Raw genomic sequence first — 138616 nt, 5'->3', positions numbered from 1 at the left:
AAGAGGAGGAGAAAGAGTTCCAGCATTAGTCCTCATAATAACGCGTCTTGCTATAATCATTGGGCAATATTTAGAATAGGCTGTAAATAATGTAGGCATGTCATGTACCTCATCTGCATTAAGCTGTCCTTTCTTAGAAAACCGAGGTGGCATATCCTTCGACTGTCCTTGTTGCTGGGATAAGAGTCCCTGATTCTGGGTATGGTAGAGTTGGCTTTGCCCCTATTTCAGAAAGGGAGATATAGAGAAAGAAGTGCAGATGATGGAGTGGCGTACATCATTTGGTAAGTAGTACCAGAGGGACCAGAGGAACAAAGATTCTATTTGCCAGGAAGGGAGAAAGAAGGAGCAGGGGTGGTGGGAGAAGAGCATCTATCCCTAAAAACAGGGCCATCTTTTAAATAAAGCACACCGTTCTGACCCACCAAAGCCACATGCACCTTTTCTTGCAGTTAAAAAAAAAAAAGTGTACTTCTTGCATCTTTTTTGTACTATATAAAAAGTGGTTTAGAATTTTTGTATCAGCTGAGCATCAGTTATCAGAATCAAATCTGAATAGGTCTTTTAACATAAGCAGATTTTAATCCATAACATACGCATCTCAGGAAGTGCTTCTAAACAAGCTGAAGTCACCATGCAAACAGCTTCCTTACCTGACTTTTCAGAAAAGATTTGCCTAGGTCTCCAAACTGGGATTGAGCAGAAGGCATGAGGTGACCCCCATGGCCATTGAAGAGTTGGTTTGAACGATGGCGTCCCATGGTGGGTGAGAATCTATCCTGAATAACCCCTGGACCAGTACCAATTCCGCTACCTGGATCAGCAAGGAGACAAATGACAGTTTTAATTCTTGTTCAGCACAGCAGAGCCACAGCCACCCCATCACTCTGTGGTGTCAGGGTACCTGGCATTTGTCCAAACATATCAGCAAGCCCTCCGAGTGGGTCCCTGTCAAGTTTCATCCTGGGTGGCATGAAGGGTCCCTCCAGAAAGAAGTCGCTTCGCATCCCTTGAGACATAGGAGCAGGAATAAAAACTCCCAGATCCTTTAAAACAGGAATTACAATTTTGGTCAGTTTCAAGTAGCAGCCCCAAGAAAGCAAAGCTTTTAGCCCCCAACTACAGAAGTCCATCTGGTTTTAACCCTTAAGCCAACTGTGACACTGTGTGAACTACTCCCAAGTGCAGAGCACCAAGGCAGGCTCTGGACCTTACACACAACACTCACTTTTACTGCATCTTGACGGATTTGATTGATAGTCTTTGGTCCATTGTCAAGAAAAGCTTTGCGAGGAACCCAGTTGTGTTCTCTCAACTCCACAGTATCCTTGGAACAGAACAGGCTATTAGGAAAGGATTCAAGACCATTTTGCAAGAAAAAAAAAAAAGCAGCAGGGAGCCATTTAATCATCATACCTGCAGCAGGAAACGAATCCTTGCTGGCAATTCCTTACTTGACATCAAGGAGCGCATACGGGCAAAGTACTGATCCATTAAGGACTGGGGGAACAAAAGTTACAAGTTAGAATTATTCTATCAGTGCCTTGAGTGTTTTCACTCACGACGTTCAAGGCAGAATAATGCAACAAGCTGCCCTTTCCTGCAATCTCTAGTTCCTTGATGACATAGTCTAAAGAACTAATGCATCAAGACATTTGAATCAGAGATAAGCAACACAGCCAGAATTCTGTTCAGTTTCAAGCTTACATTCCAAACCCTCATGTCTCCAATCATCTAGCTGTGCTAAGAATAGTTCCTCAGCACATCTTCTCAAACAGTGTTTAGAAAAACAACACTCTCACTTAGATTGATTTCATGATGACCCTAACTACATCCCAGGTGAAATGTTTAAAACTGTTTTTCTATCAAGAGAATTAGTCTGGAAGCCATAGTGGGCACTCTTTTCTCTATAAAAAAAAAAAAAATCAAACCTCTGTTTTGTACCTATGAATACTGAATACAGAAGGTTCAGGCAATCAAGTTTTAGCCACATAATTTAATTAGGTTAATGACTGCACTACATAGGCACATACCTTGGCTTTCGCATGATCTAATCTAGGTCCCACTGTCCTCATTATCTGACAGAGGCACTCCAAATCCTCCCCCATATCTTTGAGTTGAACTCTCTTCTTCTTTTCCAAAAGCTGAAAAATTAAAGGGGAAATTTAGGATTTAAAATTTTATAAATGACAATTTATAATAAGCAACAAACTTTGTACACTGACATTTAAAAAAACAATGTTTTGTTCTGAAGGCAAATGGACTTAAAAATTAAAATTAAGATCTGCCAATTCTTAAGTGTGTGTAGTTTCAAGCACCTACAGCACACTTCTGTGTTCATTTCCTTTTGAGACAATTCCTTTTGAGACAATTCAATGGCATTGAACAAAGCTGATTTTACTTCTTAATCACACCAAAAGATAACAGTAGGGGATGAGCAATCGTCAGGAAACATTTTTGTGCCATTTTATGCTCCTGCTCCGAGATTCTCAAAGCAGCATCAATATTTGCATATTTTTTTCTTTTTAAGTTCTGTTTTCCTCCTAGCTTCCTCCCAATCTGAATACTCACTGTTTTGATGCACTTATGAAGGATAGATTCATGAATAAGATCAAGCTTGCCAAGTTCTCCAATGAATTTGATGTTCCCCAGCATCTTGATCTTGGCAATGGCTCTCTGTTCCTCCTCCTCAGGGAGGAGGGGACCATCATGCTTATCATAGACTGGAAAACAAAGAAGCCCGTTTTACACGGCTGTGGGAAAGGATGACAAATAGATTCTGTATTAAAGTGGTTTTAAAACTTACTATCAACATTTCTGGTTCGGTTTTCAAATTCATCTTGAAGTTTAGATATTAGGAGGCGTCTGAATGTCTACAAAGAGAGAACAAAGAAAACAATTAAGCTAATCAGGGCAGCTACAAAAGCACCCAAAATTTACCATTGCAGATTAAGAGATGCACTCACTGTGCTTTGCTTCTGTCCTGGATGACTCTCTGCTGATGGGCCATCAAAGTTGGGTGCATCTTCTGCCAGTCGCAGACATAGTTGAGCGTACAGCGAGCTATACTTGGGCTCTTCAAGGGCTTTGTCTACGATCTACAGAGAGCCAGGTTGAGTAAGGCAGCAAGCAGCAGGAGGGTGCAAATGTTATTAGGAGACTGAGTTACAAGACACAGAATGGATTATTACCACCCTCATCTAGAACATCCTGTTTCCTGCTTAATCAAGCACAGAAGCATTGTAGTCCAACACCAGTCTCCATGCTGAAGCAAAGGACAAAAGCCACTGCTTGCTACTGAAGAGGCTCTGTAATCCTTGGCCACAAAACTCAAGTTTATTATGCCAACACCGACATTAATATCACCAATCTGATCTTGTTTAAAGAAAGTGATGTAATAGTTGCATCAGTGTCCCCAGAGATCACCAGTGGTTGCCTTCCCAAAACCAAGTGGCTTGCTCCTCAGGAAAGAGGAAGAAGGGGAGGCCAATCAAGTAAGATGGCTAACTCACACCTCAGTTTATTTTAAAAAATAATCACAGAAGCCCCATGACGTTTAGTCATTGGGGAGACTTCTAAATGAGAAACTCAAACCATTAAACCTACTTCCTCCCCAGTAGATCCTTTTTTATACAGAAAGCAGGGGTGGGACATGGTGTTTGATAATCCAAGTACACAAAAGCATTATTCATGCTACTACTGTATCCCATCAAACCAACCAACCCCCGGCTTTTCAGCATGCAAGAGAACTGTAGTTAGAAGAAATGCAACCAGCTTACCAGCAGTATGACCCCTTTTAGGATGAGCTTAGATTCTACACCCACATTGAGGAGCTCAAGGCATAGCTTGTCGAACTTTTCAGGAGTAAGCTTATTTAGTATGCTAAAGAGGAAAAAAAAAAAAAAAAACAACAAACCCAAATCAGAATATACAGATACTCTAAGCATGCTACGAGTCACTTTAGACTCAGCTTATTTTTTTTGAAAAGTGCAATTTTCCATTCAACTCTATTTTTTGAGATCTTCAGATTCAGTGAAGTACCATTGAAAATACTAATCTGCTTACAATAATTACTTTAAGTGTTTTCTGCTACTAGATTACCAGGCTGGTTCCTTGCTAAAGGACACACCTCCCCCAAACTCAAGGCCTGCATCTTCTTTTCCTCCAGCCTATTTCTTAGGTACACACTGCTAATGAAAACAGTAAGGAAAGAAGTAACTTTGTGAGGAACTTACCCTCTTACTTTCCTGAAGATTGCATCATGTCGTTCTTTGTCGTTTGCGGAGTCGTCATCTCGTCTAGTGCTTCGTGAAGGAATCCATTTCTGAGCGTTTTGCCCTGGGGTTTTCCCCAGGAACTCGCTGCGAAATTTTGAAGAATATGGTTGTTAAAACAGAAACAAGTGATTTAAAGAACTGCCCTTTAAACCCTTCAGTGATGCCTTACTCAAAGCAATTCCATTACTTGCTTTGTTAAGAGCACACAGTTACCCCTATCAACACTGCAACATCTGCTGCATAGGAAAATACTCAACAACAATGCCTGGCACCCAAAAATACTCTCCACACTTTTTAAGTTAAATACATAACAACCCCATGCCCATGCACTGCCTATCAACCATGAGGTACACTTTAAAGGGCACAGACTGGAAAACACTTAAAGCTCTTTAACTCAGTAGGTATTTCTGATACAACTTTAAAGCTAGCCCATTCTCAGTTCTGTATTCATTATCAAGCATGCTCTGACTTTGAAGTCATGCAAGTCAAAGAGCAAGATGACATACCTGTTGCTGGCAGTCTTGGGATAGTGCTGAGGTGCACCCCTACCACCTCCTCCGCCTGAAGAAGCACTGTTAAAAACAACCATAGAAACCTGGGTAAGTCCAAACATCTCCGTTTTGGTATAAACATTACACTAATTTAAGATGCCCTCCAAGGAGATTTTCCAAACAAACAAAGGGTACCTGAAACGAGAAGCACCCCCTTCTGCAATCGCACTCTCCACTTTGGCGGCTTGACAACGAAGAATCTTCAAAAGAATAAAATTAAATTGACGGGGTAGGGAAAAACAAAACCTAGAAAGACAAACCAAGCATTCATATTATACTTGTTTACTATCAGCCATAGCATTTAACTTTAAAAAGTACAAACGTTTGCCCGACAATGAGAACCCTCCAACAGTGAACTTTACCAAAATTAAGAAAACTTCCATTCATGCAATACTTTGGGACAGTCACAGAAAGGCCAATTTCATCATTATAGCCATGTTTCCCAGCGAGGGTGAGGGCAAAGAGACAAGGGAACCATAGACTGAGCAAAAACCCTCAAGTTTATCCAAAAGGCAAGAGTACCCGCAGGAAAGAACGCAAGTATTTTTTTCTTTTAAATAGCACAGTGAGTCCTTTACTGACGTGATTTAGAAACTATGACTTATAATGGTACAAAAAAGCAGCCGAATTCTGAAAAGCATCAGACAACAAAACGCAGGCTTAATGCGGTAAAAGGCGTGTATCCTGCGTCCAAATAGCGTACTAAGCCACCAAATACCGAAAAAAATGCACCGCCCACCCACCACCTCAACTTTCAGCTTGCATAAAGAACCTCACTGCATGGCTCACGTAGCGGAACGGCTGGCACGGGGACAGAAACGCCCAAGGGAGGGAAGCCTGGGAGTGTCCCGGATGCGCCCGCAGCCCTCTCGGAGCCGAGCGCGGCGAGTGCCCCCCGCCCGCCCGGCGCGGGCACGCGGAGCGGCCACAACATGGCGGCAGCAGCGGCGGCGAACAAAAGGCTCGGCCGCGGAGGGCGCCCCCAGCAGGCGCCGCGCGGCGCCACCGCCCCCCCGCCCCGCCCGGCGGGCGCCGCCCGCTGCCCGCGCCCGCCCGGCTCTTTGTTCTCCGCCAGGGCGCCGGGCGGGACCCGCTCCCCCGCACCACGGCGGCCGCCCCGGGAGACACGAGGGGGAAGCAGGCGGTATCGCCCCGCACCGCGGCGCCCGAGCCCCCGAACAGGAAACATGGGCGAGGCGGCTGACGCGGCGCTTCGGCAGCCCGCTCTCCACTCGCGCGAAGAAAAGCCAGTGAACAATAGTAAAAATAAAAAAAAAAAATTAGAAAATCCTCTCGTCACCTCCCCACCAGCAATGTGGATCCTCAGACCGCAGCCCGCTATGTGTGCCGCGGCTTCCCCCTCCCAGGGAAATCTGGGGGGCAGTGCGGGCGCCCGCAGACCGCGGCCAGACCACCATCCCGCAGCCGAGCCGAGGCCACTAAAGGCACGGCCCGTACGGACAGGCACCGCCCGGTCCCGTCTCCCCGCTCTAAGCTGAAACGCTTCCGCTCAGCCTCCCCTCCGCGCCCGGCGGGAGCCGCCGAGCTCCTCCCCCCCTCTGCTCAGCGGCGGCGGAGCTCGCAAAGCCGGCAGCGAGAGCGACCGCCGGCCCGGGCCGCCATTTTGTGCGGGAGAAATAGACAAGCAACTGACAAGAAAATGGCGGCCGCTCTGGGCAGCCGCCATTTTAGGCTACAGCTGCAGCAGTACCCGCTCGCTCCCGGCCCCAGATCCGCGATTCTCCCGCCACTCCCGCATTTCTCACCTTCCCTAAGGCCTTGTCAGCTTCCCCGGGTCCCGGCGGCTACCAAGGGCAGGGGAAAAGGCAAGAGAAGGGGGGGGAGGGGAAGGGAGCCGGGGACCGGGGCTGGGGAGGGGAAGGGGGGAGCGCGCGGGACAGGGCGAGTCTCCGAGTCACCACAACAGCAGCAGCAGCACCGACCCGACGCCTCCCCCTGCCACCTCCATAGAGCGCCGACCGCCGCCGCCGCGTCTCGGGCGCTCCCCGGCAGCCCCACTAACTTTATCACCCTTCACGCAACCTACCCCACCTCCCGCCGGCACCCGCCAATCGCCGCCGACCGCTCCACCCGTCCTGCCAATCACATCCAAGGAAGGGGGCGGTGCCAAGGCTGGGGTGGGCGGCGGAGGGAGGAGGTTTGGTTGCGCCGTGCCGCCGCCGCAGTGCAGCATCGGTATTCACGAATGCTGCTACGTCAGGGGCTGCCGGTGCCGCCGCGCAGAGCACTGGGGCCTGCGTAAGTGGCGCAGCCGCTGCATGGCGGCCGCTTGGCCACCGCGTCCCCGCGCCGTTTGCTGCCGAGCTGCAGCCCTCACAGAGCTCCAGTGCTAGAGGCTTGCCGTGCGAGCTTCAGACGTTTTCACAGAAGGGTACTTTAATCTATGTATGCTAATATATATGTTCGTAAGGTTTCTGTTGGGATTTTAAAAAATTTATTTAATAAATTTACTTAAGCCCCCTCCGTCAGCCCACATTTCGGATTTGGCTGAGGTAAAAAAACGAGCCGATAGCCCACGGTAGCCCTGGGTTTGCAGTCAGACCCGGAGGAGGAGGTTTGCTATCTGAGCTGCAGGAGCTTGTCTGTACGGATCCAGTTTCAGGTTTGCTTTTGGGGTTTGGAAACTATTTCCCTGCATGTACTTTTGGCCGTGAACCGGCCTGTCCGGGGCTGCAGGCCCCCCTCAGACAACCGGGGCTCGGGGGAAACGTTTGTGTTTGTCGTGGTAAGCACTCAGGTCGTGGAGTGTTCCTGCTCAGTTAAACAAAACAAAGATGGCCAGGCTTCCAGCTGGAGGTGGAAGTTTGAGTCATGGAGCCTTCCAGAGACTCAGCCGTGAGGGGTTTCTTCCTTTAACAGCCCGGCCTCCATCCCTGGTGGTGGCTAAGGTGGCTGCCACCCTGGCTTCCCAAAGGTCTAAGTGTAGTTGCCCTGGGTGGGGCAGGGCAGAAAAGAAGGGCTCTGGAGAGGTGAGGAGAAGCCCCACAAACACCCACATCTGCTTTGTTCTCACAGCCGCCTTCCGCTTTCGGTTTGTGTGACTCACGGTTCAGATGACTGGGGGAAAGTGATCCATGTAGTAACTCCTGGAACGTGCAGATGGCAAGTCCAAACACATGATCCTGCAGAACTTCCAGCTTCTTTCCAAAGCCAACCTCATTCCTAATGCTTTCAACATATGTAAGGCTTAAAGGGGGCTGTCATGTGGGAGTTCTTACATTACGTCTTATCTGGGATGAAGCTTCTTCAAGGTAGGTTGCCCCATATCATAGCTGTAAGCATTAAGCACAATTTGCTCACTGGATTGTGTTATGGGAAATCTCAAACTACCTGAAAGTAACTTTTGAGCTCATTTGTGTTGAATAAAGGTGACACAAATGTGACAGATACTTATCATACCAGAATTTATGTATAATGACACTTTCCCACATGAACTATGAGCACACTACTGCAAGAGCTTGGATTTAACAAGTAAATCTGCAAGAACAGAACTGTGCAGAATGCCATTGAAATCCATGGAATCCAGCTTGAAAGGAGGCAACAATGGGCACAGAGGAAACAGCAAAGTCAACAAGATTTAAACCAATGTTAGAACCAGTGAAGGTTATTGAACATTTTCAGAGTGAAAACTAATCAAAAATTACTTGCAAATCTTAGAAGAGAAAGCAGGGATTTTGTTTTTGGTGGGCTGGCAGAATATTCTCAGTTTCCAGCATAAGCATTTCAACACTGTTAAACTGTAAATGAAAACTAAGAATTTATATATATTTGGGGGGAAGGGCAGAGGACAGATTGGGAAACCTGCAAAACATAGTAGGTACATAGTGACAAAGTGTCACATTTCATTGTTTATTTTAAAGCATACTTTAAAATACTTATTACCATAACAACAGAAAATCCCCCAACATTTGGTCAGTAAGAGAATAGCAATGTTTTCTTAAAGCTGTGGTTGTTTTTTTAGGATTGAATGCTGAAGGATTCAGCAGGATATATGGTGTTCCATAGCTCACACTGGCTTCAGCAGGTGGGAACCAAAGAAGTTTCTGTGCTTGGCTACTCATAGCATCCCTTCACATGTGCCACACTTTGTCAGCCTCAGAGACCTGCTGCACAAGTACAATTGATGAGGGCAGTGAACCATAATGAGAGAACAAAAAAATTGTGAAATGCCTTCTATTTTCTATATCTCACCCTCTCCTTAAATTCCTTTGCTTGGTACGGAAGGCACCATTATTCATGTCTGAGAATGTAGCAGCCCAATTGTTTGTTTGGTAAAAAATTTCCCTAAGGAATCTTTTGTTCAGTCTGTCCTCTTGACTTTACCTACAAAAACCCCACAGCCCCTGTCCCCCTAACAAGAAGAAGAAACAAACAAGCAAAAAACCAACAAAAACCAACCAACCAAACAAAACAACCAAAAAACCAAAAAGTAATTTTATGGCTAGCATAAAGTAATTTTATGGCTTTGCAGTACCACCTTGCATCCATCCTTTGTGATTTGTCCAAATTCTACCTCCCCGTTGTATTTTCCTCTTTTCTCTCCTCCACTTGCACTGGACACCAGTGATGCTATAATTCAAATCAGGTGGTTTCCAATTGGCATAGTGGTAGTTCTGGATTTGTTCCTGCAAGTCTGAGCTTGCAGAATCGATGCATAATTCCAGCCTGAGTGCACTGCCACTGGTTATTTTGAGAAGAGATGTCTGTCAAGTGTCCTGAGGAACCCTCTGCGTTGCAGGCTGTGTGGCACAGGAGCAGGAGCTGCTGCACAGATGCAGCATCTGGCTGAGAGGAAGAGAGCTGCCCCTTGCTGCACATATGGGAGAGCTCAGAAGCTGGGCAGCCTCCTATGAGAAGAGCCCACAAAATGTGGGAAAGGGGAAAGGAGCTTTGCCTTGCTGTTGCTGAGCTGGAATCACCAGGACTCACCCAGTGTAATAGGTTGCCTTGTAGTGATTCCAAGGCTGGGCCGGGCTTCCAGACAGTGCTGGTGACAGGGTGGCTGGGGCAGTGTGGCACTGCAGCACTCCAGAGCATCCTGCATCTCATCCCCTGCTGGCCGTGGGGCTGGCTTTGTTCAGAGTGCCCCATTAATGCAGTGTGGACATGCAGATAATGTGAGCCAAAGCAGCCGTGGAGAGAATTACTGCAGAGGAGGTAATGCGCTGACAATTTGCACCCTAGTTTATTTCATGGTAATTTCTCCAACATAATAATCACCTCCTGCACCTTCTAATTTTCCCAACATTTTTTCAGCCTGTGCTTTTTCAGGGGAGCCTTATTTTTCTCCAAAGCCATCGTGACCCACCTGCTGAATGAGGTAGCTGGCACACACATTTAACCTAAATGTGAAATGTACTAATTTCGTTTTTCCTGTGATAGAAGCCTGTCTCAAGGAGAGCTGCACTGTAAAAAAAAAAAGGCCTTGAGGAAAAAAAAAAAAAAAAAAACAAAGCCCAAACCACAAACTGAAAAATACACCTATATTTTTCATTTAAACATTTTTATTGGCACTTCAACTGAAGCAGAATGTTCTTAACAACAAACCCATTCATACTGTGCAGATTCACTTTTATAGGAATTGTTTGCATTGTCTCTTGGAGAAATGCACTAATAATACAATGGATATGTGCCTAAATTGTACAACATAGCATGGATGGTGTCAGAGCATTGCAGAAGGCTTTGTGTTTTTTCTGTACAGGATTTTAATTTGCAGAATATTGGTATTAAACTTCTGTATATCTGTAGAGGTGACTTTGAGTGGCACTGATTTAACTATATTCGCTGAGGCAAGAACATTCCAACCCTTCTAGACAGTGGTGCACTTTAAACCACCTGGGAGGTCCCTTCTTTTTTCCCTTCCTTTGGAAAATCCTTTGCAGTAGATTTCACGGAGTCCTCCATCTAATAAATTATTTTGCTTTCATTCCGTTGTCTTCTGAAATTCTGCATCCAATACCTTAACTCACCAGCTGGATTCCTGCTGCTCAGAACCAGACATACTAAAATATATATATTTAAAGATCCACCTCCTGATTCCCAATTTAAGACTCAGAAGACTTGCTGGATTTCTCAAGTGTAACAATATGTCTGGCAGTTACAATTGCAGAGGACTCTTACCGTGCTTCTCCCTCCAAAATCTGGAAAGATATTTGGGGTGTGACTTGAGAGTTAGCCAGTGAAAACTGCCTGGAAAAGTCAAGGGTCAGAGACAGTGAGATTTCACCAGGGAATGTTTGTGCAGGAAACACACAAATGTGAGGGAAGCGAGGCAGTGCCCATAGCAGCACAGCTTGCTTTGCTTTCACGGGCCTATTTGGAACAGGGAATATTTTTAGCCAATATAATTGTACTAATGCATAATCATCATAACTTGCAAAGAGGGAGATTGGATATGTATTCCCAGAATGATTTAGTGTTGCACTGTGATGCCATTTCCTGTTTCACCTATCCAACCCCCCAGGTGTGCCAACCTCTGCTTTCCCCTTTGCCCTCCTGCTCAGAACTGTCCATCAATCTTAACATTCCAGCAAGGGCGTCGTGTGCTTGGCAGAAGTTCAAAAGATGCCCCTCAGGTCCGGGTTCATTGGCCTGTCCAAGTGTCTTTATCTCTTGAGCCTTCTCCTCCTCGCACCTGGTTGGTGCCTCACCTGTCCCTTCCCCTCACCCTGTCCCCTGGGCCTTAAAAGGAGATGGGACCATGCGGTCTGTCTGCGGCCTTTGGTCCAGCAGCCAGGGTCACATGGGGCCAGGCAGGTGCCATCCGGAAATATTTGGATTAATATTCCTTATATTGGCGCCCAAACGTGTGGCTGCACGAACCTGCAGCCCCAGAAGGAATCTCAGAACCTTGGAAAAGCTTTAAAGCAGCTTAGGTCCACTGTTAGAGCTGTGGATGCATAGCTCTCCAGAGAAACTTTGGGACTGATCCCACAAGAAGTTTCGTGGAATACTCGGCGCCTCTGGAAAGTGCAGCTCCTTTCTGGTGAGCGGATTTTCCAGGGGAGAATAGGGGAGCCTCTCCTGCCCGAGGGATCCTATTCAAGTGAAGAGACCAGCCTTCCTGACTTTGCCAGCTTCGATTTCGGTGAGTAGTTCTGCACCTTGGGGAGTAGAAGCTCAAATTCTGTCTCTGCCACGAGACTTGTTCTTTTTTCCTCTTGCATTTAGGCTGCACAGCCCTGCGGAGCAAAGGCGATAATCCCCTGTAAAGCTTTAACTCTGCGGCGTGGTTTTGCCGTTTGTAGAATTGGCGCCGCCGTCAGTCGGAGGAGCGGGACGGCTCTGCCTGCCCCTGCCCTCGGCTCGGCAGCGCGGCGTGCCCGGCTCTCGGTGCTCGGTGCTCGGGGGCGGGGCGGTGCTCCCTACACGCGGCGCGGGGCGGCCCCGGTTTCGGCTTGCGGCGCGGCGCGGGGGGGCTGCGTTCTCGGGCAGGGGAGGCTTTGTCTCGACGCGGCGGGGCGGGTCCCCATTCCCTGCTGCTGCTGCTGCCGCGGCAGTTTTAAAAGCAGTATATACAGCTGCATTATAAAAGCTTTGGTCTGATCGTTATGGCTTTTTAACCGTGGTCTTTTTAGAAATCGGTAGCTGATTTTGGCTTTGTAATCGGTCGGCGGGATTTTGTTCTGTGCCATTTACATCTGAAATGGGCTCGAAGTTAAGCACAGCACAAAAAGGGGTGTGTTATCATATTGATGGAATTTTAGTTAGTGCAAATGTAAAGTTCTCTAAAGGAAAATTGAAACAGTTTATAAGGTGGCTTTTTCTACACTTCCCACAAACTTCTCCTGAGGAAGTTCACAATATTCAATTTTGGGATAAAGTAGGGCATGAATTCCCAGTCAACAGCCTTGGGCATTGGAGTAACCAGCACCCCCTGAAAAAGCAATTTGATGAATTTAGAAATGGCACGGGAGGAAAATTACAAGCACTCCCAGGGGGTCAACAACAACCAAAAAAACTGAAAGGGGAGCGCCAGCCTGCCAGGCGTGCAGACACAAAAAGAGCAGACCAAGGGAATAAGGGAACCAAAACAAACAAAGCACGCGGTAATGTTACTATTTTTGTAAGTGAAGCAGATGCTTCAAAGACCACGTCTGCTGGTCCACGGTTGAAAGTGAAACAAAATAACCTTTGTTATGATTTAGGTGAACCTCTGTTAACCATGTCTTCTGTCAATGAGCCTTACAGGTTGCAGCTGACAGAATCACTCCACCTGAAAGACACTGACTGGCATTTAGTCTCTGTCAACCCAGAACAGAAGGGCACTTGGCACCGAATTCGTTGTAAGTACATCGTCATTGGGGACACCAAACACACACCACATGAGATTGAAATTGCTCCAGGAATGACAACACCAGATCCTGAGCAATTCATTCTCAGGCTGCACTGTTTCCACCCACCCCTGTTTCTTCCTAAAGGACAAATTGTCGCACAAGCTATCCCTGTGCCGTTTTTGCCTGAAGGCGCTGAAAAACAAGGGCCCACAGTTGCCCAGGTCCAAGTTATTGGGAAAGACAAACCCAACTTATGGTGTAATGTCAATGGGGGTGGGGAGTCAAAATGCATTGAGATGCTTGTAGACACGGGTGCAGACTGCACCGTGATCCCAGTACAAGACTGGCCTGCACATTGGCCTTTGCAAAACATTGCTGGTCACGTTCAAGGTGTAGGAGGTCTGCAATTGGCAAGACAGCCCAAAAGCATCATCCAAATCGAGGGACCAAATGGACAATTGGCAAATATCTGTCCATTTGTGTTAAATTATTCAGAACCTTTCTTAGGGAGAGATTTGATGGCCCAGTGGGGTGTCACAATTGATATTCCAGACTCTCCACAGCATTTTTGTACAGCGGCCATTGAACAACAGCGCCTCACCCAAAAACTGAAGTGGAAAACAGACAAACCAGTTGAGGTGAAACAGTGGCCACTCAGTAAACAAAAAATAAAGGCGCTTGAGGAGATAGTGGAGGAGCAACTGAAAAAGGGTCACATTGTGGAGACCACATGCCAAAATGCAAAGCTGTGTCCAGTGTCTAAAAGTACCTCTAAACTGAATTAGGGAAAGTTTAAGAAGAAGCATATTTATGACTAGATGGAAGACATGCTGCTTCTGAAAGATTGTTTTTTAAAAAAATAAAAACTTTATTTTTGTAAAGCACTTCATTATGGAATGTGATTATACCTTTGGATTTTACTAGGATTCTCTTGGTTCAGAGTAGTTTAACCCATATTCAGAGTGGGAAAAGCTGCTTTTCTTTTCTGTCTGATAAGAATGTTTCCACCAGAAGTGAGCCAGTGTTGCTGCTGGGCTGAGACTGAGTTTTCCTTCATGTTTACTTCTTTGTGTAGGCAAACCCCGGGCGAGTGCGTCACACAGGAAGTCTGGGGAGTTACTCCAGATTTATGCTGATGTAACAGGAGAGAAATTTTTTGACTTTCTGTCCCAAGCAGATGGAATACTGTTAAGTGACAGCTCCAGCAGGAACAGATTTGGGAAGTACTGTTTTAAAGGCTTGTTAAAGGAGAATGTTTTAAAGAAAGGTTGGAAATAGCAGAAATAGGAATCGTGTTCTTTCTCCAGGTTTAAATAATGCCTGACTAGTGCATTACAAGTCCATGCTGTTTCTAATGCTGGAATACTATCCAGTGGCCTCTGTTTCTCCAGTTTTATTGTTGACTTATTGATTTAAATTTAGACTATAAGGAGCAAAGACCAGTGCTAGTACTGATCCAAGATGTGGGTACTCCTGGTCTGTCTGGACTTGTGGTAGGCTGCCTATCCTTGGCTTGTGATCTTCCTGTTCTACTGCTAAAGTACTGAAAGAAAAATATTTGTATTCCTGGAGGAGCTGAGAGAGACCTTATAAATGTGCTAAAAGGCATCAGGGCAGTTTGAAAGCTCTTTCTAAAAAATAAAACAGAAATGTGGACTTCTTTCTCTCCGCCAGTGTAGTAAATGTCATCAAACTTCCCATTAGTACCATGCTGTGTTTCCCAAGAAGAGAAATGCCATCATGTTCATCCTATTCAATTTTTAAAAATATCTCTCTCTCTGTCTCCTGCTTTAAAGCACTATTGAGAAGACTGGACAAAATTAAACACAGCAATTCAAAAGTCAGATCCATTAGCCAAGATGGAATTGGACTTTCTGCTAAAGGAAGAATGATGAAAAGTATTGACAGAATGAACAGGCTTTCTTTAATCTAAATGTTGCAGTTTCTTTGTTTTACATATTTCCTGGATAAATTTCACTGAATAGAATTTATTTTTTTCTGGCCTAATGTTTTCATTTCCTCAATAGCCTTATGCTCCTTTTTGTATAATGCATGTGATAGATTAAATAATTCTATTCTGTTTTCTAATCAGTATTTGTTAGCTTCCAGGAGTCAGATCTTATTGCTAGGCAACTAAATCAGAAATCTCCATCTCTGTATGAAGCAGTTTGCTGTATCCCTGCTGCCCCTGTGCTTATCTATACATACATCTGTAAAATTACCTAAGTGCAGCTGTAAACGTCAAATGTAAACATGCTGTGTATCTTACCCATATGGAATTTATCTTGAAACGGACTTGTTAATAATCAAAACAGCTTGGAAAAAGGCACAGATTTTCCCCTCCCCCTTTTTAGACATATTTTCCTCACATGTACCTGTCTTTAAGAGCAGCCTTAGTGCTGAAAATTATTTCTTTCTTTTGGACTAAAAGAAATAGAGATTTATTTATTAATCACTGCATTTTTTTTACATTAGGATACTTCCTTAATTTAATGAATGCTTCTGTGAGATTTTGATTACTGAGATTATCTGTCACAAGATAGAGGACTTAGTGTGAAAACCAACAGCAGGGCTTTAGCAGGTTGTAGTGCCAGCAGTCCTTCTCCAGTTTTTACAAAAGCTTATACATTTAATAATTTATTGAGCTCTTATTTGCTATCTTGGTGCTTGATTGCATTTTCAGTGTCATCCAGTGTATTTTGGTGATCTTCTAATAATATGTCCTCTGTAATGTCATTGTCTAATTACTAAGGATTTGTTCTTATTTTCTTCAATGTTATTTTTCTGCTACAGTATCACTGTTCTGCCACGGAGAAAAGGACTTCTGCTGTCACACATTGGCGCGACCTTTTTTTTTTTAAGCTATTTTAGAGTGTTTTTAGAGTGTCACAAGGTGCTTTTAACATATGTGTGGTGTGGGAGTCTCAGGAGTGTAGAATTCAGGTCAGCAGGGGCATGTGGAAGTCGCCTGGTTCACAGTCCTGCTCCAGACATAGTTAATGTCCAAGGTTCAGGGGCTTGTTGTGTTCTTTCTCTCCCCTATGCTGAGTGCCAAGACTGGACACAGAATTCCAGTCAAGAGTATTTTGGCTGTGGCCTGCCAAGTGCTGAGCAAAGAGTGACCAAGAGGTGACTCTTAGAGGCATTGCTTAGACATGCTGCTGTCACCATCCCTTAGATGGTGGCTTGGCTGGCTGAATTACAGCTGCCCAAGTAAAAGCCTTGAGGGGAACAAGCCCCTTCCACTACCCAATTCTGCAGTTTTAATTTCTCTTGAAACCAGCTTCTGATCCTTCACTGAAGATCTGCAAAAGGAGTTGATGTATGTATTTTCATCTAGGTACGCCTAAAGTTGGTTAGTATAAATAAAGGAGCTGAACTCCTGATCCATTTTTCTGTTCTAATTTTGGTTCAGCTGTGATTAAGGATGTTCCACTGTCCTTCCTGTTCAGATCAGAAATAGATTGGTAACTGACTCATGTTAGAAAATACTGTGTTTAAAAATAGAAATGATCGCATGCTGTGGGTGAGCCCATGGAGTGGGGCTTCAGGTGAAGGGAGGCTTTAAACTCTCTTTTCTGCTTTGCTGTCATAGCACTGCTATTATTTATGGTTCCCACATGGCACCGCTGCTTTTCTCACCTCCTCAGCCTCACTTGCTGTATTTAGGGACTGAGGCAATCTGGCAAGTACAGTTGAGGGAGCAGAGGGAAGCTGTAACTCTGCCCCATCCTTTGTGTTTCAGTGGTGCTGAGGATGTAGGAGCTGGGAAGGCAGATGCTGAAGCCCTACTGAAGTATGGATGGACACAAGAGTTTGTGCTGTGAGAGACTTGCTTCCTGTTCTTGGGCCCAGCAGGCACTGGGCATACTGGTGGCACTGGTCACTCAGGCTGGCTCATGTAGCAGCCTCAGCTTACATCAGGTGCACAAAAAAGCACACTGTGGAGCAGAGGACACAGAACACATGGAAACTGAAGAAGTTTCTCCCTTCCTTTCTGCCAGTTGAGAGTGAAGAGGGCACTTCTAAAGAGGAAATGGTATCTCACTCTTAGATTCAGCCATTAGCCTTTGTTTTAACTGCAAAAGTAGGTGACAAGCAGTGCTGGTTGCAGTGATGTACATCTCTGATGGAAAGCAACCAAACTGCACAGGAATATTCCCTGTAAGCCACCAAACAGCTTTCAGTTTAAAAAGAAGCTTGCACATCCTCCCATTAGGAATCCACTAAGCTGTCCAATATCCACAAAATGAAGTTATGATGTTTGGTATTGTTTGCTCAGTTATAACTTCTACATTAAGTCTCAAGTTAGAGTCACAGAATCATTATGATTGGAAAAGACTATAAGATCCAAAAGATCCCCAAGTGCTGGGGCACCACCACAAAGTTTGCCACTAAATTACTAAACCATGTCCTCAATGCTACATCTGACCAAGCTGAATCTACTACAAATATTCTTCCTAACATAATATTGAGTTATACACTACTTGTTTTCTTTTACAGATTCTAGCCAGTCTTTTTGTTTTCTGATTAGATTTTTGTTGCAAAGTATCTAATTCTTGAAGATGTTAGAGATGGAAGCATGAAAATGGTAAGTTATTAAGTAACTAGAAATAGTACCTGCAGTGTGAATATTTTTATCTTTTACGTCTTTTAAAAAATCTTACATTTTGTGAAGTTAGCTTTGTTTTGCTCAAGAAATGCTGTAGGTGTTGACTTCTTATAGGACGATTTTCTTAATGTCCATCACTAAATCTCTTGATTATAGAGACTTGTATCTGTGTGGTCAGGAAATTAGAATAGATTATCATTGTAGGTCCTTTCCAACTGAACTATTCTGTTCTACTCAGTACATTTATTTTTCTTCTTTTGGACAGAAAAATCGGGATTATTTTTAAAAACCACTTCAGTCTTCTGATAGAGTTGGTTCATCCACCTTCTTCAGCCTTTCTACAATAGTGCTGCAAAGACAGCAAAACCTATCTCAGTTGTTCATACCCAGACTAAATAAATGCATTTTATTAATCTATTATATTGCTAGTTCTCTCTCCCTAATTTAGCTGTGATTTCCAAATTTGCCTTTTTTTTTTTTAAGTGCTTCAGTGGAGAGATGAAGTTGCTTGCCACAAAACAGGCAGAAATAAATACACAGGCTTTCAGCCTTCAGGGAAAATTTGGATGGATTTGCAGGATAAGCCTGATAGCAGACTCTAGACACCATAAAAGGAACCACGTAGCCCACACATTCAGTGCATTGTCTTTGTGCATGCAGATAACGTGCTGGGGTTGCTACAGCTTCAACTTTCCATCCTGAACTTCCTGGCATAGGTGAATCCAACTTGCTCCATTCCTCCCAGGCAAACAAAACCATCTATTTTTAGAATGATTTAATCAAAGGAAGTTTTATAAAGAGGAAAGCTGAGATTCAAAAAGGAAATACATCCTGCCGTGCAAAATTTGGCTCCAGCCTGCCCACCACCTTGAGCTAATATTGTCCAGGTCTGCATTTGCAAGTGGTGCTGTGCAGTTGGAGCCAGTTTGCCTTTGGTGCCAGGAGCCTGATGTCCACGCTGCATGTGAGTGGGTGGAAAGGAGGGAATGTGCTTTGAACTTACTCCACTTTTCTCCTGTGAACTGAAAGTCCAGCAAGAGCTGGGGCACAGGAGATGCTCTGTGAAGTCTGTAGAGTACATCTTTCAGCTTTGTGTCTTTTGGGGGTATCTGGCTGTACTCTTTGATCTGGGCTGGATGAAACAAGGTAAGGTGAGAGGGAATGAACAGGAGATTCCCTTCCAAAGCATATTCCTGGTGTGAACTTACAAACTCATAAAGATGCCTCCACTGATTGGGTGGTTGGAAAAGTAAACATATTCTGCAGAGTGTAGGGAATTAGTACTTTCTGCCCTTTGAAAATAAATTTTCTCTGTATTCACTGATGCTTTAAAAATATCCTAGTATTTATTCTCTGTGCTAGGGTGAGAGAGGGAAACATGGTAGAGTATAAAGGTGTACAAGGGAATCTACTTGGCTGGTTAATAATGAAGGACTCACCTGGGAAGTGATTACATTCTGTTTCACAACTAACCTAGAAGGTACATGGACTGAAAGTTGTCTTCCATATCTGTGATTTTACTATTTCAAAACCTTCACCATTTACCTTTTTCTAAAGCTGCAACCAAGAGAGCTTTCCCTGATTTCAAATATTTTTATTCTTCATAGAATGGAAACTGATAAATTGAAGGCTTTGCATAAAATCCAGTACACCACTTAATTGCATAGCATTAGCTGCAGACAATACTATTGCTACCTTTATTCTTCTGAGTCAGTACTGTAAAATAATGCAGCAGTGAATACAGAGAAATATGATAGTCCTGTAAGAATGGTGGAACTGAAGAATGTTCTATCATACAAACACTTGTGAAAGTAGTAGAATGATGGATTTCTTGCCAAGGCTTGTCTTCTGAGACTGATTGTTTACAGGAGTTGTACCATGGAAGCCCATGAGGAAAGATGAGATGAGGAGGCTGATTCTGCTGCTTCATTCAGATGAAGCAGGACTTGCTCTGAGCAATGAATGCATTCATTTTCACGAGGTAGTCTAAAAATGGACTACAAAGCAGGATGGGATCCAAGCCTACATCTTAGCATTCAAACTCTGTTGAAACAACTGTCTGCACAAGGCTGTGTTGCACTTGTGTTTGGGATGGCTCTTAGTGGAAGCCAGTAACACCAGTATGGACCACTAAGGTGAGAACACAAAGCCAGAGGCCATGGCACTTTTTACACAGACTTTACTTAAAATAGGGAAGTGGGCAGGTGAGCAGAGGTACTGAGCCATGCAGAAATTTGTACCAAAGCTTTTGCAAGCCTTAGCATGAGACCTGCAGCATTTATGTAGCTTTACACGTGAATGTGGTTGGCCTTTTGTAAAGGAAGTCAATCCATCAATGAAAAGCTGTGTTTTAAAACAATACATGTAAAATAAGCCTTCTTTTATCCCAAACTCTCTCTCCCCCTTTCTGAACCACTTTCTATTGTCATTCCACATGTGATACTTCCTTCAGCACTACATCAGCATGTGTGGTGGTCCCTGGGACTTTTGCCAGAGTCCAGTGTAAAGCAGGTTTTGGCAAACTGTGATTGCAGATTATAAAAGGCTGGCAGCAGAGTTAGCATGGGGTTAGGAGCCATAACACTGAGAAAGTTGGCTAAGAGAACCAATATGTTTCTCAGCAGAATCCCTGGAGCTGGGAAGTCCTTTCCTCATGATGATTTTAAGGTCATGTGGTGAGCAGCATTTAATTTCTTTGAGTTGGAGATATTTTTGAATTCTGCTGGGTGTATGTGAGCATCCTCAGCATCCTGTTTGGGGAAAAAAACAACATATAGTGTAGTGTACCACATTCAAAAACTCTCTGATCCCTGAACATTTGAGGTTTGATATTATTGTGAACATCTACTTTTTAATCATATTTGGGGCCTGAGTAATTCTAACCATTGCTTGAATAGTAAGTGCTACTTGGTCCCTCAGGATTTGGCCTTTATTTTTGAAAAAAGGCAATGGAAAATGTAAGAATTAATTAATTCCCTGCAGGTTTTTGTATTCTCTTCAACTCTCAATCTGATTTTCTGGATCTTTCTGCATGTTCACATGTACTCAGCAGCTGAGCAACTATGGTTTAAAAAAAGTCACTGAAAAATACCAAAACTCTGTTTCTCTCCTCCAGCCTTTTACAAGATACCTGCAACAGAGAGGGTCAGGAATTTTAATGCCAGCTGATTTGAGTCCTAGGAGAACAAATAACTGCATAGTATTTTTGCCAGTGTAATCTTTGGTCATTATTATTGATTGAAATGAAGCTTAAAAGTGGGTTTCTTCTGAAGTCTTTTGAAAAATGGTGGCTGTCAATATGCTTTTAAGGCTGAAACATCTATCAGCAGCCCTGTAAAGATGGTGAATTAGTTCTGCTGAAGTATGTGACACCTGTGAGAACTCCTCAGTGTGTCTGATGGGGAATCAGGGGTAGCTTTCAAATTTTGGATACAAATGGAGGGGAAGAATAATAATTCTCTGTGATGTGCCAGTTTATGAGCAATGAGTAAGTGCACCATGCAGGTTAAAAGCACCTCTTTTTTGAGGAAGCAGCAAGGAAGAAAGAGTAAAATTATGTACTGAGATCTGACCCCAAAAATACTCAACTTTACAAAAACTATTCACCAAGAAGACCTGTAGAACTCAGAGAGAGTTTCCTGGGGGAAAATTCTAAGTATTTGAGTGTAACTTCTTGAGTTTCATGGGGTTGTGATCTGACTGTTTAGTTAGGTTTTTTCCTTTGAGTTGATATTTGCTGTCTGTCAAGTGGAAGGTCTTGCACAAGAATGAAAGTTATTTTACAAAAAATTAGGTGCTGCAGAAATCATTGATTTCCAAAAGCATGGTCATGCTTATGAAGTCTTGACAAGAACATTTTAATGAATTTCTGTTCTAGAAGATAGCAGTATTTAAATAAATTTCAAACTCCCCCAAAACAACAACAACAACCAAAAAAAAAATCCAAGTGCAAAGAGTAAAGACAAGTAATTTCCAGTGATTCATGCAGATTATTCTTTCTGATTTGCTAATATTTTATGTGGAGATAATCTGTGAAGTCCCTTGAAGCAAAAAGCTTTAAAGATATTCTTAAGATCTCATTGATAATACTAATAAATCATATCAGTGAGGACGTAGAAAGCAATTTTTCCTGAACTTTGCCTCAACAAATAATTGTTGACAAAGGGCTCTTGAGGATGAAATGTCACATCTTCTTTTTCCTGTGGCTTGTGCTAAGTTGTGCAATCAAAACTCTAAGGTCACTAGTTTTTTACTAGGAAAGAGTTTATTATGTCTACATGCCCAAATGTTTTCAGTTCTCCCTAACTCTGATGGCACAATATGTGATGGAAGTAAAGGAAATCAAGGTAATATTTGTGTCTGCTAATACAAACACAGCTCTACCATCTCTTACTAGTTAGGTAAATACTCTGTCTTCAAAGTTCAGGGCTGGAAGTAAATATCAAAGATGACCAGTGTCAAATGTGTTGTTTAGATTGCGCCCAGTGTTCAGTTTGTTTCCTACTGAAGTTTTCTGTGCTGCCATTGACAATTCCCACCTACATAAAAGCAACATCAACAGATAATTCTTTTGTCTCTACTGCTCAATAAAATCAACTCAAAAGCAATTTCCTTTCCTCCAATACATTGAAGTCTTTAAGAAATGAATTGCTGCATAAAACTGCTAAGCAGGGCTGTGATTTTTTTGTCATCCTTTTAGCCAACCTTTCTAGGCTGGAAAAAGATTGTAATTGTAGATCAGGCCCTATTGAAGATTTTTCAAACCTTGGATGAATTTATTAAAGTACATAAAACAAATGTAATTTTGACTCACCCTGTGTATAAATAGCTCCTCTAATGTACTAGATTTTTTTCTCAATTACTCAGATTACTCATATCTTTCCTAGGTTATCAACTGATTTTTTATATAAAGAAGAGGGAAGATTGATTCTGACATTTACTCAGTTGTGTGCAATGACACTTTTAAAATCGTAACAGTCTCCTGCCAGCTACGGATATTGACTCAGGCTTGAGATTTTCAGAAGACATGCTTACTTTAGAGACTAGTTTGTCATGTTTCCATCTGTTGGATAAATATCTTTTTGACTAAGTGTAAAACCTCAAATACATGTCATCCCAGATGCTCAAGAAATTTTTCACTTGACTGCTGAAAGGATGAGATGCAAAATCCTCTCAGAGCACCTGCCAAGCGAGACTGCCCCATCCTGTCCCAGGCAACTGGAACAGCCACCTGAGGTTTGCAACTTCAACAAGTCCAATGTAGAACACAGTGAGACAAATCTTACTGCTGGGGAGTGTATGATTTCCCCAGCAGGTGGGAGATGTAAATCAGGAGCCTGGAGGGAGCCAGGAGATCTGAGAACGGCAGAGGGTTGGACGCTCAAGTGCGTGCCCTCTGCAGCCGGGTTCCTGGAAACCTGACCTTGGGTTATTTTGGATACTGGCTGATAAGAACCTTTTCCTCGTTGTCTGAGCACTGAGACTGAAGAAATTGCATTCCTCCTTTTTGCATTTGATGCTACTGGCTGTACCAGACAGGGCTGATGGGGGCAGGTGAGACTGAAATCCCATTGTGCAGGCTCCCTCGCTGGCGCGCAGAGATTTCTGTCCCTCACGGGGAGTATTTGTTAACACCTTGGGAGGTGTTCCTTCAGGGTTCTAAGAACAGTGTGTTCACTTGTAAATACTCTTCTTTTGCCTCTCCCCCTTCCCTGAGATAAAATAATGCTCTGGTGGCACAGTCTCTGTAACCCCTCTGTTGCTTCCCTTCAATAGATGTGCAGGGATCTGTTTTTTAAATAGAAGTCTCCTCTGCAAGACCAACGTGCTTTCATTGATACTGGGGTTTTCCTTTCTTAAAAGTATTCTACCTATTGATGGATTTGCCTAGGAAAAGCAAAAGCAGTTAAAGCAGGAAGGAAGCAAGAATGACAGAAGAATCACTTTATTATACTGTTGACTTCTTCACAGCAGGTTTGATGAGACCAGATAAAGACAGTTTCATTTTTTTATTCAGTAATGAGTTTTACTTCATGTAGTCACCAGCAGACTTCGTGATCCTATTTCCCCTTTTATATGGTGTGATTTTAACCATGCAGTTTTCCCTTTTTCTCTGTCAGAATAACCTGAAAAGCAGGTTTCTTTTAGTTTGTACTTAAGTTTGATTCTGACAAAGGCAGTGAACAGCTGTGGTCTTGCTGTAAGTTGCTACTTTGATTTTCCCTATACTTTCCCAATCTCTGCCTGCAGAACAGGAATGTGGGACTGGAAGTGACTCATTGGATCACAGAATCCACCTCTCTGCTGCAGCATTCATCCCATCTTATAAACTCCCTTTAAAAACATCCAAACTTAGTCTTGAAACTGCTTTGTCATGCACCTCACCTGCTCTGAGATGTCCTACATTGTTTAAAAAATACTGCTAATGAACTTGAAAGGCCTCAGCTCTCCTCACTGATGCTAATTAAGCTCTTTTTCCCCAAGATATACACATGGAAATATGGTATGTAGGTGTTTCTTTCCAGCTGCTCCTGCCAGCATGCTGCTCTGGGGCCCCACTGATTAGAAACACAATTATTTTGCTCAGCCTTCATGGCCAATTGATCTGTGCTTGGAAGTTTCACCCAGCTTGCCCATTTGGTCATGCAGTTTCTTGTGTTGTCAGAACTCTTCTGGGGAGGTTTGTTTCAAAGAAGTCTGGGATTGCTCACTGAGTTATGGGAATGCACAAACTTATTTTGTCAGTTTATATTACATGAAAAATGTGGGAATAGGGTGGAAGATCCAGGGTTTCTGAATGATACTGTAGTAAGGGAAAAAATGTCTGGATTATCTGAGAATGAACAGAATGAGACTGATTACAAAAGCTTTGTAAATAGAAATATTTCAGGACATCTCAATTGTGTGTTTAAAGTCAGCATTCCAGAATTCTTCTCATCCATAGGGAGGATTTAAGTTTAGAATGCATTGAAAAACAGTGTTACTGTTTCTATGATAGTTCTTCTAAATCAGTGAAAAAATAGAGTTTAAGAATGCTTCTATGATCACAGAATATTCTGAGTTAGAAGGGACCCAGAAGGATCATGGAGTCAAATTCTTCGGTGGATGGCCCATACCAGGATCAAACCCACAATCTTGGTGTGATAAACATTGTGCTCTGACCAACTGAGCTCATCTCAGGCCTTTTATCAAAGGAAGTAGCATGACCCAAGCCTATGTCTTCTGGCAGGAGCAAGAATTACAAAAATCTCCTTGAAATTTTCTTTTCCAAATTTTTTTCTCCTCGTTCACAATTTCTGTTGTCTTCAGTGGTGAATTTCTAACTATGTCCACCATTAACCATGCCATTCAATTGTTATTTTTCCTTTCAGTTCTTATTTCCTGGACTGATAACATAACATTCTGAATTGATTCCATAATTTATATAATGGTATTATAACTAAAGCTGATTACTTTATTTTTAAATTTTAAAATTAATGTGTAAGTAGATTCCATCTTTGTCTGATATTTTAAGAATATCAGAGTTTACTATCAGCCTCTGGCAAGGGAAATCAAATGGATTTTAAGATAAATGCAACCAAAAATCCAGAAATAGCTCTCTAGAACTCTGTTTTTTGATTCAAGTGCTAGTAATCATGGAGTTGTTCATGAGAGATTTTATTGATGAAGTAGGATGGAGCTCTTTCATCTATTCCTTGGAGTTCTTTATTGATGCCATCAGGTCACATTTGCACAAATTCCTGCTTTTGGTAGGGCTCTGGCAAAGGCAGTTTGATCCAAGAGCAGAGAAGGGGGAAATTGAATACTGTACATGGGGCTGTGTGCTTCCAAAATTTGAAAATGGCTGCTTAGGGCTTGGTAACTGAGGAAACCTCCTGAATCCAGTCATTCACCCCCTCCTTTGTCTCAGAATTGCAGATTATCTTAATAATAATCTCTTTTATCTTGATACCCGATTTTGGACGCTGCTTCTACATTCACTGAGTCTCCCCACAGTATGGAATATTTTTGGCTGCAAGGGGCAGCAGCTGCAGAAGGAGGGGTTTTTGTGCGGGAAGGTTGCAGTGTCTGTTCATGTATTATTCTGCCACATGATGTCCTCCTAAGCCAGGTTAGAATTATGGACTGCAGGTACTCAAACTGTGCAATTCTTCAGCATTCAGACATGTATTTTTGTAAAAGGTACCATTCTTGTAGTAAACTATTGCTCTAATCAGAAATACCTAATCTGTAATTTGTTTCAGTTGCTATGTATGGATAGTGAACATTTCTGCTGATCAGCCTCATGACCATCTGCATTAAAATCCAAAGCTTAAGAAACTTCAGCATTTTCCATTTGTTCATCTTAGTCTTACTGGTACTGCTCACTAGTTTGTAGAAGCATTTTGTCCTAGTTGTGTATTTTTGCACCGAGGCACATTTTGAATGATGCGCGCATTATGTGAGCATTGTGATTAATCTTATGAATAAAGACTTTAAATAAAGTGTCTACTACTTGTATTTAGGCTATGACAGAAAGATTTTATGTACAGCATCCTGCTTTTTCTTTGTGTCATATTACTTTAAAAAACTTTTCTTTTTCTGTCAGAACTTAGTGTTCTTTATAATGCTGATGCAGTATATTTTTGTGTACTCAGGGCTGCACGAGTGTTAGTCTCCTGCCAGTTCATGAAGTTGGAGGGGATCATCTCCCAGCCAGACAAAGGAAGATATTGAAACTGAAGAAGCAGCCTTGAGATTGTGGTCATGGTGCTGAGTACCTGGTTCACTGGAGGTCAGCAGTGCCCTGTCTTGTCTTAGCTCTCAGTGTAGTGCTTCACAATATTAACCAAAACAAGGACAGAAAAATAACCCTGCTTTGTTTTCAGCAGAGTCACCAGGTCTGTCTTCTCTCCATACTTGATCTGAGTCTGTGCATATTCATCTCTCTGTACAGGAATGTGTATCTCACCCTGTGGAAAGCAGCAGATACAAGTGAAGCTTCAGCCCTTGCTCATCTGAGCTTTTACTGGGTCAGGGGCTTCCACTGGACATGGATTATTTATAACAACACAGGTTTACAAGGTGGCTGGATAGTAGCAGAAAGAAAATATTCCAATACACACATCTCATTTGTTGAAAGTTTACTTGCAGATCTTGCTCCTTAGCATGTCCACTGAATTAGAAACTTGGACTTGTGACACAATGCAGGGCTTTCTTCTGGTATGGAATTGAAGTTTGACCTGAACTTCAGTTTAGGATTTTGAAATGGATTCATTCTTCAATTTAAAATTAAGGAAAAGGGTCACACAGCAAATGATTAGGGAAATTAAAAGAACTGTTTTCTGTGGAATACTCAGTAATTAGTCCATCCCTCTGCCCTGAATGCATCCAGTACTATTAAAAGTAATGACACTAATCATCCCAGCATTTAGGCATAGATGACATTCATAAACAAAAAAGAAAATGCTGTTCTAGCATGCCAGTGAAGTCTGCTTTGACAAGTTAATCCAGTATTTATTTAATTAAACAATGGTAATAAAATATTTAATTGCACTTTAAGATTTTGATTTCTGTCATCCAACCAGGCAAAAAATTCTGAACTCAACATATGTCCAGCAATGAAAATGCCTCAAGCACATCAAATACCAGCCCATTATCCAGATTAATGAAAGAAACTGAGCTGCAATGTTCACAGGTATGAAATGTTGAATTCCTTTTCTGTTCTTTGAGTCTGAAGCCAAAGGGAAGGAGCCCTCTCCTCCCCAGCCCAGCCCTGTTTGCTTCTGAGGAATGTTCATCAGCTTCCTAGTGCCAGCAGGCTACAATCACCAACTACTAATTAGTTTTAGATCATGATATTGGTAATGAGGCTTTAGTTTCTCAGAGGCACCAGACTGAGCTTGACTCAAGTGTATTTAGTTCTTTATTAAGAATGTTATTGTGCAGTATGAACAGTTTGAGCATGTTTAATGCCAAATATTTGTAGTTCATTTACTAGTATCACACACCATTTTCAAACAGGTTTTGCTGATAGAGCAGCTGATTTTAAATTAACTTTCCATTTAACAGGGCCAGTATTTGTCTCCTTGTTACTCCAATTGTTTGATTACTCTCTAGGACATGTTTACTACTCAGGCAATTATCTAATTACCTGAGGTAAGAAGATGTAATTGGGGGAGTTTTTAAATGAACTTCCTGTCCCATGGCCTCTCTAGGAGGTCTGTTCATGGTCTCATGTCCAGTGCTGCTGTTTTTGCAAGGCGTAAAATTCTCTGCTAAGTGTTTCACAAACCAGATTTTCATTTGTTGGAGCTGCCAGCTGTGAGGGGTAGAGAGAACAGATCAGTTTCCACTTCATGTAGTGCTGTAGTCAGGTGTGAGGTGAATTTGTATGTTCCCAAAAGTGAGCCTCAAAATCCTTTCCACCATTAAGGCAGAGAAATACCATTATCCAGGAGATGATACAATTCTGTGGAATGATTTCATACCTGAAGCTGTATTAGGGAGGAAGAAATTGGACCTTTCAGCATCTACATGAGGATCTCAGTTTGGTTCCACCTTTCTATCTGGTAAGTTGACACTGGAGGATTGTGTTGAATGGGTAAAACCATGAAAAAATGCCAGGTCTGTTTCCTTGTACCATTGTGTATTGGAAGTAAGACTAGAGAAGGCAGAAATAATGTAACATGTTTCCTGGCATGCTGTCTTTGCTTCTGATAAACATTGCAGGCCTTATTTGACCTTTAATCCCTTAAAAGCCCCAACCCACTGTCAGAAGGTGATGGTGGAAGAATGCAGCATATTGAAACATTTTGGATTTTATTAAACATTATGGATTTTATAGCCATGAAAAGACAGTCTTTTCATGGCTGTCTTCTGCTTTTATATTTTCAGTATTTTAGAGTAAAAGCCTGAATTTTATTGAAACTCCCAAAAGATCAGATGTTTAAAGGCATCATTTTGGTCAAAGTCACATGTCTAAGTTGCAGTTCTGAAACTGCTTGCAAGTGCTTTCTGTTGGCATGTGGAGTCCATTTTTGCTTGTTTTTGTAGTTGAAAGTTCCCCAGTATGATTAAAACATTCTCAATGTTGACCAACTGAGCACTAGAAACGAATGGATTCGTTATTCTTTTGAGTAAATATGTGGACAGCAGGTTTCAAGGCATTTGTAATTGTATTTATGCCATCAAGAAAATGAGTGCTATTTCTCTATTCCATTCAAAATAGAGCATGCTTCTGAGATGAAGAATACTTCAAATTTTTGTTTTGGCTTCCAGTAAAATTTCTATCACCAATAACAAATGTAAGAATCATGAATGAGATGCTGTGTTGCTCTGTCAAATGTGATCCTTCCACTGGGCCCAAGAAACCTTGAATTATTTTCCTTGTAACAATGCAGCTTCTGCTGAATGTGGTAGAATAGTTTCCAGCTTGCTTCCTAATGCATTCTTTGAGGAAATGGAAGACATGATTTGAGCTCCCTCATTCTGAGGAGAAATCAAGGTTGAACTTTATATTTCATAGGTGACTGCTAGGCTCTTCTATGAACAATAGGAATTTTTTCTTCAATTGTGTTTTGCCTTTCTACTTCCAAATAAAAAAAAAATACACACTGACTGTTTCAACATTATAATCAGCCCAGCTGAAGCCTAGGGATATCAGGATATATCAGTTATAATGAAAATATAGGTTCTATGTGATTGAGGACCTAGGCTATCCTGGGTTTTAAGCCAGCTGTGTCCTCTGCTCACCAGCTGTATTTCATGGGAAGTTTGGTTTAAAATATGCTTTCCTTGTATCATGATTGTAGAAAATTTATCTTTTTTCCTTTAATGTAATGGGGGGGACAAATCTATTCAAAGGTTGTATTTTATAAACTGAAATTGTCTGCAGTAAGTAGAATTTGAGGGTAATGGCATTAGAGTATGATAATTTCTGAGTGACTCTGCACAGCTGTGAACTTTGATAATTAGGAAGAAACCTTGAATCAGGAGCAGATTGCTTCATATCTTTTTATTGAGCATATTCTCCAAACTTGCTGATCAAACATGGGATACATCCCAACTGTGAAATACTGGAATCTGCTGAGAAAGATCCCAAGATGGACAGAATAACCTTCTCTCTAATTTTACCAGGCACTGAAGTGAGACTGACAAGCCTGTAATTTCCAGGGTCTTCCTTCTCACCCTTCTTGAACTTTTGCCACTTTTCAGTCAGGTGGAAGCTCTGTGCACAATGAAAGCATCTCAAAAGCAAGGAGAGAGGTGCTGCAATCACATCAGCCAGCTCTTGCAGTACCCTGGGCTGAATCCCATTGGGCCCCATAGGAAATGAGGGTGAAAGAGCAGAGTTTGGTTGCACTCCCAATGGTCAGCTGACATTTCCTTTTCTTCCTGGAAGCACATCATGCACATGGCCATTTTCTCTATTTCTGCCACACCAATTTTCTGCTTCCTTTTCTCCTGGAAATATGAAATGATTGCAGCTTACCAAGGTGCCAATAACTGTGAGCCAGTTCAGTGAGGAGCTGGTGCTTTATAATTTAGACTTGCCACGTGCCTGTGTGTCACACAACATCTCTCACAAGAGGATTATGGTGTGCTTAAATGACAAATGCATCACTCTGTGCCAAACTCCTCAAAGCTTGAATTTCTGTACTTATTTGGAAACAAACCCCTTACTGATGGTGATGGGTATCTCAAGTCCTCTGCTAGTTTCAATTTTCTTGAGCTTGTCTTGATGTGTGAGAAGAGCAGATCATGAACTTGTCAGTCAGGCAAAGGCAGTATTGCTTTATATCCTTCTAATTCTTTTAAGAAAAAAAAAAGATTGAAAAAAAAAGACATTTGTCCAGTGAACTTTTGAGGGTAAAGTTATCTTTGACATCTGGGAAGTAAGACACAGCAGTGTAATAGCATATACTGCTACTTGGAGGAGTTCTGCTGACTTTTATCATAAAGAACCTATTTAAATTGACTCTTAAAATTGCTTTGTTTTCCTATTAGCTACCTAAAGGTATGAGAAATGTCTTTTTGTAGCTTTCTTGCCCTTGGTATGACTATGTTGAGTGTCACCAGTCACCTCCCTATTTGCCATGTGCCTCAGCACAGTTTCCAGGAGTATCTGCTCCATGCCCTTACAATATTTGGGTTCTGCTGTGCCAGTGTACTAACTCATGGAAACTCTCTTTTGGTGTCCTCAGTTTCCCAGTCTTGGGGCAATGATTTCCTTTTGGTTTAATGTGGCAAGAGGCTTTACAATGAAGAACAGACTGGCACATCAAAGCTATTTTACCTCAGTCAGACCCAATACACTGATTTATTAGGGAATTTTGCCAATGGGTTTAGCAGAGTGTGAGACATCAGTGAGACATAATGGTAGGTATGTCTCAAGATATCTCACTTTTTATCTCAATATGATTAAATCCCCCCTCCCACCCCCCAAATATTTTTGTAAATAATTACAATAGAGAGCTTTGAAGAGGTGAGGATGTGAAGGACAGTGGCTGAATGCCATTTCTGGCTTCTTTGTTGTTTGAAAATACAAGGAAGTTAATGTCTGGCAGAAAGGTAAAGCTGAATGCTCTCTTAGTTGGAGATGCTCTGTGTTTTGCTGGCCCTGCATTCCTGAAGTTGCTATCTTCTTCCTGAAAACCTGTAAGATAATCCACTTCTAAAAAGTAGATTTTTAGCTTGTTTTGTCCATCTTTTGAATAAAGAAGTAACTTTGCTTTTTACTACTTTTTGTTAATGTGGCTTTTTTTGGCAGGTAAGTACCTTCATTTTATCGTGTGGGAAACAAATGGGGAAAAGACACTTTCTTATAGATATTCTAAGTAAATTTCAGATCTTTTTGTGTTTGTACATGAACATCCCAGGTGGCAGAGATCATATAACATGAGATAGACTTTTTAATGAGAAAAGCAAAATAAGAGTGAATTAATCCAAATGAAGACCAAGTGAGAAGAACTCAATTATTATCTGTCCTTTGGTTTTGTATCATATCCTGAAGTTCCACTATAGCTGAGTGACATGCTCACAGTTAAAGGCAGTTTTGTGCAACCTATTTAAAACATTTTGAAAAGTAGTTTCCTAGTTGTTGAAATGGAGATGGATGCAGTTCATTTGACAGTGCAGTCTGGAAGATGTATAAATGCTCAAGCAGAAACTCAAGTGTACAAGTAGTTATGTCCAAGTTTATGCCATGTCATAGCACATATCAGCACTGGTTTTATAGGCCTGTGAAAGAAGCCAATCTTTCAAGATATTAATTGTTGATCCACTCAATCCCAGGCTTGTAGGCCAACTCAGAATGCTCCCTTCTCCTCTCTGTCCTTTGTCAATTTTACAGGTAGTATTCTCTTCCCTCAATCTTTGTACCCTAGGAGTTGTGTCTATTGAAATTAAGAGTTGTAAAATAAACATTGCTTGTCTTTTAAAAAACAAAAGCTACATCAAAAGCAAAACAAACCTGTCTTCACCTTGTCAATTGACTGAAAGGCTCAATAAATTAGGAGTTTGGCTTCCTTGCCTCCTTCCTGCAGAAAACAATTTTTGGTTTCCATAATAAAGCACTATGCAAGTGTAATGCAAATCTAATTCAAGCTGTAGTGCAAATCTATGCTTTCTACACCTATTTTTAAGGAATTCCTGATGTTTCAAGTTGTTTCCCTCTTTTATGCCAGAATAGTATGAAATGTTTTGGCTGTTCTCCTGAAATTGGGTTGTCCAAGTCAGAATTTCAGCTGCTGATTTTGGGAATTATGTGTGTGACTGTCACCAATGTGTGTATCATGCACAGGGCAGTAGCACAAAATATGGGAGTTCTAGATTTAAATCCCTGCTCTTCTTGATTCAGAGCACTTTATCCTGCATTACCTGGAGGCATGCAGGGCATGAACTTGAATGTGGATCCCCTGTTTCAAACCATGCCCCTGGACAGGCTTGTCAAGCCAGAGCACAAGTTTATGTGAGTATATTCATAGATAGGCTTCTCCTATGGTATAGCTCCGTGCAAAGAATGCAGCTTGGAATAACAGTTATGATGAAGTTTCATTTAATCAAAAATACTCTGTTCATGTATATGTGTATAAACAGCAAATAATTAGTTATACTCAGAATAACTCATTAAAATTCCACTTAAAGCCATTAATCTGGGCACTTAAAAGGTCATTATCAAGCAATTAGTTTGCTGTCTGTTGAATATTGGACTTCTTTTAATTGCATCTGAAAGGGGAAATTGGAAATGGAAGAAACTTGCAGACAAAGCAACAAAAATAAATAAAATTCCTTGCTGTCTGGTGCAAGAACTGTCCAATAAAGATATGAATTTCCAAAAGTAGGCTTCCCTTCTGATAGCCTGTTCTTTCCCCTCCCTCCTAAATCCTACAGAAAAGTTATGTTTCTGTCCCTATTTCATTTCCATTGTGGCTACATCAGGGAAGACCAAATTATTTCCTCCGTGATGAAATGAGAGGGAAATAATTCATAGAAAGATCAAGTCCTTATTCAAACACGAGTGACCAAGTTCCAGCATTCTGTGCTGGAATGAAAGTTCATGTCTTAAGCTCTCTGTTCTCATTGTCACCAGGCAGGTGTCCCTGCCCATGGCAGAGGGGTTGGATCTAAATGATCCAGAGGGTCCCTTCCAAGCCTCAGCATTGCATCACCACTGTCCTGGAGAGCAGCACATGTTCTGCAATGGCTGCATGGGAAAAGCAGCCCAAACTGGATCTGCTTTCTGCTTTTATTCGCTTGATTTGGGGGGTTTTAAAGTAAAATAACTAGCAGAAAACCAATTCATATTTTAATTGTATAAGCCTTCTGAATTTAAGAATTTAATTGTATAAACCTTCTGAAACCTTCGTGGTAGTGGAATGACTGGGAGAGTACAATGCCAGGAAACAGACATTTTGGGGTCACTGGAGACTCATTCCATGTATCACTTTTCAGCATTCTGAATATGCTTGTGGATAATTTAAAAAACCCAAACCAAATGCTTTAATTCAGGAACACAATTTGGTGGTAATTTCCATAACAATAAGATGCTGTTAAGCAAATGTTACAAAATGGTTTAGGTATTGAATGAGGTAAGAAAGGAGATAGAAATAAGACAGCAATATACTGGTAGTGTTTTAATCTCACCTTCCTTTTTTAAGGATGAGTTTAATCCTTTACTGATTTTTTTTGCTCATTTGTCTCCTAATTTTGTTTATTAAAACACTTCATTCTTCCTACTTAGCTTTGTCTCTAGAGTTGCATGTGAATGGGTCTGTAAAATGAAACATTTTCACTGGCATCTTCACAGACTAGCACAGTGATAGATAAACATTTCTAAGAGTTTCAGTCTGAAGAAAATGCTGGAAGTGCTTGTTGTGAAATAAAGAACATACTACCTGACACTTGGGCCAAATTCAACCAAGAATTTGGGGGCTTCTTCTTATAATTTGTCATGAATCATTGAAGCATCAGCTTCTTTCCCAGATGTTCTGCTCTTATTTAATGGCTGCTGTGGTGCTCTTTAGCTGATGTCTCCTCCCTGCTGCAGTGGGCAGCAGTTCTGTCCTTGGGCAGTGCCTGGCTGGCCTCTGGCAGGCCTTGGCACTGCCTGCACTCTCTGCTTTTATTGCAGTTATTTCCAACTTGCTGTCTTTAGTGTTTTAAAGTGGGGGTGAGATGAACTGGGGATTGAATTAGAGTGAGCAGGCAGGCCAATTGTTGATTGTAAAGAAAGGAAATTGCTGTAGCTGTGCAAGATGGAATCCTGTTGCTGGCTTTTCAGGGACCCCTTGGGCACTGAGATCCAGCAGATGGGTGGGTGGTACTTGCCTGCCTTTGCCCTTGCTGAGGAGATCAGTTCTGTTCTGCAGAAATGTGGCAGCAGGGAGGTGTGGGCTGTGCCATGAGGGAGGATGCTGCAGGAGCCAAGAGGGCCCAGGCAGGACAGTCCCTTGTTGTCCCCAGGGCAGGCCCTGGGCCCTGGGGCAGCGCTTCTGGGGCTGCAGCTCCCAGGGCATTGGAGGGCTGGTGGTGCACTCAAGGCCCTGATGGAAGGTTTGTAAGGAATTGATAGCATTGCTGGGCTGGCACTTGCATTTGTGCAGCAGTTTGTGTGCAGCTGGCCTCTGGCACAATTTGGAGTGAATTAAAATGGTTTCAATTCTCCCTGAGATAAGAGAACTATTCCCACTTGCAGAGTAATGGAATACATTTTTGCCATTTTCTTATCCAACATAGTGTATATTCTCCCTGGGGATAATGGCTGAGTTAATAGACTGAACAGAAGGAATTAAATCTCTCCATCAATATTCTTCACTATTATGTGGTTTTGTTCTTTTATGTGTGCAGAGCACTATGTTAATACAGTCAGAAGATAAAATTGTGCAGACTGTTAAGTCTTTGGAGCTTTTGGCCTTGGATGTTTTGAATCACAAAACTGTTGCTTGCAGCACGAACCTTTTTCTAAAAAAAATAGGACATTTCAGTGGTAAAATACCATTCAGAGTATTTAAATTCCTTACCATGTAGATTTCTCAAAAGCTTGTAAGAGTAGAGTCCTTAGCATTTAGACTTTTGGTTGCTTTCTCTATAATCTTCATGTTGGGATAAAGCAGCTTTGGATGATGATTTGATGTTCAGCCTCTGCTCTGCTCATGTGTTTTATTCTGTTGTACAAATGATTTTTCTCTGTGGTTAGTTAGCTTGCTCTAAGAGGAACTGGGGTTTAGGTTAGAAATAGCTGGTCTTTGAAAGCCCAGCAGTTTGAGAGAAACCCAGGCTGCAACAAGGCAAATATTAAAATACAGATGCCTCAAAAGATTAAGTACCTTCAGTAGTTATGTTAGCAATTTTTGTCTGCCTCATGGTGTTTGTTCCATTCTCTAATTTTATCTTATGTTCAATGAGATTACATATTTTTGAGTAGGGAATAAGTATAGAACTTCTTTTTTAAAAACAAATATTTTCTGCATACTTAGAATGTTTTGCTGAAGAAGCCTTGGCCAAAAGTGAAATCTGCAACTTTTAAATGATGATCTGAAATATTTTGAAGATTAATTATGACTATTTTTTTGGAAGTGCTTTTATGACATTTTTCACAGGAGCTGCTTCCCAGCTCCCTTTTAAATCAACTCTGCAGGGAGCTATTTCTATTGGAATGTTTTGCTTTGCTAGTCTAATGGTGCTCTAAGTTCTAATGAATACATATATTAAAAACTCCAGAAAAAAAAAATTAAAAAAGCAAACAAAGAAAATTCAACAACAACAAAAAAAAAGCAGCTGAACAAAGAAAAGCCAATCACACCACCACGAGAAAAAAAAAATTAAAAACCTGAAAAAACCCCACAAACCAAAAAAAAACCTCATCCCAATGTCCCAAAACTTTGTGACACCCTTCTGGTCTTCATGGAATTCCTTAAGCTGCACTGCTCATGGTAAGGCTCATGCAGCAAACCCAGGCTGTTCTTGCTGTTTGAGTGCCTTTGCTTTTGTTGCAGCCCAAGCAATCTGCAGTGCCTGTTCCTCCCATGGTATTTTCCAGAGAGCCTCAGAGACACTCACGGTGATGGGCAGTGCTGTAGGACAGGGCCCTTGGGGACAATTGATGCCTCTTGCAGCAGCCACTCAATGTTGTTCCTGAATGTGCAGTGTTCTATCAGGGCTGTCATTGACAGCAAATTGAACATATTCCACAGTCCATTGAAAGACTCTCCCATTGTTAGAAGACTCATGTCCACTTTTTCTAGTCTGTTGTTATTTTTGTATGGGTTTTGAGTTTTGCCTGGTGCCAGTGGCAGATGGATCTTGCTTCTTCTATATTTAATTATAGTTCCAGTGGAATTCTTGCTGGGAAAAAACAAGTCTGACTTGCATTCCCTCTGAAGATGTTTTGACAAGTAAAACACAACTAATTTCTGCAGAGTGCTATTTACAGTGTTTCAGGCCACATTCCTTGACACAGAGATAAGAATTGGGAGAAAGGATGGATACTTTAAAAGTTCTCCTTCTTAATTTTGTGGTGAATAGTTGTAGGATTCCTGTTCAGATTTATGTCTACGTGAGGTTCTGTGGAAACCTGGAGCTCTGACCTCAGTGATTGCTTGACCCTCAAAGCTTCAGAAGTATGAGTAAGGATACACAGATTGTACTTCCCAGAAATTCTTGTAGCAATAATATCAAGCTGTCTTGACAGTTACCAAACAGTATTTTGGGACTGTTTTTCTCTGTGGGCAAAGAACCTTTGTACCCATTTTTCCTTCTTATATTGTCAGTGTGTGCTGGTAACTTCATGGAAATGGCTTCAGGGAGCCTCATTTGTTCTTTTCACCAACTTTACAGTACAGTTGTCTCATTTAATATCCAGTTCCTTCTTTTGGTTTGTCCCTAGGTGAAGCACTTTGCTAAATGAAATTAAATTCCCATCATCTTTTAAAATTAAATTCTTTCAATCTGGTTACAAACCCCTTTCTTTACTTCTAACTTGCTGCCCTCTGTCCCACAGTTACTCTTTCAACTCTTTGTCAGCTTTCACTGCCAAACTGGGTCCATCAAAGCTCAGGCCAGGCTGATGAGGTTTGGGGCAGCCAACAGGAACCTTTCCTCCTTTGCCCACTGCAGACTTTGGAGCTGAGGGAGCTTTTGAATTCTTCTCAGAAATCTTTGAGGAGCAGAAACATCCCTAAGCCTTTTTGATTGCTGCTTGTTCTGTTTAGTCAGGAGACTCCAGTCCTTGCTCTATTCTGCCTGGGGTGTAAGCAATCCTAATTTCTTGTTGTGCTGTTCCTCAGTTTGATTCACAGCTGATTTCTTAGGATGGCTGCTGATTCAGTCAGTCCTGGGCTCATTGTTTGGGTCATTGTTTAATCTGCTGGGATGTAGCTGTTCAGGTGACATCAGCACCCTGTTGGTGGGATTTTCCCCAGTGGAGTTATGGTGACATGTAAAATATGTTTTATATAAATATGTCAAATTTGCATTTCAACTGATGCAGCCTTCCCAGCTCTTTATTGATTTCAAAGGATTTCTGTTCCTTTAAAGCAATGAAGAACTGCCCTTTGTTTTCAATATCCTATTCTGATACTGAAGCTGTACTTGCCATGGTGTAGCTGCTTAGGTGGCCACACAAAGATGACCAGGGCTGCACCTTCACATGTGCTCAATGTTCAGTACTGGCTCCATGATCCCTTTTTGCTTTTCTGTGCCTGGTTTTAGAAGTAGGCCTGTTTGTTCACGTTGCAGACTGCTTTCAGTTCTAGTGAAACAACAGCAGGCTTTTGACAAATTCTATCAAAAAGCAGATTATACCTCTATCCTTAGAATATTCCTTGAAGTGTACTAGATGTTAAGGTTGGTATATTTTCCACTGAAGTCTCCCACCAAAATGAAAGTGTAGTACAAAGAGAGTAAATGCCTCTTCATACAGCTCTAGCTGCAGGACTGAGGGATAAATGGGTGGGGAAAAGGTGACAATTTGCCTTCAAAGGATTCATTAATCAAGAATTGCTTTTCTCCACTCTACTGAGAAAAAATCAACTTCTAGTGTACCCAGTGCATCAGGGCATGCCTTTGTATTTTTATCCAAGTTGTCTTCCATCTTTCCCATCAAAATGTTCTGAGACTTATTATCATTCTGAATTATTAGAGCCACTGTTTATATCTCTGAAAGATCTTTCTATATTTCACACTTTCAATCCTATTTGTGGTTTCACCAGCTCCATCTAGGATGCATTAATGAGAAGATCTACATGCTTTCTATTTGTTACAGGCAAATAAAGATTTCAGAGCTCTGTTTGTAGTGTGTTTCCTCTGTCTTGCAGTATTGTTTGGTTATGACATGGACTCCCACAGTTGGTTGCCCATTTGGTAATTCCTAATATTACACAAAGGGCAGATCCTGATCAGACAGGAGATTTCTGTGTCTGCAGATGAGCACCTCATCTGCTGTGTCTTTGAGAGGCTGGTCTTTTTTGGCTTTAAAACCTAATTTTATGGAGAGAAATTCTGCTCTTGGATAGTGCCAATGATCATCTGGTTAGGTTTGCTTTACTCCTACTACTCTTAAGGACACTTGGAATGAGAATAATTTTACTATTTACTGATGCAAAGACTATTGTGTAGGGTGATTTAGTCTGAATAATGAACATTACTCACACACACACTTATGCTACAGTACCTAGTACTAGACATAATTATTGTTATAAAAACTATACATCATTTGATACAGCAAATTTATACATCATTTATAACATATTCATATTGTGGTTTTTTGATTGTTATTATTTTTATAAAAACGTATTTTAATAAATTTTTACATAATTTGTAACTGCAAATTCTCTTTTTATAAAAAGAGAATTTACTGTTATAAAAAGAGAATTTAATTGAATAAAGAGATTGCCAGTACACTAAGCCCTAACTAAACTCTCTGAATAGAAAGCTAAGCACTGGAAAGGTGCCTTCCTTAAACTAAGGTGCTCTTGCTTTAATTGTCTGAGAATTTAGAAAAATACTCAACACTAATTACTTCAGTATCTTTTTATAGATGCAATCTACTGCAGAGTGCTAGAGATATGAATGTTATCTTTTCTTTATTAATGCTTATTTGATTTGGAAGCCAGGGAATGTATTGGAAAAAGTACTTGAAGATGTGCTTTGGAGTATTGTAAAGATGAATACCCCAATGGAAGAATATTTCTGCCATACCCTGCAAGTGGTTATTATGAAACCTTGGAGTAGAATACTACCATTTTTTCTTGCAGAGGCAATATTTTCTGCAGTTCAGAGGTGGTAAGCAGCTGAATAAAAGCTCCTGATTGTGGATTTCAAGTTGCCTGGGTACAGAACCATGGCTGGTTCCAGTTAGTGTGGAATTGCTTTGCAGCTGGGATCAGAAGTGAACATTCTTTCAGGATGACAGGAATTCACCCAATCACCATGTGGGGATTTGCCTGTTTTGTCTGCTCTCAGTGCCTGTTCCAACGCAGTCCTTTCTTGACAGGGCCAGGGAGACTCTCCAGCACCAAGCAGGTTTCTGTGAGACTTTGATTGCAGGGAGTTTGCAGAGCTGAGCCCTGCTATGGTAAGAGCCATTGGCTGCAGGCATGTGATGGGAAGCAAAAGCCCTGTTTTCCCCAATCCTTGCTCTCAAGATGGGTTGGATCTAACATGAAGCAACATGAGAAACAGTGCAGATGGAGCCAGAGGACTGGGAAGCTTTCCCCCAGTCTGCTCAGGGAAATGGAGTGAGGGCCACTGCGTTGGAGCTGCTGGGAGCACCTGAGAAGGTGGGGGAGAACAGCACCATGGATGGCTGATCTCCCTTCCTGGGGCTGAAAGAAAGTGGGAAAAATGTTGCTGGGGACATGGAGCACATGTGCCTTTGCTTCAATACTCCCATGTCCCACAGAGGAAAGGATCTGTGACTCTGAGATGGGACTCCTTGGCTTTTTCCTTCAATCCACAAGGGTGGATATCCAAAGAGATGAATTGGGGCAACAGGTTTCTCCACATACAAGGGATTTTTTTTCCATCTTGCTTTAAAAAAAAAAACAACAAAAACAGTTTTTCAGCCTTTACTGAGTTCAGCTTCATTTGCTCAAAACAGCAGCTTCCATCATTATCTCTCTTAGGTCATAATATTTATTGCCATTAGGAAATTTGATACAGGATTACCAAAGATAGCTTCATTATCAATGGCAATAAATACCTATGCAAATGTAGCACCAGAGGCATAGAGGGGGGTTGTTATTATTATTTAATTTTTTTTTTTCTCTGCAAAATCTCCCTGGTTTAACAGTGAACTCTGAGGCAGATAACTTGTTTGGTAAAGCATTGATGAAGAATTTTCTCTCTTTGACCAAATAATCAAGATGTGGCACAACTGTCATCTCTGTGGCAATCCAATAGTACTTTTCATTCTTGCACACCTTTGCCTTCCCAGTGATGTGTATAATACAAGACAGACATTTCTTTCTGAATATTTATAACACAGATGTGACATGGTTTAATGTGAGCTGCAGCCATCAAGAGGATGTAAATTCTATTTCCACTGGATGTCACTCTTAGCTTAGGTCTGTGGGAGCTTAACACTAAGGGGTTGTCTGCATCAATCTGATACCTGTTGGTTTGTTTGGCTTTTTTAAAGGTGTTTCTTTCACCTCATGGTTCTAAGTGTATTGTTTTAAGGAGAAAAAGTGCTAAAGGTGGTAATGATGATGGGTTGAGTTAGTTTTTACTTGTGTGATTCTAGCATATTTCTGAAGGGGTAATGAATTTGTGAAACTTCACAGCGTAGAGATGCACTTGGATAAAATTCTCAGGTATTAAGAGAATGTATCCATGAGTCTATTTCAAACAATTCCGCTGGGCTTGGGAGACCTGATACTACTCTGCAATAAATTTCCTTTTTTATATATATTTGATATCTAACCTTTCCTTATTTAGTTTCTTTGCTTACAACTATGGGGTTTTTTTTGGGGGGGGGGGCAGGGTTTGTGATTTTGGGATTTTTAGGGTTTTTGGTTTTCATTCTTTGGGGATTTTTTTTGTGAAGGTTTTTTGTTTGTTTGTTTGTGGTTTATGTTGGTTTGGTTTGGGGTTTTTTGGGGGGGATTTTTTTGTTTGCAATTGTAGCTTTTCCACAGCCAAACACAGAAGTGGCTGGCATGGAATGGACAACATTGCATTCCTTTGCACCACTTGCTTATGTAAATTCAGTATACAAGAGAGACTTGACCCTGGTAAATCCACTCTCAAAAGTCATTTTGGGTCATGCCAATGAGCTCAACTGCTTATGAATTGATGTTCTGTAATGCTCTACTAGAAGCAGCAGTTTAAAATATATCACACATAGGTTTTATATGTCCCACATAGGTTTTGGTTGCCTATGTTTCATTAAGTTGTCAGAGGATGCTCCCGATTCTGGAGTGTTTTATTTTGCACTTCTCTTCAGGGTTGCACAGAACAACACAAAACTGCCCCTCTGTAATTACATTTCAATGACACAGCTCAGAAATGTGGCTCTTTATTTTGACAGCCACAATGTCATAATATATTGGTCGCAAACAAGCTTGGAAATGAAGGTTCCTCTAAGGTGAGTTGTGAAGTTCATGTCTTTGATACTTGAATGTCCCCTGACTGTGATTCAAAGTCAGAGCAGAGGGGCCACATTGATCTGGATGTGGGAGCCTCCCTCTCCTCCCTGTATCCAGCTCACAGGAAACACTTATGTGGGCTGGAAGGAAAGGGCCATGAGTGAATTTGGAAGTTCTGTTCCCTGCTGGCTTCTTCTCCCCCAGAGCTGGTGCAAGCAGCTGATGCAAGCCTAAAGAGAGATGTTAAGTGTCCCAACCTGCTTTAACTTAGTTTTTCATTTGCCAGTGACATTTCCTCCGTCTATGTCCCAAAATGCCAAATCAGGGTGTTTGTATTCCAGCCTCATCTGTGAGCTACTGAACACACAAAAGCTGGCCTAAGTTATTGCAGCTTGCACATGGCCCTTGGCAGCCCTTCCTTGGTCTTTTGGACCCTGACAAGGCTGATTCCTTTGCAGTGTCTGCTAAAGGAGAGATGATTGTTCATGCAGGGTCACCACATACAGCCTCTTTGGTTTTGTCTTACTCCTATACAGACTTTGTTCCTGTTAGAAAAAAATATACTTTTAATATTTATATTCAGTTTTCTTTGATATTTCTATTGAAAATATTGGCAATAATTATCATTAATGTATTTGATGGTAGTATCTGAGTATTTAGGAGTCAAAATTACACCTCACACCCTGCAGTCTGAGACATTTTTGGGAGGCTATAGGTAATTGTTGCAGCAGTGTTTTCAAACCTGGTCTTCTACTAAAAGGAGTTTTCCAGTTTAGAGGTAAAAGTAGAAGGTACTTTTTAAAAAATGTTCATTTCCTTACTTGTATCTATTCATTTTCAAAGAAAGTTACATTGTAAAAAGCAGAGCATTGACATTCATTTAACTCTCCAACTTCTGCTAAATTTTTAAGTACAAAATAAAATGTTTGTCTTGAAATAATTCTATTCTGCACAGTTTAAGCCTTCAGAGTTATACTTAGGCTGTGCATTTGGGTCATTGACTACAAATGAGAAGCTGACACAGTCTGGTCAAGCAGGCATTTACAGGTGAGAATGGACATTTGGAATATTTAGGCTTTTATGTACAAGTGGGAAAACTACCCCCTCAGGTTTCTTTCATCAGATATTTAATAAATGTAATAGGAGACCTAAACCCCTTTTCTGTGTCTATAAATAATTGACTAATTTTTAAAACTGGGTATTCAATTTTGTCCTGAACATGTTTGTGTTAGGCACTGAAATGTGAATTAATTGGTTCAGCAGTGTGCTTAGCTCATAGTATCAGTCAGCATGATTTTCCTCTTGAAAGGCAGAACTTGGTCAATGTGATCTCCCCTGCTTTTCTCACCTTCCCTGTGCCAAAAGAGAGGGACATGAGCTGAACATTGCCCATTAGAGCTGTTCAGAACAGGTGTGGTACCAGTGTTTATAAAGAAAAGCTCTCCAGGGTCTCTTTCTGTTGTATTCACAAGACTTGCTCTGGTCATTTATGTGCACATTAAGACTTGTGAAAAAATTATTTCTTTACATATATTACATTGAAGGCAAAATTGTGTGCAACTTAGGATAAGGAAAAATGGTGTGGTTTGGGGATGATCCCACAGATTGTGATTGGTATTTGTGTCCATGCTGGAATAGCATCCCTTAGTGTGTGAATCTTGTCTGAACCTTGCCTGAGGGGAGCCTGAGGAGCTGACAGAGTCATGCAGGCTTGGAGCTCAGCTGGAGATACAGAGATGCTTTCCAGTGTGATGGTGTAGATCAGCTGTTCCATTGAATACTTGTGGTTTGTTAAGTTAGATTATGCTTCAGGAGCAGGCTATTTAGCATTTTCTTTAGATGTGAACTGATTGGTTGTTGTTTTAAACTGGGAAAAGCTGCACCCTGTTTTCTTCCATTTGGGAATACATCTTGCAGTAGTTTTGTTTGCAAATTCAGATGTAGCAGTAGCAAGAAGATAAGTGGTGTCTATCATTGGAAAAAATTAGTATTTATTTGACAGTTTCTGAAGAGCAGCTGCTTCATCTAAACTAACCAGATAAAGGCCTGGAAGAGAAAGGAGGCTTAAATATAGACTTTAAAAGGCTCACAAATACATACTTCAAGGAGGGTAAACAACATATATGAAGGACTATGTCTTATCTCCTGCCCTGAAAATTAATGGTAAGAATCTCCCTGAACAGCAATGAAAACTATATTTTTCCCAATCCTCTCCTTGAATCATGCAACAATTCATAAGGAAATTGATAAGAAGTGGCATTTGGATATTTTTAGGTAAGATGTGAATTTTCCTCCCACAGATAGGGATCCAAACACGGATCAGGAGCCCCATGAATCTCTGCTAGTACAGGAGTTTGTTGCTAAGAATCAGACTGGAAAATATTGATCCCAAATAGTGTCCCAATTCGTGGTGGGAATGATTTTAGGAGTGAAACAGACCAGTCTGGGAGAAATGGTTTGGTTGAAGTCAGAAGAAAATATTCCTGTGAGGAAAAGCAGCTGAGTGTTGCTCCCCAGCCCTGTGCTCTTTCCAGCAGGCAGAGAAAGCAGGCAGCTGCAGTGGGAGCTGGAGCATCAGGTAATTTCCTGAATTGTAGGTGGGCACAGATGATCATGGGAGCTCTAGGAGCTGTGCAAGAGCCAGACACAAGGAGCGGGTGTGTTGGACCCCTCAGTGAGGGAATGTAGGCACTGAATTCATTGGTAGCACATGGAATCCTGCTCTGACTAGCACTGCTCTTACTGACATTTTTAATTACTTCACAGGTTAAACTATTCAAATTAAACTGGGTATAGGTGTCACCTTAGGAATGCTCTCCCTGGGCCAGGATTGAGATCCACAGGTTAAATGAAACCCCTGCAGTCTAGCAGGTGATAGTTGTGTGAAGAACTGGAGAAATCCCCTCTCCATGCTTGGCAAATCTAGTACAATTCACAGGAATGAATCTGATATTGTTTTGAACTGAAACAAGAAATCCAGCGATGCAAATCAATCTATTTCTGTTTTATTGCAACTGTCTATGATATTAAATATAGGTAAGAGCACAGGAATATGTTACTGCTAAACAACATAAGCCTGTAGACACTTAAAGGAGGGCCAAGTAGCAAAAACAAAGAATAATTAATCAGACTCCTAGTTCTGCTTCTAGGTCCCTGAAGAGATGGAAGGGTAGGACATTTTGCTTTAAAAATGGTATCTATAGCACAATTCTGTGTTTTAGTGAATGAGGTACACTGGTTGGAGTCTGTTCCATGTTAAGGAGCTTGGAACCTTACATTCCAACCAGCCTGTCACTGATCCAACTTACCTTGACTCCCCTGAGGCTCTCTTGGCATTTAGGGATTGTTGTTGATCAGAGATGCCCTCTTTGATTTGTTCTTGTATTTAAAGTTTGCATTTTTATTCCTTTTTATTACCTTTGCATGCATACATTTAGAGCCAATCTGTTTTATTTGATGATTCAATGGGAGCAGGGTTTTGGGGAATTTTATCCCACTCCTTTTTAACCAACACTTGTTGCTACAATTCAGGGTTATGATTTCTGTCTCAGAAATGCCCTAAATATAGAACTGACTTATTTTTACTTCATTATTTCACCTCTTAAGGTACATTCAGTGTCTTACTAGGAGTCCTGAAGATTTTCTTGTCATCAGGAAAATAATTGGCAAGCTACAAATCATTTCCTGCTGTGGGGAAGCTGACAGTGGAAAGAAGGTAAGAGGAAACAGTTTCTCTGCTTTGAAATGGATGAAAGAGCTAAAAGTGACCCTACTCTACCAACATGATTTTCTTTCTGAAGATAGGGATTTTTTTCTTCCTTAGGCCTCCAGTAAGTGTGGAATGAGTAAGACAAGGATGAAGCATTGCTACTGAATCAAACCCTGTAAAATCAGTTTGCTCAGTTTTCTGTCCATGTTGCATTTCCATTGTTTTCTCCATAAGGAACACTTTTGGTTTTTTTTAGTGTGTCATTTATGTTGTTGCTTTGCTTCATATGTTCTGCAGGAAGTTTCTCAGCTTTTCTCTGTAGCTTTTGACATTTAAACACTGATCATCAAAGCAGTGTTGTGGACTTAGGATGTAACTTCAGAAGTTTTAGTGTTGGCTGTTTTAGAAATGCAGAAATACCAATTGCCATCAGTTCAGAAGATTAGGTTCCCTTTTGGCAAAGCTGTCAACTTGTGACGTTTCTAGTCACTTTTCTTCCCCCAGTTCAAAAGGAGATTGATCCTTTCTTTTTGCAGATCTCTTGTTGGTGTTCTTACATTATTCTCAAAGAATTCCAGGGAATGATAGTCTTGATTTGTGTGGCTCTATTTTATTCTAGATGACTCAGTGCATAAAAAGAAATGGCCACTGTTCCCAGGCAATTGAGTCAAAAGTTTACATCATCCACCCTGTCTTCATGGTAGAAGGATCTAAACAAGTTATCAAAACAACTTAGATATGACCTATTTTTTGGTGGGTTTTGGTTTTGTTTGGGGTTTTTTGTTTGTTTGGGTTGGGGGTTTTTGGGTTTTTTTTTTTTGGTTGGTCCGTTGGTTGGGTTTTTTTTTTTGCTAGTTAGGCACAGGTGAAAATTTACATTCCTATCTTGTGAACCTCTTAGAAAAATATTTATTGCCCTATTGTTTTATTGTTTCTCAGACAGCAATTTTCCCATGGGCACCATGCCCTCTAACCCTTTGCTGAGTTTATCTCCAGTTTTTAACAAAAAACTATAAAACTGAAGATTTCCTGGAGGGAAAAAAAAATCAATCACTGCTTGATATATGATGCACAGTGAAAGTAAATGCTTGGATGTAAATCCTGTTTGACATTTCTCTTACATTTTGAGAAGATGATTTCTTCACCGAGCTCCTCTTTGTACACTGAGCTGTTCTTTTCATACCTTTAACTCAAGTATTTCAGTTGTCTGCTTTGTAAAGTGACTTCCCACACAATTCCATCAGCACAGTGGAGGCAGGAGTGAGCGTGGGTCCAAGCTTGACGCAGAGGGCTGGGAGACATTTTAAACAGAGGAGAAGCCACAGTCTATACCCTCACATGTACACAGGAACAAAATTTCTCCTCATACACAAGGAAGGCCTTTTTTGACAGTAGCTGCATTAAAAGTATGAAAAAACCTCCGGGTTTTTCCCTGTGTTTCACCCCTTGCTCCCAAAATATTTCCTGCTGATTTTTTTTTCTTGCTGAAAGTTTTGGAAGGATTTTTAATACCAGCTTTCCAAAAGAAAATTTGTGTAGTGCATGATGTTTATCAATCAGATGTAGCAGACCTTTGCACATGAACCAAACTGCTTGTGTGTGATGTAGTACTGGATGCATTATGTACTGATGGGCAGCAGGAACACTTTGAAGTTTCTGTGGTGCTAATCTGTAAATCTGGGTACAGAGAGGAACGTTTGTCATGCTGAGGGGCAAATCCAGTGTCATTGCATGGATTCTTTTACTGGCTTTAGTGGGGACTTTTTCTCCAATGATCATTTGATCTGGATTCTGAACCTGGCTCGCTGCATGAGGATATTTGTGCAATGGACATCACTTAATAGGATTTGTAAGGGCTCCCACACATGGGGAGGAGGATGTGCACCAACCTCCCTCTGGTGTAACAGCCTCTGTTCACACTTGACCCAAGGAACCTGGAAAATTGGAATTGTGAACAACAATAATCAAACTCTTTAAAAAGTTGGACTGTGAAGTTGTTGAAGTGCACTGGGTTTTGCATGAACAGGAATGTTCTATACACCAACAGGTTTGCAATGAGCTCCAAGAGAAACTGGCTGCCAGGAAGGTTTTGTGGATGTTCTTGTGCACAGTGATGCTGGCTGGATTATTGCTAATGCTGGAAGAAGTCCAACTGAGTCAGCCCAAGTTTTCCTAGGTCACTGAACCAAGGGACATAAGGCAAGCTTGCCTTCTGACAATAGCATTACAAGCTCATTTTTCTCATTAAGATTTAACAGTATTTGTGTTTTCCTTGCTACTTTATGCATTAAGCAACTGTGATGGTGCTCAGGCTGCAGATCAAGTCCAGCAAACAGGAAAGAAAGTGAGTCATGACTGGACTATTAACTCAAATGAGAGTCATGAGGTGTTCTAAGCCTATTTTCTGTTGGAGTTTTGGGCTTTGAAACTCATGTTGAATCAGAACAAGGCTGAACTGTAAGCTATGGCCTGATTCAGGTAATTTTGATTGCTGTATAGAAATTCCTCAATCAATGAATGCTATTGCAGGTAGACAGAACAGCTGGCTTGGATCATATTGCTACATTTTCAGATGTTGCCAAAGGGGTGGATAGAAAAGCTGTAGTTAGAAAGTGCAGAGTGACTTGGAAACTGCAGGCACCCAAGAAACTCCTTGTGACAAGAACAACCTCCTTTGTGCCAGATAAGCTCAGAAGGGGCCACAGGTACAAGTAGAACTCTGCATGGAGCTGATCAGCTCCCCTGTCAGTGGAGTTGAATCAGATCTAAAGAGTGTGGGCACAGTCAGGTGAGTGTGGAAACCTTCCTTGAACTGGTGACATTCATTACCTTTGGTGCTGTGATTTATGGTGCCACTGACAGGAATGACACTACTGGGATCACTGAATTTACCTTTAGAGGAGACCTTGGACTGAGCAATTGTAAAGAGTTATTGAAAGTTCCCTGTCTCCTACTGGTTTACAGTGTACATAAGTAGAAAAAAAGGTTATGCTAAACTCTTATTTTGATCTGGATTTCCATTGGTGATCCTCATGCTGCTTTGATGGCTGTGCATGTGAGCATAAATCTTTGAATGATCAGTTTTCACATAGTGTCACCTGAAATACTTTTTAAAAAAATATAAGTAGTTAATAAGATGCTGGTTATATTTGACAGAATAAACTCCAAATTTGGATATTTTCTGATACTTTGACACATGTGAATTTAATTGTCTCTTCTTGTTCTGCTACCTGAGTTGTTCTCAGTGCTGTTTTCTCCATGCTGGTTTTACAGGACATTGAGGACTTAATTGTTAGTGTGCAGTCACTCATTTTTCATTCAATCACGTGGTCTTGGTGTGATAATGAAGGAAATGGAATGAGAGGATGGGGCCTAATATATTTAAAAAACACTTAAGATAAAGGTTTGTTTTTTAATGTGACAATTAAAACTAATTAACCTTTAGACCATGTTTGAATCCAGTGAGATTTAAAAGTTTCTTTAAAGAAATCACCGTAAGTTAAAAATGTGTTTTGTTAATTTAATGGTTTAATACATTTAAATTAGCTAAGTAATTTGAAAGAAAATTACTTTGCCATCACTTTGAAACTTGTTTCCATTGGTTTCTAATGGGACTTGAATTCTTTTCCAGATATAATCTGTTTCATGAGGGTGGCTTCACGGTGCAATAATCCTTCTCATTACATTTCTAGGACTTAACTCCTTTACTCCTTAATAACACTCTTGGCCACTAGTACAGAGCAGTTTCCTGTTCCAGGAGTACTCTGCTTTTTAAAAATAGCACTGAAGCCCTGTGAAGTTTGCCTAGGGGCTCTTCTTGATGACTAAACTGAGGGTTATCAAATACCTGCAATGTTTCCAACATGCAGAAGAGATCTCAGAATCTCTGGCTTTGTTTGCATTTCCTGGACCTAAGAAAAATGTCCGGGGGCTTGGGGAAAATAGTTCTGGTTTTGTTTTTTAGTTTGGGTTTTTTCAGTAGTAGTTGTTGCACAAAGCCTTGCCAAAAAAGCTGAGTGGGGCTGCTGCACAAATTTAAGTCAAGAACTCTGTATGCAGCATTTACAGATGGATGTTTCAAACCCCTGCAGCTCACACTGGGAGAAATCCTGATGGTTTCTTGCTATGTTAGAATATTGTTTCCAGTGCCTGCTGCTGGCTCACAAAAGTCTGGTTTGCAGTGTATTCAGAAGGACTCCTGCTCCTCAAACACGGTGAGGATGGTGTACCCCAGTGCCTTTGTAGTTCAGGGCTGTTTCCAAAGCTGCATTTAAGTAGATGGAGCTGATTCTGCAGGGTCTGAAAAGCCTGAGCCTGCAGGGTGTCTCTTTAGACTCTTTGTGTGGTTTTTCTTTGCCTTGGGAAAGTGCAGTGAAAGGGCACGTGACAAACTTGCCTTCTTTTCTGATGGCAAAGGCTCTTTGGAAAACTTCCAATCCAAGGATCATTCCACTTCAGCTAAGCAGGGTCAGGAAACAGCCTTGTCCCATCCAACATGGAATAATAATATTATGTTGCCTTTGTTAATTTCATCAGTGTTTTTATAAATTGATTCATTTAAAGAATAAAGGAAAATGAAGAGTCTCTAAATATAGATTCTCAGATTAATTTAGAGATAAACACTTTTTATGAGTTGTTCTTTAGATTTCTCCATTAATTTAGGGGCTTGTTTAATTATGTTATTCCAGTTTTTCTCACATTTCCTATGTCAGATTCTGTTTGCATGTCATTGCTTAGGTAGCCTAAAATAGTGGGATGAGCAAGCTCTGGGCATACTCAGTGGTTTGTATTCTCCTCTAGTTAGAAAAAATAAGGCCCCTTTTCTTCAGTGAACCCTATTTGTTTGCACTACAGGTCTCTATTGCTTGTATTGCTGCATTGCATGTGGTTTGAAAAGAGGCTTTAGGCCAAAAACATGGATGTGATGGAAAGTGAGACTTTCTGAGCAAAGTGTGGGAACAGCATCTTTCAGATGCAAAGATGTTTTCCCCTATTAGTTACTAACACTTCCACCAGCCTGTGGTGCAGATGCTCACCCATGTATTTGCACAAGCTCCATGAAACAGGATGTTCAGAAATACAGAGGAAAATGTGCAGTAATTATGAATATGCAGAGCTAGCCACTGGCAGTTTTTTCTGCTTCTGAGTGAGAGGCAAATGATGTTCTTACTAAAATCTGAGTCAGAAATGGCCAAAATTGGCATTTATATAAAGCCAGAAAATATCTGTCAGGTTTAAGTGGGCGGTGGAACTCCAAATTGAGCCAATAACTATAAACTCAGTGCTGTGATGAATAGAAGCTACTGAATTAATCATCTTCTTTGTCCATTGAGGCAAAATGTTACTGAGAACTAATCCACATGAAAGATGATCTAAAATGCAGTTTTAGACTGCTTTGTAAATCATGCTGTGAGGATCTGGAGTAGTCCTCATCGTGGTTCAAGTGTGTTAGTTATCAAAGTCATTTATAGATGGTGTGCTCTTGGCAGCCAGTGGTAGTGTAACTCTCCTCTACTGGCAGTAAGGAAATTCCAAACTCTAGATCAAATGTATAATAAAACATTTACTACATGGCACAAAGGCTTGCGTGGTTTTGGGGCTTTTTTTAAATATAGCCATATACTTGCAAATCTAAGCTGAGATGTACTGGTTCAAAATCACCAGACCCCAATATCTGTTGTTCTGAAGGGTGTTTTGAGTTCTGAAGCTGTTGCATGAGTGCATGTTGCTGCACTCAGTGGTTTTGTTCTTGTTTCATTTTGGTTCTTGAAGGCCTCTGTTCATCTGGTAACTCAGGCACTGGGTGACAGCAGCACATTGGAGCTGCTTTCTGGATTGGTTGGATTCAGTGACACTGGAGTCATTGGCGCAGTAGTGTTAAGCTCACTGGGAGTGTGAGGACTCCCAAAACTCTCAGCAGGCTCTTCTGAGACAGTGGGTAGCACCATTGCTGTCCCAATATTCAGGTGCTTGTCCTGTCTGGGGCTGATCCCTTGCTTGCCAGGCAAAGGATTCCTTTCCCCCTGCGTCTCCAGCCATGGCAGCTGCTTTGGGCTGTGTGCCAGGGCCACAACAGCAGCTTTGGTTTGATGGTCCTGGTTTAGGCTGAGCTCTTGGAACAGAATGCTTCCCAGCAAGCACTCCAAGGCAAGGTGATTTTCATACCTTGTTATCCCCTTTCCCATTTCCTCTCCCTTTTTCCCTGCTGGCATACTTGCCTGTCTCCTATCCAGTCTTTTCCTTCTCTTGCTTTTTATCTTGGTCCCAGCTTGGCTGCATCTATACCCAGATCTGGCATTTCTGATGCATGATTACCTAGATAATCCCAGTCTTTTGTGCTGCTACCGGTGCAGTTACACAAATGCTGCTGGCCTCTACTCTCCAGAAAATCCCCAGTACTCTCCTTCAATGATCTGTGGAATTCATCTCTTTTTCGTGTCATTTCCACATTCCTACCTGTGAAGCCCAGTTGTTCTTTCATTTCTGCCATGTGTACCTCTTCTCCCCTGTGGCATTTTTCCATGCCATGCTCAGCAGATTTCCATGTCCCTGCAGCCCTAGGAGGTCTTTAAGACAAACTCTGTCCTTCTGCCATGCCTTTTGCCAGGTGGAAGAGCTTCTCTGGGCAAGAGCAGGTTTTTGGATCATTCCAAATGTCTATAAAAGGCTTTTTCCTTGCCCAGCAACCCAGAGAAGTGAAATAAAACTGCCATGGCAGGACACTGAGCACTGAAACTAAACTGAAAGGTTCTCCAGTACTTCATCACTGCAGTTTAGTTATTTTCAGAAAAAGCTTAAATATCTTGTGACTCATGGGATTCCTGATGTCTCAAAAGTTGTGCTGTCATTTCTACAGAGACAGAGATTCTTTTTCCAAGGTAGCATCAATAGGTTTCCCAGGCTAACATAATGATTCTCTTTGGTATCCACAAGGATTAGAAGTGGTCTTTCAGAATAGTAGGTGAGAGAAGGATCAGTTATATTACTGATCAGATGAACTGGATAGAATAAAGACACATTAATATTTAGAAGTCAAAAATTATTATGTAAATATTAATAGTAATAATAGTTAATGGTAATAGTTTAATAGTTAATAGTAATAGTAATTAGTATTTGTAGTTTAATAGTTAGTAGTAATACTTTTACTCACATAATATCCTTTTTAGTATCTTCAAAGGAAGCAAGAGGAGTTTTCTTTAAATTCTCTCACTTGGAAAGTTTTTTTCCCTTAGGCCCAGCCTCTGGGGTTGATGGGCACAGGAGGGAATTTCCAGCAGGAGCTGAGGCGTTTCCTTTGCTCTGGCCAGCCCCAGCAGGGCTGTGGGAGGCAGAGGATGTGGGAGCAGGAGCTTTGCCCCCTGCCCCGGGGGAGTCTCTGCTGTCCCAGCCCCAGCAGAGCAAACGTTTGTGCTTTCACATCCCGTTCCAAGGAGCTGCCCAGGCAGGAACGGGGATGGGCGCGGAGCAGGGACGGTGCCAGGCACAGGGGCACATCCAGAGGGTGCCACCAGCCCGTCCCTGCTGCCCAGGCTGGCATGAGCAGGCTGGGCACCGTCCCTGGCTTTGCTCTGCAGGCTGAGGAAGCCAACCCTGGCGAGGAGGAAGATGAGGAGGTGTGGGAGGATGGAGACAGCGGCCCCCAAAGGCTGGGGAAGGCCCAGCTCCAGGTAGGAGATGCTGCCTTCCAAGGAGAGGGACTGGTCTGTCCCACTGGAATTTGGGCTGGGAGGCCAATGGAACAAAGGGGTTGATTCTATTTTCTTACGTGGGCCAGGCTGTGTTTGAAACAGCCCAAGGTAGCAGAGAGCTGGAGTAATTTCCTAGCAGGGAACTTGATTTGGAAACTGCATTCCAAACTCTTGTCCACATTTATTTTATCTCCCACATGGAGATGCCTAAGGAAGATGGGGTGTTTCTAACAAGAGAACATCCCAATTCATCTGTCGTAGAGGGCTTAAAATTAAAGTGTGAGTGGAGCTGCCTTTAGGACACTTCAACTTCCTTAGTATACGAATGGAATTTAAATGAAATATCCAAATCCTGAGAAGCTTGTGTGAACTCCAGAGCCTCTGCAAATGTTTTACAGCCAGGGAGGGAGACAAGAGTCTGGAGTCTCTCCCCAAAAACTGGCTGCTGTTTGTTTGACCAGGCATAGGAATGACTGTGTATTCCCTGGGGCTGTCCTTATGGAGGAAGGTTTATTTATGTGCCCTGGCTTTATTCAGGGTCTCTTCACCATGATGGAAACTGATTTCATTGAAATGCCAGAGGTGCCCAATGCTGTCCCCAGCCAGAGCTCAGAACCAGCCCTGTGGGAAGGGGTTTAATGCCCATTTTCCCAATCCCTCCAGGCAGCAGCACTGGAGCACTTGGGCCAAACATGGCCAAGGTGCCCAGTGCTGGCAGGAGGCAAATCCAGGGATTGGACAGTGGGAGTTTGCACTGCTCCTGGAATCCCAGACCTGGAGCTGTGCTTCAGAGAGCCCAGGAGATGCTGCCTCACTCAAACCTCATTTAAACCTCAGCATCCTCCCTGCTCCCTTGGAATTATTGCTGCTCCCTTAGCTGTTCTTCCTTAGTACTATTATTATTATGTTATTATTATTGATGTTATTATTACTATTATTGTAAACTCCCACTCCCTGTCTCTTCCATAGCCCTTTGCTTCCCAGAGGTGGTGCTTTAGGAAGCCCCTCCAGCCTGGGAAGGGCTTTTGGCTCCAGACACGTTCCCAGTGCCCAGGAGCAGCAGGACCTGTGCTGCTCCCAGCAGGTGAGGCAGAGGTGCCTTTCCTTCCTTCCCTGCTGCACTTGGGCTTTTTGAGGGGTCTCTGGGGCTCTGAGGGAGAAGTTCTTTGTCACTCCAGGGCAGAATTAGCCCTGGTCCCACTAAAAGCAGGAGAATTCATTTTATCCTTGGTTTTGGATACACATTTTGTGTTTTCTCTCTGTTGCTGACACCGTGTGGTGAAGCAGCAGCTCCCAACCTTGTCAGTGCTGCTCCCTGGAATAGTTTTTATCTGTAGAACCATGAATTCCCTGCTGGAATCCAGTCACAGCCCCCAGACCAATGTGCAGTTGAAGGTCTTACACCCTGACCAGGACAATTTCCTGTCTCTAGACATGGAAAATGGGGGAAAACTCAGTCTGGAGTGGAGCCAGGATGCAGAATGGGGGAGTGAGGCAGCGTGCTCAGCCCAGGCTGGGGTTGGCACAGGGGCTGTTCCCTGTTGGATGACACCCACGTGGAACAGATCCTTCTCTTCCTTTGTCCAAAGTCCAATGGCAAAGGATTGAATAACTCACAAGTGGGGCCTGGAATGAAAATGGATCTGTTAAAATTAGGCAAAGAATGTGATAAGAAAAAATGGGCATCCTTTTTATGTATTAAAATAGTAGGGAATAAAATGTTGACAAGGGGCACTTTTATTTGGTGTCACCTTTCCTTTTTTATGGAGTGAGCAATCAGAAGTAGGAAAGCCAGGAGCCTTTGACTTCCAGAGTGGACCTAATTTCCATTTTCTCCTCTCTTTCAAGACAGGAAAAACCACTTAACTGATCCCATCTTTGCCCAGAGCTTTGGAGTTGGAGCAGCCAAACCCAACAGGCTCCAGCTGCACTGGAGGGTCCCTGCTCCTGCCCGTGGTGTGGGGTGAGTCCCCAGCTGTGCCCAGAGCGTCACAGACCCAGAGGGATCTGCCCTGGTCCCAGGCTGTCCCTGCCCTGCTCCCTGCAGTCCCCAGGGCCTGAGAGCCAGAGAGAGCCCTGTCCCAAGGGGCCTTTGTCACCTTTGTCACCTTGTGGGGAATGTGGTGGCAGCCCCGGGAGCAGCTGGGAGCTGGGGCAGGGCCTGGCACTGATCCAGGGCAGGGCAGTGCTTCCTTGGGGGGGTTGGCCCCCCACGCTGAGCTCAGGCAGGATCAGGCTCACAGATGCTGCATTTTGTGCCCCCTGAGAGTTTCTGTCCCCCCTGGGGATTTCCTGCCGGGATGGGGCAGCGCAGGAGCAGAATTGAACCTGCAGCTCCCGTGGCCATTGCTGGCCTTTGTCTCTCTGCTGTGCCATCAGACCGTGGCAATTTGCTGCTGCCACTGCCACTGCCACCCCCTGGGGCTGTGTCCTCCTGGCAGCCCTTCCCAGCCCCAACAGGAGCTCCAGTGCTGCCTCTGTGCCTGTTGGCAGTGTTTGCTGGCAATGTGCCTCACCCCTGGCAGGATCCTTTTGTTCCAGAGCAGGCAGACTCCAGAGCTTTTGGGCTTCTCAGCTGCAGGGCTGGATTGCAGAAGTCCCTGCAAAGAAGAATAACCATGAGGTTTGTCCAAGTGGTGCTTTCAGAGCCCACCTGACAGTCTGTGCTTTGTGCTGGAGGCTGTTGTGCATTGGCACTGCAGGGAATGAATGTCCCCTTCCCAGCTCAGCCCAGCAGATCCCAAAGGCTCTTACAGGAATATTTATCCTTCACTTCCCTGTGTGATAACCTAATTTCCACCTGCCGTGGGCCATTCCTTGAGTTCTCCTGGAGAAAACCTCACAGCAGAGGAGTTTGCAAAGAGCCCAGAGCTGTGTTTGGAGCAGAGAGAGCTGAGAGCTGTGTCTGCCTGTGCTGCCCCAGCCTGGCAACATCCCCATGGAACAGCCTGGGCAGATGGGATTAGATGGAGCAAAATCCCTTCATGCAAGAGGTTTTCTCCTGTGCAGATCAGGCACGGGGCAGGCAGTGAACTTTGGAATTCAGCTGATTTCCCCAGAAAGCATCACTCCCATCAGCATCAATGACAGGACCTGTGCCCACTGCTCAGGAGTCACCCAGCCAAAATCAAGGGCAAAGCTTGGTTTGGGTCTGAGAACTTGAAATAACTTGGAAAGAGAAGAAATGACCTTTTTCTTCTTCCTTTCCTTCAGATGCTGGAATTGCCTCTGTGGATGTGCACTGAGCTCTCGCTGCAGGGAGCTGCCAGGCCTTAATGGTGGTGAGCTCATGTTCTTCTCACTGGGGAACTGGAAATAATTATTAATTATTTTTAGTTTATGGTAATAGTTAGTTTAATAGTTAATAGTAATAGTAATTTTAGTTTAATAGTTAGTAGTAATACTTTTACTCCCATAATACCCTTTTACCCTTCAGAAGTGTTTTCTGAAACATTCCCCCTTTGGTGCCCCACTGTGTTTGACAAGGACAGAGAAAGTGAGCAGAGAAGCAGCCACAGGCTGGGGAGGGGCAGGAGAAAGGCTCTGTGGGCAAAAGGACCTTCCTGGCATCACCAGGGCACCTGTGGGGAACAGAATGGACACTTTGAGGGTAAATGGAGGTGAGGAGTGGACAGTTTGGGACAAAATCTGAGTTCATCTACAGGGAAATATATCAGGGATATTTCTGAGGGAAAAGCTGAGGTAATGAGTACACCCACCTTAGCCCAAGTTGTGTTTGCACAAAGTGGGATCAGAGGTGAAGGTTAATCCAAAGCCAACCCTGCTCAACCTCTAAATCCCAGGATAAATTCTACAAGTTGCCTATTGAGGGACTAAAAATTTGTAAGAATGGAACCAGGAACCAAGAGCATTAGGAAGATTCCTGGAAATGCCATTACAATGTTGTCATAGCATCTTTAACAGACCTTTAAGCTATTTTGACAACAATGCATTTCTGTGTTGGGATTATTCACTCTGTAGGCTTTGGGGTTTATTTGGATTTGAACTCCCTCACAGTGGCCCTGACACTGCTCAGGAGCTGGTAGGAAAAACAGAGCTCCTGACAGGGGCAGGGTGGTTTCCCCCAAAGTGGATCCAGCTGCTGCCCACCAGCCCGGCCACGAGGGTTCTGCTTTGGCTCCTGTCTTGTTCCAGGGAAAGAATGTTTTCAGCTGATTCAGATGAGTTTGCAGCAGCCTCATCTCCCTGCACTTCCCGGGCAGCCCATCCCCTCTCCCGCCCCTCCTACTCTGAGCTCCCGCCCAGTCAGGGCCAGTGGTGCAGGGAATTTGTCCTGCCAGCAGCAGCAGGATAGGAGCACTCTCACCCTGGGCTTGGATTGTCCTTTTGGGGGATGCTGGGTACTGGGATTTAGAGAATTCCATGCATTTGGTGGCTGAAATTTCCCAGCCCAGGGGCTTTGGATGACAGGGCAGCACAAAGATTGTTCCCTGTGTGGTGCCTAGATTTGGGGTTCAGTATCAGCTTTGCTACTTTAGAGGAATTATACCTGTAGCCCCCCATTCCCTGCTGAATTCCTACTGGAATAACCTCACAGTGCCTCATGCAGCATGGATATTCCCACACACAGTTGCCTATTGAACACCTGCTGTGCCAGGAACCAGCAGAGGCTCCAAGAAAGCTCAGTGGGATCAGGACAAGGACAGGTTGATATTCCATAGCATTTAGAATGAGGATGAATATCCTCATCCCCCAGCTAAGTGTTTCCCCACAAAGTTTTCTATCTATCTTCTACCTATAACCTCATTGTTACCTTAAAATGTTCATTCTAGCCATGTTCCCGGGGGCACTTGCAGAGTTCCCTGGAATTCCGTGGGCTCCACCCCTGGGCTCGGCTCCAGCTGATGCTCTCAGCGGCGAGGGCGGGGCCGGACGCGCTCCCGGCCCTGCTGAGGCAGCCCCTGTGCCCAGGGGAGGGCATCTCTCCCTGCAGGAGCTGAGCTCATTCCAGAGCCTCGGCAGCGGCCTCCGGGAGCTCTTTTCCCTGAGGAAAGGGATGCACATCCCTGCCTGCAGGGCACCTGCACTGTGACCCACCTGTGCCAGCTTCCCAGCACTTCTGCAGTCCCAGCTGGCTCCCGAAAAACTCCAAACTTCATCCAAACAAAACTCCATCTAACTCTAACCTTTTGTTTTAAGGCATCTCCGAGGGCCTTGCTTGGGATTGAATTGCTGTGAGGGGAATTCCCTTGGCTTTAAGGCTGCTGCTGGAGGATGGCCCCAGGCTGGAAGGGAAGGGCACTGGAGTGGCCGGGACACACCCGGTGGCTGTGTGGGAGCTCCAGGAGGTGGCACCCGGAATTGCTGTCTGAGCTCCTCTGCAAAGCCAGCGTGCAGCACTCCCAGGCAATGGCAGCTGTTCCTTGGGCTGGTTTTGGGATGTCAGGGGGCTCTGTCCGGGCTGCAGCATCTCCGGGGCCCCGTTCAGAGCAGCCCCTGTCTCAGGAGCCTGCAGGCAGCCCTTGATCCGTGCCCATCCCAGCGCTGCCGGGCATCCCAGCGCCCGCCCCGGGTGTGCCTGGCACGCTGCCTGCACGGGCAGGACACTGAGGCACAGCTCCTCCCCTGCAGGCATCGAGGGCAGGAGGGGCTGGTTCCCCCTGGGCTCAGGCCTCCCCCCACCCCGCGTTCCCGGCCAGCCGGGACACACGGAGGGAGCAGCGAGGAACATTCCTGGCAGGGAGCAGGAGTCCCCCAGGGCTCCGTGCAGCTCCGGGCCGGAGAAGCAGCGCCGGGCTCAGCCCCCGCCGTGAGTTTGGGCTGTGAGCACTCACCTGCAGGAAAGGCCCCTCTGCAGGCGGGACCAGCCCTGACACTCTCCAGAAGAGCTTCGGCCTTGGAGCAAGGGAACCCTCAGGACTTGCTCGTTTCTCCCTGGAAAGGGACACGGCATCAGCATCTTTACAGCTATTTAGGAAATGCTGGAAAAGGCAGGAAATCAGGATTATACAAATAGTTTCATGCTGTTGTGTCAAATGCCAGCTAGTTCTACCCTAGAGCCAGTCCAGAGGCTGGTATACAAAGCAGCATTAGCAGAACATTTGCTGATTTGCACAGCAATTTCTTTGCTGGCAGCAGCCATTCCCATCCCAGGCAGGACCTTTCTCGTGACCCTGAGAATGGCTCGGGTGCTTGGAGCAAGGTGCTGAGAAGGCCAGGATTCCGAGTTTAATGCCCACATGGGCCAGTCAGCTATGACTTGACGATCCTCGGGGCTCTTTCTAACTCAGAATATCCTGTGCTCTGGAAATAAAGAATAAACACTTCTCACTGGCTTTTTAAACCCAGAGGTTTTTGCGTTGGAGAGCAGGAGCCACTGGGGAAAGGAGGGAGAGCATCAAGTCTCACCTGGCAGATACCCAGTGAGCGGCCCGAGCAGAACCGAGCCCGGGCAGGGCCCCGTGCCCGCACCCGGCACAGTCGGTGCAGGAGCAGCAGCGCCGGGCTCGGCCCCAGCGTCCGGCCCGGAGCGGCTCCTCCGGCCCGCGGCGATGCAGCCCCGCTCGTTCCGCGGGGACGCGGCGGGCGGGAGCCCCGGGGGTGCGGGCGCGGGGTCCGGGTCCCGCTCTGCGCGCGGCGGCCTTGGGGGTACCGGGGCTGAGGGGGCTCCGCATCCCCGCGGGGACCGGGCCGGGAGCGCGCCCCGGGGGCCGCCGCGCTCGCAGCCCCGCTCCGTGTCCGCCAGGGGGCGCCCCGCGGGGCGACGGCGCTGAGGCAGCGGCGGGGCCTGAGGGCTCCCGGGGCCGGCACGGGCGATCCCTGCGCCCCGGCCGCTTCCAGCCGCGATCCAGCGCCTGCTCCGGGAATGCGCCGCTCTCCTGCCGGGCCCGGCACCGGCACAGCCCCGGCTCCCCACGGCAGCAGTGGGACTTACCCGAAGCACCGGCGGGGCTCCCGCCCCTCTCCGGCCGCAGCCGGAGCGGCAGTGCCGGGCTCAGCCCCAGCGACCATCCTGGAGCGGCTCCTCCTTGCCATGGCGATGCTTGTCCCGATCCCTACACCCAAACACCACCCCGGTCTTGCGGGTCTAGGACCCGCAACCCGCTCTGCCCGGGACCCCCAGCAGACACCGGCAGGACCCGGATCCCCAGGCCCGGATCCTGTTCCCGGCCCCACCTCAGCGCCTCGAGCCTCGCGCAGCAACGGGAGCAGCCCCCGGTCCGGGGCTCCGCACAGCGCTCCAGCGACGGCCCCGCCGCATCCCGGGATGAGCATCCATCGCACAAAGCGGAGCGGGCGTAGATCCGCCGGGATTTACGGGCGCGGGCGGGGCGGGGCGGGGCCGGCTCAGGTGTGAGGGGCGGGGCCGGCTCAGGTGTGAGGGGCGGGGCCGGCTCAGGTGTGCGGGGCCCCAGCGCGGCTGCGCGGGGCGGGGCCGAGAGGATTTAACCCCCGGGAATCGCCGCTGGCGCCATTTGCCCCCTCGGCGCTCGGAGGGGAAGGTTCTGTCCGCGCGGGCTCCATGTCTTTTTATTTGTTTCTTTTCTCTTACGCTTTTTTTACCAGTTTTTCTCAATACCTCCCCGCTCTCCCTCCCTTCCTCCCCTCCCCCACCCCCTACACCCTCCCCCCCCCTACCCCCCCCCTCCCTCTCCCCCCTAGCCCTCCCCTCCCTCCCCCCCAAACCGCTCCTTCCCGGGCCGGTCCCCCCTACCCTTCCTATGCCCCCACACACCCCAGCCCTACCCTACCTTTCCTTCCTCCACGCTTCCTTCTCTCCTTAGCCCAGTTCCCACCTGCCCCCACATCCTCCTTCTCTTCCTCACAATTCTGCCTTCCCCTCCTTCCTTCACCCTTCCTCCTCTTCCACCTCCCCCTATTTTCCTTCCTCACCTTGATGCCCCCCCCCCCCCACCTGTGCTCCATCCTCGTCCTCAATCCTCCGCCCGTCCTGCCCCTGCCCCCCTCTCTGCTCCCCTGCACATCCCGACCCCCTCACCTGCCCTCCATCCTTGACCCAGCCCGACCACCACCTCTGTCCCCCTGTTCCCATCCTCTGTCTTCCCCCTCCTTCATTTCCCCGCAGCCGCGGGGCTCGGGGCGCCGCAGAATAAAGCCCGGAGGGCCGGAGCGGTGCCCCCGCTGTCCCTGGAGCCCCCACACGGGGCCGGAGCCGCTGGGCGGGTCCCCCCATTGCAGTGCAAAGCACGGCCCGACACCGCCGGGGTTCCGGCTGTCCCTACATCACACTGGGGGTCCCCGGGGGGGAAAGGTTGGGGGGCGGGGGGTGGGGGTTTGGTAGGGCCCCCTCCTCGGGAGGGGGTCCGGGGGGGAGGGGGGAGAAGGGGGAGGGGTGGGGGGGGTTGGGGGGGGGTAGGGCCCCCTCCGGAGGAGGGGGTCCCTGGGAGGGGGGCGGGGCGGGCCCCCTCCGGAGGAGGGGGTCCGGGGGAGGGGGCGGGGCCTGGAGGGGGGGATTCCCCCCTCCACCCCGCTTCCTCCCCCCGGACCCCCTCCTCCGGGCGGGGCTCGGCTCGGCCCCCTCCCGGGGACCCCTCCTCCGGACCGGGGCCCGGGAGGGGGGCGGGGTGCGTCGCGTCGCTCTGCATCGTGAACACCGACAGAGATGAGCGGACAGACAAACGGGCCCCCCCGTTCTGCCCACCCCACCCCACCCCGCCGCCCTCCCTCCCCCTGGGCCCCGGTCCGGAGGAGGGGGTCCCTGGGATGGGGGCCGAGCCGAGCCCCGCCCGGAGGAGGGGGTCCGGGGGGAGGAAGCGGGGCGGAGGGGGAATCCCCCCCTCCAGGCCCCGCCCCCTCCCCCGGACCCCCTCCTCCGGAGGGGGCCCGCCCCGCCCCCCTCCCAGGGACCCCCTCCTCCGGAGGGGGCCCTACCCCCCCCCCAACCCCCCCCACCCCTCCCCCCTTCTCCCCCTACCCCCCCGGACCCCCTCCTGAGGAGGGGGCCCTACCAAACCCCCACCCCCCGCCCCCCAACCTTTCCCCCCGGGGACCCCCAGTGTGATGTAGGGACAGCCGGAACCCCGGCGGTGTCGGGCCGTGCTTTGCACTGCAATGGGGGGACCCGCCCAGCGGCTCCGGCCCCGTGTGGGGGCTCCAGGGACAGCGGGGGCGCCGCTCCGGCCCTCTGGGCTTTATTCTGCGGCGCCCCGAGCCCCGCGGCTGCGGGGGAAATGAAGGAGAGAGGAGGAGAGGGGAGGACGGGGAGAGAGGAGACGTGGAAGAGATGAGGAGGGGTAGGGAGGGGGGATCGGGGTACGGAGAAAAGCGGGAGGAGAAGGGAAAGGCCAGAAGGGAAGAGAAGGAACGTGGACAGAGGAGGGAGAGAGTGCGAATAGAAGGGATTGAGCGGGTAGGGACAGGAGAGGAAGGAGTGTGGGGGTTTGGGAAGAAAGGCGGGGAGGGTTTGAGGGAGAAAGGGATTTGGAGGAAAGGGAAAGAAAGCAGGGGAGCACGGGGAGAAGGAAGGAGGGGTAGAGGGGGGGACAGGAGGCGAGGCCGAAGCCCCCGCGCCCCACCTGAGGACGGCGGACACGGACGCGCCGCCCGCACCGAGCTCCGGGTGAGCAAATGCCGGCGGAGGCGATTCCCGGGGATTAAATCACCTCGGCCCCGCCCCGCGCAGCCGCGCTGGGGTCACGCGCACCTGAGCCAGGCCCGCCCCGCGCACCTGAGCCGGGCCCGGCCCCGCCCCTGGAACCGCCCCCGGCCCCACCTCGGGCCCCACCCCGGCCCCGCCTCACGGAGCCCCGGCCCCGCCTCACGGAGCCCCGCCCTGCCCGCGGTGGGGGCGGGACCATCGCTCGCGGCCTCGCCCCTCTCACCTGGGCCGGGCCCGTCCCTCACGGCTGGGCCCAACCGGGGCTGCTCCCGGCGATGGAACCGGGGCTTCCGGCCGGTGTCCACTGGGGGTCCCGGGGCCGGAGGACCGGGGCGGGACTGGGGCTGGCGTGGGGACCGGGCTCGCCGCGGGCGGGAGGAGCCGCTCCGGGACGGGCGCTGGGGCGGAGCCCGGCGCTGCCGTTCCTGCTCCGGCTGCGGCCCCGCCCGGGTTCCGGGTGCGGTCCCGCCACGGCCCCGGAACCCTCCGAACTCCGCCGGTCCCCGCAGCGCCGGAGGAATATTTTCGGAATTTTTTATCCAGCGTAGGCAGATAATTCTCATAGAGAAAGCCCAAAAATAAAGGCTATGGGGTCGAGGTAGGTGGGAGGGGCGGGCGATGTTCTGCTTTAAATTAAAACGCATCGGGAAAAATCCATCTGTGGAACAGCTCGTTTTCTCTCATGGACTGGCTTCTGTGTGATCGGCTGCGATTCCAGCTGTTCGCATGGCATTTCCAGCCTGTGGGACTCCAATGGAATGCCAGGTGCTGAGCACAAAAGAACACAATGGGAAATCTCTCTGGATCAGGCAGTGTCCCAAAGGTCTGGCAGCACCCAGCATTCCTAGCTGGAATTTGGGGATCCCAGCACAGCCCCTCCATAGTGTCCCTGTGAACCTGCAGTGCCCAGCATTCCTGGCTGGAATTTGGGGATCCCAGCACAGCCCCTCCATAGTGTCCCTGTGAACCTGCAGTGCCCAGCATTCCTGGCTGGAATTTGGGGATCCCAGCACAGCCCCTCCATAGTGTCCCTGTGAATTGCAGTGCCCAGCATTCCTGGCTGGAATTTGGGGATCCCAGCACAGCCCCTCCATAGTGTCCCTGTGAACCTGCAGTGCCCAGCATTCCTGGCTGGAATTTGGGGATCCCAGCACAGCCCCTCCATAGTGTCCCTGTGAATTGCAGTGCCCAGCATTCCTGGCTGGAATTTGGGGATCCCAGCACAGCCCCTCCATAGTGTCCCTGTGAACCTGCAGTGCCCAGCATTCCTGGCCAGGGGTTGGGGATCCCAGCACAGCCCCCCCAGCACATCCCGCTGCTTCCTCAAGTCCCCTTTAACCAGGATCCTTTTTTGGGGTGGGAGCACCCAAACCCAGCAGAATTGGCTTTAACCAATTTTGGGGGCTCTCTCCTCTCCTCAGCCAGTTCCTGCAGCCAAAACCCAGCCTGAGGCTCAGCTCCCCATCCCCTCAATCTCTCCAAGGAATTGCACTTGGATTTCCCAATCCAGCTGGGCAGCAATGCTGTTCTCCTCACTGTGTATCTTAACTGTAGGAATTGCTTAATAATTAAAATAAATTCAAAGAATGAAGAGACAAGAACTGCCAGCTCCAACCAAGGGCTGCTCAAGCCCCTTCTCAATGATCTGCTTTAATTAATCAATGCAAATGAACCAATTAAAACCACATTGATACAGTTTTATTCTTTTTAATTGAATTCTAGAGAAAAACTGCAGAATAGGAAAGAACCTTTTTAACCCCAAAACCCTTCTAGGAGATCCACAGGGCAGGGCTGCACTGCACCCCAAACTGAGGAGAAGTGGGAGCAAAGACAAACCCAGACTGAGATTCCTGGGAGATTGGTGCAGCTTCTGCCAGCCAGAACATTCCTTGGTCTGAACACACACCTGAGAATTCCAGGAACCTGGGACATCATCAAGAGCCTTTTTATTAAAAGCAGATTTCCATGGAGAATTAACAGAATACAGAAAATTAAAGGCAAAGGAACAGCTCCCCCAGCCCAGCAGGCTGCAGCATCCAAAAGAAAATGAACAGAAAGATGATGGATTGGGACCATCACCAATCCCAAATCCCTGGTGTGGAATATCACTCTGCTTTGATTTATAAATCACCGCTTCTCTTAGTGGACAAACCCTTCATCTTTGCTTCCAATTCACTGAGTTCCCAACTGTGGCCACCAAGATTCTGCTGCACCAAGCCCTGGTAGGAACATCAAGTGGTACAGGTGCAGTGTGGAGCAGGGAAAGAATGAGGATTGTTTCTCTTTTCCAATTCCAGTTTTGTTGGTGAGGTTGGGAAAAATAAGGAATAAAAATGTTTTTAACGACTGGCAGACAACACACGTGGGGAAACATTTCCACCTGTCTCAGCACAGGCAAACCATGAACAGTGGGATGGAATCTTAAAACAGAAATGATCAGGTGCCTTCTACCAAGGTGGGGGAGGGGAGGGGAGGGGAGGGGAGGGGAGGGGAGGGGAGGGGAGGGGAGGGGAGAGGAGAGGAGAGGAGAGGAGAGGAGAGGAGAGGAGAGGAGAGGAGAGGAGAGGAGAGGAGAGGAGAGGAGAGGAGAGGAGAGGAGAGGAGAGGAGAGGAGAGGAGAGGAGAGGAGAGGAGAGGAGAGGAGAGGAGAGGAGAGGAGAGGAGAGGAGAGGAGAGGAGAGGAGAGGAGAGGAGAGGAGAGGAGAGGAGAGGAGAGGAGAGGAGAGGAGAGGAGAGGAGAGGAGAGGAGAGGAGAGGAGAGGAGAGGAGAGGAGAGGAGAGGAGAGGATCTCCTTTCTCATGGGATAGGTGTTGTGCCTGGTAACCTACCTTCCACACCCTCAACAGCAAATTTTCCTTATGGATAACACATCAGAAAAAAAAAAAAAACAACAAACCTGCAAGTGAATTGTTAATCTGCCAGGATGACAGCCCTGGGACAGACATTTTTCCTGCTGTGCTCTTGCTCTTTTCAGAGCAGTCTGACCAAGTTTTCCAGCCAGGAGACCCCAAATTAGCACAAAGAGCCACCCCTCAGTACTACAGTTATTTACAGCTCGGCTCTTGGCTGCAGAGAAGGGCCCTGAAAGCCCCAGCAGCAGCACAACCTTCAGCACAGGTCCCCTTGCACAGTCCAGGTGCACACAAAGCACACACCAGCCCCAAACTCCTCCCTCCTGACTCAGTTACCTTCTGGAATGCCACAGAAGAAGGAATTCCAGCCTAACTGGGATTCCCTTCTCCTCCTGGCCTTCAGGGCACTGCTGGGCAAAGGCAGCTCTCCCTCCCTGGCCTGCTGGATTCAGTTTGACTCCTCCAAGCTCTCCACCACTGTGGAATTACAACTGAAATGTTCCACAGGGGTATAACCAGACTAGGAGCTGTCCCAAATCACGTGAGCTAAAGACAACCCTGCAACCACTGTTGTGGCATCCAGCACTAAATTAGTGGTTTCAACCTCCTTCTGACCACCTAACACAGCTAATGACGGCAGGAAAATTAATTTAAACTAAGCACAATGGGCTCAGTTTCCATTGCCAGGTTTTACAGTGCACAAAGAACTGAGCTTCCCCAGTACATGGATTTCAAACCACTGGCCAAAGCCAATAGGTCAGAAAGGGAAAAGCAGAGCTGCTGGCAGTGCTGGAAGCCCTGATTGCCCTGAGTTACAACAGCTTGACCTAAACTGAAGGAGAACCTGAGCCCCTGTGAATATGGCATCAGGTATCTGTGCAGGTTACATTTCATAAGAAAAAGATCCCTGGGAAGTGCATTAAAATTGTTCCTACCTCTCCTTTCACAAGGCAAGACTGTTTTTCCATACAGCAAATGTTTTTTAATTAAACAGACAGCACTTCACTCAGCTGGAGAAGAAAAAGATGAGATCTGCTAAATTCCCTAAGCCAGGCAACACAAAACAAAACAAAAACAAAGCAAAACTTTTCAGTTTGGGTAAAAAAGAACCTTTCATTCCACTTTTTCACCATTTTTAACAGTCTACCATATTCATTTTGTCTCTCTTCAAACAAAAAGCCAATTCAACTTTGAAAACCGTATATTCTGGTGTCCCAAGCTAACACATAAATGCATTTCTCTTCCCCTGTGCCCAAATACATCTTAGCATAGAAACATCCAAACTCACTTTTCCTGGGAACTTGCAGAATTCAGCTCAGCATTGCCTGATAAAAACCCCAGAGATTTCCAGTGGGTTCTGCCTGCTTGGACTTTCAATTCCTCTTCCCCCAGCTGCTCCCTGCTGTGGCATCCAGGGCAGTTGTTTCCACTGGGCAGGACAGGGAGGGTTTCACACCTCATCTTTCCCGGCACCTGCAATCACAGCCTTTGGGTCCTGCTGTGTCAGCCCCCCCAGGCCCTAAAGCAGCGTTTCCTTCCACCCTGCCAGGAGCTGCCTCACAGCCCTCCAGGAAGGCCCCATATCAAACCCCAACAGCTTTGGTTTGCTTGCTTGTTCCCAGCCCCAAGGGAGTTCACTGAAACAAGGGCTGAAAATCTTCCTCAAAAGAAAATCTTCCTCCAAACGCAAACTCCCAGCCACCATCAGTCCTGTTCCACCAGTGAACCCACGTTTGGTTCCATTATCAGATGGGCCTCCACTAAAACTCCAGTTTTTCTCTCCTGCAGGAATTTCGAGGCCCAGGGAGTGGCTGTGCCCAGGAGATTTGCCAAAATCCGCTACGATTTCACTGCGCGAAACGCCAACGAGCTCTCGGTGCTGAAGGATGAAATCCTGGAGGTACGTGAGCACTCCTGGGAAAGGTGTGTCCCCTCCCCTTCCCAGGGGCAGCAGAGAGCTCAGGAGAGCAGCCAGCACCAATCCCATTTCCCCTGGTGGTGTGTGAGCAGTGACCCAGAGCTTTGCTCCAATCCAAGCTGGCACAGGCTGCCTGTGCTGGGCTGTGTCACCTCCTCAGCTCAAACACATCGGTCCCATCCGAACCACGGTGAGGAGGGAGGACAACAACTCCCTGTCCTGCTCTGCTCATCCCCTGCTGGACACCAATCTGTTCATAACACCCTAACACCGAGTTATTCTCCACAGTCCTCAGGAGTTTCATGGGGAAAGTTACACTGGATGAAGTGTCCCTGGAGTTTTCCCAGAATCACAGGGACCTTCAAGCTCATCTCATCATGAGTGTTCCTCACTCCCAGTTTGGGCTTCCTGCTGCTTCTGTTCCACTGTGGAGCAAAGCCTGGAGCTCTGGGATCAGCAAATCACTGAGTATAAGTAGCAGAGAGGACTGAAAGGTCTCAATCCCAACTCTCCAATTGTAGATTCTCACAGATCTGTCCTTCCAGATCAGGCAACAGCCAAAGGGTGATGGGAGGAAAATAAATGGCAACACAGGGGCTCAGGAAAATGGGAACAGGGTTCTCGGAAACACAGAGTCCATCCCCCCAACCTCTGCTGCCTCACGGGGGCTGGGAGTTTCCCCTCTTGCTGTGAAGTTTGCAGAGCAGTTCCCTTATTTCACCAGCCCAAAGGGAACTAAATAACTCACACCCAGGAAGATGACAAGCTGAAGCAGAACCCCAACACCAGCCCTCAGGGAATGTCACCTTGTCCCTTGTCCCCACAAGTGTCCCTTGTCACCACTTGAGAGCACCACTGGGAGCAAAGACTCTGCCAGATCTAAAATACAAAAGCAAGCCCTTTCCTGGGCTGTATTTACAGACTTAATAAAATTGCTGAGCCACACCCCCATTTTCCTTACAATTTCCCAACCAACACATTTAATGGGATTTTTGACTGAAGATTTGATTTCATTCCCTACCTGTTTCTGCAGAACTTATTCACCAAATGGATGAGCTGAATGACGAGCTGCTAAAGAAGATCACAAACAATAAAATTCAGCCTCCCCACAGGAATTTCAAAGTGGAAAAGCCTCAGCAAGTTTTTGTGCCCCTCACCTTTGAATCCAGCACTGAAGAAGTCAAAGCCTGGCTAGAGGCCAAGTCATTCAGCAAAGAGTAAGATTTGCTCTGTTGCCACATGAAACGCTCGTCCTTCCCTGGAGAAGGAGCTGGGGAGGCTGCTGGCACCATCTCACCTGGGACAAGTCACTGGGATTTACCTACAGAGCCCGTGTTGTAAATTAGATTTCAACCCTATTAAACCCAGGCTCTGGAACCAGGATGTTCAGAGCCCAAACTCACTCCTTTTCTTTCTTATAAACATTTTCTTGGAGAAAAACAATCCACAAATCAAACCCAGGGCCTGAGACGCCACTGGAATCACAGCTGCCAGCCTGGCACAGCCCCAGGGCCCTGTGATACGACCCCAGTGCAGCTCCCAGCCTCCCATCTCCCACTCCTCACCTCTGGCACGAGGCCACTGCAGCACAACCATCATCCCCCACTTTGTGTCTCCCCAGGACCGTGGAACACCTGGGCATCCTCACCGGAGCTCAGCTCTTCTCCCTCAACAGAGAGGAGCTGAAGAAGGTGTGTGGTGATGAGGGGAACAGAGTGTACAGCAAGATCACGGTGGAGAAAAAACCAGCTGGAGGTGAGTGTTTTTCTGGATAATTCCTGCTGGAATGGGGGGCTGTACCAGCAGTGTCAGCTCATTAAACAGGCATTTTAAGAAACACAAAGAAAAAAATGCAACCAAACCTACACAAGCAATAAAAGACACGTAAAAATTCTGAAATGCCTTTTAAGCTAAAAGGCCCCAAATCCACAAGATCCCCCTGTTTCCACTAATTAATCTGCTTTTTACTGACATCACCCATCCCTTTGAAACTAGCTCTACTCCCAGAGCATTCACTGAATACTGTAATTTAACTACAGCTTGAAGTTCAAACCCAAACTTCCTGTTTTGTTTCCATTCTAGAAAAGCAGAGGGGAGTCAGAGCTCCAAGAAATCATGAAGCGCCGCCAGGAAAGGATTGATTCTGCTAATTAAAGTCTCTCTGCTTTATTTCAGCTCTTAGCCCTAAGTAGTGCAGAAAAAAAAGGGAACAAAAGCAATGATTCCCGGCCCAGGCCGGAGGCAGCAGAGCTCCCCTTGGGCTCCAGCTGCCATCAGAGTGACAATTCCTCAAACACTGTTGGGAAGGGTTGACAATAAGACCATATCCCACTGGGAAAGGTGTTTTAATTTTGCATGAAGTATTTTTTTTATAACTATATATTTTATACTGAAATTTTCCGTGCATGCGATCGGAGCAGGATTCCCTCGGGGCTGGATGTACGACAAGGGCTGGATTCAAACAAAGACCCCCAGAGCTTTTCTCCAAGGGCTGTCCCTGCTCCCAGCCCTTGCTGGCAGAGCAGGCCTGGCACACAGCTCAGGAGGGGCCAGTTCAGGGCCTGGAGCCTGCACCACGGGAATGAGGCTGCAGGAACAACCCTGCAGTGCTTTGGGTTGAAGGAAAGGACATTAAAGCTCATCCTGTCCCACCGCCATCATGGGCAGGGACGCCTTTCCCAAGCCCAAGTGGTTCAAATCCTGTCCAGCCTGGCCTTGGACACTTGCAGGGATGGGGAGTAAGGACCCCTCTGGGCAGCCTAAGGCAGCCCCATTTCCATTTCCTCCTCAGTGCAGGTGTCCCCTGCAGCCCATGAGCACAGCCCGGTGACAACTCCCTGTCCCCCTCCTGTGCCCCTGTGCCCCCTCACCGGACAAGGCTGGAATGGCAACACACATTCCCAAAGTCTGGCTGCTTCCTTAAATCCACAGACCAGTTGGTGCTGTCTCTGAAATGAGCTCTCAGTGCCTAGAAAGGAGCAGGAGTGACAAACAAAGGGATCTGAACGTGGACATAGGTGAGCTCCACCTGCCCACTGCTGCTGATGCACAGGCCTGGGCTCAGGGCAGCTGTGCAGCCCTTCCCTGGGCTGCTGATCCTGCCCTGCAATGTTGTGGGGCTGCCAAACCAGGCCTCAAACCAGGAGAAGATAAGCCCTGACCATTTGTTCCCGTCCCAGGCACGCCCACAGCCCTTGCCAGGGTGTTGGTCACTCGTCCCCACCTTCACGTTTTCACTGTAGAAAGTCAGCTGAAATGATTCCCAAATAGCTGAAACCCCAAAGCACACTGGGAAGGGCAGGTTTAACTCCAAACAAATGGGCACAAGGAAAAAAAATCTAATTTAGCACAGGTTGTTGCTCTTGACTTCCTGTTTTCCTTCATAAAGTTATGTGCATTGATATATAACAATCTGTAAATAGGGAGTGAGGAAAATCTCTTCCCTAGAGGCAGAATTAGTGATTATGCTTCCAAAATTTACTCAGAATTTCAAAACTCAAGCAAGCAGCGTAGTTCCTGTCCACAGCAAGTTTGGCACATTGCATTTCTATCTCTGTTTAACTGAAGACCAACCTGATTGCAAAGCAGTGAAGCAAACACAGCTCCAGAGCTGCCCACAGCCCAGGGACAGTTGGCTTTTCTCTCTCAGCACTGCTCAGTCTTTGCCCAGATTTGTGTCTGTCCTTGCACATCTAATGGAAAAAGCTTTAACACAGCATCGGGGAACTCGTGTCTCAATCTGAGAGCACCAATGCACCTCAGTTTTGGCTTTATTCCTGACTGTCTCCCATGGATAATCTGTTTTCTTCATCTGAAAGAGGATGCTGCTGGCACCAGCAGAATTAGGGTGCAGGCAGGGGGGGATCCTGGGTTTAGTCACAGCCCTGCTGGGATCTGAGAAGGGCACTCACCTTGTCAGGGAGGGATGAAGAGGACAATCCTCCTGAGAAGCCCTGGCTCTGGAAGAGGGTGAAGGGAAGCAGGATGGCAAGCACAGGAGGTGAAAGAGTTTCTAAAATGAAAATAAAACCAAATGGTGAGCTAGGAAACACCCCACCTTCTAGTGCTGGGGTGTAGAGGAAAGCAAAACACAGGGAATTACAGTTATCTGGGATTTTAACAGGAGTGTACAGGACAGCTCTGTAAAGCTGGGAGCCACAGGAGCACTTCCCAAAACAAATATCTCAGCAGACCTTACTGCAGAGGTCACTTTTACAAATTTCCATGCGACTGAGCTGTGCATCTGTTCTGTTTGTACTGCCTGCAGACATTGCTATAAAGTACTGTACATTGATGTAACTGAGCGAAGGAGACAATGATATAACCATGCACTGTACAAGAGTTATTAAAATAGTTAAGTTATACTTATAAATCCATGTCTGTCTCTTTCACTGGGTTTTATAAATAAATCCATGTCTGTCTCTTTCACTGGGTTCTCATAATGGTTTGTCACTGACAGTCTGAGAAACTCAGCAAAAGGTCTGAAACCACACATTTCCTTTTGGGTTTGGGGACTGACATTCAATAGGAAGGGTGTTATGGCCTGGATAGCTGTGTTTTAAAAACAGAGGTGAAAATCTCACACATCATAAGAATTAAGTACCAGAAAAGCTGCAAGCTGAACTCCTTTCCTTGTCTGGTCTAGTGGAAGATGTTCCACCCATGGCAGGGGGTGGAACTGGAGGGTCTTTAAAGTCCCCTCCAGCTCAAAGCAGTCTGGGAATCTGTGATTCCATGACTCACAAGGGAGGCTCTCCTATTCCATGGCAAAGAAACCAGAGACAGTACGAACCTGTTTCAATTACAACAGCACTTAAACCTAAAGCTTCTTTGCATTATTCTTTCTTGGGCTGGGCAAAGCACGACAAGGTTGTACAAAAGCACATTCTTACCTATCAGGAAGGGGAACTTCTGTGGCAGCTGTCCCAAGTGGAACAATACAGAAAGAGGGAACAGCACAACAACATGGCACAACCAAGCAACAGATTCTCCGACATTTCCAGCCATCCTCTGTCTCAGGTAAAAAATCACAATAACAAGATCACCTCCTCTACAGCCTAAACAGAGTTTAGGCAAATCAAGAGCCCAAAACACCTGCCCTGCTGGGTCGGGGGCTCTCTCGGCGGCTGGAGCTGTGCCCGACAAGCCATTTCGAACCTTGCCACGACAGCAGGGGAGGGAGCACAGCGCGCTGAGCTCCTGCAGCGAGGCAGCACCGGCGCTGCCCGGAGCCCTCCCTCACGGCCGCCTCCCCTCAGGGCCCGCCCGCCGCCATCTTGCGGCAGCGCCTGGGCCCCGCGCGGCGATGAGGGACGAGTGCCTCGGGGGCGGGTGCCTTGGAGGCGGCTCGGGCCGTGGGGAAATCCCCCGGGTGGTTCTGGGGACCGAAGAATCCGGTGCCGGGAGGTCCCGGGGCCGGCAGAGCTCCGGACGCGCTCTGCTGGAGACAATGGCGGCGTCAGGGTCGCCAAGGCGACCGCCCGGCCCGACCCCCAGGCCCACGAGCCAGCCAATCAGAATCGTTCTCCCTCCCGCCGCCCCGCCCCGGCTCCTCCCGGCCGCGTCCGTCTCGTGCCCGCGCTCCTGATTGGTCGCTGCCGCCCAGCCGGGCTGGGATTGGCGCGGGAGCGCGCGGGCCGCGGGTGCGTGCGCAGGCCGGTCCCCTCCGGGCACGCACCGTCCCTTATAGGCACGCGAGCCCCCACAGCCGCGGACATGTCGGTGTCCCCCGTGAAGCGGCAGAAGATGGAGTCGGCGCTGGACCAGCTCAAGCACCACACCACGGTGGTGGCCGACACCGGGGATTTCAACGGTGAGAGGCGGCGCGAGGGGATCCCGTCACTGCATCTTCTCCTTAGCCCCCTCTCCTGCCCCCCTTCACGGAGAGTGGGCGCGCCCGGCCGAAGGGGCGCGCGCTGGGGGGAGCGAACCACCATGCGGCCGGAGGGGGGCGGCGAGAGGCGCTCGGTGGCGGCGCCTTGGTCCCCATCCTAGGGCAGATCCCGCCCAGGCGGGACATTTTCCAGAGCCTCCCGTGATCTTCTCCCAGTTTGCCCTCGGTGTGCCCTGACCACCGCGTTCAGCTCTGCGTGCTGTCAGACTCAAGCCAGGCTCTGCTGCGCTAATGAATTCGGGTTTTCTTCCAGTGACCTGTCTAGATCTGGGACGTGTTTGGGGTTTTTCCAAACTCAAGGCAACCCGGTCCAGCGGAGGGTGTCGCTGCCCGTGGCAGGGGGTGGAACGGGACAATCTTTAAGGTCGCTTCTAACCCAGTCATTACAGGATTATGTAAAAATAATGCCAGAGTGCTTTTGTTTCCCTTATCTGCTGAGAATGAGCCAGCACACTCCTTTCTGAGAAAGGGAGGTGGCCTTCGATTAAAAAGCCACTTGTTCCCAAGCTGTCAGTGCCTGGCCCGGCACGGACACGGAGCCTGCTCGGTCCATCAGAACCAAGAACTCCCTCCCTGGGTGTCTCTGGGTTGTGTGGAGCAGCCCTTGAATCCTGTCCTGTCCTCACCCGGTCCCGCAGTAATCCCTCCACTGCTTGCCTAATCCTGTTGGTGTAACAGTAAACAATCCCAAACAGCCACTCTCAAATGTCTTACGAGTACTAAACTTAAGGTGGAGGAGCACAGGGGTGGCAACAGCTCAGACACAGGAAAAAACCAAACCCCCAGGATGGCCAAGGGGGTGTTTGTGTGCAGGCATAGTAGGGATTGTAGAATATCCCACAGGAATCGTTGAGTCCAGCTCCTGGCCCTGTTCAGGACATGCCCCAGTTGTTCTCTGGGCTGCTCTTCCCAGTGGGGGTTATTCTTAGAGCCCTATCAAGGCAAGAGCCTTACCTGGCTTGCTCCTGGAGGGTTAAACCCTGGTGGAGGTGAAGGTGGTTGTTGCTGCTGCTGGTTCCCAGTGCTGTTTGTAGAAGGTGTCAGTACAGATGCTTTAAGCAGTACCCGCGTAAATTGAAGTTCTGAAGGAGCTGTTTGCCTGGAGTGGACCTCACTCCAGGATCCTGATCATTGCCTGGGAGAGATCTATGGAAAAATAAGGCTTATTTTTAGTACAGTTGCACTCTCTCACTTGGGGTTTCACCCCTGTGCAGTTATGCTGAGGAGAAGGGGCTGGTAATACAGATTTTGTTATTTTTTTGACATTTTAATTGTATTGTTGAAAGTGCTGAGCGACCTGCAGAAGCTCTGCCCTGTTTGCCCTGGTGCCAGGCTGTGATTACAGCCAGCCAATGTGTGCCACAGCCTGCTGGAGCAAAACCTGGCATCATCTGGAACAGGCATAGTCCAGGGCTTAGGGCAAGACCAAGAGTCAAGTGTCTTCCTGGTAGGACAAGGAAATGAGAAGAGCAGATACTGAGAAGCTGCAGCTGTGTGGAAAACATTTAGAAAGCAGTAAGAAAAGGTGCTGGAGCCTCACAGGTGAATTCACCTGTCCTGGCCCCATCAGTTGGACAAAAACAAAAGCCTGAATTTCTGACTGCTTGAAGGGAAGGTCCCCAGTTCTGTGATTCCTGGAGCTCAGCTATGCTGGTTGGGATGAAGCCTGGAAATTGGTACTACTTCTCTCCATCCATCATTTCTACAGGTTTATCCTTTTGGGCAATTTCTGTAGTTTACAAACTTTAAAGTTTGCTGTATCTTGCGACTGCAGCCCAGTTGTTCTGTGCTCTGGCACAAAGCAGCCTTCAGGCAGTGTTTAAACACCACTGATGTGCTCTGTCATTAACAAGTGTTAACATTCTCACCTGGTTGAGCAAAACCCTTCTGATTTCTCAGGCTGGCTGGCTGTCTCAAACAGGCTGGTTTTCTTTCCTTAGCCATAGATGAGTACAAGCCCCTGGATGCCACCACGAACCCCTCCCTGATCCTTGCTGCGGCTCAGATGCCGGCATACCAGAAGCTTGTGGATGATGCTGTTGCCTACGGGAAGAAGCTTGGTGGGTAAGTAAAGAGGGGTTTCATTTCCTGTATTTAAAACAGACCTGTATTTAAAATGCCTTCTTTATATATAAGAAACGTACTGGGGTTTCCCCCTCGTGTACTTGTGGGTTTGTCTCCTGCCCCAAAAGACCTCAACACTTGGAGACAAATTCCTTACACCCATTCCAGATGTGTATCCTCATTTCCCAGCTCACACCTGGCCCTCCTTGCTCAGGAAAGCAACAGCACTATAGGAAAGAGTGTCCAAAGGCTAATCCTGCTGGCAGGCCAGAAGTGGCTCATTTGAACTCTGGCATTTAATGTTTACTGGGCTGTGAAATTTGATCTTCAAATCCACAGCAAAGTATAAACTCACCTTTTTTTTATCCCCATAAATGCTTTTGCTCTTTGTGGTTTTCAGGTCAGAGGAGGAGCAGATCAAAAATGCTTCTGACAAACTTTTTGTGTTATTTGGAGCTGAAATCCTGAAGAGGATACCTGGCCGTGTGTCCACAGAAGTAGATGCAAGGTTGGTTCTTTTCCCTCTGGCTTATCCTGGATATTTGTAAATACAAAAAGTAACCTGAGTTGGAGAAAGATTTTTTGCCTAGAAGACCAGTGGGACTTACATTATTAATAATAAAGAGTATGGATTTCCCTTAGTTGGACTAGAACTCTGTAACAAGAACAAGTAGCACTGACCTTGGATTTTCATAATCTTTGTCTTGCTGCTTAAGCAAGGGAAACCTCACACTTCCAGTTGTAGTTTTGCTAATTCTCTTTTATGTGATAACAGCTGCTCAATTTAGCAAGAGATCTGTTTGAACAGTTTTTTCCAAGACCTGAACAGGACTTGGGTGTTAATTTGCTCAGTGCCAATTTTTGTTAATGCTCAGCTTCTGAATTCATTATGAGAAACTTCATTTTCGAAGGGCTGACAGTCCAGGAGGGATCTGAGAACACAAACCCTCTGTTGGCATGTAAATGCTGATAAAACAGGACAGTGTTTTCCCATGGGGCCTTGGGGCAGAGACTTTTAAAAAAATAATAAATCAATTTTAAACAATGCTGCTCTTGCCTTAAAGGTTGTCCTTTGATAAGGAAGGAATGATTCAAAGGGCGAGGCGCCTCATCGACCTCTACAAGGAAGTAGGGGTTGGTAAAGATCGGATTCTCATCAAGCTCTCTTCAACCTGGGAAGGAATCCAGGCTGGCAGGTAAGGCTGTGTGTGCCTGGTGTGCTGATTCATGGCATGCTCCTGCCTGTCTACAGGCACTGATGTTGCATTCTGCACTTGAATAAACAGCAGTGCTGAAAGCACTGTGCCATGAGGAAGTCTGTCATGAGCACGGAAGGTGCCCTGCCACAGCTTGCTGTTGAAATAGGCAAAGTTTCTTCATACAAGGGCCAGGCCACAGTTTCCTGAAATACCCTGCTAAGCTGGCTGCATTTGGCTAGAGGAACAGCATTAATAAAGCAGAGTTTGGCAGCACGAAACATTTGCTGTTAGCTGACAACTTGTGCACCCCATTTCTAAATTAACTCAGGGAATTCAGTAGATGGAACTTAGCAGCTCGTTCCTGAATATGAATTCTGTAGGTGAGCAAAGTGCTGTTCTAAGCCAGCCTGTGTCTGCAGGGTCCTGGAGGCCGAGTATGGGATTCACTGCAACATGACCTTGCTGTTCTCCTTTGCTCAGGCTGTTGCCTGTGCTGAAGCTGGAGTTACTCTGATTTCCCCGTTCGTGGGACGGATCCTGGACTGGTATGTTGCAAATGGAGACAAGAAAACCTATGAGCCTTCGGAGGACCCAGGTGAGCACACTGCTGAGAAAACAACAGCTGCTCAAACAGTTTACTCATAAAAATCCTCTCATGGCAAATGCTGGGTTTGAGCATGTTCTAAATAATCCCTTACAATAAAGTTGCTGGTTTCTACTTGTAGGAGTGAAGAGTGTCACCAAGATCTATAACTACTACAAAAAGTTTGGCTACAAAACCATCGTGATGGGCGCCTCGTTTCGCAACACGGGCCAGATCAAAGCGCTCACGGGCTGTGACTATCTCACCATTTCACCCAAGCTCCTGGCAGAGCTCAGCAAAGAGCATGTCAAGTTAACTCCCACACTCAGTGTCAAAGAGGGTGAGTTTGCTCCTGGGGGCTTGTTCTGACTTCTTTCTTCTGCAGTGTTGAGAGTCTAGGGTTCTGGTCAGTGCTGTGCTACTTGCTGCCATCCTGCTTTAGGGATAAATCAAATTTCCTAGAGGAAATATTGTAGCCTCAGAAGAAAACACTGTAGCCTCAGTGCAATATCACTGCTACAACTGCTGACACTGAGCATAACTGGATTGCAGTCGGTTTGGAGCGTGCTTCCATACTCTGCACCTCTCCCCGTGGGACAGGCAGAAGGGAGGAAAGTTAATCTGCATGTGCTCAGGATGAAATTTTACTGAACAGTAGCAAAGATGCTAAACTTGATTTCATCTTAATCTCTAGACATGCCAAGAGGTGTTTGCCCTCCAGAAATTAGAAACTAAGCATACACAAGACTGAGTGATTTGATCTGGTGACACTGTACCAATGATGGCTTGGAATCCTTGCTCCCATTACACTACTTCAAGCCCAGGTTGGATAGGGCTTGGAGCAATCTGGGATAGAGGATGCTTGTGGCATCCACCCTGCTTGTGGCCAGGGAGTGGAACTGAATGGGCTTTAAGGTTCCTTTCCACCCAAATAACTCAAGGATTCTCTGATCCTCTCCCTTTTCTGCCGCCTCATTAAAATGCTGGTTTACATCTCAAAGCAGCTCTGTGCACAGCTGTAGCCATGAGTTGCTGCCCACAGGCTGCTGCTGGCCTAGGAGCCTGCTATCAAGCGAGCTTTTGTTAGTTCTTGCCAAATAATCAAAGCCCTGATTGTTCAGAATATTTGCATAGAACATCTCACTGCTGTGGGGTGGTTACACAATTCCTTAGAATAGGCCTGGAATTGCTGTGCCATTCTGCAGCAGGTACAAGATAATGACACACACAAACACTGTTTTAAGATAAACTGATTTATTAGGCTACCTTTTTCTTTTTCCTCTTTGTTCTCCTCCAGCCGTATCAGGAGCACTTTCAATCTCACATCCCAGACTATGCTCCTGCAGCAAGTCATACTGAACGTATCTAAAATTTTTCCAACACACAGAAATGGTCAAAACCCAAGACAATTTTAGGAAGTCTGAATTTGATAAGAATCTGATCACCTGGTCACCTGGTCTGGTTCTTTTTCTACTTCTCCTGCACAGCTCAGGCGTGTGATCTTGAGAAGATGCACCTGGACGAGAAGGCGTTCCGCTGGCACCACAACGAAGACCAGATGGCTGTGGAGAAGCTCTCTGATGGCATCAGGAGATTTGCTGCAGATGCAGTTAAGCTGGAGAGGATGTTAAAGGTAGAGATCATGCTCCTCCCATGTACTGCAGCCAGCCTGGTGTGGCTGAGGATTAAACACGTCTGGGCAGGTCTTTGGACAGGTTATGTAGGACAGGCCACCTAAATTCAGTGCACTTGGTAAGCCTCACTGCACGCCAAGAAAGAATTGGTGCCAGGTGTGGGCTATGCCTGCAGCTTGAGCCACAGGACTGGCAGCTCATCAGGATAACTGTCCAAGTCCCTTAAATCTGGATTCTGAGCTGTCAGCAGCAGCACAGGATACAAATAATCTGCAGGTAGTGAGCTGGAAATAAATCATGTTTGTACTAGCAGGCACTAAGAAAGTGCAGATCTGCTGTCAAAGTCTTATGTCAAATTGTGGAGAGGCTTTCACATAGGATTCATCAGACTGTTTTTTTGGGGAAGAAATACTCAGTATACCTGATCTAGGCACTTGGTGACTGGCAGCTCCTTGCAGCATTCCCAAACTCTTACTCAGCTGTGCTTTGTTTATTCTTTTTCTAGGAGCGAATGTTCGGCACTGAAAATGGAAAATAAAAAAAGAAAAACTAATAATCAGCATTTCCCTGAGTGCTCCAAGCTGAGGTGGATCACCTGAGGTTCAGTGGATGTACAAATGTCTTACCTGTACAAGTATCATGCTGTGTATGGATAGATTTCTGTATCATGCTTTTTTTTTTTAATCAATTTGCAAAGGGACAAATGGAATTTCAAATTTTTGTGGCACTTTTGTCAATACATGCAAATTAAAACCGACTTGCCTTGTAACATGGTCGATTCATTGCTGCAGGAGACACCTGATAGGATTTTAATCTTCAAATTCCTTATTAAGTCTTCAGTCCTAACACATTGAAGAAAACAGTTTTTAATTTCAGATTGTTTTAAAGAGCAAACACAGATTTCACAAGTCCCTCTTGGTACAAAACCCACCAACACTCCTGTGAGACACACATATGTATGTCAAAATATACATGTGTATCTTATTTGTTTATACAGATCCTGTTCCATGAAGAAGAGACAAGAACAAGTGATAGGACAAAAAGGAAATGGCCTCAAGCTGTGGCAGGGAAGGTTTAGATTGGATATTAGGGACATTCCTTCACTGAAGCTCCAGCTGGCACAGCTGCCCAGGGCTGAGTCCTTGTCCCTGGAGAGATTTAAAAACACATGGATGTGGCACCTGGGGACAGGGATAGTGGTGGCCTTGGCAGTGCTGGGGGAATGGCTGGACTTGATGGTCTCAGCAGTCCTTTCCAACCCCAGTGATTCATTCCATGGTTCTAAGAGATCCCTGCTCATACATGGATGCAATTTGCTGTTTCCTGCCAAAGTTGGCTGAGCTTAAAGGGAGAAAAGGCAGCACTGTGGCTCCAGCACTGACAGCCACGTGCTCTGTCCAGACCAAGGGAGGCACTGATCCTCCCCCAGTGTGACACAGCAGCTCTGCTGTCAGCACATCCAGAACAAGCTGGGAGCTGCTGTTCCAGCCAAAGGGACAGCAGCTACAATCAGACACAGACAGCTGGTGCTGCCCTCCCAGCCTGCCCTGGGAACAGTGCCAGTCTGCCAGAGGGAGGTGAAATCCCCAGGGGACTCAGGCCCTCTGTCCTACAGCTGTGGAGAGGGGGGAAGCAGACCAGGCAGAAAGCAGACTGCCCAAAGGGAGGTGACCTTTTTTCCTGTCAAAGTCAAGCCAGCACCAAAAGCTTGGCCCTGCCCCTCCCTACAGCCATCAGACCCTCCACATCCCTTCTCAATTTAACCTGTTTGCATTTTTCACTCTTACTAAACTGAGAATTCCAACAGAGATTCCTAGAATGCTTTGGGTTGGAAGGGGACCTTGAAGACCATCTCATTCCACCCCCTGCCTTGAGCAGGTTGCTGTGCTCTAACACCACACACTGCACCACCAGGGCAGGGTAGGGATTTGAGCACACAGAATTTGGGGACTTGGTGCTATCAAACCGGCTGGTCAGAGGCTTGGAGCCTCTGGAATAAATGCCCCTTCTTCCCCCTGAGTGAGGCAAGAACCTTCACATGCATGGAATCTGTCCCCTCACACAGCTGAGACACAACTGGGCCAGTACCACCGTGGAGCTCAAATGAAACTGAAGCATTGCAGAAGGTGCTCAAGAGAGAATGAAATGCTGCAGTGAAGGGGGAAAAGAAAAGAGGTAGGAAAGGTGCCTGAGTAACAGTGAAGCCTTACTCCACTTACCAACAGATGCCTCTCAAGAGCTGAGGAGGCAAGAGGGGTCACGGGGTCAGTCACAGGATCCCTTCCTTCCCGTGGTGGCAGCTGGTGTTTCAGAACTCCCCAGCACTGGGGTTCTTTCTCTGCAGCACAGATGGATGTTGTGAGGGGCCTGACATCCGTGGCTAAGCCACAAAGTCCACATCCTTTCTGAAAAAAAACCAAGCAGCACATAAACCTTCAGCATGTACAGCTCTTTAGTCAGTTACACAAAGTGTGTTCACTCCTTAACTCTTCCTCATATTCCCCTCTCTTCAGCAGATGCAGGGATCTCTCCCAGGGCCCTGTTTGTCTGCTTACAAACTCCTTCTAGGACTTCCCAGATTCCCATACCACCTCAGATTAAGAAATCAGATGCCTCTGGTCCCCCAGAAAGGTCTGTGGCTCTCACAGTCCCAAGGACAGGACTCAGAATTAGGGGCAGATACAACATCTGTGCTTGGAGAAATCCTAAAGAATCAATAAATAAACTTTAAAGCATTGATTATAAAATGACAGCACCTTTCCCAGCCTGTCCTTGTGGTGGCTGCTCTCTGATTCCAACATCCAGCTCTGTGCAAACACACAAAGCTTGGAGGGAGGTTGGAAAAGATTTCCTTCCTCCTCCAGCTGTGCCTTGCATCCCATCACACTCTGTGCTAAGGGAGACACCCTGCTGCTCCCAGCACCTCCTCCATTCTTGACACAGGGTACAGGAAAGCAGAGCTGCTGGAAGAACAGACACAGTAAAGTACATCCATTTATATTCATCTTCCCAACATGGAATTTAATTTAAAATTAGTCCTTAGATTCACTGATTATGTCCATCCAATACAGCCATCACAGGCCAGGATGGATGGCACCAAACCCAGACAGTTCCATTTGAAATTATCAAGTAAATCAGGACCAAAGAGGCACTTCATCTCTTCTGGCCCTTGTTTGAATGCACACAAGATGAACAAAGCAGCAGATTCCATGGAAAAAAAAAAAGTTTGGTTGGGTTTTTTTTTTTTTACAAGATTATACTGTAGAAGCTCCAAGGAAAGAATCTTAATTAAATATGTTAATACACAAATTGAATGCTGGCATGACCAACAACCACCAGCTGCAGACAGGGCCAGAGCTCAAACATCTTGTCAGGATCCTCAAAACCACAAAAACTGAGATCATACCCACAGGCAGGTCTTGGGGCTCTGTTTTCCAGAATTAAGCAGCTTCCCAACCGCTGCACCAGCACTGCTCTTCCCAGCTCAGGTGTAATCCTGCCAGGAAAGGCTCCCATACCTTAGGGATGGTGGGCTGTCCTCTTTTTGCTGAAGAAATCCTTTGTGGGGTGCAGGACAGCAGTGCTCCTTTACAGCTGTGAGCCAACATCCAAGGAAACTCCTCTTGCCTTTGGATTCATCCTGCTCCACGTGCTGCAGAGGCACTCTGATGATTCTGGCAGGTACCTCCATGTCTGCCTGTAAAAACATCAGAGGAAAACAGAGGATGTGGTCCCAGCTATTAAGCCCAGAAAAGAGGTAATACTGTGAGTCCCAAAAAAATAAATCACTAAAACTCTGGAAAATAAAACCAACCCCTCACCCAAATAAATAAAACAGTAAAACCCACCAGCTGGATGTTACCAGGAACAGATTTCCAAGGAAACAAGCCTGCCTGGTAACATTCCTAGGACCAAAGCACCAAGCATTGCACAACACAATGCTGAAACAATAAAGGTTTGTGTGGGATGAAAATCTCCCAAATTTGAAGGTTTTCAATTCTTTGGGAAACAAAGAAGAGAGACAAAAACCCCTCAGGATAAACCCCACTGCTTGGATGGCTGGGATGGGATTGCTCACAGGGCTCCTCAGCTGGACCAGGCACAAGGTACAGAAGATACAAACTGAGGCACCTAAATTCTTCCCACAGGAAGTTTAATATGCAAGAATTACACAAAAATCCTTGCTCTTTATGTAATGCCACTTGATGCTTTTAGTTGATGTAAATACCTTTTAAGTAAAGGAAAAGAAAATACCAAATAAACTATCAAGTTTTACGTTTGTAGAACAAAATTAACATGGAAAATGAACCAGAGTAAAACTTTCCTGAACATACCTGGATGATATTCAACAATTTTGTGTTTCCTATGTTCATTTGTCCTTCTTTTCCCACAGTTTTTCTGACCAATTTTCTCTAATCCCTGGCTAAAATTGGTCATCCTGTACAAGAACTTAAGAGCTATCATCACTAATGGCCTCAAGTTGTGCCAGAGGAAGTTTAGGTTGGATATTAGGGAAAATTTCTTCATGGAAAGGGACATCAGGCACTGGAACAGGCTGCCCAGGGCAGTGGTGGAGTCACCACCCCTGGAAGGGCTCAGAAAACACATGGATGTGATACCTGAGGTTGAGTGGTGAACATGGTGGTGGTGGTGCTGCACTGCTGCTTGGATTTGATCTTAAAAGCTCTTTTCCAACCTAAATTCCATGATTCTGTGACTCAGGTGGCTTCCAGTTTGTCAGCATGACTTGAGAAGGTGACACAATCCAGCCCACCACCTGCAGAGCCACCTCACACAGCTGCTGGCCCACACCTGCACACATCACCTCCCCAGCCACTCGCTGCCTGAGCACACCTTTCTCCCCCAGTTTTCCCAAGAGCAACTTCATGGTGTGATGGGAAAGAGTGAAAACACACACAGGAACTCTTTTTTTCCCCTGCTCTCATATGGGAGGAAAAAGAAAGCACCATCAAGTCCCCAGGCAGTGTGCTCTGTCCAACTTCCTGACAGAGGCACAAGCAGAGCAATTCCAGCAGGTCCTGGATGCCACAAAATAAGGAAAAAATTGTACAAAAGAGGACTGAACAAAGCCTGTAGTGGTCTGAATGCTGTTTGCTCACCTAGCAGCAGATGAATGAGCCTGGACAGAATCTCATTTAAGGAATGAAAACAGGACACAGAGTAGACACCAATGTTCTATTTTTACAGGTAAGCAGAGAAAAGATGTAGCAATTTTGGCAAAATCCCATGGAAACAAAGACCCTAAGGAAATAGAGTCTCCCACTTCACAAACAAGATGTGGCTTTCCAGACTGAAAGTATTTCCTGATGGTGTCAACATCAAATCCCCAAGCTGGCTTGTCAGGAATGAAGATTTAAATCATCAAAGCTAACTGATCATTTAATATCTATCAAAGCACAAATTTCATTTCAAATTCTGGTTTTCATTTCCATCAATGCCAAAGTTCTGTAAGCTGGGCTCCAGAATGCAACAGCAGAAGACCCAGCAAAACCCACAGCAGTCTGTCTTTTCAAATCACACTGAATTCTTGAGACAGAGCTAAAAAAAATGGATTCACACAGAAAAGAGAAAATTTCCCTACTTGATGATTTGTTAGAACCAAAATATTGTAATATCCTGGTAAGAAAACAAAAATGCAGCCCCATTTCTTTAGGGCACTGGAGAAATGCTGCCCACAATTCCAAGAGGGAAGGAAAATCAATTATCTGAAAGTTAATTTATCTACTTTCCAATAATTTTGTATGTTTGAGCCTGCAACAATTTAAAAAAGAAAATCTCAATCTGGTTCTTCCTTTCCACGCTCAGCTTCAAGCCACACCTGCAGCTCAGAAGGAAGGAGGAGTCCAGACTCCATCCTACAGCTGGTTCCTCAGAGGGGACCCACATTAACCACCTGCATTTTTCAGTGCCCTGTCCACAAAATTCCAGCAAGAGACAGCAGCAGTGTACTCCCAGAGAGGAGTATTTCCAAGAGAACAAAACCCACAACATAAGCAGCACAAAAGAGAACAAATAAACAATTGTAGGACCATGTTACAAAAAAAAAAGCTGAGCAAACTTTCTGAACACAATTCCAGCGATGTGAGCAGGAAGAAAACAAGGGCACGCTGTGCACCAGCACAATGCCAACCCAGAGCAAGGGCTTCAGCTCCAGCAATTTGTATTCACAGCACCAAGTTTTGGGGGGTTTTGAGGAGATTGTTTCCCACATCTGTAAACTGAGGGTCTAGAGAAGCAGTGAGAAAATGGAGCAGCAAAAATATAAGGGAGGGTCCCAGCTGCTTCTGACAACCTTCATCCATTCCTTCCACACAGAACCTGACACTGCCACTTCACAGTCACTTCAGAGTCCAGGACAGAGGTTCAGAGGGGTGTTTCATCCAGGTCACAGCCATGGAAATCCTCAGCCTGCTGGCTCTTCATCCATCCTGTTTGCAAACAGATCTTCCCTTTCATTTCCTGCTGAAGGAAACACACCCAGACAGGACAGGACCTGTTAGTGCACAAAGGACAGGACTGGTACCACACACTCCCCTGAGCAAAAGGAGAGGTTTGTGGTTATTCATATGGGCTTTTCTATCTGACAAGATGACACTCCAACAAGCCAAGCCATTTCCAAAAAAATTAAATATATTCATTCCCTGAATCCTAAATCAGAGCTGACTCAAAGACAGCCTGCCAAAGCTCAAGAAACAAGAGCTGTTTCCCTGCATAGAAATGTTTAGTGAAGCCTATTCAGCATTTTACTTTGCCAGTTCCACTACAGCTGTGCATTTCCCCACATATTTTCATCTTTTTCTTTTCAATAATCAAATGCTCTTTGCCAAAAGACACAACTGCCTGGCTGGCTTGATCAAACAGAGGTGTCACACATTTCAGCAGAAAACCAAGGGGAAAAACCCTTTCTGAGAGACAGTATTCCTGAAACAAAAAAAAAAGCTCACCACTGGTTTTTCCCAGTCCCTAAGCCCCATCTTGCCTCACCTGACATTGCAAAGAATCAGAAGGTTCTGGACAGCAGGAAGGGTGGAATTCTCATTCTGTCCTGTCACCAGGTGCCTGTCCAGCACCACATGGACAGCATCTGGGCTGCTGGCTGAACACAGGAGGAAAAACAGGGATTGCTCAGTGCCAGGATCACACCCCTGATAAACCCAACACAACACACAACTATTATGGCCAGACAGATTTGCTGGGTGCTGATCTATCACCCCAGCAGAGAGGGGCACTCAAGCCCCTCATCCTGAAAAAAATTCCCTAGGAAATCCTTTTCTGAAAGGACAGGACTGGGTCCTTGATTCAGTTAACAGCAGGTGGGTAAAGTACACATATCAGAGACTTTTCATAATGAAAAACTCAAAGCATGTATTTGAAAACTACAATTACCTCACAATACAACACAAACTCATCTTATGCCAGACATGAGCTGTGATCACCAGGCTACAAAAATTAAATACTCATTTTCTGGCCAATTACAACACCCCAGTGTGCTCAGATCTACCAGCAACTGCTCAGCACCCTAAACAGAACTTTTAAATTTCCTCATTCCAGACAGACTCCCAGACTGGTTTGGGTTGGAAGAGATCCTAAAGCTCATCCAGTCCATCCCCCTGCCACAGGCAGGGACACCTGCCACTGCCCAATGTTGCTCCAAGCCCTGTCCAAGCTGGCCTTGCAAATGAGCAGTGATGTATTGGTAAATGAGGGAATGGGAATTCCAGCTGAGAGATCCTGCCAGAGTCCTGCTCAGCTGGATACAACCAGTACACAAACACTCATTTCCCAAGGTAAACACAAAGTGCCCATCCCAGACACCAGGCATGACCCACCACTGAATGTAGCTCCAGAATCCTTCACAAAGTCCTCCACAATAATGGACAAACTGGCAAAATTCGGCTGCCTCACCAGCTCGTACACAGAGGGCTGAAATAGATCAAAAGGAAATTAGTTTGGCTGGCTTTTTTACAGAAAAAGCCAAGCAAAACCAGCACATATTTCCCTGAAATTTATATTTCTGTTCCCTGCACTATTGACCCAACCAAATGATCACAAGCAGCTTTGATGGAATTTGTGCAGGGAGCAAACTGGAAACTCTTAAGAGAGTTAAGTAAAGAGGAAATAACACCACCAAACAATTTCTCCAGGTGTGATTAACTTCAGGAGGGCACAGACCTGTCTGTCCGTGGCACACAAATATTTGGACACAGGTGCTGTGCCACCTGCAGAGTCCAAAACCAGTAATCCATGCTGGAATGAATATGGAAAACAGCTTACAGACAGAAAATTTAGGAGCACTTAGAATTTTAATTCACAAAAGGAAGGAATTTAATTTTATGGTTTCCACAGCAACCATAGCTAGGCCACAACATGATTTAAATTATTTCATCATGGACTGTAACAATCCACAGAGAGTCATAAATAATCCTTAACTCAAAGAGAAGCACATGAGAACACTAATAGCTTTTGTGAGTCATAAAATCCTTACTTCTTAACTTTCCATGTAAATTTTCCAGGCTAGAAAGCTGTACTAGGGCAATTTGCATCACTCTGACACTACAAAATGGGCTGTGAGGTCAGAGCACACAAAATAAAATATCAGCAGTAACTGGCTGCTTTAATTGCATGCCAGTTTGTACAAACAGCCTTTTTCCCTAAAACTTCTTCTAACTTTTTTTCTAAGACTCCCTCTACTTTTTAAAAAGAAAGAGTACTTTGAGAACTATAACTTATCCCCAGCATTCATTAAACAACCAAAGATTTTTTTATAAGTCCTCAACAGCAAATGCAAAGAGCTGCAGCAGGAATTTCCAGCTCCTTTTTCTTTTTTTGCTTCAGTTTAAAGTTTACTGAACAATCAGAGGGAAAGCATTCTCCATATGCCACTTCAGTGGGACAAACCCTTCATGCACCCAGTGCTGGGCCCCCTGTCAAAGACAGCTCTGCATGTCTTGCACAAGCCAAGGGCACCAAACTGATAATTTATATTTACAGGAAGTTCAAAACCACCAGAAACCACACAGCAAAAAAAGCCCCCAAACAGCAAAAACAAGGTAAAAGCTTGGCTTACCCCTGTCAGGCTGTATCCCTGGAAAACCCAGGATTTATCCTCATTGGTGGCACAACACAAAGCTGCCACTCCCTGTCCCACAGCACAGATAGGCTCTAGAAAAGAATTAAAGCACATTTGTGAGCATCTCCAAATACCTGAAACACAAGTGAGTGTGGTCAGCCTCATGCTGCCCTCCTGCAATGAAGTTATACTGCACTGATAATGCTCCTTTAGGCTGGAGGGGCTCTCTTGCACACTGCAGCAGCAATTATTGCCTAGCATAAGAACTGCTACAATTATTACAGTATTACAATTATTTTATTATTATTAAAGTAAGAGGAAGAACAAGAATTGCAGATTTTAACTCCAAGTCCAGAGACAGCTCCACAAATGCTCAAATGTGGAGCACACCCCAAGTCTTGATTAACTGCAGCCTTAATGATGATCCTGGGACATTCCCCACTTGGCTCTGAGCCTTGAATGCTGCTGATTTGGACAGAGCCATTTCTGTACCACTGCAAGGCAGCAAATCCTTCTTCTGAGACAAGACCTGAAAAGCTACTGGCATTGCTCCTTAAGATACTTTAAGACCTCAGACCTCTTTTTCATTTTCAAGTCTCCCTTTTTCTTATTTAACAGACATTAGGACACTATTTTTTTTCCTTTTAGGACTCCCTTTTACCTTTTAAAGACATTTTAGGACACTTTTTTTTTTTTTTTAAGTCTCCTTTTCCTTTTTTAAAGGCCCATTAAGCCATTTGTTTTCCCCCTTGACATCTCCTTTTTCCTTCCCCGTTTGGAATGCTCTTTAGCCATGCAAACACTCTGAAGTCTCTGGAAGGCAGCCATCCTGCAGAGGCAGCACAGGAGCCCTGTTTCATTCACCCAATCCCCAAGGATGTTCACCTACTGCTCTCAGTGCTGAAGTGCTGCAGGATCTTGGCCAGGTACCCACTGTTGGCCAGGTCAGTCACAGCCCCGGGGCAGTTTGGGATCAGCAGGGCGTGGTACCGAGCCCCTGGGTGGGAGGAAAGCAGGAACTGATTGTAGGACAGGTAAAAATCCCAAAAAGCCTGATTATAAATCCACTGCACGTTTGGAAAAAAAGGACAAACCCCCATAAATCAGTTAAAAGCTACCTAAAGAAACTAATAAAGCTACACAGAAGAGAGAAAAAGGTCCTTCTTAGGACAAGGGACACACATTTTTAATGAGCCAGGCAAAACTTACAACTGTTCTGTCTGCTGGCTCCTACTCCAGCAAAATAATTATTTTTAACAAGTAACAATGTGTTGTGTGCTTGTGTACACACAGACATTATTTGTATATATTACATATACATTAAAAGAGAATGACCATTCCAAAATAAATAAGAAAATTGCAAAGCAGTTGCTTGGACTTCCTCTTAAATAAAAAGTAAACCAACAACTGCAGCTATTGAAACACAACTTTCCTGCCTCTTCTGTGTCATTCTTCCCTAAAAATCCTGGCCCTAAGCATGCCCTGTCTCCCAGACAGGGCCGTGGGGACACCCTTACCATCAATGGACTCCAGCTTGGCGGGGCTGGCGTAGGATTTCATGCGGAAGTCCTGGATCCAGCGCGTGTTGCTCTCGTTCACATCCACAAAGTCAATGGGCTTCCCCTGGGGACAACGTGGTGACACACCCCGGTCAGCATCACTGCACAAGCATCCAGGACACTTCTCAAGGATGGCCACGTGGGAGTTTGAGATGCTTTCAGCTCCCAAAAAACTTGAAGTTTTCCGTTTTTCCCACTGAATTAGTGCTAATAGTTTTCCCTCCACTCTGTGTGGAAACAGATACTGGACAGAGAAGTGCAAACCCACGCTACAGAAAGGCTGCAGTCACTTTGGTATTAAAAATCCAGAATTAAACCAGTCCCTTAATATCTATGGCAAATAAAACACCTCTCAATAAATTTATATTATATTAATTATCTTATTTTTTTCATTACAACTGAGATATCAATTTGTTTCAGGCTGAAATCACAGCATTTGTCCATTTTCACTCACCCCAGGTGTTGCCACTTGCAGGTTAAAGGCAGAGCTGGCCAGAGTAAAGCAGTGAAGGAATGACTGGGCTGAAACACCTGGAAAACAGATTCCAACACCTTAGGGAAACAACAGTGATAGTTTAATGCAGGCCACACTTTATCCAGTGTGAAAAACGCCAATCACTTGTTTTTAAAATTTTAAAAGTTTAATAAAATGGCTATAAAAATAGTAATACAATTAGAGTAATAATTTGGGCAATTTGAATTAGGACAATATGAGACAACAGAAACAGAGTTATGGACGTCTGGGTACCTTTTTCTGGGCAGCACAGCCCGAAAAAGGACACCCATTAACAGAGAATTAACCCTTAAAAGCAACAGCCTGTTGCATATTCATACACTTCATACATGATGCATAAATTCCATTCAAACAAAGGATTTGATCTGGTCATCGTCTACTTCTTCCTCCTAATCCTAAGGCACCTTCGATCTTTAGCTAGGCAGGAAGAATTCAGTTTCTTCTGATAAGAGAACAATAAATTCCTCTTCTCTGAAAGATTTAGGTGTTCTGTGGCTGCTATCTGGTGCGAGTGCCTCATTCCTTTCTTTAAAAAAATATCCCACTTACATAGTTCTTATTTTAACTACCAAAGTTACCTTTTAATTACAAGACTACATTTATCATATTATTAAAATGTTAATACAGCATTACTAATCAATACAACAAAATACATATAGTAAATATCTACGTAGAGCCATACAATATGCACTTTTCACATCCAGCAAAGTACACAAGCTTGGGTGTTTGCTCATCTTGAAAGCTCTAAATAAATTCAGATTATTATTTTGTTAGGATTTAATGATTTTAAGACATCAGAAATGTGCAGCCTTCATTACAGGTGAGCTGTGTGCTGAGGAACAGAATCCTGGAATTATTTGGGTTGAGAGGGACCCTAAAGTCTCGTACCAACCCCTTGCCATGGGCAGGGAGCAGGGACACCTTCCACTGACCCAGGTTGCTCTAAGCCCTATCCAAACTGGCCTCGAACACTTCCAGGGATGGGGCAAGCCACAGCTTCCCCGGGCAATCCGCACCAGGGCCTCAGCACCCCCACAGGTAAAAGATTCTTTCCCCAAACACCCAATCTGAGCCAACCCTCCTTCCCCTCAAAACCACTAAAGCCGCACGCAGAGGAGCCGAGCAGCACAGCTGCACATGGCGGCCACACCTGCAGCGCAAGATGGGCACGAACGGAAAAGCGGCACAGCTGGGCAGGGAGGGCACACGTGCGGCTGCACAGCCCGGCTCCGGTGTCACCCACACGGGGGACACACACGGGCAAGGGAGCCCGGCTGCAGTGTCACCCACACGGCTGCACAGCCCGGCTGCAGTGTCACCCACACGGGCAAGGGAGCCTGGCTGCAGTGACACGCACACGGCTGCACAGCCCGGCTGCAGTGTCACCCACACGGCTGCACAGCCCGGCTGCAGTGTCACCCACGGGGGCAAGGGAGCCCGGCTGCAGTGACACCGACACGGGCAAGGGAGTCCGGCTGCAGTGACACCCACACGGGGGACACACACGGCTGCACAGCCCGGCTGCAGTGTCACCCACACGGGACACCCACACGGCTGCACAGCCCGGCTGCAGTGTTACCCACACGGGACACCCACACGGCGAGGGCCGTGGGCCGGGCACACGCGGGACACGCCGCGACAGCCGCACCGGGGACAGCCCCGCCCCGCCATGCCCCGCCCGCCGCGGCGCTGGGAAGGGACGGGGAGAGCGGGACGCCCGCAGTGGCCGGAGCGGCGGCTCCCTGCGAACCGGCGGGGCTCCCCCCCGAGAGCGTCTCACCCGCGGTGGCGGCGCTGGCGACGATGAGGCAGGAGGGCTTGGCCAGCCGCTCCGACATGGCGGGGCCGGGGCCTGAGGGCAGCGGCGGAGCCTCGTGCGGCCGCGCGTGCGCGGTGCCGGGAGCGCGGAGGGGCGGGGAAAGCGCGCGAAATCCCGAGGGAGGCGGAAAAGCGCGGGAAGCGCTGAGGGGGCGCTGCCGCCGCCGGGAGCTTTGAAAGCCCTCGGGTGTCCCGAGAATCCCATGGTGCCACGTCCCATCGGCAACTGTCACTGTTTCCTTAGTTCCCCACCTTCGTAAACCTCAGTGTTCCGTTTCTGCGTTTGCATCTCTCATCCCTGTGTGAATTTAATAGGTTTAGCCCTTGCTGGCTGCTGGTGTGTTGCAGACACAATGCAGTTATAAAATGAAAGGTGTAAAATAAAGACAGCGCAATCCTGCTATTGGCTTTATTTGTTTATTGGAAAGGGTTTAATTTCTAGCCTAGTTTCCTAAAGGAAATGTAGCTCATGCCACCTTGTCCGTCTCTTCAATCATCTGTCTGTCTCCTTTTCTCTCCAGAGCTGTGTTCCGAGTCCGTAGGCTGGTTAATCTGGATGTTCCTCACCGCTCCAGCTTAGATACCAGAAAATTATTTTTTTAAAAGGAAAAAAAAGCATCTCATTCAGTTTCACTGGGGAGTACTTCAGGATTTAGTGCCACTCCAGCAGCCTAAGCCTTTATATCACAGAGCATCACGTTTATGGTCCTTACTCTCTGCTTGTGACTCCAGTGCTTTTTAAACAAACACAAAGGACAGTGATGTCCAACCTCTGCTCCATCAGCTCTTCCCATCCTCCCTGCACTGCCCCAGATACGTGGAATTCCACACACCCTGACTGGAGCCAGTGGGAGAGTCAGGCCCCCATCCATCCCACCCTCTCACCTCCAGCATTCCCACTCAGAAAATAGGACTTTATTTGATCTTCTGCTCCTGTCAAGACAAACTAAAACTCGAGGCTCCAGCTGTGTTTCTGCAGCAAAGCCCGCAGATGATTACACTTCTGCAGCTGAAGGGTGCCCTTTTTCCTGACCCTGTGGAATTTACAGGATTTTTCTGCCCAGTTCTTAAGAAATTAATTTCCAGAAGCCTGCAGAGTTCCACCGGGACCCTGATTGGAGCTGGTGTAATATAACACCAGCCCTGTGCGGTGACACGTGCTGCCAAAACCCTCCTCCCCTCCAGAGCCTGCAGGGAATCCGTGCACAGGGACCCCAGAGACATCACTCAGGGGATGCTTTGTTTGGGAGGTGCTCCCAGGCCATCTCAGAAACAAAACCAGAAAATCAACAGGAGAAATTTGGCAGGAAAAAGATCACAGCAAAAGAACTGGGGGTGAAAGCTGGAGACCAGGCTGTGGGATAGGGAACTTCTTGGACCAGAAATGTTTCCCCTGTGTCTCTGGGTAAATCTATGATTCAATTTAGTTCCTATCTGGGAAAAACAATAATCATCCTGCTTTCCCTGGGCAGGCTGGAGTTTATTTGGGGCAGGAACTGCCTTTTCTCACAGTTCTCACTGGCATCACCTAGAAAACATCGGGCCTTTGGGAAACACAGACATAAAATCCAGGAATCATAGAATGGTTTGGGTTGGAAGGGGACTTAAAGCTCACCTCGTTCCACCTCTCCCATGGGCAGGGACACCTTCCACTATCCCAGGTTGCTCCAAGCCCCGTGAACCCTGGCCTTGGACGTGTCCAGGGATGGGGCAGCCACAGCTTTCTCCAGACAACCTCCAGAGGGGGCACAGCAGGTTCCACTCACACCCCCAGGTACACGAAGATGCTCATAGGAGGAATTATACAATCTCTCTATGTGTGTGTGTATATATCTATATATAGTTTATTTCTCACAATCCTGGTAAGAGTTACAGGTGTATTTGGGAATCATTTACAGTTTCACAGCATATGGAGTGGCCATACAGCTTGTGATGTGAGTAACATACAGTGTGTAGAGAGCACACGATTCCGACCCATCCACCCACCACTCACACAATGGGTTTCCAAAGCTAATACTAGATTCAGCTACGGAGAAAGCCTGGAAAATGTCAGGGTACAGCGTTGGGTGTCATACAACACTGTCAGTCACAATGGGACAAGCTAAACTACTTTAAATTTTCAATCTAGTATTTCTAGTCTACCTGCATTATTGCATTTATACGCTTTTTTTGTTTTCAAAGTCAAAGTAAATAGAATACTATATGGGAAAGGAAAAAATTCTTGACTATTTTAGGATTTGAGCTGCAGCCCATACAAAGTGTCCATAGAAGCATAGACAAGATTATAAATTCAACAAGGTATAAATTAGCTGGATAGCTTTGTGTGTAGGTAGGTGTCCATTTCCCTCCAGGAAATGTGTCTAGCAGCATATTGTTTCTGAGAGCAAAAAAATACTCCAAACCTGTATGTTGAACACAGGTAAAGATGTGTAAGTGACAAGCAGGTCTGGTTGTACAGGGAAGAAATCAAGGTGTCACTTGGAAAATTCCTATCATTTGGAAAACACACTCAGGAGCTGACTCAAAACCCACCAGCGTCGTTGGAAAGGTGCCTGAGGCTTCCAAAGGAACAGCAGGCATTTCAGTCTGACTTCTGAGGGCTTTGGCTCAGTCCCTGGAGAAGTAACAGAATCCAAACAAACCAAAACCAAAATAAAGATCCCCTGTAATCTGACCTTCAATTTCCCTTCCTAAAATTTTAGTTCCTCCACAAACTGATAGCCAACCTGCACTGGAAGAGAGTTGGTTTCCTGGGGAGGTGAAACTGCAATTTTTAAAGGCTTCAGTTGAAACAGTCCTGGGAAAAGGCACCAGGGTTATGAAGGGCTGCTCAAAACTCAGTAAAGCCAATTTATTCCCAAGTTGGTTGGTTGGTTTTTAACCAAACAAAATTGTGTGGCACCCTTCTTCTCATCAGTTTGCCCTAGAAGCTTGGCTGCTTGAAGCAGCCGTGGCACAACCAGGGATATGATGCAGGATGCGACTGTTGGAAAGGTGAATGAAGATTCCTCTTGTCCTGGTGGGAGCTTTGGTGCTGCAGCATCATCACACAGACAGAAAGAACCTATGCATTCAGGCTTGGGATGCTGCACTGGGGCTGAGGAATGGAAAAGTGATGGAACTGTTTGAGAATTGCAAGCTGGGAACAACCAGAAGAGAAATGGGAACAGCCAGTCCAAAGCCTGTTTAACCCAAGTTATGCTTTTCAGCAGAAAAAGTCTATTTGATTTGAAGAGCATCAAAGAGCAGAGGGCACAAGTCCCAGAGTGCTGCATATCTGAGCACACACTGTCCAGAGGAGGGAGCAGAGCTCTAGCACAAGGTAGACCCAAACTCATGAATTTGGAAAGCCAAAGGCTCTGATCTCTCACAGGAATTTGAGGCCTTTTATAGTCAAATGAATGAAATTTGAGTTTTAGAGGCCCGGATATCCCAGAGTTCTCTATCACCCAGTGACACCTGATCAGCTCATTGAGATGAGACAATCCTTGCACTTCCTGCACCCTCACCCCTGGCACAACAGCTGATCCTGCCAGGCCAGCAGAAGCACAAGTCCTCAACTTCAAAACTTCTCTTTTCCCTTTGCTTTTGGCGCTCCAGAGGGCTGAGGGAGCTCTGGCTGCAGCCAAGGGCAGTGTGTGCTCACAGCATGTCAGCCCCTCTCAAGCAGCCAGAACACCTCACACCTGACTGGCAGGGAAGGACAGGAGGGGACCTTCCTGGGGACTTGTCATCCATCACAAATCCTGTGGCAGACTTAGACCCTCAAAGGTGAGGGCAGATCAAAGCTTCACACATTCCCTGCTGTGACACAGTCTGGGGGCCCAGCACCGCCTGTATTTTTGGGGGACCACCCCAAACCTGCCTTAGACAACTCAAAATCTGCCCCAGCCTTGGGCTATGGAGAGGCCTCATCTGCAGAGCTGCCCAGGGAGAAAGTAGGGAAAGAAAAGGGAATACAGTGCAGTGGCCAAAGAAGGAGGAAAGAACAAGCAATGAATCAGATCTGAAAACAGTGGAACCCCGTAGTTTGCAGCAGCTCAAGATCTGGTGTGAACAGACATCCCAGGAATTAGGGAATTTAAAAGGAAATCAGGTTATTGATGGTCTCAAAAGAGAGGAAGAAGTCATCATAAACCCACTTTATTCAGTGGATTAAACCCCCTTTCCGGGTTGCTGGATGGGGGCACAGGCTCCAAGGCTTTTTGGGGGTGCCAGCCAAGTGTCACTCATAAGACTCAAAATGTGCCAACAAATCCTCAGCATCAGCAGATTTCTCCCCAGAAGAGTAAAGGACGAAATACCTCCAGTGTAAATAGCAGGAAATATTCCCAATTCCAATGTCCTGCAGGGAGAATTTTCTGGAATACAGAACTGTTTTGCTCCAGATCAAAGCCAATTCCTCTTTGTGGTGGGAAGTGCCCAACCTGTGCAGCATAACTGCAGCCAGCTCATGAACATCATGTGATGCTTCTTCCTCTCCCAGCTTTGTGGTGAAGGGAATGACACCACAACAAGGCCTGGGAAGGGAATCGGCATTCCTGCTCCAGCATGGAGGATGGACCAGGAGGATGGAAGTGCAAGCAGGCTGCATTTGCAGTCCTTGTCATAATGTGAAAAGAGAACACAGCCCCTCCTGATGTCCTGGCAATTCCCCTGAATCATGCAAAGTTGGTTATAGAAAAGTTCAGGTATTTTTCTAACCCTTTAACATTGCTCAGAGACAGCAGGAAATCATCTGGAAAACGCAATTAGCAGAGGTTAATTTGCATGGCACCAGAGCTCGTCATTTTTGCCTTCTCCTGAGGAAAGAAAAAGGGGGAAGAGGATATAAAAGTTAGCATGTCCTTACCAAAGCTATTAAGATAATTAAATAGTTCTTTTTCTCTCCACTTCTCTGCTCTGTTCCTTGCACCCTCACAGAATCTTCACCAACTTGAAGCTTTCCATGGAGCTGATTGAAATTCCAATAATTTCACCTTTCAAACATATTTTTTTCATTGCCTTCCTTTTTTGGTTTACTTCTCAAAGAATCATTTTCCTCTTCAATCTTCAGCACTGTTATTTTCAACCAATTCTAAGAATAGTTAGAAGGCCGCTGAATTCTAAACCCCAGTAGCATTTCCAGAAAAAGTAAGGAATATTTTAAGGCATAAATCATCTCTCACCAGCTCCAGGGGCTTTTTGGTTGCACTGCTGTTGTTCATACACAAATCCTGATGCCAGTATAAGCAGGGCTGCCTCAGAGAAGAGACTTCCCTTATGCTCAGTCTAAGGAACGTTTGTGTCAATTGAAAAGTAAATCTGCAACTGAGATGATTTTATGATGACCTGTGATCATATCCCTGGTGCCAACAAGAACTCAAAGGCCAAAGCATGGCGAAGCCAGTGGAAAAATTCCCCCTGTTTTTAGTATTCTATGGCTCAGCCTTCAAACTCTAGTCCATCAGAGACACAAATGGATGTTTAGTTTATCACCCAGCCCCCTAAGAAATGCTTCAGGGCAAGTGACTGTTGAGTGCTTTAAGGGAGCCCCAGGCGAACAGGAATGCATTCTTACCCTTGCCAAAATCCTGCTGCACAATCCCCTGGCTGCCAGATTTGTTTTCATCCTGCTGCAGCACTGTTAGGAATAACAGGACTTATCTACAGGGTATTAAATCAGTAGGAAGAGGAAGCAGAAGCATAATCCATTTCATCTCTCTTAAAATAGAAGCAGCAAAAACCTTCTACTGTGTTGTCCAAGACAGCAAAATGACATCTTTATATTCAACTAAAATTTATGATTCCCTAAAAAGAGATTGAGATCGGGTGCAGTGATTCAATCAAGAGTTTTGGTGATAAGCTGAAAGGTCTGAAACCAGTTTTGCCAATATTTAATTTATCGACTTGATCAAAAGAGTAAACTAGCAATCTAGATCTCTTCAAACCCCAAGCACAGACTCTGATTAGTTTTAAGTGTTAATTCACTCTCCCCACGGAGATGTCACTGGAAGGACTTCATACCACAAAAACCACACAAAGAAGGACATCAAGCAAATAACGGCGTGTGCTCAGTACGAGAAAAGACAACTATTTATTTAGCACAGCGAGGTCAGTCATTAAAGCCTTCTGCTTCCACAGCTTTGGGGCTGAGAGAGGGGCATTTGCTCCCTCGGCCTGGTGCTCGCTGGACAGTTTTGGCTCAGAACAAAAGCACTGCACAGCCTGGCACAGGAAGGCAGGACAGGAGCTGTTTGCAAGTCAGGGCTGCGGCGCGCTGTGGCATCTACGCTGGATCTGCCCGGCTCAACACTGGAGCCACGCTTGGAAAAGCACTACAGCACAGTCCAGGAGAGTCTAAAAGTGCCTCATTTTAAAGCAAAGAGCCCAAAGGACTGCCTGGGGGGGAGCAGGGGCTCGGGGCTCCGAGCACACCACACACTCAGCACTTCACCAGCCAGACATCCCTTGCACTGAGAGAAACCAGGACTGGAAAGGAATTCAGGAGCTGCATGGCATGGTGGGAATGGCACAGAAAAGACATCATGGACACTTGGTGTGAATGCAGGGAACGAAGGAAGGGGCATCTCCAGCTTGGATTCTCTCCCCCTCCCAGACTGCAGCAATGCAACACAGAGGTTTGTACACACACACACACACACACACACACACACAGAGGATGTGCTTCAAGGCACACACACACACAGACAGGTGTTTTCCAAACCACACTGCCAAAGAGGTGGGTTCCAGGTGCTGAACCTCTACAGCAGACTGATCACAGGAAGTGGGAAATCTCTTGGGAACAGGACAGACCTCGTTCAAAAACCCCTGACAAACAGAACATACCAGGCTGGCCGAGCAGGGAGGGCTCGAATGAGCGCCGTGCCTGATGAGGAGCTGCAGCCCCATCACCACCTCTGTGGGGTTTCTGGATGAAATTGGTGGCCTTGCATGCGAGTGCTCTAAGGGCAGGCAGGGTTTGGAGATGGAGAAAAGGTTAAGGCCATTGGCTGAGAACTGTTTTTCCCCTGTTCTGTTGCCAAAGGTGAAGACAAGGAAATAAAAACATTTTAGAAAAGAAAATTCTAAAATTTTAGAAGCTCATGCCAAGAGTGTTTTAGGCTACCAGGATCTCACCTGGAGCGGTAGCCCTGCTTCCAAAACTCCTGTGAGCCCAACACACCTGCTCCTGTCTCTCTGCTGGCAAAGGTGGAGGCATCAACTTCCATCTGCACCAGAACATAGTGTCTGACATTCCCAGAGGCCACACACCTTTGGGAATATTTTCTGAGCTCACCACAGGAGTAGCCATGCATTCCAAGACCATGTGCATTCAGCAGGTCAGATTTGGAGGTAAATAAGACAGACTCAAGCCAAGAGCAGAATTGCCAGGTCAGGTTATACCCCCACACCATCCCATCCAGGGACTGTGCCAGAGGTAGACACTGCATAGGCAGCACCTGAGGAATGAATGCACACCCCCCTCTATCCCTGCAGCCCCTGAATCCATCCATCCATCCATCCATCCATCCATCCATCCATCCATCCATCCATCCATCCATCCATCTCAGTTAAAGGTGCACGATGGGCTCTGTAACAGAGCTCACCCCACTGTGTCACAGCCCCTTTCTAATCCATCACTCCTGCCCTGCCCATAGGCTGTGGCCATTGCCAAGCTCTCACTGGATCTCATGTAATCTCTGATCCCACTTCAACCCAAAACATAAGGGGTTTTTGTAACACTGTTTTGCAGCAGCCAACAGAAGCCTAATGGAAGCTTTCAGAGGCAGAGCTCCTCACCCCTTGCTGTTTAGTGCTGAGCACTGGCCAAAGCTCTAAACACCCTCTCTCCTCCCCCTCACAAGGTCTGGCTTTAGAGCCAAGGTACTCACCCATGAAATCAGGCTGCTCCTGAGGGCTGGGAATTTGTTTCCATTTCCAAAGTGTGGACGAGTTACAATTCCCTGCTACTACTGTCACAAGAGGGAGGCAAGAAATCCACCCAGGACAGACTCCAGTGCCCTTGAAGGGGGTTCCCTGGTATAAAGCAGGTAGGTTAGTGTTATTCTCATGGGGTCCCAGGTCCTCTCTGCCCTAACACCAGCTCATGTCTCCCCCTTTTCCTGTCATCCCATGTGCTGAGAGACCACAGCCTTCAGTGGGGGAAAAAAATCCAGTGAAAGGCCTTATCCAAAGCCCAAAAAAATGAACACAAATAGTCCAGCCAACCTCGAGGGAGCTTGGACTGAGCCCACAGCACTCTGCAAAGCCCAGCCTAACTTTAGGAAATACTAGATCCAAAACAAAGTCTCTCTATTCCAAACACTGCCCACGTGACCCTGGTGAGCCCTGGGATCCTGAAGGCTGCAATGGGACTTCTCTGGGCCACAGCACAGCCCCTCTGGTCACTGTCCCGCTGGCAGCTCAGCCAGAGGAGTGACCTGATGTGACATCCCAGGCTCACACTGGGCTCTGCCACGCCGCAGCCGCCCTGGTTCCTCCGGAGCACTTCCCAGGCGGGTGTTCCAAGGTGGGATGATGAGGGGCAGATGCACAGACACCAATTAGGGATCGCCTGTGGCTGTTGGGTCAGGGAGCTGCCTCTTCCCTGCCACTGCCCCTGTGCTTCCCTTGTCCTGGGAGGGGGCTGGAAAAACACCCCCAGCCGAGCGTGACAGGAGAGCTGGGCCTTAGCACTCCCCTTCCATCTTCTTTACCACAGCCCAAGTTAAAACAGAACCAAACAGAAACCAAAACACAAATTGGGACTCCAAATGGGACGTAGAACACTTTGGACTTGAAAACGGGACTGCAAGGGGGGGGGAGGGGGGGGTGTCTCCCAGGGAGGACAGCAGGGGAGGGGAGGGGACACCGTCATTTACACCGATCAGGAGAAGCTGTAATCTATACACAGCGGTATAAGCCAAGATATATTACATGAAAGAACACACTGAGTGCATGGAGTTACCCACAGCGGGTCAGACTGGCACAGTCGTCTTGAACAAGACCCTGGAGTTGCAGTTGGTGTTTGTTGTTGGCCTATCTAGCTCGCTCTCTATATATATAGCTATGTATAGAATTTCTCTGCATGCATTTGTCTCAAAAGGAGCTGTACAGCTGGGCTGGGTTTCTCATCCCCACCCCTTCTCGGTCTTCATTTTTTCCGGGCTAGGAATGCCACTCCCACAATCACAGCCAGCGCAGCCACCGCCACTCCTCCGACGATGATCAAGGGCTTCATGTTGTCGAAGAAGCTGCCTGGGGACTCCTCGGAGCTGTTTCCCTTGTGGTCAGAGTCAGGGGACTGCCCGCTGGCCTCCTGCGTCTCCGTGCCGGCGGCGCTGGGCTTCAGGTTGCTGTGGTTGTTGGCGATGGCGGCGTCGCCTCCTGCCTTCTTGGTGGCCGTGGCAGGAGCAGGCTGCTCTTTGGGGGCCTCCTTCTTGTCTGCATTCGTGGCAGGCCCGGGGTTGGGTTTTTCCGGCTTCCCGGAGCTGGCGGCCTTGGCATCGGGTTTGTTTCCGCTTCGGACGTTGCCTTTGGAATCCATCCTAGGGGTGCTGTGGGCAGCGGCTGGATTCGTGGGGCTATCCCAGCTCTTCTCCCTCACCCAGCTGCTGCAGGAAGCAGAGAAGCCACCCGAGCTCAAGGCCTGGGAGAGGCTGTCTTGGGATGCTTGTTATTCTGGCAGTGTCCTACCTGGACATGGTACAGCACCTGGAGTGGGAAGCAGAACAAGGAGAGGTGAGTGACAGGGCAGAGCAAGCCAGTGTTGCTCTGCCTGGAGGTGATGGAGGAGGACAGAAAGGAAGACTGGAAAACTGTTGGCTCCTTCTTTCAGAACTGTGAACTCCATTCAAAGCATTTGCTACAAGCTCTGTGCCTGTAACAATCACAGAAGCAGAGAACGGCCTGGGTTGGAAGGGACCTTAAAACTCACCTTGATCATGCCACAGGCAGGGACACCTTCCACTGGATCAGATGGCTCCAATCCCTGTACAGCCTGGCCTTGGACATTTCCAGGGATGGAGCAGCCACAGCTTCTCTGGTCAGTGTGTGCCAGGGCCTCAGCACCCTCACAGGGAAGGATTTTTTTCCTAATATCGAACAGGAACATTAAACAAATTGGACTGACTGTCATCTATGGCTGCCACTTCTGGGCATCCACAGTGAAGTCCATCCTGGCTGTGTGCGTGAGGCCATTTGTGAGTGATGACAAACTAACATCCAACCAAATAAACCTTACTTTGCCTTTGCTCACCCTTTCAAACCCTTCTGGGTAAGGAGAGACCACTGTGTTCCATGGGGAAGCAGATGCATAGATCCTTCCTGCCTGTCTCACCCTCCACCCTCCCCTTTTGCAGCACTATTCCAAGGTCCACCTAGGAAGCAGTTAAAATGTGATCTTGTGTGATACTCCCCCTCCAGATGGGTACTGCAGGAAAAGCAGCATTAGTTTCTCAGTTCTCACAGATAGCAGAGATAAAAGGATTATTTCTACCAGCATTTTGGTAGAGCAACAGCAAAACAAAGTGCCAGATCCTCAGCTGGTGCAAAACAAAGAATTGATTGCATGGATTTACTGCAGAGCTGGATCTCTTGGTGATAGAGACATGTCACTCCTGTCATCTCCTTTCAGGGTTTGCTGGACTTGCCCATGGAGCCAAACAGGATGCTGGTGACCATCTGGGGCTATCTTCCCCAGGGAACTGGTGGAAGCAGTGAACAGCACTGCTGCACCACGGGAATTCAGCAAAGGGACAAAGTGGGCTTTGAGGGGATGAAAAACTTGTACCACAACAACCTCACCCCACAAAGCTGGCAGGGCAGGGTGAGCTGAGGATGGAGCTCCTGTGGCTGCACGTCCATGTGATGGGAGGAGAGGACAATGCACTGGGCATTTTGCCAGCAGGCGCTGGCAGTTCAGCACCACATCAGCCCCAAGCTCGGGAAATAAAGAGTAACCAGGATCCGAGCTGCTGGCTCCCTGCTGACCTTCAGGGCTACCAGGAACCTGCCAGGAGCCTTCTGCCTGCTAAGTGAAATCAGAGCTCATTGTCTGGATCAAGAGCTGAAGAGGCTCCTCACAAACCTCAGCCAGCCAAGGTTCCTTCCACAGCGGCTCAGAGGGCAGATCACTCCTCTAATGGCAGGAACAAGGTCCCAGGACTGCACCAATGATCTGTGCTGCTGACTCTTCTGGGAAAGAGGCTGACAAACAGGGTGCTTTCATATCCATTTAGGAAGGAGGAAATCTCAAAGAGGTGAGAGGTCTGGGACTAGAGCAAAGCTGAGCAACACTTTATGGCTCCTAAGTGTAAGATGGAAACACCTCCCTCTCCTGCTCTCCCTTGCCAGCCATTGCTTGGTGGCCACCAGCTGCTCCAGTGCCAGCCAGCTAGAGCAGACTGAGGGAGTTGCAGCACCAAAATCATGGAATTCCACAACTCTCACAGAATATCCTAAGCTGGAAGGGACACACAAGGATCTTCCAGCCCAGCTCCTCACACTGCAGTAGGCTTGGTGACCATAAAACCCTGTATTTGTCATTGACTGCAGCATTCCCTAGTTTGGGAAACTAAACCCTTTTGGAAAGCCCAAACTGTGCCTCCCTCACAGCTTGCTGAGTGTGTATCAGACATTTGGGCATCCTGTACCATACAAACACCACCCCAGATGCTCCCCCAGCTTCAGACCTCGCTGTGGCTTGGGGCGTGGGAGGGAAACAAGGGCCTGGCCAAGTGCAAGAATATTTTCCTCTCAGTGCTCATTCTGTGATATTTCTGTAGATACCACCTGCCTCACCTTTTCCTATGCTTCCAGAGAGCATCCATAGTGCTCTGTCAGCACAAGTCCTACATAAATCCAGAGCTGAGGCTGCACACAGTCACTCCCAGGACTCTGCTCCTCTGGTTTGGGACCAATTTATCCTTTTTTTTTTTTTTTTTTTCAATCTGGCACAATGATACACAAAGAAATAGTAAGTGGAGCCCACAACTGAAACGGGCTCAGAGGTTAAAGCAGGGAGAGTCAGATTAATTGTGGCATAAATATTAATTTACCTTCTTTGTCACTTTGATATCAGTTAACTGGGCCACTCACACACTCTGACATTCGTGTGGTTACAGCACATGGACCAAGCATTAAACTTCTGCTCTTTCCCTAGGAAAATCATGTACAGCCTATGGAGATTGTGAGGTAAAATGTGATCTTGTGTGATACTCCCCCTCCAGATGGGTACTGCAGGAAAAGCAGCATTAGTTTCTCAGTTCTCACAGATAGCAGAGATAAAAGGATTATTTCTACCAGTATTTTGGTAGAGCAACAGCAAAACAAAGTGCCAGATCCTCAGCTGGTGCAAATCAGGGAGGGCAAACTCACCTTCTTGCTGAGAAATGGGAACCCTGCACAGCCCAGGCACCTCAAGGTTTATCCACACCCCTCACTGCTCCAGATTCCTGGGGGCACAAAAGCTGGTTTTGCTTGGAGCCATGGAGCCAGGAGCTTTGTCCTGCTGCCATGCCCTGCATTGCCACAAACAGAATTTCCTGATTCTAAGTGCATTTCCACTAAAAGCAACACAAACCCATCACACAGCTTAGAAAAGGTTTTAAAAGATGTAGAAACCAAACTAAGCCAAAAATCAATATCAGCAGTTCTTAAGTGCCTGCATAAAGGGCTTTTGCCTGTGGTTTTCCATCACTGCAAGTAGCCACAGGATCACCCAGCACCTCTCCAGACCCTCTGGCCTGGCTCCTGGGTACCCTTAGCAGCACATCCTCTTCCATCCCAGTACTTAACCCTCTTCTATGTGCTCTTAGCTCCTACCTTGGGAATCGTCACTCCTCTCCATCCTGTACTTCCAAGGGCATGACCATGGGCTCATCTTTAAGCACCTCTGTCTCCCCCAGACTGAAGAAAGAAGTGCTTTCCTCATTTCAAAAAACTAAGCCTGCATGTGAGGGTTCCCCCTATTCCTTTGTCTCCTCCTCTTCCCTCATTCCATCACACCAAGTTTTTCTCTAATGACACATTTTTCCTACCTTTGCTTTCTTCTTTATAGCTCCTCACATCTTTTTATTCCTCCTTTTTCTCTTGTCAGCTGCTGTCTCTGCCTGTCTACCCATTCCTCCCCCTTCATCTCCCTCTCTGCCTCCTACACAGGCACCAGCACTTGGGAATAAGATTTTGTGGGAGACAGGCTTCATTCCCTCCCTTTTCCCTGCTCCACGCTATTTCTGTTAAACAATCAGTGCCCTTTCTGGAAGGTTCTCATTGCCAGCAGCTAACCAGCTCTTTCCCAGGCTGGAAAGAGGGAGCTGGTGTAATAAAACCAGGGATGATCAAGGAGAAAAAGGAAAAGGAAAGCCTTCCAAATTGCTGCTGCTGCAAAGATTGGCACACAAACGCCACAGCTCCCCTGGGATGCTCTCAAGGTCAGTGCAGTCAGACTCACCCAGTGCAACAAGCTGCCCTCCACTGGAGCAACAGGCCAGCAGAGGAGCACCTTCCCTTGGCTCCCTGAAGGGCACTTTCCTGCCTCAAATCCCAGCAAATCACCAAACACATCTATTCATCTGTCTCCTGCGTGCACAGATGAAAGCTGCATCAATCCTGCACCGAGCGCAGCGGATGAGTCATTGCTGAGCTGAGCCACAGCACAGCTCCATCAGCATGGCCCCTTCCCTCTGCAGGGACCCATCCCAGCTCCAAATCTGTGCCACAGCACAGCTCCATCAGCATGGCCCCTTCCCTCTGCAGGGACCCATCCCAGCTCCAAATCTGTGCCACAGCACAGCTCCATCAGCATGGCCCCTTCCCTCTGCAGGGATGCATCCCATCTCCAAATTCCCTCATCCTCCCCTGCTGCTTCCATTTGGAAGGAAAACTCAGTCACTTTGCAAGAGCAAGGAGCTGCTCCAGGGTGTGGGTCTGGGGTGCAGTGGGAAGCTCATCCCCAGGGTTTTTCCCTCTGTCATGAAAAGCAACCCATTTCCATCAGGTCCTCGACTGCCACACTGAGACTGGCAGCAAGGAAGGATTTAACAGCACAGTGGGGTTATGTACCAGGATTTATCCTGCAACAAAGGTCCATCCCTGCACTCCAGGTGTCCTCCAGTTGGAAACATCCATCTTGGAAACAGCTACTGACCACATCTGACCTGGAGCAATGCTGTGAAGAAAGAGCCAGAGACGGCAGGAAAAATCTTCAAATCCTCCCCCTCATCCCCTAATCTGCTCCTCCTTTCTTTATCACTCCTGCCTGCCTAGAAGAAAGGCAGTCATCCCCTCATGCACAGGACAGACAGACACTTGCCTTCCCTAAGGAAACAGCAGCTGGCACCAAAGGTAGCTCTGGAGCAGCAGAGGGAGCTCCTTTCCCAGCACTCTCACAATCCCACTCTCCTCCATCTTCTCATCTAACCCCCAAGGAATGCAGCCTGGACCACTCTGTCCTCTGGGACGTGTCCTCAGGGGTCTGTGCCTGTCCCCTCTGCCACACGTGGAGTGATCTGTCAGGGCTGGAAGGATTTGTGTCCAGTCCCCTCCTGCAACTGAGCAGCATTTCTGGTGCTTCAACTCCCCATTCCCAATGGGGAAAACCAGCAATTCTTTACCTTTCTCTGAGCTGCTGGGGGAACAAATGTGTTAAAGGCAGGGAGATGCCAAGCAAGCACCCAGGAGAAGGTCAGCAGAGTAGTGACTAAGCCATTCCCCATGCCCAAGAAGTGCAGCGAAGAGGGATGAGGTAATGCACCGCCTCTGATATTACCATAAATATTAAAGCAGCTTTACATAAGGAGCTTGTGTTCTCTCAGCTGCCATGAGCAGCTCCCCAAGGAGGATTTTTAGCTCCCTTCCAGGCTATTTCAGCCCCCAGCTCCTGACGCAACGCACGGCAAACGTGACACAACGCAACGCAAACCCCACGCCAGCAGAGTCACTTGTCACAGACGCTTCTGCACGGCCTCGGTGCTGCACAGCCAGGGACAGACTGTACAGGAGCCTGCTGTGCTTCCCAGCCCTCCCAAATCCAACCCTCAGAGACAGCAGCACCCAGTCACAGCAAACACTGCTGACCCACTTCACTCTGATGAGATATTTATGAATCCTTTTCCCAATCTGTTGTTTGTTACTCCCCACATCCCTCCCCCAATCCCTGGATTAAACATTTCCCTCTCAAACAAGCCCTTTGAATCTTGTTATGGAGAGTGTCAGATGTTGGAAGTATTTTAGCAGTGGCAGCAGCTTCAAATTGCTGCCACGGGGAGAGATCTGCCAGCCAAGCCTCTGCTCCATGGCTGCGGCAATTCCTGCAGCTGCTCAGAGCCCCAGCGTGCTCCTCACTGGTTCAGCTGGTGCTGGCAGTGCCCAAAAATCTGTACCCACAACCCCCACAGCCCCCAGAGCATGGCCAGGTCCCCCCTTCCCACTCCCAATGCCACCAAGCCATGTCCCCTCTCTCCAGGCTGGGCAAGGCATCCACCCTCAGAGATTGGGTTGTACCTGGCACCAAGGTGAGGTCAGGGAACAGGACAGGTTCCTGTAGCCCAGTAAAGGCAGCTTTGCCCTCCATTTGCAAAGGGAAGGGCTCTGGGATGCAGATCGTGGGCCACCAGCTGCACAGAGGTGTGACACCATTACCAGTGTCCTCTCGGGAGGCTGCCCAGCCATGCTGCCCACACAGGTGACACAGCACTTCAGTCTCCCCACCAGAAAGAGCCCAGGAACAGGACATATATGGTCTTTTTCTACACCACAACCTCTGCAGATGACAAGCTCTGAGCTGAGCGTCACCTCTGCAAACCACACACATCCTGTCCCCAAAGAGCTCCTGGGATGGATGTGGCAGACATTTTATTCTCTGAGAGATGGAGGCAGCATTGCAGACACACCACACTCCTACCAGGGGCTCAAACTGTGTTCTTTTGGAGGGGTTTAACCCCAAACACAGCTCCAACCCACCCTGGTAAGAATCCCTGTTTGTATACAGCCACGTGGACAGCAAAAACCAGGCGCTGCCGAGCGGCGGTGGGAGAGAGGAGATTTTGTCTCCAGCCACGTGCTCCGACTGACTCCCTAGGGCTGGGCACTGAGTCACAGCTGGCACGGCCCTGGCCTGCTGTCAGCAGAAGTCACACCTGGGAAGGCCCCTCAAGTGCCACCAGCCTCCCCCATACAGCTTGCACTCTCAGACACATCTTACAGCAAAATAATTTCTAGAATTCAACAGAATCTGGAAATATGTAGCTGAGGCTGGGTTGGAAATACCCTGCTGCAAAGCCTGGCTCCTCAGGGTCCCAGCACAGTCTGCAAGCTCTTAAAACAGAGTTCAGAGCACCTCAATTTGCTGTGCTAATCTCACTTTAATCTTGGGTTTGAACTTCTCTCAGACACAAAATCAATTTCTCTTTTCCCCTGTATAGTTTTGGTTTTTTGTCGCAGAGCAAAACTGTCGCTTTTACCGTTCAAAAACCACGAGGTGTTAGATCTTGAGCCTCTCCCTTGGCAGGGCTGGGCGTCCCTCACCCCAAAACAGAAATTCAGGGCACAAAGGAAAGGCTTCTCAGTTATTTGTCAGGATACTGGATCAAAGCACTGGAACAATAATGGGGAAGACTTTGGGAGACACCACAGCAACAGGAATCTTGGAGCCTTAACCCATGACACCTCACAGGGATCTGGGTGCATCCTGAACCCTACCCTGAGCAACTCCTCCTGTTTTGACTTTTGCAAACACACTCAGTTCATTTCTTTATAATGTTTTTCCAGCCCTCCCAGAGCCAAAAATTCAATTCCAGCAACACCCTGGCTGGGGCCATGGGGCTTGTCTTGGTTTCCTGCTCAGCTCTGGGCCTGTGGTGCCAGCTCAGGGATAATGTGACAGGGTCAGCAAACATTCCCTGCCTCTTGGAAAATGGTGAACACCCATTCCTTCCCACCACAAAGCCCTGCTCCTTACCCCAGGCCTGCCAGGACTTGGGAAAAGCCTTTGGGAAGAGGGCAGATGCTTCCAAATTGGGGTGCTGCTCCCCAAGCAGCCACAAGCCAGTCCCCAGCTTCAGGAAGCTGATTCCCTTTCTGACGGAACTTGCTGTTAAGGCATCTTCTTCCCAGTCCTGCATCCCAAATTCAATATCCACAAGCAAAAAAGGATGAGGGATATATGTGACACAGTGAAATAGCCCCAACCACTGCAGGAAGCAGCAGCAAATTCAACATCCCTCCCCAGTTTATGGGCATCCTAAATCCATCCCTTATGCCTGATGCGGCATCACCCCCTTTGTGGCTCAGCTGGGGCCAGCAGAAAGATTCTGGAAGCAATTCCTCACATGCAGAGCTGGGTCTGGAATCTGGCAGCCCCTGGATCTGCAGGCATCAGCCTGAAAACTGTTGCTCTGCAGCTGAAATCTAAGAAGCCACTGCAGGCAGACAAGGGGCCAATTCCACACGAGGCAGTGACCTTCCAGGGAGGCTCCCACACTCTCTGGGGTAAAACCCATCCCTTACCTTGTGCAGCAACACCAGGGCATTCTCCTTCCCAGCAGAAAGCTGGAAAGCATCTGGGGAAGGATGGCCAAAGCTCCTCCAGCATGGAAATCCCTGCTCAGGGAGCTCCACCCCGTCTGCCAGCCCCAACACCTGATCCAGGATGGGAACAATGTGCCAGGGTGTTCTCCAGCCCCGCATCCCAGCAGCCTGACAGGGGAGGGGATGGATGCAGCGGGATGAAAATGCACTTTTTGGGGAGAATTGGGATTTCTTCCCCCACCCTACCACAATATCACAGGGTTAGATGTTGGTGTTGGGCACTGTGGCTGAGAAAGGACAGCTGGAAAACACTGAAGGTCAAACCTGTGAAGGTCAGACTTTTGGAGGTCAGTCCTGAGATGGAGCAGGGAGCTTAATCCGGCATAGTCCATCCTCCCTCTCCTGACGGCATCCTGACCAAGCCCCACCCAGGAAAGCGGGGCTGCGGCGGGGAGGTTTCCTCCTCTTGTCCCAGTGCCCAAGTTCTGCCAGCCTGACCTCGATTCAATTTTAAAAATCCTCTTCTTTCCCCCTTAGCACCTCCCCAGAAGCCACCAGAGGGACAGAGAAGTAAACAGGAGCAAATCAACAGGTCCCTGCCAGCACACATCCCAGGGATGCGCATGGATGCACAGAGAGCAGGGACATCAGACTGAAGAGCCTGAGACATTCCCGAAGCATTCCCTCCCTGGAAGCACCCACCGTGACTCAGGAGCCCTGGGCTGGTATCCACCCCTCTCCCATCCCTTCGGTGCAATATTCTCCCTGTTTTAACAGGCACTGCTGCCTCTGACATCTTCCTCCCTTTGCGGGTTTTTGGGGGCAGATTTCCCTTTGTGAGTTCCTCTCCAGCACAAGCCCAGGGTCAAATCAAAGGATACATCCCCTAATTGATATCAGATTCTCCCTGCCCAACAAAACAACCCCCTTTCCTGGGAAAAGGTGACGGCTGACCCAAGCTGCCGGCTGTTCACGCTTCCCTCCTGCCTCTCGACTGACAGAATTAAACAGAGTCATTAAATCCATCCAGGCAGAGCACAAGGCAAACAAATCCCTCTGTCTATGCAGATGGGAGGGGGAAAGCAGCTGGAAAAGCGCTCAAACCCTTCCGGGGAGGTGCGGCAGCTCTCCTGCCAAGGCCGGAGGGGCTCAGCGCGGGATGCTGCTTCCCCTCCTCCCTCCCAGCAGCCCTGTTTCCGGCACATGGCCGGCTCCGCTTCCCCGTGCCCGCCGCTCTCCTGCCTCCGGAGCGCTCTGCGGCATCCAGGGCCTGTCCTTGGCCCGGCCCGGGCTCGGAGCAGGGAGGGCTGCGCTGGGGCTGCGCGGCACAGCCCGCAGAGGCGGCGGCGGGGAGGCTGCAGGTACGTGCGGGAAGCTGCGGGCAGGAAGCGGCCGGGAGGCACCCGTGCGTGTGCAGAAACGCCTCCTGTGCCTGCCTGACCTTCAGCGAGCTAAGCGTGCGAGCTGGGACGGGACGGGAGCCTCTCGGGGCCGGCCATCCTCACCGCGCTCCTTGTCTGGGGTCAAAAAGGATCTTTTTGCCTCTCACGGGGAAAGCTGCGGGGTGCCCGCTCCAGAGGCAGCCGGCATGGCAGCCCGGCCTCCATCCCGGGCGGCTGCGGGAGGTGCACACTCACCTTGGGCAGGTAGCTCCACGTCTCCGTCTCTCTTTGTCACCCTGCGCAGGACATCCGCACGTCCCCGAGCTGGGAGCCCCGGCCCTTCCACCCGCGCCCCCCGTCCCTGCGGCATCCCTTACCTCTGTCCTCCGGCCGGACCAGTCACACCTTGGGAGCTGGCTCTTGCGCAGAGAGGAGGGAGGGAGGCAGGCAGAGGGTGGGGGGGAAACTTGGGAGTTTCCCACAATGCACCTCTGCAGACTGCATGACGATGGAGAGCAGGGAGGGGGGGAGAGGGCGCTCCAATCCAGAAGGAAGGGCTGGGATCTGGAGGGGCCGGGTGCCGAGGGGGGGCCGCAGGGTGGTGAAGGCAGCCCAGCTGCATCTCTACATCCTCTGTCATTTGGGACTGAGCTGGCTCAGCAGTTCAGGGCCGTCCCTGCGGCACTGACCCCTCTGCTGCTCCGTTTGTTTCTCCTTCAAATCCTGCCTGGATTTGCAGCAATTGCATGAAACATAGCAACAAAGTGGGGAGGACACACAGAGAAAAATACCCGGGAGCAGGCCGGCCTGATAAATTGGGATGCCTCTGTGTACACCACAGGCAATAGGAGTATGAGCTTCCCCCCACCCGGACAAGGGATTTCCAACTGAGATGATCCCAGACAGTGAGTTAAGGAATGTAAAACTGACTTGCCAAGGAGAAGCTCTGCACAGTGCAGGGAGGACACTGAAATGCTGCACCTTGGGGTAATTCTATGCCAGCTCTGCTTCCCTTCTCCCCAGACTGCTCCTTGTCCCAGCAGGCTGGGATTTGACACCCCTTCCCAGACCAGAGCCGGGCACACAGCCCAGTCCCACTGCAGAGCGCTGTCAGCCAGCCAGGCACTGCCAGACACAGCCACCTCCTCCTCCTCCTCATCCTCACCAGCTAAAAGCAAAGATACTTCTCTGTTACAGCCTCACCCCTCCAACTAGTACTGGGATGGTTCCCATCCCTGTGTCACTTCCTGCTTGTCCCCCAAACCTCAGCAGGTTCTGGTATTGTCTGGAGCTCTTTTAGCCCTTATTTCAGAGCAAATTGGGCTGTGTGCTACTTGCCCATCTGCCTCCATCAGTTACTTGGGACCCACCAACCACCCACCAGTAACCAGCCAGGTGCATATCATGTCTAAAAAGTACTCAGGTTGCTTAAATCCCACTGCAAAGAAAAATCATGCCTGTGTTTGAAGAGAGCTGCAGAATGAGGGGCTGGATGCAAGAACCTAAATCTCCCAGGACAGGCTGTGCTTCCAGGGCCTGTTTTGGGATGCAGCTACCCACACCCCCTTGGGGCAGGGATGAGCAAGGTTATTCCTTCTGTAGTCCTTGGCTCCAGGAGCCAGCTGGGCTCAGACAGGCTGGCACAGACAGGATTAGCTGTGGCTGAAGCTGATGTACCCTCTGTTCCCTGTTTGGTCCTGCACCCAGCAGTGCCAGCACTCCCTGCTTTTTCAGAGACTTGTGCCAGGCACAGACAGGACCTTTCCATGGCTCCAAACAGCTGCTTCCCCTTCTTAACGCCTCCCAAATCCGCTGACCTAATGACAGCAGCAGAGGGGCTGAATTCCTGCAAAGCTGGTGGAAATCCACAGTTTAATGCAGGAGACACCCCCAAACCACTGCTTCCCTAGCAAAATCTCTTTGCTACTTCTGTATCAGGCAGGAATATCCTCAAGGTGGCAGGAGGAGGGAGGGAGCCTCCTGCAAGTGGGAACTACGGGGTCTTGTCCCCAGAGCCTGGATGAGGGGTTCCAGCAGTGGTTTCCTTGTGATCACACACTCTGCCTCTGCCTTAGGAGATAAACAGCCCCACGTGATGCTCTTACACGCCTCAGACCGGAATTCACGTTACATTTAAATTCTGAATGTAAACTTTTTTTTTTTAACTGAGGTAGGAAAAAGGGAAGTGAAGGAAAAGCTGTAAAAACAATACACTTCCCCCATCTCCCCGTGGCAGAGTCACATCCCCCCTAATGCAGCACAGGCACAGCAAGCGGCAGCCCTGGCTGAGACACAGCAAGGTGAAAATGGCTTTTTCAAGGTCAGAGGGAGTGGGAAACCTTTAGAAACGGTGCTGCTGGATTTGCCCCCTCCCCCTCTGCTCACAGCACCTCCCAGGAGGAGTTACCAGGGATAAGGACAGCCCTGGCTCCTGGGGAGCTCCCCCTGCAAAACCCACAGGGGAATGTTGGTGGCAGCAGCATCCGTGGGAAGGAACAAAGAATCGTGGAATTGTTTGAGCCCTCTGAGGTTATCAGGACCAAACATTCCCCAGCACTGCCCAAGGCCATCACTATCCCTTGTCCCTGGGTGCCACATCCACGCAGCTTTTAAATCCCTCCAGGGATGGGGATCCACCACTGCCCTGGGCAGCTGTGCCAGGACTGGACAACCCTTTCAGTGAAGGAATTTTCCCAAATATTCCGTCTAAATGTCCCCTGACACACTTGAGACCATTTCCTTTGGAGAGAAACAGTTATCCCCAGAATTATTTGATGTCCTGCAAGCAGGAGGGACAGTGTAATGTCTGACTCTGAGCAGGGAAATAAGATGTCCATAAGGAGTCCTTAAACTCCCAGTGTGCCTTAAAACATCCTTTCTCCCTTTCCCAGTATCCCTCACAGGCTGCTTTGCTAAACACATCATCCTGAAGCTTTTTTTTTCCCCCATCATGGAAAGACAATCATCACTCACAGAAAATAAAATCATCGAGTGGGTTACCCCCTCCTAATCCAGACACAGGTGCCCTGTGCATAAACTGGAGCAGGCAAACCAGGAGAGCAGGTCACAGCACAGGCTCACACCCCTTTCATCCCTGAGCATCCAAAGATCCTAAAGGAGCCTCTCTCCTTTCCTAGGGCCCCAGTTACAACCCACCCCACAGCTGGAGAAGGGGGAAAAGGCCACGTAGCAGCAAAACCCTGTGGCTGTTTGGGCAGCACTGTTTGTCCGTACCTCAAACTCCCAGGAAAGCAGGATGAAGGACATTTCTCACAGTGGAATGACTTTCTGCAGCACCCAAGGTGGGTTTCCCTGGCAGCAGGAAGTCCTTGCAGTGAAAATCCAAGCCCTGCTCCCCCTGGGGTACTATTTATAGCCTGGAATGCTGAGCAGCCTCACCTGGAGCCTCCCTACCAGCTGGCATGGGCCTGGGCTCTGAGTTCAGTCCTGGGCACTCCTTGTTGAAGCTGTTCTGGGGACAGGGTTACCCAGCTCTGTCCAGGCAGCTCATCCTTGCAGTGAATTACATGGGCTTGTAATTCCTCGATAAATAAACAATTCCTCCTGCATTGTTTAAAATCACAGAATGGTTTGGTTTGGAAGTGACCTTAAAGCTCACCCAGTGCTCTCAGCACTTTCCAGCAGCCGCCTGGGCAGATTCATTCCTCCTGGGATGGGGATTAAGGATATCTCTGCAGAGGTCTGTGCTCTGGAGCCTTTGTCCCCTGAAGCATGCAGGGCAGCCCCAGGCAGTTGCATTTGCTCCCAGGTGGATGGGGATGATAAAACAAGGGTTAATAGACAAGGATCAGGACCCAGAAGAACGCCCAACCTACCAGAGTCCCCAAATCCTCACAAACTGTGTCCTTAGTGCCGCAGCCAGACTTAGGAGAGCACTGAGCATTGAAATAAGCAGCTGCTGGTGTGTCGGGAGCACAGGTGGGCTGGTGGGGAATTTCTCTGGGCTGGGAACTGACCCTGCTCCTCTTGGCACAGAGCACAGGTGGGACAGCAGAGAGCACATGGTCCGGGAGTCCCGCCAGGACAGGGAGCTGGGCGCCTGTCCCAGGGAGAGCCTGTCCCTCCACAGCCGCTTCACCACCCTGACCATCACCAGGGAGCCTCAGAGCAAGCACGGAGCCAAGGATGGAGCTGTGGGAACCGGCCAGGGATGTAGCAGTGCCAGCAGCGGAGCAGCCACCGCCACCACCATGCTGTTTGAACCCAGTGGAGACGGGCAAACCCCACAGGTCGTGGTGCTGGTGGGGGCCCCAGGGATGGGGAAGACAATGATGGTCAGGAAGGTGATGGTGGAGTGGGGAGAAGGGGCACTCCACACGCAGTTTGACTTTGTCTTCTGCATTGACTGCAAAGCCATCGTCCTTCCCATGGAAGCCAGCATGGCAAACCTGGTTTCACAGTGCTGTCCTGGCCTGCAAGTGCCAGCTGGGAAGATCCTGGATGACCAGAAGAAGATCCTGTTCATTTTTGATGGCTTTGAGGCCCTGGGGTTTTCCTTGGTTCACCCCGAAGCTGAGCTGAGCTCTGACCCCAGGGAGGTGAAGCCTCTGGAGCTCACCCTGATGAGCTTGTTGAAGAAGACTCTGCTCCCCAAAGCTTCTTTGCTCATCACCATAAGGCCAACAGCTCTTGGAAGCCTGAGGCAGTGCCTGAAGGGTGAGAATTATGTGGAGATACTGGGATTTTCGGCAGCCAGGAGGGAGGAGTATTTCCATAGGTATTTTGAAAACCCCAGCAAAGCAGACATGGCCTTCAGGTTTGTCAGAGGCAACGAGATCCTCTATAGCTTGTGTGTCATCCCTATCATGAGCTGGACCATCTGCACCATCCTTGAACAAGAGCTTTGTGGGAAGAAAAACCTCCTTGAGTGCTCCAAAACCACCACAGGGATGATGATGTTCTACCTCTCCCAGTTACTGAAGCACAGGGACAGGGACAACCCACAGGTCCTCCAGCAGTTCCTACTCCAACTTTGCTCCTTGGCTGCCGAGGGTATTTGGAAGCACAAGGTCCTCTTTGAGGAGAAGGAAATCAAGGACTGTGGCTTGGACCTGACAGGTCTTCTTCCCTACTTCCTCAATGAAAGAATCCCAAGGGAAGGAGAAGACCATGAGAGTGTCTATGCTTTCACCCACCTGCACCTCCAGGAGTTTTTTGCAGCAATGTTTTACGTTCTGGAGGACAATGGGGAAACGATCAGCAGCCTGGGGAGGCTTGAGAAGGATGTAAATAAATTATTGGAAAGCTACAACAAGTCCAGAAAGGATTTGAATGTAACAGTGCAATTCCTCTTTGGTCTGGTCAGCCAGAAATCCATAGAGTACATGGACAAAACCATTGGGTGCAGAATTTCATCACGAGCCCGGGAAGAGCTGCTGGAGTGGCTTCAGAGGAGGCACAGAGGCCTCTCCCACCCTGGCCAAGCACTGAAGGTTTCGGAGATGGACACTTTCCACTTCTTGTTCGAGATGAACGAGAAGAGCTTTGCACAAAGTGCATTGGGTCATTTCACTGACCTGGACTTGCAGGACACCAGGCTGACCCTGTATGACCAGATGGCTCTTTCCTTCTGCATCCAGCACTGGGCTGGGCTGGGCTCCGTCACCCTCCAGGGATGCTCCTTTCACTGGCGGGATCCTGAGGCAGAGCTGGATGTGTCAGTGCCTTGGTAAGTCCTGCTCCTCCTTGCTTTAATGACCCAAAACTGCAAAGATTTCTCTTCCTCTGTCCCAAAGGATTATTCAGCTTCTCCTTCCTGAACACCAGTTTGGCCTTTCCGTGGGTGTTTGGTTCCACAAGCAGGGGATTTACTTATTCCTGGGGAGAATAAGGAACACATGGGCTCCTCCATCCGCTGCCCACTGTGGAATTGATAGTGATGGAGCTTCTTGGCTCGACCTGGCCAGGCCCACATGTGCCCAGGTGTCACTGTGAGTTCCCATCATCCCCCTTCTCCCTCAAAAAGGGGGATCCCTTGTGCTGGAATGTTAAATGCACCCTGTGACTCACCTTACATCTCTGGGTGGCTCCAGCAGCAATGCTTGAGGTCCTTCGCTCCTCCAAAGCCACAAAGGTCCCTCTGGAGAAGCTGGAGGTTCTGCTCGGGGTGGGGGGGTTGTGTGCTGGTGTCAGAACCAAGAGCTGCCAGCACCGCGGCTCTGTTTCCCTGCAGCTCTGGAGTCTCAGGAGCCGGAGGACATCCTGGTGCCCTCGTCATGCGGCAGCGGGAGGAGCTGCCCTGCCCCATCCACCTGCTCTGCCGGGCTCTGCGGCACCGGGACAGTGCCCTGCAGGTGCTCCGGTGAGAGACGCACGTGGAGCCCAAACCAGGGCTGGGATCCGGGCTGTGGGTAGGGGACACCCAGACCACAGTGCAGGGGGTGAGTGGGTTGGTGCTGCCTCACTGCTCCCTGGGGACAATGGCAAGCAGCCAGGGGGAGGCCAGGCCCTCTTTACTTGAGGATTTGGTGGGCAGGTGGGCAGCCAGGACAGGTGAGATGCGCTGAGTCCCTGTTGTCCGTGCTCTCCCGCAGGCTGCAGTGGTGCCGGCTGTCCGAGAGCTGCTGTGCGGAGCTGGCAGCGCTGCTGGCGGAGCACCCGGGCCTGGCCCAGCTGGAGCTGGCTGACAGCTCGCTGGGTGACAGTGGCGTGCGCCTCCTCTGTGAGGGGCTGCGGACTCCGGGCTGCCGCCTGCGCATCCTGCGGTGAGTACCCCCAGAGTCCCTCAGAACTCTCAGACGTGAGAGCTCGGGAGACACCACAGAGGGTCCATCTGGGGTGGCATGGTGCCTCTGTCCCACACTTCAGGCCAAGGAGCAGCAAGGTTGTGGCACCAGGGTGGGGAATGCTACCATGGTGGGATGGCAGTAAGAGCACTCAGGAGGATCTGAGGGTTTTCCCGGGGTTCCCATCAGGCTGCGGTATTCCCGCATCACCAGTGCCAGCTGCGAGGACCTTGCCACTGTGCTGGGCACCAACACCTCCCTGGAGGAGCTGGATTTGTCCTTCAGCGAGGGCGTGCGCGATGCTGGCGTGGAGCTGCTGTGTGAGGGGCTCCAGAAATGTGCCTGCCCGCTACAGACACTGCGGTAAAGGGGCTACAGGATGGGCAAGTGCTCCCTCCTTCTTAGGCAGAGCTTTCTCCTTCCCACCCGGAGCAGCTCAGCAAGCAGAGGCCAAAGCCCTCCTTCCCTGTTTCCCTCGCTCCCACAGGCTGGGCAGCTGCCGGCTGTCAGGCGCCTCCTGCCCGGCCCTGGCTGCGCGGCTGCTGCAGGGGCCCCGTCTCACCTGCCTGGACCTGAGTGACAACGAGCTGCGAGCCCAGGGCATCCTGCAGCTCTGCCAGCAGCTCCGGCATCCCGCCTGCCCGCTGAGGAGCCTGGGGTGAGTCAGGGCCCTGCCCCGGGCCCTTCCATGCCCGGCATGCCCGAGCCGGGCAGCGGAGGCTGCGGGACAGGCAGGGCCGCACCGGCACCGCGGCCCCTTCAGCACCTCCCTCCCCACAAGCTCCAACACCTTCTCCTCTGCTCCTGCCTCCTCCACGCCCAGGCTGAGCACGGACGGATTCAGCCAGGCCCTGCTGCAGGAACTGGACGCCCTCCGGGCCCTGCAGCCCGGCCTGAACATCGGGAACCTCCTGGAGCACGACGTGCCGCAGGCCGGGGCCATGGCCCGGCTGCCCTGCCACCGCGGGCTGCTGCCGGGGGGCAGGAAGGCACTGCCCTCCTTCAGGAGACCTCCCATCCTTTAGGAAAATCCTTCCAACAACCAGAGCCAGTCCTGGCCCAGCTCCCCGTGCTGAGACTGGGGCTGAGCCTGCCCCACCCTCGGGGCACAGAGAGGAGATCCTGCTGCATCTGCGGGGCGGGGTCCGGCTCCTGCCCTCTCCCTTTTGCCCTCGCTGTTGGGGGCAGCAGTTCTGTGCATTTGGCACTGCCAAATAAAGACCCCGAAGACAATCCCAGCCATCTCCCACTATTTCTCCCCCTCAGCCAAGGATGGGGTCTCTGGTTCCAGTTCCTGCCTCACATGCTTGTGCGTGGCTGGTGTACCTAAAATGAAAGTGCCAGCCCAAGAAGGATGTTCCAGGCCTGGCAGTGAGTTTCTGTCCACTTTGTGTTTTAATAGGAAAAAGGGGAAATTCACACTGAAATCAAAGAAAATCCTTAAACAAGGGCTGCTTTCCTGCAGCTCTAGACAGCGAGGGCTGACCTCTGTGGGCAGGGCCAGCCTTCCCTGGGGACAGGGCCCCATCACGCTGGCACACACATGTCCTCAGGGCTGTGGCATGGCCAGGACATCCTCATGGCAACGTCCCCAGGGCGCTGCTGCCGACATCATCATAGTCCATGTGTCCAGGGGGCTGTTCTGAGGGCTCCCTGCTGGCTCCTGGGGGACCTGGAGGGGAGTAGATCCCACCTTGGGGACAGCACAGAAAGGTGCCTGAGGGGGCAGGCAGCTCCGTGTCCCCCTGACAGACCCCACCTGGCCTCTGGCCACGGCACCCATGGATCTGCTGCTTGGGCCCTGCCCACCCCCAAAGGCCAAAGCCTGCCATGGAGTGGCTCTGCACAGGGGACAGGGCAGCTGGCAGCCCTCTCACCTGTGGGGAGCACACAGATCCACCTCTGCCCTGCCACTCCCTCGGAGATGTCCCCACTGCTGGCAGCGGGGGGCTCCTGGGGCACAGCCAGGACATCGTCGTAGCCATCCGGGGGTCCTTGCTCGGGCCAGGCAGGGGGATCTGGGAAAAACAGAGGGGTCCATGGCAGTGACCAGCGGCCCTGGCAGCGCTCAGGCTGTGCCACCCCCTCCAGCCTTTCCACTTCAGCACGTGCTAGAGGCCCTGTGGACCCACAGGGAAAGGTGATGTTTCACTGCACATTAATAAGGGAGGAGATTTGTCCCCTCAGCCCCCCCAGCCCAAGTGTGTCCCCTCTCCCCAGCTCTCCCTGCTGGGCTCCTGCCCTGTGGCCCTACCTGGGGCTGCCTCGGTGTCACTCCCCTCCATGCTGTCCCCTGTGTAATACGGCAGCTTCTTCACCCATCCCTCCAACAGGGAACCTGCAGGGGATAAACAGGGACTTGGGGGTGGCCTCAAGTGGCACCGCCGGTGACAGAACCTCACACCACAGAGCAGGGCTGCTCTGGGACCGAGGGACACCCACAGCCCATGGCCAGGAGCCCCTGCTGGGCCACCAGGAGCCAGAGCTGCTGTGGGGCTCTCAGGGCAGAGCATTCAGGGCAGGCACAACTGGGGCACAAGGGCTGCACCCACCTGGGCGAGTGGGCACCTCCTGGTACTCGGGCATGGCTTTGTAATCCAGCTCCTCGTAGACAGCGTTGGAGATGGCATCTGCAGCTCTGCCAGGGCCTGGAAGGAGATGCAGCACTTACCTGGGCTACCTGGGCCACTGTGGGGGCACCAGGATCACCCCTGGCCCCCCCCACCGGGATCACCGGGATCTGTCCCCACCCCCACCCAACGGGACACACCTCGGCGCCGGGCACGGCACAGCAGCAGGGCCAGGGCACCCAGGGACAGGCACAGCAGCATCCCCAGCACCACGCACAGCACAGTGGGCACAGGCACAGACCCCACAGCCACTGCCAGGGGCCTTCTTCTGGGGACACCTGTGGGGACACAGGCAGGCAGTGAGGCCAGGGGGATCCCAGCCAGCTTGCTGGGGGAGATGCGGGCACGGGCAGAGCTACCTGTGCTGCTGGCACCCTCCGGATATGCGGTCGTGTGTCCCTCCGTGGTGCCATTTCTGTCCTCCTCACACTCCACATAGGCATGCTCGTTGGTGCCACAGCTCTGCAGGTGCCAGGCTGCCGAGGGGCACTGCCAGAGCGAGCGGGCCCCGTCCTCACAGCCCACCCAGGCCAGCCAGGCCTCGGTCGACTCCTGGGTCGTGACAGCTGTGAGCTGGCCCAGTTCCCCACAGCCCAGCAGGCGGCAGACGGCGGCAGCGGTGCCGTTGCTGGTGCCGTTGGCGCACACGCGGCCCCAGGTGCTGTTCTGGAACATCTCCAGGAAGCCCCGGCAGCGCCCAGGGCCCCCTGCCAGCCGCACGGAGAGCTGCTCTGCAAGGGAGGCACGGGGGTCACGGCACGGCCAGGAACCCCCCGGGGCCTCGCCGGGCCCTGATCTGGGGCTGCCCGGCACTGACCTGAGCAGACGGCCCCTGCCCCGCCGCCGCGCCCGCACTCGCGCCGTTCCGTGCGCCCGCATTCCCACAGAGACTCCTCGGAGCCGGAGCAGGCGGGGCTGTACGGCCACAGCGGCCCCGCGCCGGCACCCAAGCGCGCCCAGCCCGGGGCCTGCAGTGCCGTGCCACAGCCCAGCTCCCGGCACACAACGGCCGCGGCCTGCAGCCCCCAGCCTTCCTGGCACACCCAGCTCCAGCTGCCACCGGAATAGACCTCCACACGCCCGGCACAGCGCCCAGAGCTCCCCACCAGCCTCACCTGCAGGCTGCCTGTGGGCACGGAAGGAATGGGCTGGGGTGCCTGCTTGGGGCACCGGCACCTCCAGCCCTTCTCAGGACACCCACCTGAGCAGACAAGGTAAGTCCCATGAGGCATGTCAGCTGGTCCAGTGGTCATCAACCGGTAATCGGGCCAAAAAAAATTCTCACTTATGGTCCTACTGGCCAGATCAGTGGTCATCTCCACAATGTCTTTTATCACCGTTTTCAAGATGTCCCATTTCTTCTTGTTTTGCCGCAGAGAGAACTTCCCAGGGACACCGTGACTCTTCTCCAGTTCTCCACAGCCCAGCTTCCAACACACGTTGCTCAAATTCCGTAGGAGCGAAACCTCTCCCGGCACACGGTGCCAGGCCCCAGTGCTTGTGTTATATTCCAGAAACCCCTCGCAGCGGGTCTCACCTTTCACAAGCCGCAGGGACTCAACAGCGCCTGTAAAATGGCTGCACTCAGACCTTCACCAAAAAATAAGCGTGCATCATCTCATACCTTCTCCACTTTTGGCAGAGTCCCAAAAGCCCTTAAGGCTCCTCACAGAGCTGCCATACCCACCTGAGCAGTTGACGGCGGCGGCGTTTCCGGGGGCACAGGGCGGCTTCCCCAGCACGGCCACGGGGCACTGGCCCGGGTGCCGCTCGCTCCCGCTGCAGCCGAAGGCGTCCGGCCGCAGCGGCCCCTCCCCGCTGCCGAAGGAGCCTCCCGGGGGCACGCTGAAGGCGCGGCCGCAGCCCAGGTGCCGGCACAGGACGTGCGCATCGGGCAGGTCCCACTCGCTGGCGCACACGGAGCCCCACGTCCCCCTCACTGCCACCTCCACTCGCCCGGCGCATCCCGAGCTGCCGTTGCCCAGCTGGAAGCCCGTGTAGGCTGCCACAGGAACAGCCTTGAGAGCACTGATGCTGCAGGGACCCCAACTGCCCCCGCTGTCCCCGCCACTTACAGGAGCAGATGACGCTGGCAGGGCCGCTGCACTCCTGGCTCTGGGCCGGACGCTGGGCACAGGCACTCAGGAGGGGCTCGGTGCCATTGCACTGGAAGCCCCCGACCCAGAGCGATCCCGACACTGCCCCAAAACGGCCACTGCCGGCGATGGCGATCACCTCACCGCAGCCCAGCTCCCTGCACACCACGTGGGCCACCTTCATGTCCACCTCATCCTCACAGACACCGACCCAGGCCCTGGCCCTGACGCACCTCCAGCTGTCCGGCACAGGCTCCATCGCCACCAACCAGTCGGGAAAAGCCTGGGGGAGCAGTGCAGGGCCAGTGTCAATGATGTGCATGAAGTGCCACAACCACCGTAAACCCAGCTCCTACCTTGGCAGACAACGCCAACGTCCGAGACATTGATGCTGCTGTTATAGGGTCCCCAGCCACGGATCTTGCAGTCCCAGAGCGTGGCCTCGTCCCCACTGCAGTTCACCAGGGCCAGGCTGACAAGCCCGTCCCCGACGCCAAAGCGCTCGTGGGTGTAGTAGGCAATAGAAGCCGAGCCACAGCCCAGCTGCTGGCAGACCACCTCGGCGTCCGCCATGTCCCAGCTGTCATCTCCCACCGTGCCCCAGTGTCCCTGCAGCTTCACCTCCACCCTCCCGGCACAGGGACTGCCGCCGCCCGCCAGCCTCAGCTCCACGGCATCTGTACAGGGGCACCGGCACGGCTCACACCAGCCCGCAGTGCCCCAGCGCAAGGTGACTCTGCCAGCACGGCCAGCGTGTCCCCTCACCTGTGCAGGTCACCCCCACATCCCACTCGTGGCCGCAGAAATGCCGTCCCCATCCGATGTTAGGACACTGCTCCAGCGCATCCTCGGTGCCGCGGCAGAAGAAGGGCTGCAGCCAGATCCGCCCGCTGCCCGGCCCGAACGGGGCGTGCAGGGACGCCCTGGCCACCCGGCCGCAGCCCAGCTGCCGGCACACCACCACGGCCCAGCGAGCCTCCCAGTCGAAGTCGAAGGCGCACACGGAGCCCCACTCACCGTCGTGCTTCACCTCCACGCGCCCGGCACAGCGCCCGCCGCCGCCCACCAGACGCAGCTCCCCGGAGCCTGCGGCACGGAGGCTGCTGAGCCGGGCCCGCCGCCGCCGCGGGCCCCGCTCCCGCCCGCCCGACACTCACCCCCGCACAGCCGCACGCACACGAGCAGCCCCAGAGCCAGCAGCGGCCCCATGGCCACCGGCCCCAGGCCCGCCCCAGCCAGCGCAGCCACGGCACCTCTGCCAGCGCCCGAGCCAATGCACGCAGCAGCAGCAGCACCGGGGGGGGCAGCCTTTATCAGGCGCCTCATCTCCCGGCTGCGGGGCCGCGGCCTCCAATAACCTGCTCCGTGCCCAAATATGAGCCTCGCCTGCGCCTCTGCCGTCACACACCTCGCCACAGTGGGCTGCCACCCGGATGTCCCCGGGGGGAGACAGTCCCCCCACAGCACCTGCCCTGCGGGGGCCCCTCCTGCATCCCCCGGGGCTCCAACGCTGCTGCTGGAGCCTGCCGAGAGCCACCCTGATGGGGAGGACGGGCTCCAGCCCACATCCTACCGAGAGCATCCAGCAACCACTTCTAGGTCGAGCACCTGCAAAGCTCAAAGCCCCACGCTCGGGGCGCTCCCCTCCTGGCTGCTCGGAGCCCCCGGGGGGGTGGCAGCAGCCCCCGGCTCTCGCCGGGGCTGCCAGCTGCCAGCTGCATGCGGTCCCTCGCGGCGGCGCTGGCACATGGCGCCGCTGCCGCGGCTCTGGCCCCGCGCTCGCCTCGCCCAGGGCAGGAAGGAGGCGGTCACCCGCCGGCGGCTCCCGGCCTCGCCAGCGACCGCACGCGCCTCCCGACACCTGCGCTGCCGCCGACAGCGCCGCGCCCCCGCCGCGCCTGCCCCGCCGCCCCGGGCCCCTGCAGCCCGCCAGCCGCGCACGGCAGGAAACGTCCCGGGCTCACCCTTCACAGGACTCTCCGGCAGCGCATTCCCAACGCAGGGATCCGCTTGCTCCCATGGCACTGACACCCATTCACAGCTGCGGCTCCACTGACCCCCGCTGGCCCCGGAGCTTCCCCAAACACACACTGCAACACGCAGACCTCACGTTTCCTCACTAGTTCCACTCCAGCTTTCCCACGGCACAGTCCGCAGGTGACTCCTCTCTAAATCCGATTGCTGCTGCCCGCAGGAACACAGAAGCAGCCCCAGCTGCCTGCCTCGAAGGATTGTCCCAAGCAAAGGAACAGGGCTTTGAGCCTCTCACATTCCAAGCACAGAAAGTCCACTCTAAAGGCTCTCTTCCTCCCGATCCTCCTCTCCCGCTGTCTCTCTCAGTGTCTCTCACCTGGCCGGGATCCCGCTTTCTCCGGCTCTTTGTTATACAAACGACGGGCACCTCCCGGACTCTCGTGCCGGGCTGCCGCGCAGAGCAAACGGAGCAGCTGGAACTGCAGCTGCTGCCCATGCACCGGCAGCGCAGCCATTGCTGCCCGGCACCACGTCCCGGTCCCTCGCTGTGCGGCGGCGGGAGGAGCTGCCCTGCCCCATCCCCCCGCGCTGCCGGGCCCTGCGGCACCGGGCCCTGTCCGGGGCTGCTCCGCTCACAGACGCACGCACCGCACGGAGCCCACATCGGCCCGGGTGGGCCGGGGCACCCGGACCGGAGGGCACTGGCCGGCTGGGTGGCTGCGGCGGGCCCGGCCACAGCGGACAGGAGATCTCCGAGTCCACGGACACATCTGGGGCCCCTCGGGAGGTTCTGAGGGTCTTTCCCGAGGGCTCTCCTTGGGCTGCGGAATTGCCGCCTCAGCAGCCCCTGCTGCTGCGAGCACCTCAGCCACTGCTCCGCCCTTCCCACCCGGAGCAGCTCAGCAAGCAGAGGCCAAAGCCCTCCTTCCCTGTTTCCCTCGCTCCCACAGGCTGGGCAGCTGCCGGCTGTCGGGCGCCTCCTGCCCGGCCCTGGCTGCGCGGCTGCTGCAGGGGCCCCGTCTCACCTGCCTGGACCTGAGTGACAACGAGCTGCGAGCCCAGGGCATCCTGCAGCTCTGCCAGCAGCTCCGGCAGCCCGCCTGCCCGCTGAGGAGCCTGGGGTGAGTCAGGGCCCTGCCCCGGGCCCCTTCCATGCCCGGCATGCCCGAGCCGGGCAGCGGAGGCTGCGGGACAGGCAGGGCCGCACCGGCACCGCGGCCCCTTCAGCACCTCCCTCCCCACAAGCTCCAACACCTTCTCCTCTGCTCCTGCCTCCTCCACGCCCAGGCCGAGCACGGACGGATTCAGCCAGGCCCTGCTGCAGGAACTGGACGCCCTCCGGGCCCTGCAGCCCGGCCTGAACATCGGGAACCTCCTGGAGCACGACGTGCCGCACGCCGGGGCCATGGCCCGGCTGCCCTGCCACCGCGGGCTGCCCTGCCGGGGGGCAGGAAGGCGCTGCCCTCCTTCAGGAGACCTCCCATCCTTTAGGAAAATCCTTCCAACAACCAGAGCCAGTCCTGGCCCAGCTCCCCGTGCTGAGAGTGGGGCTGAGCCTGCCCCACCCTCGGGGCACAGGGAGGAGATCCTGCTGCATCTGCGGGGCGGAGTCCGGCTCCTGCCCTCTCCCTTTTGCCCTCGCTGTTGGGGGCAGCAGTTCTGTGCATTTGGCAGTGCCAAATAAAGACCCCGAAGACAATCCCAGCCATCTCCCACTATTTCTCCCCCTCAGCCAAGGATGGGGTCTCTGGTTCCAGTTCCTGCCTCACATCCTTGTGTGTGGCTGGTGTATCTAAAATGAAAGTGCCAGCCCAAGAAGGACGTTCCAGGCCTGGCAGTGAGTTTCTGTCCACTTTGTGTTTTAATAGGAAAAAGGGGAAATTCACACTGAAATCAAAGAAAATCCTTAAACAAGGGCTGCTTTCCGCAGCGCGGGACAGCGAGGGCTGACCTCTGTGGGCAGGGCCAGCCTTCCCTGGGGACAGGGCCCCATCACGCTGCCACACACGTGTCCCCAGGGCTGTGGCATGGCCAGGACATCCTCATGGCAACGTCCCCAGGGCGCTGCTGCCGACATCATCATAGTCCATGTGTCCAGGGGGCTGTTCCGAAGGCTCCCTGGTGGCTCCTGGGGGACCTGGAGGGGAGTAGATCCCACCTTGGGGACAGCACAGAAAGGTGCCCAAGGGGGCAGGCAGCTCCGTGTCCCCCTGACAGACCCCACCTGGGCTCTGGCCACAGCACCCATGGATCTGCTGCTGGGGCCCTGCCCACCCCCCAGGCCAAAGCCTGCCATGGAGTGGCTCTGCACAGGGGACAGGGCAGCTGGGAGCCCTCTCACCTGTGGGGAGCACACAGATCCACCTCTGCCCTGCCACTCCCTCGGAGATGTCCCCACTGCTGGCAGCGGGGGGGCTCCTGGGGCACAGCCAGGACATCGTCGTAGCCATCCGGGGGTCCTTGCTCGGGCCAGGCAGGGGGATCTGGGAAAAGCAGAGGGGTCCATGGCAGTGACCAGCGGCCCTGGCAGGGCTCAGGCTGTGCCACCCCCTCCAGCCTTTCCACTTCAGCACGTGCTAGAGGCCCTGTGGACCCACAGGGAAAGGTGATGTTTCACTGCATATTAATAAGGGAGGAGATTTGTCCCCTCAGCCCCCCAAGCCCAAGTGTGTCCCCTCTCCCCAGCTCTCCCTGCTGGGCTCCTGCCCTGTGGCCCTACCTGGGGCTGCCTCGGTGTCACTCCCCTCCACGCTGTCCCCTGTGTAATACGGCAGCTTCTTCACCCATCCCTCCAACAGGGAACCTGCAGGGGATAAACAGGGACTTGGGGGTGGCCTCAAGTGGCACCGCCAGTGACAGAACCTCCCACCACAGAGCGGGGCTGCTCTGGGACCGAGGGACACCCACAGCCCATGGCCAGGAGCCCCTGCTGGGCCACCAGGAGCCAGAGCTGCCGTGGGGCTCTCAGGGCAGAGCCTTCAGGGCAGGCACAACTGGGGCACAAGGGCTGCACCCACCTGGGGGAGTGGGCACCTCCTGGAACTCGGGCATGGCTTTGTAATCCAGCTCCTCGTAGACAGCGTTGGAGATGGCATCTGCAGCTCTGCCAGGGCCTGGAAGGAGATGCAGCACTTACCTGGGGCCCTGGGCACGGTGGGGGGCACCGGGATCACCCCTGGCCCCCCCCACCAGGATCACCGGGATCTGTCCCCACCCCCACCCACCGGGACACACCTCGGCGCCGGGCACGGGCACGGCACAGCAGCAGGGCCAGGGCACCCAGGGACAGGCACAGCAGCGTCCCCAGCACCACGCACAGCACAGTGGGCACAGGCACAGACCCCACGGCCACTGCCGGGGGCCTTCTTCTGGGGACACCTGTGGGGACACAGGCAGGCAGTGAGGCCAGGGGGATCCCAGCCAGCCTGCTGGGGGGGATGCGGGCACGGGCAGAGCTACCTGTGCTGCTGGCACCCTCCGGATATGCGGTCGTGTGTCCCTCAGTGGTGCCATCTCTGTCCTCCTCACACTCCACATGGGCGTCCCCGCCTGGCCTGCAGCTCTGCAGGTGCCAGGCTGCCGAGGGGCACTGCCAGAGCGAGGAGGCCCCGTCCTCACAGCCCACCCAGGCCAGCCAGGCCTCGGTCGGCTCCTGGGCGGTGACAGCTGTGAGCCAGCCCCGCTGCCCACAGCCCAGCTGGCGGCAGACGGTGCTGGCAGTGCTGGGGCTGGTGCCGTTGGCGCACACGCGGCCCCAGGTGCCGTTGTAGGAGATCTCCAGGAAGCCCCGGCAGCGCCCAGGGCCCCCTGCCAGCCGCACGGAGAGCTGCTCTGCAAGGGAGGCACGGGGGTCACGGCACGGCCAGGAACCCCCCGGGGCCTCGCCGGGCCCTGATCTGGGGCTGCCCGGCACTGACCTGAGCAGACGGCACCTGCCCCGCCGCCGCGCCCGCACTCGCGCCGTTCCGTGCGCCCGCATTCCCACAGAGACTCCTCGGAGCCGGAGCAGGCGGGGCTGTACGGCCACAGCGGCCCCGCGCCGGCACCCAAGCGCGCCCAGCCCGGGGCCTGCAGTGCCGTGCCACAGCCCAGCTCCCGGCACACAACGGCCGCGGCCTGCAGCCCCCAGCCTTCCTGGCACACCCAGCTCCAGCTGCCACCGGAATAGACCTCCACACGCCCGGCACAGCGCCCAGAGCTCCCCACCAGCCTCACCCGCAGGCTGCCTGCGGGCACGGAAGGAATGGGCTGGAGTGGCTGCTTGGGGCACCGGCACCTCCAGCCCTTCTCAGGACACCCACCTGAGCAGACAATGACCATCTCCTCAAGGCTGCTGTTTGCTGCAGGGCCCATCCCTGACACATTGCCCATCTCCTCCAGCTGGTCATCCATCTCCTCAGGGCTGCTGCTCAGTGCAGAGCCCATGCCCAAACTGCTGCCCATCTCTTCAGTCATGATGTCCACCTCGCTGGGGCTGCTGCTCAATGCAGGAGCCGTGCCCAAGGCAGTGTAAACGTCCTTGGGAAGGCCACAGCCCAGCACCGCACATACCATGTACGCATCCCATTGGTTCCACTGCTCCAGAGGCACACGGCGCCAGGCTGGGCTGGTTATGGTCTCCTCCAGCCGCCCATCACACAAGCTCTGACCATCCACCAGCCTCAGGGACGTGACAAAGCCACTGCCTGCAAATTCACCAGCAGAGCCATGGCTCACACCGTACTTCAGTCCGAAACATCAGCTCGCAATTCTCGGCAAGGTCCCAAAAGCCCTTAAGGCTCTTCACAGAGCTGCCATACCCACCTGAGCAGTTGACGGCGGCGGCGTTTCCGGGGGCACAGGGCGGCTTCCCCAGCACGGCCACGGGGCACTGGCCCGGGTGCCGCTCGCTCCCGCTGCAGCCGAAGGCGTCCGGCCGCAGCGGACCCTCCCCGCTGCCAAAGGAGCCTCCCGGGGGCACGCTGAAGGCGCGGCCGCAGCCCAGGTGCCGGCACAGGACGTGTGCATCGGGCAGGTCCCACTCGCTGGCGCACACGGAGCCCCACGTCCCCCTCACTGCCACCTCCACTCGCCCGGCGCATCCCGAGCTGCCGTTGCCCAGCCGGAAGCCCGTGTAGGCTGCCACAGGAACAGCCTTGAGAGCACTGATGCTGCAGGGACCCCAACTGCCCCCGCTGTCCCCGCCACTTACAGGAGCAGATGACGCTGGCAGGGCCGCTGCACTCCTGGCTCTGGGCCGGATGCTGGGCACAGGCACTCAGGAGGGGCTCGGTGCCATTGCACCGGAAGCCCCCGACCCAGAGCGATCCCGACACTGCCCCAAAACGGCCACTGCCGGCGATGGCGATCACCTCACCGCAGCCCAGCTCCCTGCACACCACCTGGGCCACCTTCATGTCCACCTCATCCTCACAGACACCGACCCAGGCCCGGCCCTGACGCACCTCCAGCCGCCCGGCACAGGCTCCATCGCCACCAACCAGCTGGGAAAAGCCTGGGGGAGCAGTGCAGGGCCTGTTACAAGAGATGTGCATGAACAGTCTCAACTCCCTCAAGCCCAGCTCCTACCTTGGCAGACTACGGCAGTGTCCGAACCATGGAGGTTAATGGAATAGGGTCCCCAGCCACGGATCTTGCAGTCCCAGAGCGTGGCCTCGTCCCCACTGCATTCCACCACGGCCAGGCTGATGGGCCCAACGCCTACACCAAAGTGATCAAGGGCGAAGAAGGCACCGGAAGCCGAACCACAGCCCAGCTGCTGGCAAACCACCTCGGCGTCCGCCACGTTCCAGTTGTCGTCTCCCACCGTGCCCCAGTGTCCCTGCAGCTTCACCTCCACCCTCCCGGCACAGGGACTGCCGCCGCCCGCCAGCCTCAGCTCCACGGCATCTGCACAGGGGCACCGGCACGGCTCACACCAGCCCGCAGTGCCCCAGCGCAAGGTGACTCTGCCAGCACGGCCAGCGTGTCCCCTCACCTGTGCAGGTCACCCCCACATCCCACTTGTGGCCGCAGAAATGCCGTCCCCATCCGAAGTGCAAACACTGCTCCAGCGCATCCTCGGTGCCGCGGCAGAAGAAGGGCTGCAGCCAGATCCGCCCGCTGCCCGGCCCGAACGGGGCGTGCAGGGACGCCCTGGCCACCCGGCCGCAGCCCAGCTGCCGGCACACCACCACGGCCAGTGGCACTGCCAGAGCCTCCCAGTCGAAGTCGAAGGCGCACACGGAGCCCCACTCACCGTCGTGCTTCACCTCCACGCGCCCGGCACAGCGCCCGCCGCCGCCCACCAGACGCAGCTCCCCGGAGCCTGCGGCACGGAGGCTGCTGAGCCGGGCCCGCCGCCGCCGCGGGCCCCGCTCCCGCCCGCCCGACACTCACCCCCGCACAGCCGCACGCACACGAGCAGCCCCAGAGCCAGCAGCGGCCCCATGGCCACCGGCCCCCAGCCAGCGCAGCCACGGCACCTCTGCCAGCGCCCGAGCCAATGCACGCAGCAGCAGCAGCACCGGGGGGGCAGCCTTTATCAGGCGCCTCATCTCCCGGCTGCGGGGCCGCGGCCTCCAATAACCTGCTCCGTGCCCAAATATGAGCCTCGTCTGCGCCTCTGCCGTCACACACCTCGCCACAGTGGGCTGCCACCCGGATGTCCCCGGGGGGAGACAGCCCCCCCACAGCACCTGCCCTGCGGGGGCCCCTCCTGCATCCCCCGGGGCTCCAACGCTGCTGCTGGAGCCTGCCGAGAGCCACCCTGATGGGGAGGACGGGCTCCAGCCCACATCCTACCGAGAGCATCCAGCAACCACTTCTAGGTCGAGCACCTGCAAAGCTCAAAGCCCCACGCTCGGGGCGCTCCCCTCCTGGCTGCTCGGAGCCCCCGGGGGGGGTGGCAGCAGCCCCCGGCTCTCGCCGGGGCTGCCAGCTGCCAGCTGCATGCGGTCCCTCGCGGCGGCGCTGGCACATGGCGCCGCTGCCGCGGCTGTGGCCCCGCGCTCGCCTCGCCCCAGGGCAGGAAGGAGGCGGTCACCCCCCGGCGGCTCCCGGCCTCGCCGGCGACCGCACGCGCCTCCCGACACCTGCGCTGCCGCCGACAGCGCCGCGCCCCCGCCGCGCCTTCCCCGCCGCCCCGGGCCCCTGCAGCCCGCCAGCCGCGCACGGCAGGAAACGTCCCGGGCTCACCCTTCACAGGACTCTCCGGCAGCGCATTCCCAACGCAGGGATCCGCTTGCTCCCATGGCACTGACACCCATTCACTCACAGCTGCGGCTCCACTGACCCCCGCTGGCCCCGGAGCTTCCCCAAACACCCACTGCAACACGCAGACCTCACGTTTCCTCACTAGTTCCACCCCGGCTTTCCCACGGCACAGTCGCAGGTGACTCTCTGTAAATCCGATTGCTGCTGCCCGCAGGAACACAGAAGCAGCCCCAGCTGCTGCCTCCAGGATTGTCCCAGGCAAAGGAACAGGGCTTTGAGCCTCTCGCATTCCAAGCACAGAAAGTCCACTCTAAAGGCTCTCTTCCTCCCGATCCTCCTCTCCTCCTGTCTCTCTCAATGTCTCTCACCTGGCCGGGATCCCGCTTTTCCCGGCTCTTTGTTATACAAACGACGGGCACCTCCCGGACTCTCGTGCCGGGCTGCCGCGCAGAGCAAACGGAGCAGCTGGAACTGCAGCTGCTGCCCATGCACCGGCAGCGCAGCCATTGCTGCCCGGCACCACGTCCCGGTCCCTCGCTGTGCGGCGGCGGGAGGAGCTGCCCTGCCCCATCCCCCCGCGCTGCCGGGCCCTGCGGCACCGGGCCCTGTCCGGGGCTGCTCCGCTCACAGACGCACGCACCGCACGGAGCCCACACCGGCCCGGGTGGGCCGGGGCACCCGGACCGGAGGGCACTGGCCGGCTGGGTGGCTGGCGGCGGGCCCGGCCACAGCGGACAGGAGATCTCCGAGTCCACGGACACATCTGGGGCCCCTCGGGAGGTTCTGAGGGTCTTTCCCGACGGCTCTCATTGGGTTGCGGAATTGCCGCCTCAGCAGCCCCTGCTGCTGCGAGCACCTCAGCCACTGCTCCGCCCTTCCCACCCGGAGCAGCTCAGCAAGCAGAGGCCAAAGCCCTCCTTCCCTGTTTCCCTCGCTCCCACAGGCTGGGCAGCTGCCGGCTGTCGGGCGCCTCCTGCCCGGCCCTGGCTGCGCGGCTGCTGCAGGGGCCCCGTCTCACCTGCCTGGACCTGAGTGACAACGAGCTGCGAGCCCAGGGCATCCTGCAGCTCTGCCAGCAGCTCCGGCAGCCCGCCTGCCCGCTGAGGAGCCTGGGGTGAGTCAGGGCCCTGCCCCGGGCCCTTCCATGCCCGGCATGCCCGAGCCGGGCAGCGGAGGCTGCGGGACAGGCAGGGCCGCACCGGCACCGCGGCCCCTTCAGCACCTCCCTCCCCACAAGCTCCAACACCTTCTCCTCTGCTCCTGCCTCCTCCACGCCCAGGCCGAGCACGGACGGATTCAGCCAGGCCCTGCTGCAGGAACTGGACGCCCTCCGGGCCCTGCAGCCCGGCCTGAACATCGGGAACCTCCTGGAGCACGACGTGCCGCAGGCCGGGGCCATGGCCCGGCTGCCCTGCCACCGCGGGCTGCCTGCCGGGGGGCAGGAAGGCACTGCCCTCCTTCAGGAGACCTCCCATCCTTTAGGAAAATCCTTCCAACAACCAGAGCCAGTCCTGGCCCAGCTCCCCGTGCTGAGATTGGGGCTGAGCCTGCCCCACCCTCGGGGCACAGGGAGGAGATCCTGCTGCATCTGCGGGGCGGGGTCCAGCTCCTGCCCTCTCCCTTTTGCCCTGGCTGTTGGGGGCAGCAGTTCTGTGCATTTGGCAGTGCCAAATAAAGACCCCGAAGACAATCCCAGCCATCTCCCACTATTTCTCCCCCTCAGCCAAGGATGGGGTCTCTGGTTCCAGTTCCTGCCTCACATGCTTGTGCGTGGCAGGTGTACCTAAAATGAAAGTGCCAGCCCAAGAAGGACGTTCCAGGCCTGGCAGTGAGTTTCTATCCACTTTGTGTTTTAATAGGAAAAATGGGAAATTCACACTGAAATTAAAGAAAATCCTTAAACAAGGGCTGCTTTCCTGCAGCGCTGGACAGCAAGGGCTGACCTCTGTGGGCAGGGCCAGCCTTCCCTGGGGACAGGGCCCCATCACGCTGCCACACACGTGTCCTCAGGGCTGTGGCATGGCCAGGACATCCTCATGGCAACGTCCCCAGGGCACTGCTGCCGACATCATCATAGTCCATGTGTCCAGGGGGCTGTTCTGAGGGCTCCCTGCTGGCTCCTGGGGGACCTGGAGGGGAGTAGATCCCACCTTGGGGACAGCACAGAAAGGTGCCCAAGGGGGCAGGCAGCTCCGTGTCCCCCTGACAGACCCCACCTGGGCTCTGGCCACAGCACCCATGGATCTGCTGCTGGGGCCCTGCCCACCCCCACAGCCAAAGCCTGCCATGCAGTGGCTCTGCACAGGGGACAGGGCAGCTGGGAGCCCTCTCACCTGTGGGGAGCACACAGATCCGCCTCTGCCCTGCCACTCCCTCGGAGATGTCCCCACTGCTGGCCGCGGGGGGCTCCTGGGGCACATCCAGGACATCGTCGTAGCCATCCGGGGTTCCTTGCTCGGGCCAGGCAGGGGGATCTGGGAAAAGCAGAGGGGTCCATGGCAGTGACCAGCAGCCCTGGCAGGGCTCAGGCTGTGCCACCCCCTCCAGCCTTTCCACTTCAGCACGAGCTAGAGGCCCTGTGGACCCACAGGGAAAGGTGATGTTTCACTGCACATTAATAAGGGAGGAGATTTGTCCCCTCAGCCCCCCCAGCCCAAGTGTGTCCCCTCTCCCCAGCTCTCCCTGCTGGGCTCCTGCCCTGTGGCCCTACCTGGGGCTGCCTCGGTGTCACTCCCCTCCATGCTGTCCCCTGTGTAATACGGCAGCTTCTTCACCCATCCCTCCAACAGGGAACCTGCAGGGGATAAACAGGGACTTGGGGGTGGCCTCAAGTGGCACCGCCAGTGACAGAACCTCCCACCACAGAGCGGGGCTGCTCTGGGACCGAGGGACACCCACAGCCCATGGCCACGAGTTCCTGCTGGGCCACCAGGAGCCAGAGCTGCCGTGGGGCTCTCAGGGCAGAGCCTTCAGGGCAGGCACAACTGGGGCAAAAGTGCTGCACCCACCTGGGGGAGTGGGCACCTCCTGGAACTCGGGCATGGCTTTGTAATCCAGCTCCTCGTAGACAGCGTTGGAGATGGCATCTGCAGCTCTGCCAGGGCCTGGAAGGAGATGCAGCACTTACCTGGGGCCCTGGGCACGGTGGGGGGCACCGGGATCACCCCTGGCCCCCCCCACCAGGATCACCGGGATCTGTCCCCACCCCCACCCACCGGGACACACCTCGGCGCCGGGCACGGGCACGGCACAGCAGCAGGGCCAGGGCACCCAGGGACAGGCACAGCAGCGTCCCCAGCACCACGCACAGCACAGTGGGCACAGGCACAGACCCCACAACCACTGCCGGGGGCCTTCTTCTGGGGACACCTGTGGGGACACAGGCAGGCAGTGAGGCCAGGGGGATCCTAGCCAGCCTGCTGGGGGGGATGCGGGCACGGGCAGAGCTACCTGTGCTGCTGGCACCCTCCGGATATGCGGTCGTGTGTCCCTCAGTGGTGCCATCTCTGTCCTCCTCACACTCCACATGGGCATCCCCGCCTGGCCTGCAGCTCTGCAGGTGCCAGGCTGCCGAGGGGCACTGCCAGAGCGAGCGGGCCCCGTCCTCACAGCCCACCCAGGCCAGCCAGGCCTCGGTCGAATCCTGGGCGGTGACAGCTGTGAGCCAGCCCCGCTGTCCACAGCCCAGCTGGCGGCAGACGGTGCTGGCAGTGCTGGGGCTGGTGCCGTTGGCGCACACGCGGCCCCAGGTGCCGTTGTAGGAGATCTCCAGGAAGCCCCGGCAGCGCCCAGGGCCCCCTGCCAGCCGCACGGAGAGCTGCTCTGCAAGGGAGGCACGGGGGTCACGGCACGGCCAGGAACCCCCCGGGGCCTCGCCGGGCCCTGATCTGGGGCTGCCCGGCACTGACCTGAGCAGACGGCACCTGCCCCGCCGCCGCGCCCGCACTCGCGCCGTTCCGTGCGCCCGCATTCCCACAGAGACTCCTCGGAGCCGGAGCAGGCGGGGCTGTACGGCCACAGCGGCCCCGCGCCGGCACCCAAGCGCGCCCAGCCCGGGGCCTGCAGTGCCGTGCCACAGCCCAGCTCCCGGCACACAACGGCCGCGGCCTGCAGCCCCCAGCCTTCCTGGCACACCCAGCTCCAGCTGCCACCGGAATAGACCTCCACACGCCCGGCACAGCGCCCAGAGCTCCCCACCAGCCTCACCCGCAGGCTGCCTGCGGGCACGGAAGGAATGGGCTGGAGTGGCTGCTTGGGGCACCGGCACCTCCAGCCCTTCTCAGGACACCCACCTGAGCAGACAATGACCATCTCCTCAAGGCTGCTGTTTGCTGCAGGGCCCATCCCTGACACATTGCCCATCTCCTCCAGCTGGTCATCCATCTCCTCAGGGCTGCTGCTCAGTGCAGAGCCCATGCCCAAACTGCTGCCCATCTCTTCAGTCATGATGTCCACCTCGCTGGGGCTGCTGCTCAATGCAGGAGCCGTGCCCAAGGCAGTGTAAACGTCCTTGGGAAGGCCACAGCCCAGCACCGCACATACCATGTACACATCCCATTGGTTCCACTGCTCCAGAGGCACACGGCGCCAGGCTGGGCTGGTTATGGTCTCCTCCAGCCGCCCATCACACAAGCTCTGACCATCCACCAGCCTCAGGGATGTGACAAAGCCACTGCCTGCAAATTCAGCAGCAGAGCCACGGCTCACACCGTACTTCAGTCCGAAACGTCAGCTCGCAATTCTCGGAGAGGTCCCAAAAGCCCTTAAGGCTCTTCACAGAGCTGCCATACCCACCTGAGCAGTTGACGGCTGCGGCGTTTCCGGGGGCACAGGGCGGCTTCCCCAGCACGGCCACGGGGCACTGGCCCGGGTGCCGCTCGCTCCCGCTGCAGCCGAAGGCGTCCGGCCGCAGCGGCCCCTCCCCGCTGCCAAAGGAGCCTCCCGGGGGCACGCTGAAGGCGCGGCCGCAGCCCAGGTGCCGGCACAGGACGTGCGCATCGGGCAGGTCCCACTCGCTGGCGCACACGGAGCCCCACGTCCCCCTCACTGCCACCTCCACTCGCCCGGCGCATCCCGAGCTGCCGTTGCCCAGCCGGAAGCCCGTGTAGGCTGCCACAGGAACAGCCTTGAGAGCACTGATGCTGCAGGGACCCCAACTGCCCCCGCTGTCCCCGCCACTTACAGGAGCAGATGACGCTGGCAGGGCCGCTGCACTCCTGGCTCTGGGCCGGACGCTGGGCACAGGCACTCAGGAGGGGCTCGGTGCCATTGCACCGGAAGCCCCCCACCCAGAGCGATCCCGACACTGCCCCAAAACGGCCACTGCCGGCGATGGCGATCACCTCACCGCAGCCCAGCTCCCTGCACACCACCTGGGCCACCTTCATGTCCACCTCATCCTCACAGACACCGACCCAGGCCCGGCCCTGACGCACCTCCAGCCGCCCGGCACAGGCTCCATCGCCACCAACCAGCTGGGAAAAGCCTGGGGGAGCAGTGCAGGGCCTGTTACAAGAGATGTGCATGAACAGTCTCAACTCCCTCAAGCCCGGCTCCTACCTTGGCAGACTACAGCAGTGTCCGAACCATGGAGGTTAATGGAATAGGGTCCCCAGCCACGGATCTTGCAGTCCCAGAGCGTGGCCTCATCCCCACTGCAGTTCACCAGGGCCAGGCTGATGGGCCCAACGCCTACACCAAAGTGATCAAGGGCGAAGAAGGCACCGGAAGCCGAACCACAGCCCAGCTGCTGGCAAACCACCTCGGCGTCCGCCATGTCCCAGCTGTCGTCTACCACCGTGCCCCAGTGTCCCTGCAGCTTCACCTCCACCCTCCCGGCACAGGGACTGCCGCCGCCCGCCAGCCTCAGCTCCACGGCATCTGCACAGGGGCACCGGAACGGCTCACACCAGCCCGCAGTGCCCCAGCGCAAGATTGCTCTGCCAACGCGGCCAGCGTGTCCCCTCACCTGTGCAGGTCACTCCCACATCCGACTGGTGGCTGCAGAAATGCTGTCCCCATCCCTCGTGCGAACACTGCTCCAGCGCATCCTCGGTGCCGCGGCAGAAGAAGGGCTGCAGCCAGATCCGCCCGCTGCCCGGCCCGAACGGGGCGTGCAGGGACGCCCTGGCCACCTGGCCGCAGCCCAGCTGCCGGCACACCACCACGGCCAGTGGCGCTGCCAGAGCCTCCCAGTCGAAGTCGAAGGCGCACACGGAGCCCCACTCACCGTCGTGCTTCACCTCCACGCGCCCGGCACAGCGCCCGCCGCCGCCCACCAGACGCAGCTCCCCGGAGCCTGCGGCACGGAGGCTGCTGAGCCGGGCCCGCCGCCGCCGCGGGCCCCGCTCCCGCCCGCCCGACACTCACCCCCGCACAGCCGCACGCACACGAGCAGCCCCAGAGCCAGCAGCGGCCCCATGGCCACCGGCCCCATGGCCACCGGCCCCCAGCCAGCGCAGCCACGGCACCTCTGCCAGCGCCCGAGCCAATGCACGCAGCAGCAGCAGCACCGGGGGGGGCAGCCTTTATCAGGCGCCTCATCTCCCGGCTGCGGGGCCGCGGCCTCCAATAACCTGCTCCGTGCCCAAATATGAGCCTCGCCTGCGCCTCTGCCGTCACACACCTCGCCACAGTGGGCTGCCACCCGGATGTCCCCGGGGGGAGACAGTCCCCCCACAGCACCTGCCCTGCGGGGGCCCCTCCTGCATCCCCCGGGGCTCCAACGCTGCTGCTGGAGCCTGCCGAGAGCCACCCTGATGGGGAGGACGGGCTCCAGCCCACATCCTACCGAGAGCATCCAGCAACCACTTCTAGGTCGAGCACCTGCAAAGCTCAAAGCCCCACGCTCGGGGCGCTCCCCTCCCGGCTGCTCGGAGCCCCCGGGGGGGTGGCAGCAGCCCCCGGCTCTCGCCGGGGCTGCCAGCTGCCAGCTGCGTGCGGTCCCTCGCGGCGGCGCTGGCACATGGCGCCGCTGCCGCGGCTCTGGCCCCGCGCTCGCCTCGCCCAGGGCAGGAAGGAGGCGGTCACCCCCCGGCGGCTCCCGGCCTCGCCAGCGACCGCACGCGCCTCCCGACACCTGCGCTGCCGCCGACAGCGCCGCGCCCCCGCCGCGCCTGCCCCGCCGCCCCGGGCCCCTGCAGCCCGCCAGCCGCGCACGGCAGGAAACGTCCCGG

At 50.3% G+C, this 138616-nt stretch overlaps 7 protein-coding genes, 3 long non-coding RNA genes and 1 other non-coding gene across 14 annotated transcripts in view; 3 read left to right on the top strand and 8 right to left on the bottom strand.

Annotated features, from left to right (window-relative positions):
• The window catches only part of LOC118687968 (small nucleolar RNA SNORD97), a 168-nt gene extending 101 nt beyond the window's left edge, over positions 1 to 67 (bottom strand). Inside the window, exon 1 of the small nucleolar RNA XR_004980419.1 lies at positions 1 to 67. This exon is cut by the window's left edge and continues 101 nt beyond it. This is a non-coding gene — a small nucleolar RNA (small nucleolar RNA SNORD97).
• EIF4G2 (eukaryotic translation initiation factor 4 gamma 2) overlaps positions 1 to 7022 on the bottom strand; it is an 11433-nt gene extending 4411 nt beyond the window's left edge. The window contains exons 1-15 of the mRNA XM_036383695.2: positions 6876 to 7022; positions 6595 to 6633; positions 4964 to 5028; positions 4784 to 4849; positions 4236 to 4361; positions 3780 to 3882; positions 2967 to 3098; positions 2807 to 2873; positions 2572 to 2723; positions 2034 to 2144; positions 1417 to 1500; positions 1229 to 1327; positions 905 to 1046; positions 654 to 814; positions 109 to 222 (exon numbers count right to left, since the gene is read on the bottom strand). Coding sequence (XP_036239588.1) covers positions 109 to 222; positions 654 to 814; positions 905 to 1046; positions 1229 to 1327; positions 1417 to 1500; positions 2034 to 2144; positions 2572 to 2723; positions 2807 to 2873; positions 2967 to 3098; positions 3780 to 3882; positions 4236 to 4361; positions 4784 to 4849; positions 4964 to 5028; positions 6595 to 6633; positions 6876 to 7022 — 1608 coding nt within the window. The remainder of the gene's footprint in view (positions 1 to 108; positions 223 to 653; positions 815 to 904; positions 1047 to 1228; positions 1328 to 1416; positions 1501 to 2033; positions 2145 to 2571; positions 2724 to 2806; positions 2874 to 2966; positions 3099 to 3779; positions 3883 to 4235; positions 4362 to 4783; positions 4850 to 4963; positions 5029 to 6594; positions 6634 to 6875) is intronic.
• Positions 7023 to 55053: 48031 nt separating this feature from the next.
• LOC118686796 (uncharacterized) lies at positions 55054 to 58458 on the top strand. Its single transcript, XR_004980243.2, has 3 exons — positions 55054 to 55165; positions 56416 to 56483; positions 58363 to 58458. It is a non-coding gene; the product is annotated as an uncharacterized LOC118686796 (long non-coding RNA).
• Positions 55419 to 59083, bottom strand: LOC118686797 (uncharacterized). 2 transcript variants are annotated; one of them, XR_004980245.1, is made up of 3 exons: positions 58998 to 59083; positions 56392 to 56511; positions 55419 to 55802 (listed from the first exon to the last, which is right to left on the bottom strand). It is a non-coding gene; the product is annotated as an uncharacterized LOC118686797 (long non-coding RNA). The 2 variants fall into 2 exon arrangements; XR_004980246.1 differs by having other exon boundaries at positions 56392 to 56503.
• A 14108-nt stretch (positions 59084 to 73191) lies between these two features.
• Positions 73192 to 79683, top strand: TALDO1 (transaldolase 1). Its single transcript, XM_036383292.2, has 8 exons — positions 73192 to 73365; positions 75387 to 75510; positions 75911 to 76018; positions 76575 to 76706; positions 77129 to 77304; positions 77435 to 77632; positions 78780 to 78925; positions 79432 to 79683. Exons 1-8 carry the CDS (start codon positions 73269 to 73271, stop codon positions 79462 to 79464), a joined length of 1014 nt encoding a protein of 337 aa, XP_036239185.1. The 5' UTR covers positions 73192 to 73268; the 3' UTR covers positions 79465 to 79683.
• On the bottom strand, positions 78530 to 82409 carry LOC129046711 (uncharacterized). The gene is made up of 3 exons (XR_008508435.1): positions 81683 to 82409; positions 81146 to 81331; positions 78530 to 79768 (listed from the first exon to the last, which is right to left on the bottom strand). It is a non-coding gene; the product is annotated as an uncharacterized LOC129046711 (long non-coding RNA).
• Positions 82410 to 84108: 1699 nt separating this feature from the next.
• Positions 84109 to 91983, bottom strand: GATD1 (glutamine amidotransferase class 1 domain containing 1). Of its 2 annotated transcripts, none has more exons than XM_036383293.1 (8): positions 91871 to 91983; positions 90031 to 90107; positions 89535 to 89640; positions 88907 to 89014; positions 88015 to 88109; positions 86777 to 86870; positions 85932 to 86043; positions 84109 to 85409 (listed from the first exon to the last, which is right to left on the bottom strand). In XM_036383293.1, the coding sequence occupies exons 1-8, from the start codon at positions 91926 to 91928 to the stop codon at positions 85400 to 85402; spliced, it is 660 nt and encodes a 219-aa protein (XP_036239186.1). In that variant the 5' UTR covers positions 91929 to 91983; the 3' UTR covers positions 84109 to 85399. The 2 variants fall into 2 exon arrangements, with proteins under 2 accessions (XP_036239186.1, XP_036239187.1); XM_036383294.1 differs by having other exon boundaries at positions 84109 to 85406.
• A 1743-nt stretch (positions 91984 to 93726) lies between these two features.
• Positions 93727 to 111272, bottom strand: CEND1 (cell cycle exit and neuronal differentiation 1). Its single transcript, XM_036383295.1, has 2 exons — positions 111179 to 111272; positions 93727 to 101604 (listed from the first exon to the last, which is right to left on the bottom strand). Exon 2 carries the CDS (start codon positions 101435 to 101437, stop codon positions 101045 to 101047), a length of 393 nt encoding a protein of 130 aa, XP_036239188.1. The 5' UTR covers positions 101438 to 101604; positions 111179 to 111272; the 3' UTR covers positions 93727 to 101044.
• Positions 110579 to 118780, top strand: LOC118686855 (NACHT, LRR and PYD domains-containing protein 12-like). Of its 2 annotated transcripts, XM_036383290.1 has the most exons (8): positions 110680 to 110780; positions 113939 to 114103; positions 114798 to 116490; positions 116995 to 117123; positions 117356 to 117526; positions 117737 to 117910; positions 118035 to 118205; positions 118371 to 118780. In XM_036383290.1, the coding sequence occupies exons 2-8, from the start codon at positions 114058 to 114060 to the stop codon at positions 118570 to 118572; spliced, it is 2586 nt and encodes an 861-aa protein (XP_036239183.1). In that variant the 5' UTR covers positions 110680 to 110780; positions 113939 to 114057; the 3' UTR covers positions 118573 to 118780. The 2 variants fall into 2 exon arrangements, with proteins under 2 accessions (XP_036239182.1, XP_036239183.1); XM_036383289.1 differs by lacking the exon at positions 113939 to 114103 and having other exon boundaries at positions 110579 to 110780.
• A 143-nt stretch (positions 118781 to 118923) lies between these two features.
• LOC129046714 (antigen WC1.1-like) lies at positions 118924 to 123599 on the bottom strand. Its single transcript, XM_054515084.1, is given in 13 exon segments — positions 118924 to 119219; positions 119425 to 119565; positions 119802 to 119885; positions 120100 to 120195; positions 120318 to 120455; positions 120537 to 120908; positions 120995 to 121744; positions 121865 to 122179; positions 122253 to 122490; positions 122492 to 122556; positions 122630 to 122950; positions 123039 to 123359; positions 123431 to 123599. Coding segments are annotated over 13 exon segments (3105 nt in total). The 3' UTR covers positions 118924 to 119124.
• A 2492-nt stretch (positions 123600 to 126091) lies between these two features.
• LOC118687037 (antigen WC1.1-like) lies at positions 126092 to 138134 on the bottom strand. Its single transcript, XM_054515083.1, has 24 exons — positions 137811 to 138134; positions 137410 to 137739; positions 137001 to 137321; positions 136624 to 136926; positions 136236 to 136550; positions 135350 to 136117; positions 134667 to 135263; positions 134450 to 134545; positions 134152 to 134235; positions 133775 to 133915; positions 133486 to 133570; positions 132324 to 132869; positions 132070 to 132204; positions 131584 to 131645; positions 130225 to 130554; positions 129816 to 130136; positions 129439 to 129741; positions 129051 to 129365; positions 128165 to 128932; positions 127482 to 128078; positions 127265 to 127360; positions 126967 to 127050; positions 126589 to 126730; positions 126092 to 126384 (listed from the first exon to the last, which is right to left on the bottom strand). The coding sequence occupies exons 1-24, from the start codon at positions 137875 to 137877 to the stop codon at positions 126327 to 126329; spliced, it is 6864 nt and encodes a 2287-aa protein (XP_054371058.1). The 5' UTR covers positions 137878 to 138134; the 3' UTR covers positions 126092 to 126326.
• Positions 138135 to 138616: the final 482 nt, after the last annotated feature.

Source organism: Molothrus ater, chromosome 6 (assembly GCF_012460135.2).
Source record: "Molothrus ater isolate BHLD 08-10-18 breed brown headed cowbird chromosome 6, BPBGC_Mater_1.1, whole genome shotgun sequence".
Classification (NCBI taxonomy): Eukaryota; Metazoa; Chordata; class Aves; order Passeriformes; family Icteridae; genus Molothrus; species Molothrus ater.
The sequence above is the reverse complement of the archived record's forward strand: the minus strand, read 5'-3'. Positions and strand labels throughout refer to the sequence as shown.

Coding starts and splice junctions, on each gene's coding strand:
- TALDO1 (XM_036383292.2), top strand. CDS start 73,269: ATGTCGGTGTCCCCCGTGAAGCGGCAGAAGATGGAGTCGGCGCTGGAC. Junction 76,707..77,128: donor GAAGGAATCCAGGCTGGCAG/GTAAGGCTGTGT, acceptor CTGTGTCTGCAG/GGTCCTGGAGGCCGAGTATG. Junction 77,633..78,779: donor CACACTCAGTGTCAAAGAGG/GTGAGTTTGCTC, acceptor TCTCCTGCACAG/CTCAGGCGTGTGATCTTGAG.
- GATD1 (XM_036383293.1), bottom strand. CDS start 91,928: ATGTCGGAGCGGCTGGCCAAGCCCTCCTGCCTCATCGTCGCCAGCGCC. Junction 88,110..88,906: donor GCACTTCAGCACTGAGAGCA/GTAGGTGAACAT, acceptor ATTCTTTTCTAG/AGCCTATCTGTGCTGTGGGA. Junction 86,871..88,014: donor AGGGATACAGCCTGACAGGG/GTAAGCCAAGCT, acceptor GATCTATTTCAG/CCCTCTGTGTACGAGCTGGT.
- CEND1 (XM_036383295.1), bottom strand. CDS start 101,437: ATGGATTCCAAAGGCAACGTCCGAAGCGGAAACAAACCCGATGCCAAG.
- LOC118686855 (XM_036383289.1), top strand. CDS start 110,579: ATGCTGCTTCCCCTCCTCCCTCCCAGCAGCCCTGTTTCCGGCACATGG. Junction 110,781..114,797: donor CGGCGGCGGGGAGGCTGCAG/GTACGTGCGGGA, acceptor CTCTTGGCACAG/AGCACAGGTGGGACAGCAGA. Junction 117,911..118,034: donor TGCCCGCTACAGACACTGCG/GTAAAGGGGCTA, acceptor TCGCTCCCACAG/GCTGGGCAGCTGCCGGCTGT.
- LOC118687037 (XM_054515083.1), bottom strand. CDS start 137,877: ATGGGGCCGGTGGCCATGGGGCCGCTGCTGGCTCTGGGGCTGCTCGTG. Junction 132,205..132,323: donor TGCTTGCTGAGCTGCTCCGG/GTGGGAAGGGCG, acceptor GAGGGGCCCCAG/ATGTGTCCGTGGACTCGGAG. Junction 131,646..132,069: donor TCCGTGCGGTGCGTGCGTCT/GTGAGCGGAGCA, acceptor TCCTGCGGGCAG/CAGCAATCGGATTTACAGAG.